Raw genomic sequence first — 144,179 nt, 5'->3', positions numbered from 1 at the left:
TCAGATTAAGACTAAGGCATTTTTTCACTATCCCTGGAAGTATTTTTCAACCTTTCTACTTGCAATATTACATTCCCCAATTTGAAGCATGATTTATTCAAGAATGTCAATTATATTGTAGAGGAGTTGAGAGCCACAAGAGTCTCAACATGGAGACGCTGTGATGGAAGCCATTGTTAAGGCAAGAAATTTTTCTGTTTTGGGAAAGGCTCCATTTTGTTACCATTAATTGATACTTTACTAATTAGTTTATTTTTCTTCCATTCATTTTATGTTGTGCTTTACACTTTTCATACACATAATGACCATATTATAATAATTGTAAATATATATTTTTATCATATATTTATAATTACTATTTCATTATAACTTATAGTATCAATATTTTTAATTTAAAATGTTTTTATGCAATTATGACATCATGGTTTGTATGTTGGAACTGCTGATAATATACAAGAAAATCACAAGTGGTCTATGTAGGTGGCGAGAACTGGCAAAGAATAGCAATGGTGAAACATCATTATTTGCTTAGAGTAGCTTGTTTTATCATTTTGGTGTTTGAAGGACTTTCAGAACTTTCTTTTCATTTTATTCTAATTCTTGTTTTTCTTCTTTGTAATTATTGAAAGCTTTATCTTATGTTTTTATCAATGTAATATGATTGACTGTGAGAATGTCATTATCTATTACTTCACTTGTTCAGGATGATGAATACCTTGTGTATTGCATAGCAACTCTAACCATCTCTGGTAATTGTTCATACCATTTATTTTAAGCTGGAACAATTTCGGTGAACATCTTTTTATGTTGTTTTGCCTTGCACAATTATGGTTCAAATTTGTCATAATAAGGTGCATATTTTATTTACTCTTGTTATATTTAAATGTTTAAACATGACCATAATGTCCATTGACTTCTGCACTTTGCGTAAGAATGTGAATGTTAACTACCATAATTTAAATTACTATGTTGCTCCTTGTAGCTAAATTAACTTTACCTTTTGATCCACATACTTAAAAACCATCACTTAAAATAAATTTTATCATAATCCCATTTTATTACAATCAAAAACTAAAAAAAAATATGTATATATTTTCGGCGCTTTTAAAACCCCGGTTAGGTAAACTCCTATTAGTATCGGCGTTTTTAACAAACCTAGGTTAGTTTCGGCAGTTTCAGCAAAACCCTTGCTAATTACGGCGGTTTCAGTATAAGCCCCGTAAATTCTGGCGATTTTTGCAAAGCCCCACTATTTCCGGCGGTTTTGACAAAACCCCCGCTATTTCCGGCGGTTTTGAAAAAACCCCCGCTATTTCCGGCGGTTTTGGAAAAACCCCCGCTATTTCCGACGGTTTTTCAAAAAACCGCCGGTAATTACTTAGCGACGCAGCTTTTCCCGGCGGTTTCTCTAACCGCGGGTAACGTACTTTCCGGGGGTTAAAACCGCCGGAAATGAAAAAAATAACCCCCAAAAAAAATCTAAAATTTTGTAGTGTAACATATATGATATTTATAAGAATTTTGCCTAACAAGGATTTTCACTAAAAAGTTAGTTCTTTTATTACGTGAAATTAATTTTAAACTTTACAAAAGTTTGTGGTTTAATTTTTTAATGTATATATATGATGGACAAATTTGTAAGCACCAAAATATGATGTCACAAACTTGTTTCACAATCGGCAAGTATGACCGAATCGTTCAAGTAATAAACTTGGTAAGACCAAGTATCGTTCTTCCCAAAGGACTCACGGCCTAGTTTAGCTGTGTGGTTTGTTGATTAGCTAAGACTTAAGGACGAAATAATTGGATTAATTTATGCAAGACGAAAAACTAAACATGTATGCATGGAGTTTGATCAATGGCAAAGACAAAAGATAAACACTTTCAATGAAATATATGAATGAATATGTTGTTGGGGGTCAATTTCATCTCATCCACTCTCATACATTTTAGGAATTCAACATTCAAATCATCATTGTTAATGCCACTCTCTAAAGTACCATTCTAGATGGCTTCTCCCTAATCAAATAGTTCATACAATTCCTAGCATTCCTAATGATTAGTTCACAAACGCAGGAGCTTAACGACAACCAATATAATATTGTCAGTATAATATTGGGAGAAATTCCCCGGATCTAGACTTCCCCGTACGTGTCCGTATCGACAAAACCAATAATCATGCATTAGAATGAGTTAAACAATGCAAGCATTTAACAAAGAGGAAAAACCCTAACTAATGATGAAAGAAAGCATAAGTCTTAATTTAAAGATGCAAGCATAAATTCCATATATGAGAGCTTCAAGAGATTACATTGATTCCCCAACAAACATACAAGGTTTAGTTCACCATATTCATGGTGAACCTAGATGAATTACAATGAAAGTATGAAAGAATAAACCCTGAAAAGGTGAAGAGGTAGCCTGAGCATCCAAGATCCTCCTTCAAAGGGGTGGAAGAGAGAGTGTTTGCCTTCGTTCTGCCAAAGATGTCTAACCCTAGGACGTGCAAGTCCTTATATACTATTCTAGAGTTACAAAAGATTACAAAAGCCCAAGCCCAAAAAGTGCCGCTCAGCGGTAAATACCGCTCAGCGGTGACCTCGCTTCACTTTTCTTCCCCTCAGCGGCCAGTTTGCCCCTCAGCGGACCTCCCGTGACCTCCTGAGTGCCGCTCAGCGGTAAAATGCCGCTGAGCGGTGCCTTCGACTTCTCTTTTTGCACTCTTTGCTTCCTTTTATGATTCCACTTCTCTCCTTCTTTACTTCTTTCACTAAATTCACCTCAAAACCTGCACAAAAACACTCAAATCAAGCATAAACCTGTCCAGCTCTCTTATTTCTGAAAATATAGATAAAAGCATTGATTTCAAGCTAGTTTCTAAGTCTAAAGGTTGCTTTTAATATCAATTTTAAGCATGAAAATAACAGTTTTTCAACTGTTATCAATATATCTATACAAAACATTCAACAAAAGAATTTTATGACAAACTATAAAAAATAATAATTTTACACCGATATTAAAAATTCATCCAATCAGTAGATTTGAATTTAAAATCTATCCACAATTAATATTTCAAATATTTATATAGATATCAGAATTCGATTATTGAAAAATCGAATTTTCAACTGTGTTACTTTTATAATTTCTTTTTTGAAATTTTTTTCATTTTCTTTTAAATAAAAATAATAATAAAAATTTTCTTTTTTAACTCTCCAAAATAATAAAATTATATATTTAAAATATACTTATAATTAAAAAATTATTTTAAATAAGTTTTTATAAAATCAATATTTATACATTTATATTTAATTAAAAAGATATTAAATATCATGTAAATTTTTAAAATTATTGAACTTGTAAAATAAATAAAAGAAATAACTAAAAAAATATTAAAAGTGAATTAATTTAATTTGGGGGCTAGCCCCATCCTAACCCTACCCCAGCCCACTTTATGTGGGGCTTTAGAGGTTGGGGCTTTTAAAAAGCCCCCTATTAAGTGGGCTAAAAAATTGGGGCTTGATTTTAGAAGGAGTCAGGGTCAACCCATGGGCCAGGGGCTCAAATGACACCTCTAGTGTTGAGCCTCTCTTGTTTGTATTTCTGTATATTAGAGTATGTGAGGATACAATATAGTGAAGTCTCTCTAAGTCAAGTTGTTGGAAAATGACTGGATTTAGACTTAGATTAAGAATCAATCTAGTATAAAATAGTGGTGTGTTTCTGTTTAAGTTTCTGCATTTTTTTTGTTGGTTAAAATCATTTGTAAACAGATTTCAAAAACTTAAGTTTTTTTAAAGAATTATGAAAAACTGGTTTAAATCCAATTCACCCTATAGGGTTCCAATTTAACATTAATAATTCATCCCTTGATAAACTCTTTTATCTTTCATCACATCACCCGTAATTCCTTACTTTATTCATTAAAGGCACAATGGTCATTTTTGTAATTTACTTTTATGTAATAAGATGAAATATATTTCTACTTCTATTTTATCAACTTCATTGAACTAATCGTGTTTTCAACATAATTTGAACATTTCTGAGTACTTATTAACGTGGGACTTTAAGATAAGTTAAATTTAAGTTTTGTTGAAGAAAAAGGTCTACCTTGATGATAAATGAACAATAACTCTCTACAAAAGCACTAAAATGGTGTAATTTTGTCTTTAAAATTACTGAAAAATGGTGCAATTTTAAAAATGAAGAAATCATGTTAGCTTTGTGTGATTTGATAGTTAAGAAGTTGTCAACTTGATATGATTTTGACTTATTAATGTGAAACAATTAATTTTCTTTTTTAAAAAAATTATTTACAAAGTTAACAAAAGTTCACTTTATATTAAAATACATTGAAGTCGTTTCAAGTGCACGACTTCAATTAAAACAAAAATTACCATACATTAAATGGTACCAATCTGATATGACTTCAATTTATATCATAATACATTAAAATTATACTAAATCAGCACAACTTACCTTTTTTTAATTTTTTAAAATTTTACATTATTTTTGTGAATTTGAAAATAATTGGACCAATTTGGTACTTTTTCCCTCAATAGATACCTATTTTAAAATGGGGTTATACTATTCAATTATAATAAAATAATGATTTAAATATTTAGTTCCTATTTTTATTGAGTTTTTTCAATTCGGTGATAATATTTTTTGTTTCAATCAGATCTTAATTTTCATTAATTTCATACAATTTAGTTTTTCTTCTTAACCTCGTTTACATAGTCAACAACATGGTGTATAGGGTGATAATTTGATTTTACATGGCCCGTTTTAATTAAGTGTTTTATTTCATTTGTTACTTTTAAATGAAAAAACTATAAAATAAGTTTTAGGGTTTAATTGGGGCTTTTTTTTATATTGGAGAATTTTTAAAACTGATGTCAAATACGACACGATGGTATTTTCATTAATATAAAAGAATATATTACATCCATTACGCAAAGAACAAATGTAATATTTATCTTTTCCAATACCTTATTGTTTGCCACTGTCACTAGTTCCTCTCCCTCGGTGACCCTTCCCTTAATCGTACTTCATGTTAATTTCTCTATTAAAACATTAGCAAATAAACATTCGTTACTAACAATTTCCTTCGCTTTCTTTATTATTATTATTATTATTATTATTATTATTATTATTATTATTATTATTATTATTATTATTGTGATATTGCAGATCAAGCGGTGGTGATAATGAACGTGCTTCTTTTTTCTTCCTTTATCTTATTATCTCACATATTGATTGTTTTGTTTATCATTTTATTTTTCCCGTTTCCTCCTCTATAATCTAAGTATTTTTGGTTTCCATTACCTTATGTTGTTTCAGTTTGCAGATAGATTGAATGTTGTGAACAATGGCTTCATTCAAGGCCTTATAGAGTGTGTCTCTGCTCCTATTGTTGTTTTGCCTTGTCTTCCAATGTTTTGCTACTAGAAGACATACGGACCTGAGAACAACTTTAGTAATAGATGCTTCCTATGCAACTGGAAGGCCAATTGGGCATATTCTTCGAGGTCAGTAAAACTAGTATTTAGCTGTTGTTATGAGAGTGTTCCTTTTAAATGAACTAGGTAAAACATGTGCTATTCATAAACTGTAAGAGATACACATGAAGGTAAATTATTTCATATCACAAAAACTATATATAACTTTAATCTTTTTTGGATTGAATATATATATATATATAGATATTTTATTTATAATAAAAAAAATAATATAAGTTAAACTAAAATTAAAAATAAAAAATAAAAACAAATTAATTAAAAATTAAAAACTTATATAAAATTTTTAATAATCTAATATATATATATATATATATATACCACGAGATCTTTAAATTAATAATTATTTGTATTTAATATGTAGTGTCGATGGAAACTATGAGTATGAAACACATGCACACTATTATATGTACAAACATTATTTATTCATGGAATAATGTATTAAAAAAAATATTTATCTAATTGTTTATTATAATATTGTTTTAACTCCATTATTTTATTTATAGATTTTTAATGATTCCAAACATGGAAGACATTAAAATTAAGTGAGTTACTTTTATTTTAAGTGTTACTAACTTGTAAAATCTTGACTACAATTTAGTATTATTGTATATGTAGATTAATATAATATTTGGATTGAATACATAATTTTATGTACAAATAAGGTTTTAAATATTATTGGACAATTTAATTTAATGTATGAAATGAATTCATAGATTAATTGTTTGGTTAAATTTGTTGATTTCTAAGTAAATTAATGGCTTAATACCTCTTTTGGTACCTCTTTAGGGGGACAATGTTCAAGTCCGTCCCGCGTTTTTTAAAAAGTTCAATGTGGTCTCAACTTGTGAAAAAAATGTGCAATTAAATCCTTTTTGATCTGACAACATGGACTGAACAGTACGACGTGTCTGTTTTATGTGAATGTTGGCTTTCTGAGGTTAAATGACGTGTAAAAAAAAATATTTTGAGGGGTAGGGGTTGTTTGCTCTGTATTGAAGAAGATGCAGATGTTGATGGAAGACTAACAATGAAGGATTTACTTGCAGGTTCGAAGAGTTCGTGATGGGTGACTTTCATCATACCCATTTAGGTTCAACTTCACGCTCCATCCTACCCATCCTACACAATGCATCAAGTTCATTCTCAACCACTTTCAATACCAATAGATACCCAACATCAAGATACCAACTCGTGATCTTCATCTAATCTGAAGATTTTCTTTCATCTGTACAAAAAAAACGGATCAAAGCACAAACAAATCCCTCAAATTCAGTACATTCAACCCAAGAATACATCCCCAATCTCCCAATTTCCACTTAGTTGGCAAACTCTAAACTAGCCATCCCAACCCCATCCACATCCTGTCTCCACCGCAACCGTGAAGCTCCCATAACCGTCGCTCACCACCAAGCTTACCGTTGCCAGCACACTGTTGTAAGTCGCGTGACCGTAACCCCAAATCCTTGCGCCATGATCGTGACCGCGACCCCAAACCCCAAACCACCACCAAGCTTATCGTCGCCGGAGACATGGTGTCTCCGGCCTGCTTCTCGTTCTTCTCGGGAGGCCAAACAGCCAAAACCTTAACTCGCGGCAAGTCACCTTGCCACCTCCTAAAGGCCTCTCTTCTCTTGCTCATTCTCACGGAGGAAACCCTAAGAGGGGTTTGGGCTTAGCCCATCTTCAACGCAAGCAAGCAGCTCTATTCTTTGTCAAAATATTTTTTTTTAAATTTAAATTTTACATGTCACTTCCACATAATGACATAAACTAGACACGTAATTATGTTTTGTCCACGTTGTCAGTTGTACCGTTAAAAAATTAACACCGTGACAAAAAAGATTTAATTACACACTTTTTTCACAAGTTGGGACCACATTGAACTTTTTAAAAAATATAAGACGGACTTGAACATTACCCCTCTAAAGAAGGACCAAAAGAGGTATTAAGCCTAAATTAATTGAATAATAAAACAGAGAATAACTTAAAAGAAACAAAAGACAAACTTTTCTATTAAATACCTGACATTACCTGTTATAATATGTTAAATGAAAAAAAAAGTATAAAACTTATAAGAAAACAAGTTTTTATGAAGTACATTGATAATTGTGTTTGCTTGATAATTGTATCGTACAAATTATTACTTGATAATTGTGTCTGCTTTGTTTGTTTTTCACGTCTATTATTTTCTTTTTATAACAAATAAAGAGATTTTAAATATAGATACTTGACATCTCCATTTGTTAGACAATTTTATGTAGTGAGGAACACAACATTTTCAATATTGCAATAATAAAATAAGATAGTGACATTTAGAGGACAAGGATCATCTTTGCTAGCTTCATCAAATGGAACCACAAACTTCTTCTATCATAGTATAATTTTTACAGTTCCAACAACTACTATGCATGTTAAATAATCATATGGATCAATTTCATAAAGATGGTATAATCAAGATGTTGAAATTTCGTAAGATACACATATGTATATATCTATGTGTCTTATGAAAAAATGAGAATATTTCTACAAATTAAGGCTCTTAAGATGAATAAATTGTGATTAAAAATTCTTCAGGAGGTAAACTTGAGGAATATATATTAAAGTAATAATTTGAAAAAGAAAGTTTTTAGTGACCAATTCTCTGATAGACAAGATATGATCCTCTATAAAACCATTAAGCTTATAAATATTTTATGAACTCATAAAAAAAACATACTGCGTCTCACAAATAAATTTTTTTGAATAATTCATCATGTCTGCCATATCCTCATTTCATTTCACAAATATTATATTTTCAATATGTTTTGTATTTTTGGCGCTCGGTGGGCACACGGCAAGGTTTAGAGTGTTATTCTCTCTACCACTCCATCTTCTCCTTACATTTCTCCAATTTTTTTAAAATTTCAATCTTACCCTTTTTGCTTTTATCACTAGTAAAAAAACCACTTTTTAACGTGCCCTATAGACATCGGTTTTACGAAAACCGAAACAGATGAAAACGCGGTGGCATTTTTGCAATTTCAGTGATTTTATAGACCTCGGTTCGAGAGGAGCCGAGGCATAAAGTGTATATTGGCATCGGTTGCCTTTAGACCCGAGGTAGTAGAGCCTTTGTAAATTTGAACGAAGCTTTTATGCTTCGGTTTTGTGTGCACCCGAGACGTATAATTCATGTTTAGGCATCGGGTCAGTGAATAACGGAGCAGTATTGTTTCATTACTTCGGTTAAAATGAGAACCGAAACAATTGCTTTTATATTTTTCCCAATTAACCCTAAGCGCTCTTCGTTCTTCTTTTATCTCCGCAGCATCCAAACGTCCAACTTTCTTCTTCCTCTTCATCCACTACAAGAAAAATCGCGATTATATACGGTCAAAATCTGTATATAACGTCCAAAATCCGTATAAAAAATCGTATTATATACGGATTACATACGACCAAAAATCCGTATATAAAAAGGTTGTAGATAACATTATATACGGATAATCCGTATATAAGTTACATACGAATAATCCGTATATAAGTTACATATGGATAATCCGTATATAAATTACATACGGATAATCCGTATATAAGTTACATACGGATAATCCGTATATAAGTTACATACGGATAATCTGTATATAAGTTACATACGGATAATCCGTATATATGTTACATACGGATAATCCATATATATGTTACATACGGATAATCTGTATATAATTTACATACGGATAATCCGTATATAAGTTACATACGGATAATCCGTATGTAACCTATATACGGATGATCCGTATATAACCTATATACGGTTAAACAGATTAATTCACTTGAATAGCATACTACTCATTCAAACAGACAATTTACAAGACCTGCCCATACCACACAGACAATTCACAAGAGTTGCACATTATATCCATTCACAAATTTGACAAATAAAATAAGTCTTAAAACCTACAAACAAGCATTTGACATTAATCATAATAAGAAAGTTTACATAATTGTTAATTATAATAAGTTCAAATAAGATGAAATAAGTTATTGAGGAAATAAGTTTGAGTCATAGATGCCCTACTTCTAAAAACATAACTAGTAATCTCCATAAACATTATCATCTTGTGGTTGATCTGTTGGTTGTTGTGGTTGTTGTGGTTGTTGTGGTTGAACATTAGTTTGTGGCTGATTTTGGGATTGAAAAAATTGTTGTGCAATTGCGACTGCAGGAGGCGGAAGGTACTGCATTATGATGCCAATAAAGCCTTGTAATTGAGAGTTCATCTGTCGAAGTTGGTCATCATGGGTTGATACTCGTGTGTGGAGGTTAGAAATGTCGTCTGCCATTGGTTGCTGAGAAGAAGATGCATGTGTCTGTTGTATGTAACTATCAACACAGTCATCTTGAGCACTGACATTTCCAATGCCGTATACGCGTCCCTTGTACCTTCCACCAGCAACGTCCAACCAACATTGGTTCCTCAATCTTTCCTCATCTGCAGGGTCTAGGGGAGAACATGCTGAAGCACCAACAGATGCTGTCTCAGATCTTATTTGAGAAAATTTTGCTTCAAACTCTTCCAGTTAAATGAATACATGATTATCGCTAAATAGATAGACCTAAGAATTACAACCTAATAAAGAATATAATGGAGTTAGTAGAAACTAACATGTGTCCGCTGATGAGTCAATATTTTCTTCACTTCACTTATCTTATTGTGCTAAAATTAATTGGGGAATTGTGCTTCATTGTCTAGTATTTTCTATTTTTCTTAATTGTGCTTAAATCGATCAGAAATTCTTATTTTAATTAATTTGAATTATCTGAGCTAATTATTTACATTAATAATTGCATGGAAATTTATTGGATAATATTTGAAGATTCAAAGAGAAATGACATTTCCATTATATTTAAGCTACACTGTGCAGATTTCGGTTTTGGGGATTGTATACGGAGTTAAGCTTGATTGGAAAAGATTCTTTTAAAATGAAGAAGTGGAATATGGGAATAAAAGGATTCAAACACGCCGCACTAAATTGCTTAGAAAGTGAATGCTTTATTTTGGAAAGAAATTCATTGCCGCGGCCCACAATTAAGAAAATAACTAAATGCTCCATGGACTTCACGGTCACGACATTTTGTTGGCTTTAAAATGGTTGGAAGGAGATGTTTGGAAGGGCCCATGTCCACCTTTGAACGTCGAAGAGCAAGAAGGAATGAAAGAAAGCTTGTTATAATATTCAATTTTGGACAATGGGTCGCCACATCTTTCTTTGGCTTGCAACGTGATTTAACAACCATTAAATTGGAAAAAAGCTGCATATGAAAAAGCAACATGGTGGACATCCAACTCACGGCTTGCACAAGCTTTCATCCAACAATCAACAAAAGAGGGGACCCATCACTTGTTTTAAAATCCGTTCACATGAGAATGAGAAGAGGGACAGTAAATTTACGTTTCTTATTCATTTGGAGGATACAAGTCCAGAGAAAAGATGTTGGAGAAATTTTATACACAAAGTGACCAAGAATTAATTTTATCCGAGTTTGGAGTGTGCACACGTGAAGGGGCAGCAACTCACATTCCACGGCTTGCTTGGTTTCATCCAAAAATCAACAAGAGAAGAAATGAAGAAGGGAGGCCATGGCAACATAAGGTGCTAGATCCATAGACTTCCACGTCCAGCAGCTTGGATGGAGCATCCACGTTCCAGCACCGTCTTCCCATCCAAAAGCAACACACGGCTGGAATAAAGTGGTGAGGGCTGGAATCGTGACAGGGGAGAGTAGCTTCCAAAAAGGTTCCGTGATGGAGGAATAAGTAGTGATTTATACTGCTGGAAATGCACAAGCTTGGATCCACTTTTGCTCTTAGGAACCGTGACTGATTTTGCTGGAAAGAAAGTGCAAATGGTCAAGCAAAATAGGGGTCTCTCTTTATATCACAACAGCAGCAACACGCAAAGAATGGGCTGGACTTCACGCTGCAGCAATTGATTTTGAGCTTGGATTAAGAATGGAGGTGCAGCAGCCACCTTGACAGAAGAAAAGGGAGAGGTACACGGTGAAGCAAAGAGGAAGCTGCACATAAACGTCCAGCTTGGAGCCACTAAAGAAGAGGAGAAGGTCACGACTGCTGATTTAATTTTGGAAGTTGAAAGAAGATGAAAACGGAGGGAGCAATCCAGCACCTTGAAGCGTGAAGAGGTACTGGAAGAGGAAGAGAAACACGGCCAGTAGAGGAAGACACAGCAATGGGAGTACACGGGAAGAATTTCGTGAAAGAGGAAGCCTAAGCAAATGGACACCACATGAGGGCCCCCCTTTTGGCACATACAGTAAAGAAAGTCAAAGAAAGGGGGAGCAGAAACTTAAAATCTGGATTGAAATTGGGAAGGAAAACCAAGAACCATAGAAGCGGGCCGGAATACTGGCTGGAATGCAGGAGGGATGCCAAGTGTGTCCTGAGTTGTGGAAATAAAATGGAGAAGAAGGCAGAAGAAAACTCAGTAGATTTCAGGAGTAGAGTTAGGAGTTATGTTCTGAGTTTCTCCTCCCCTCTTGGGGAGGTTTTGTGCTTGTTTTAGTTTCCAGTTTCAAAATTGAATTTTAATTGAATTTTCAATTCTGCATTTCTCAATTCGTTGAAATTTATTTTCATTTACCGTTTTCTGAAATTATCGTTTTATGAATTTACCATTTTCTAAACTCTCTTTATTTTACCGTCTACTGTTACGTTTTATGCATGTTTACAGAAACACTGCGTAATTTTCTGTTTTTCATTTTTACCGTCTTTTACCGCTTGTTTTTTTACCGTCGTTAAATTTATTTCAGTGTTTTTAAATTCAGTTGTGTTTAATTAAATTTCCAGTCCACTTTAATTTTATTTTACTTCTGTCTTATTTAAATTCCAATTTTAATTTATTTTTCAGTGTCAAACCAAAAATCACAAACCCCCCCCCCCCCCCCCCCCCCTCGTGTAAAAGTCTAAGACTGAACCAAGAAAAAATTGGTCCTTGAGAGACGACCTAGGAGTCACTTCCTAGTTATACTGCATATTTTCGTGCAATCAAATTTGACGGGTCGCGACGCCCGCATCATCCGCCTAGACCTTTCATCGACAAATTGTCCTATTGATGCTCGAATATGTGTTTGCTGAAATATTTCATCAACATGCACTGACCGACCAAGCTCCTGTGACTGAAAGCAAAGAAGATGTAAGTTTTTAACATCAAATATTTGTAAAGTTTATGAGTAGAAATGTAAAAATAAATTTATATGTACTAGACAAATTGCATGCTCATGCACGCTAATGGATCCCCAGTGTGCAAACAACCACCCTTGTCAGATGTCCTGTTCTTTTTGGCCGTTTCACATTTTTGTCTATAAAGTGGCATGTTCCACTTCTCCAAAAGACCATTCCAAACAATATCCCCCATCCAATTAGGTTTTTTTCCTTCTGTTCGAGCCTTTTTAAACATCTCAGATAATCTATGAGATGCTTTGGTGTGGAAATTTTTTTTCACCTTTTCTTCATGGTTAGACCTCCATGAAACCTTCCTCTATTGACAACAAAGATTAATATTGGATAAGATAATTGAGGACCTTAACATTTAAAATTAATTATAGTACATAATGTAAATAAACACAAGTGTACCCTAAAACGCTCAAAGAAAACATCTCTTTGTGTCTGAGGTATATTTCCCCATGTCACCCATGGCTCATCAAACTGTTGCTTGATGGTGGCTGTGATTGCTTTGGATGCTGTTTTTGTTGGATAAAACCTATACCAAAATAAAAGTCAAATATTAGAATAATACAGTATATGCTTGGAACATTAAATTGATGTTTTCTTACCCTCCTCCAATAGGTGTAATGATTGGACGATTGTTGGAAACATCTTCAAAGTCATTGGCTGCTGAACTTGAATGTGGAGGGTTATCCCCTATAGGAGGTGGTGATGGCATATTTGTGGGAGTTGTTGGTTATAACCAACATGGGGGGAGGGTGATCTCCATTGATCAGCAGCAAATTTTTGTGGACTAGGTGTGAAGGCAGGAACTTCCAACGAAGGTGGAATTGATGGTGCAGTAGGTGTCAAACCAGGAACTTGTAATGGTGGTGGAACAAATCTAGCAGTGGAGGTAGAGGTAGGTGTAGATGGCTGACTACTTGAAGCATTTACATTATTGAAACGATTTAACAACTTCACCATATAAGATTTCTTCTTGCCCTTCTCCTTATCTGATTTTGCTAAAGGTGGAATAGGAGGGTCACAACCATCTGATGCCATATTCTTGAACAAAAAACAAAATTGTTGGGTCAATATATTTTAACAATTGAAGTGCAGGGAAAATTCTGTAAATATTCTAGGACATTTTGAAGAAATTTTGTTTGCACACTGTGTTATTTACTTGGAAGGAGTTGCACTGTGTTGATTTAATTTGTGTGTTGAAATGGAAAATTTGATTTGGAACTCTTACACACTTCACGGCCAAGAGAAGTCCAAGGAAGTGCTGACTTTTATTTGCAGTGTTAGTAAGGGAAGTGAGCCACACTTATTGAAAATACACGTTGGGAAGTTATTCCCCTTGCCATGTCACGCATTCTGCAAAGAATAATGGAAGCATTGTTTTGGTTTTTAACATGTCACGGTAGGAGTATCTTGGAGGGACCTTATGGCTTTGACACTTTAGCAATTGAAGAAAGAAGGATGCCATCAACAAATGGTGGTCACGGTTTTCTGTGCAATCAACAATTCAATTTGGCAAATTTAAGGGAAGTGGAAGAAAGGGACCACCATGTTGTTCACGTAAGAGAAGCTCCAAATGAAAGAGCTGAATTTGTTGAACAATCACCACACTTTTGAAAGGCTTATCACACTTTTTGGTTTCAATTAGTCTGAGAAAGCATGGGCTCGGAAGTGGTATTTTAAATTTGGAAAAGTGTTTTACATGGTGAAATAAAAAACAAAATGTGGAGCTATAACTTCTAAGAATTTGTCACCGCATGGGGACCATCCACTATAAAAAGTAATCTTTTTCATTCTATCAAAACCTCACGGCCTAGTGACCATGGAAAACTTCATTTTGGAAATATCTAAGTTGGCACAACCTTGGCTGGAACGTGGTTTCCAGTTTGGAGAAAATCAATTCAGTTTTGGCTTTTTAGAGGGGGACGTACAGTAGCTGCCACTCACGTTTTACACATATATATTATTCATTTTGAAGAGCACACAGACAGAGGGAGAACTTGGAAGCACCTTTCATTCAGATTTTCGTTTTAAAAATGGGCATCCATTACGCTGCTGTCATTTTATTCTTTACCAAGAAAGGAGGTGCTAATTCAATGGGGATGGCTTAGGAGAGGCCGTGCAGCTGGATGGAATAAGGGAGCCACCATGTTGAGAGAATGAAGCTCACGGTCTGGATGGTGTTAATGCCTGGAAAGTCTCACGTCCCAGAGGTGTTCACGGTCCAGTAGTTTGGAGCTGGCACAACTGCAGTCACCACTTGTTTGAGACTTGGTTCTTGAACGTAGCTAAGGAAGAAACGTTGGAATGAAAGAAGCAAAGCACGACTGAAAGAAGAATGAGAACGGTGTTGTGTTCCAGCCACTACTTATTGGAAGCTCAAGTTTATTTTTTGAAGAATGACAATAGCTAATATCCAAGGAAATGGAATGATGGTTGTAGCAAGAAGAAGGTGAAGCATCCATTAAGAGAGTGTCCAACCATTGGAAGAAAAGAGAAGCCATGGCTGAATGGAAAGGAGAAGGCACGTTGATGACAGCACACATAGCCACCTTCACGATCAGTAAGGAGAAGAAGTGATTCAAAAGTTGGAATGGTGCTACCATGAGTTGAAATAGAAGGTGTCACGGCCTTGTTGGAAGAAGACTCACGGCCTGCACCACAAAGCAAGCAAGCAAAGAAGTAAAGCTCCACGGTCTTGGTCCAGTTGAAGCTACAACGTGCAAAGTGGAGATGAGGAGAAGAAGTTGCTGTAACGTCTAGCAAAAGAAGCAGCATGAAGGGTGTGCTACGGCTGATTGGAGAAGAGGATGGTGTCATGATTGAAGAGGAGGCCACGGTTGAAGCAAAATTCAGAAGAGGAAGAAGAGTGCAAACAAATTGAAGAAGAAGACAAGTGAGGGCCCCCACCTATTTTCCTACGTCCAAGGAATGGAAGAAAGTCTTCAAAGCTAGCTATTGAGACAAAAACGCAAAGTCTGCAACCTAGCAACCTAGGGGGTAGAGGACAAAACCTAACCGAAAACATGGAGGCATGAAGCAGGAGCAGAGAGCAGAGAGGAGAATTCAACAGATTTTAGAAGTAGATTTTAGTTAGTTAGTTTAGGATAGTAGACGGTCTCTTCCTCTTTGTTTCCCATTTTAAACAGTAAAATAATGTAGTGTTTTATTTCTGAAAGCATGTAATCTGTCATAGCAAATTGGCGCAGTTTGATCGGTTTGATTTTTATTCAGTCATTTTATTTTAATGTTGAATCTCTGATAAATTTCATTTTTAGTTAAGTTTTTTTATTTTCATCTGTTATACTTTGTCGTTTATTGTTTTATGCGTCATAAAATTTTACCGTTCTGCATATTTACTGTTCCATTCCGTTTGGTTTTACAGTCTTTAAAATTTATTTCAGTGTTTTTAAATTCAGTTGTGTTTAATTTCCAGTTTTAATTTATTTTTCTGCATCAAAAACATCCACAAACCCCCCCACTTCGTGTAAAATATCTGAGACTGAACCAAAATTTGTCCTGGAGAGATGACATAGGAGTCACTTCCTAGTCTATATTGCATTCTTTTATGCACAACTTTTGTGGGAGGTGCGACCCTTTCATCAGTAGTCAAACACAAAGGGTATCGAAATAACATGCAAATTGAAATTACATAAATGATTTCATCACTTCTTCTTTCTCCCCTCTAAAAGAAAGAAGAAGTGATGAAATGAATCTTCACCCATGGGTACACCAACACATCGTAACTCTATTCACTGCTAGAACTGTGAAATGAATCTTCATCCTCATCTTGACTTTGTCCCTTTTTGCTGCATTCTTCTTCCGATTCACTTGTTTCTTCATCCATATAGCCTTCAATTGATGGTACATTGTTGGGGTCCACTTCTTCAAGACCGGCTTCTATATCTTGCAATCGGATAACTTCTTCAACTTGAATGATGTCATTAACATGTGACATTTCCTCCACTTGGTATGGCTCAATGGCATCTACGTCATTGGAATCTATACGACCTCTAGGTTTGGTCTTTATTGCAACACACCAACCCCGTTTATGGGTGCGCGATGCAGGATATGGTACATAATACACTTGTTCTACATTATGTGCAATTATAAAAGGATCAAACAAGACATATCTTTTATCCATTCGAATATCCACAATGCCATACTTTGAATCCACTCTTGTCCCTATTCTTGATGGATCAAACCAATCACAATAAAATAATACAACCTTCTTTTCAATGGTTGAGGTATTGTACTCGAGCACATATATATGCTTAATGACACCATAGAAATCATCTTCACCCCCTTCTGTAAGGCCTTTAACATGAACCCCACTATTTATAGTCGTCTTGCCCTGGCTCCATGCATGGGTATGAAATTTATATCCATTGACAAAGTAGGTATGCCATTCCTTTACACATCTTAAAGGACCAAGTGATAAATCTCTAAGATGTTGGTTTCTGACACTTAAATGATCGTTATGAACCTACAACCACAAAATATATGAACCTATTCAATATAATTAAAAATGAATAAATATGTGAATAACAAATTTATGTGGAAGAATTTGATCAATTGTACTTGATCCCTGAACCACAATGTGAAATTTGCATGTATATTTGTTGAACTGTTTGACTCTAAAAGTTGATAGGTATGTAAGAATGAGCTGTCCATAGGTATGACAATATTCGGTCAATATCAATTTAATACATAAAAACAAAATCCATCCAAAAAAGCAATTTATTTGGAGCCTTACTCAAGATAAGGTTGAACTTCATTGCAATTGATCAAGAGATGAACATGAGCTGATCTCAATTCTTCGTCACTTAGCCAATGAGTTGATTTCCTCCCGGAATGACGACCACCTTCGTCAAATATTAGAGATAAACATAAGAAAAAAAAAGGAGATGGTGAACATGTTGCAGTGCTTGACGTTAAAAGAGGAAGGAAGATGGGTGCTTGCTTTTGACGTCAAATGGGAGAGGAGAATGAGAGAGCTTTTGAGATTGAGAAATGGTGATGTACAGCTGCACATAAATAGCTATGTGCATATTAATTTAGAGTGATGTGATAAATGGTGATGTGCATAAATAGCTATCTGCACATAAGGACAAAATAATTGTGCAGATTATTAATTTAGAGTCACTGTTTCAGTGGTTAAGTAAGTTTCATTTGTATTTGGATTGTTTGGAGCAGCACTGTATATAACAGAAGAAAGCATAAAGGACAAAAGAGAAGTAACCTTTGTGGGTGGCAGGAAGAACAGAATAGAACAAGTGACTAAGAAGGATGAAAAAATTAACCAAAAAAAAGAAGACAAAATGAGAATAAGATGCATATCTTGTTCATCACAAAGGGAACACACCCACAGTGTAACATCATACTACAAATTAACTAAAATAGAAACAACACATGTTAAAATTAACATACTTTACTACATCCATAACCAAATTTAAGAGACTAACGACAATGACACAATGCAATTGAACATCAAACAATCACAAGGCAAATTTATCTCCCCATACTAAATACAAATAAAAGGTTAGAACCACTTACTTGAGTGTTGATGTCACTGTTTTTGCTACAAAATTGGTGGAAATTTTTACGTAATAATTAACATACTTCAGAGTCAACAAAAAATAGGAGAGACTTACTAAAATAATAATCATCAAAACTATTTATTACTTCAAAGATGGTAGGACTATAACATTAAGCAAACCTTTCAGGAATTGTGGACAATCTTCTTTGCTTGTTGCCTTTTCCCTAATCACACCTTCGTACACTACCACCTTCAAATCACAATTGAAAAAGAATGTAAGACAAAAGCAAACAGAGGAGCCTTTGCAAGATGGATTGTGCCTAAGGAAAAGATTGAGAGAAACTAATATAAGGGCCATAGTGTGACCTGCACAACTATAATAGAACACTATGACTAATGATGACATGACCTAACCAGGATACAACTTCAAACAGAGGATGACAAACTGAAACCATGTTACCAATTTTTTGACAAAATAGGATGAACTAAAAAAAAAATTCTGAATTGTGGTTCACTTTGAAGAGAGAAATATCTAAATGCATGAAGGTCTCTCAAATTCATGAAGTTTGTAAAGGAACTTATCAAATGGGCTTTACTGAATCTAATACATAATTTTCATACAAGTGGTAAATGCCTAAGTGGAAGTAACACATCTTTTATAATCGTCATCCCTAAGGTTTGGAAAAGTAAAAACCTATACCAATGTTGGGTAGTATATACAAGATCGTAGAATATCCTACCAAAAGACTGAATATTGTACTATATAAAACAGTAGACCAAAATTGGTTTCCATTTATAAAGGGTAAATAAGTGATTGACAGTGTGATAGTAGTCAATGATGTTGTGGATGAAGTAAGAAGATAAAATAATAACAAATAAAGTGTTGTAAAGGTTGATTATGAGAAATATGATTGAGTGAGATGAGATTTCCTACATCACATGATTGAAAAAGTAAGCTTCTACTCTAAATTTATAAACTCGACAAGGAATGTTTGGGGTATTGTTTACTAAAGAGTCAAAGTAATAAGTAAGGATTCCAAACCAACCAGTGGGTGCTGCTTGCAACACTCATTCTAATGTGCAAGAATTTTTGAAACATGTCATATATTGAGCACAAAACAAAATTCAACCAAGGTTATAAATTGTTGATGACGGCCTATGGTGATGAGCCAAAAAACAATACAATAACAATATGGCAGAAGGCATTATAGCCAAGAGCAGACAAAAAGAATAATAAATATATCTATAAAAGCTAAATATAGAAAATAGAATAAAAGAAACATAAATTAATTAAAGAAGACAAAATCATTTACTAAAGTCCAAGAAAACATCACAACTCCAACATTACTTTGGGAACTTGACCTTGTAGCTTTGATAAAATAAAAAACACTCACACACACACAACATGATTCTGAACTTCTAAAATCAGAAACATAAATTTAAAGAAAAACAAGACCATAAAAGCATGAAACAAATCAAGAATCAGAATAGCCACCATGGGAATGAGAGAAACTGAAATGAGAATAAACCACAAAATTATTCATCTCTTCATTGCAGATTAACAAAAGAAACAGTATATAGCACTCTATCTCCTGAGATATCAGTACTACATTATCCTCTGCTCATACTAAGCTCAAAGTTTAAAGGATTTCATGGCTATTTTTGTATTCATTTGGTGAATATATATATATATATATATACACACACCCACACACATATAAGTAATATTAATTTTATTTTAGATATTGGTCATGCAGAATATATTGTTTTGGTTTATCTTGAGGGATGCATTATCTTGAGGAATCATTACTCAGGCTCTTTTCTTTGCTTTGAGATATCATATAACAACATAGTATTAATTTGCCTGCTGTAATGGACAAACAATGATTAATTAGCATAATGAATAAATGAGCAGTACATTGTGACTTAAGGAAATTTACCCTTCCTCTTTTGACAAAATTCTTTTGTTTTGGACAAAAATACATGCCCTGTGGCAGCAAATTTCCAGACTCAAAGTTTTGAATTTATACTACTCCACCCAATTCTACCCACATGATCAGGAAATGAATTATATCTTAGTTAGGAAATGAATTATATCTTATTTTAACTTATGCTTCGGCAAGGTTGAGGAAATTGTTAGTATATATTTTGCGTGTTAGTGGTCTATTGTTAAGAATATTTGTTCATGTCATCTTTGGTATTCTATATGATCTACGAAGCATAAATTTTGCTAATATTTTTGTGTGGTTATTGTGTCAGTGTTGTCTCTGTTTGTGTTCCAACCTCGTCACATTCAACAACTTGAACTTCATCTCTGGCTTAATATTATTTTGCTTAAATTTTGTATTAGTTTCTCCATCATCCTCTATATATTCTTAATCACTGAAATCTTTTACCTTTGTCATTGTTGGACTGTTTTATTATTAGTAAATTTGCTGATTATTGGGAAGTTATTTGAGACATTGGATTCGGCATATTGATAGTACGTTATTTTTCTTCTTATATGTGGTTATTTGACATCAAATTGTTATGACAGGTTTCTTACTACTAACATGTAACCCTATTTGATGTAATGAAATCATACAATACTTCCCTATATACCCAACACAAATTCAACAGGATTTGGAAACCTAATTAATCAAACATACAATGATTAATAACAGCCATACATGTGAATTGAAGATAACTAATATGTCAAAACTAATAACAGCCATACATGTGAATTGAAGACAACTAATCAGAACACAAGACAATAAAGGATAACGATGAACAACATGTGAATTGAAGACAACTAATAACAGTCATACAGATCAACACAACACTGAATCAAACAAAGACAGAATTGTAATAGTCCAAAGGAACTCACTCACCTTTGCTTCCTTCACTAAGGGCCTTCACAACTCTAAATAGTATATGTCTTCCTCCTTAATACGAGTAACAATCTTCTTAAACCGCCACACAGTACCCTCAATGGATGCTTCCTAACACTCCAACCACGGCTTGGGAGCCGAACCACAAATATGTCAAAAAAAAAACCAGATTAGGGTTCGACATTTTCACTATTTAAGATCAATTGCTCAAAATTAGGATTTAATTACCAGATGCAGGTACTCTTTCAACACCGAACCGAACCGAACAATGACGCCCAATAACAGTGTTTGATGAAGGAGACAGCTCGAGAGAGAGGATGAAGAACCAGAGCGCGATGGACAACGAAAGTGGAAAGGGCTCGAGACAGGGACAACCAAAGCTCCAACAGAGAAAGATCAAAATGCTACTGCCACACTGCAACTCAACTGCGACAGCTCAACGAATAAAAGCAATCTCGTGATTGGGAGAATCGAAGGACAAGCAAGAGGGAGCATTTTAGGTTTTCTGAAGAAAGAGCTTTGTCGAGAAAGAAAGGGGAAACATTTCGAGAGAGAGAGCACATAGCATTTTTGGCACACTTTCAATTTTTTAATTTAGTTTTCCTTATATCCGTATGTATTATCAGCCGGTAAGATTTTAACCCCTTTCATACGGAAAATACATACGGTTTATCCTTGGGAAACTCCGCAGTCAAAGGTGCCAACCTTACATACGGATTTTATATACGGCAATTCCGTATGTAAATATTTTCTGTCATTATATACGGAATTTTCCGTATGTAACTCATCCGTATATCACATCCGTATATAATCAATATATTATATACGGATCTGAATCCGTATATAGTGATCCGCAGATAACTGACTAATTTCTTGTAGTGATCTCCACCATTGCTGCCACTGCTTGTCGCTCCTCCTCGCCGCTGCTCGTCGCGCCTCTCCCACCGCTGCTCGTCGCGCCTCCGTCGTCGCTGCTCGTCGTGCCTCCCCCGCCGCTGCTCGTCGCGCCTCCATGGCGGCGCTCCCCCTGCCTCCGTCGCGTTCTCCACCACTGCTCCCCTCCCTTGCTGCGCCTCCACCACCACTCATTCATTCATTTCTCTCTACGCCTTCACTACCCTTGCTATCGTGCCACCACCGCCCTTTGCCTACCCTTCCTTTCGGCCCCCTTCTTTTTGACCCCCTTCTCTTAAAGCTCTAGGGTTTTCTGAATTTGATTCAGAGTTTGTATTTGGGCAGGCTTGGCTTGAATTTGAGTTGGATCTGGTTGGGTTCTAGGATCTGGTTGGGTTCTCTCCCATTCCTTTCTCAAATTTCCCACTCGCTTTCCTTTCCGCAACATGGCCACTGCTTCCATCGGCACTTCCCCACCGCTCTTGCTGCTTCCTACCAATCTAGAGCCTCTTCTGGTGCGTTTTCTAGACACTCTATTTCTCGGTGCTCCTCTTGACAAGTTCATGCCACTGCAGACCATCGTCGCTGCACTGCCCTCTTGGAACGACGCAGACCATCGTCTCCAAACAACACTGTTTCGAGCGTGAGTGGAAAGCGAAGCGAGCGAGAACCCAACGGCTAAGAACATGACATGAACAGAGCCTGTTACCGCGGTAAGCTTACAGCTGTTCTGGAAGAAATTTTCAAAGAGCACAATACCCTCAACCCGGTAAGCTTAACAGAAGGGAAAGGTTCAAGTTCCTGACTTTTGATTGCTTTTGTTTCCAAAGACCAATCACCTGATTGGATTCTTTTTGTCATATTATCATTTTCTTGATCTTTCATCCATTTCTCCTTTACTTTCCACTGTAAATGAAAGTTCTTTATTTGTTTGAAATGAACAGAAATGTGAAAATACTGACATTGAGGGTGTTGATTCAACTAATGCATGCTACGGGGGAACTGCCGCCCTGTTTAACTGTGTCAATTAGGTGGAGAACAACTAATCCAGTGAGTGTTTTACTCCCTTTGACATTTGGAATCATATTCTTTGAAGAACAACTTGCAAATATTTTCCAAACGGCTAAAATTATCCTTGCAAGTTGCTCTTTATTTTTGTTTTGATATAACATGAAGGATAAATTTAAATAAACAAATTATTTTAAATTATAATTAAAATAAAAAAAATAAAACTAAAAATGAAAAAATTAATAGAAAAAATAATACTTTAAATATAAGTCAATCTTTAATATAATAAAATGTGAAATTACTTTCATTTCTACTTTTATTTCTATGCACTTTTTCTTTTCATTCTTCTTTATAAATGTAATTTGGAAATTACTTTGCACCATATATTTTTAATGTAATTGTTAACTTTTTTTCAACCGAGGTAAAAGTTGTGACATAAACTGTTTGTTTTACAATAACGAGTATTTTATCCGGTTTTTTATTGTTTTTTTTTTCTTTTAATTTGAAGGAAACAATTGTTTGAAAACGCATTAGCAAAACCTTTCTTCTCGTTACTCTCTTGATCATTCCTTCTCTTCCACTGCTCCTTTTGTCGGCCCCTGATGCTGCTGCCAACGTTGATTCCATATGAATTAACTTATGACCTATCTGGATTTTTATTATTTAAAACATTTTTTTCGTAGAACTTAAAAAATTTATAAAGCAAAATAAAAAAAAAATCACAACTTTATAAAAAATCACAAAAAATATAAAATTTTATAATCGTATTTATTTTATAATGTTTTATTTTTACATGAAAATAAATAACTTTATTTTGCTACTCATTTGTAAACTGTTGGACTGTATTAATTTCAACTATTTTTATGTCAAATTAACCACCCTGCTATTTATAAAAGAAGCTATTGCAAAATGTTTCAATTGAATTGGTCCGAGGATCGGTCGCCCTTCTTTGCTCTCCTCTCTTTTGATCTTCAATCCTCTTCGAAAACGCGATTCACTCCAATGAGTTGTTGATCTTCAAAAGCCACTCCGACGCTCAAGTCAGATATGTTTCATAAAAAGGTCTATATTTTATTAAGATAGAAAAGGATGATTGTACCTGGACATCATTTGTCTACTTATAAGGGTTGTGACAGTCACATCCATTGATTAACCATTAGTGCTATATATTTTAGGTAATCAAACACAATAATTAATCATTAATGTCGTATATTTGTATAGCGTAAGACAATCTGACCTATTAGTACCTACTTAATGACAATCAATCTCGATCAGTATACTTCATATAGTACATGAGCCCCCCAAGTCCGAGCAAGCTCTTTATTAAAAGATGTGTGTAGGGATTATTATGAGCTTTAAAAGATGTCGCTCACGTTGTATTTAGGGAGTCTACCTTCGATGCTTTAAGTCTTCATTGCTTTATGTACCGAGCAGCGAACTCTAGAAGTTCTCTTTGGATTTGTTCCTTAGACTGAACAGAAAATGCTAAGAGTTCTTTTTGAAACTTTTTCCTCTGCACACGAGATTTTCACCCTAAAAAATATGCTTTTAAATAAAGTAAACACATCAATATTTATTTTTATAATGAAAAGACATTGGAACCTGACACAACTGAACCTGTTGAGTAGTTGACTGATAAGAGTTCTGTTTTGAACTTCCTACGTTCAGCGGAGATTTCTGAAGCCATTTTTCTGACTCCCCCGAGCGGCTTGAGGCAGGAGTCATTTTTCTAACTTCCCGCGTTGAGCGGGGATTTCTGATGCCATTTTTTTGACTTCGTTCCAAGCGGCTTGAGGCAAGAGTCATTTTTCTGACTTCCTGCGTTGAGCGGGGATTTCTGAAGCCATTTTTTTGACTTCCCCCAAGCGGCTTGAGGCAGGAGTCATTTTTCTGACTTCCTGCGTTGAGCGGGGATTTCTGAAGCCATTTTTCTAACTTCCACCCGAGCGGCTTGAGGCATGAGTCATTTTTCTGACTGCCTACGTTGAGCGGGGATTTTTGAAGCCATTTTTCTGACTTCTCCCCGAGCGATCTTGAAGCATGAGTCATTTTTCTGACTTACTGCGTTGAGCGGAGATTTTTGAAGCCATTTTTCTGACTTCCCCCCGAGTGGCTTGCGGCAGGACTCATTTTTCTGACTTCCTGCGTTGAGCAGGGATTTCTGAAGCCATTTTTCTGAATTTCCCTCGAGCGGTCCTGAGGCATGTCTTATTTTTCTGACTTCCTACGTTGAATGGGGATTTCTGAAGTCATTTTTCTGACTTCTCCTTGAGCGATCTTGAGACAAGAGTCATTTTTCTGACTTCCTGTGTTGAGCGGTGATTTCTAAAGTCATTTTTCTCACTTTCCCCAAGCAGCCATTATAACCTAACCAAGTTGAGGTCTAAACTTTCCTGCACATAATATTTTATAATTTAAAATTAAGAGTCATTAGAACCTGACAAGGTTGAATACAGCTCTGAACCATCCTGTGCATAATATTTTATAATTTAAAATTAAGAGTCGGTAGAACCTAAAAAGGTTGAACGTAGTTCTGAACCATCATGTGCATAATATTTTATAATTTAAATTAAGAGTTGTTAGAACTTGAAAAGGTTGAACGAAGCTTTGAACCATCCTCTGCATAATATGTTATAATTTAAAATTAAGAGTTGGTAAAATCTGACAAGTTGAACGTAACTTTAAACCATCTGTGTATAATATTTTATAATTTAAAATTAGACAAGGTTGAACGCAGCTCTGAACCATCCTATGCATAATATTTTATAATTTTTATAATTTAAAATTAAGAGTGGTTAGAACCTGACAAGGTTGAACACATCTCTCAATCATCCTGTGCATAATATTTAATAATTTTATAATTTAAAATTAATAGTGGTTAGAACCTGACAAGGTTGAACGCAGCTCTGAACCATCTGTGCATAATATTTTTACTCATAAAAATATGAGTTAAACAAATATATTATAATTTGGAAATTATAATGAAAACTAGAACCTGTCAAAGTTGGATGTTGGATGTAGGGCTGAACGTTCCTGAAAGTTCTCAAAACAAAAGACATGCCTTTAGGAATTATTACGGAAGTTTTTAATCTTGTTGCAAAACCTGGTGTTGATCTGAAGTAGCGATGTTGAGACCGAGCGCGCAACTGGTTCTTCGTGGCTTCATGGGGATGCCGCTCGGCCCCACGGTGAGCGCCAAAATGTTTCAGTTGAATTGGTCCGAGGGTCGGTCGTCCTTCTTTGCTCTGTTCTCTTTTGATCTTCAATCCTCCCCGAGAATGCGATCCACTCCAATGGGTTGTTGACTGATAACTTTTTGGCAAGTATACCAAATCGTTACAAGTAATACAGTGATAAGTAAAGTATCGTTCTCTTCAGGGAATTTGTGTTACGTTATTCAATTAAAATTTATTTATCAAAATCAATTTGAACAACAAAATATAAGTGAATTAATAGTCTCAAACTAGATGACAATTTAAAATTGAAATTGAAATTTAAAGAAAGCTTCATTGGAATTGACTTCATGACCACATTACAGTAACTATTCTGAGCAATATAACTTGCGTTCAAACATCAACATCACAGTATCTTGGTTTAATTCCTTAAAACAAGTTCTAAAGACTTATGTTCCATTATTAATTCCTTAAGTAATTAAACATAAGCTTTGCATTAAGAACGATGTTATTGATGACCAGGAGAATTGAAACTATTCCTAGCATCTTTCCTTCTGGTTGCTTTTCTTGCGTTAATACTCAAATTTACTTCCCAGTACAATTTAAATATAAAAACAAGTTTATTTTACTTCCGTAAAATAAAATAAAAAGTAAACAAGAAAAGCATACGAACACAATTTATATTGAACAGGAAAGATTACATCAAATGTCAGCCATTACATTCAATTCCAACGAATAAAAGTTTAGCCTATCCTAGACATCACAAACATACTCATTTCTGCAATTCCTTGCATGATGTGCAGTCTTGATGTCTTCAGAGAGGTCTCCTCCTGGTATCCAGAGCAGTTCTCCAACTCTTATTCCTTCTCCCCGTCTCAGTCTACTTCCCTCTATCCTCCAAAGCACGTCTTTTAAGAGACAGTTTATTTCTCATAAAACTGCTCCATTCGCTCAGCGCACAGAAGCAGATTCGCTGTGCGAATTAAAATTAATTCAGCAATCAACTGCACCAACTCGCTAAGCGCACAGCCTCTGGTGCGCTGTGCGAATTCAAGACTTGAAATCTCCAAACTGGCATGATTCGCTCAGCGAACCAATGGTGGTGCGCTGTGCGAATGTATTCTCCTGGCTCTACGAATTTTGCTCCTGCTATGCGAGAATTGGCTGACAAATTCACTTTTGTACAATTTTTCCTGAACAATATTTTACAACACAATCTACTTCCTATTACGACTTTTCACTGAGTAATAACATGAATAATTACAAAATTGAGATCCTTTATAAGTGTCAAAACATCTGTTTTTCACACTTATCAACTCCCCCAAACTTGAACTATTTCATGCCCTCAGGAAATAACAGAAACATATGAACAACACATAACACACCTGTGACATTTTGATAGAATGACTTTACACATCAGACAAATCACATGCATTCCTAAAGATTCAAACAGGTATGGCACAGTACAATACTCAAAAATTCACCTGTGTATAGAATATGTAAACTAGATCAGCATTTATCATTCTCACCACTCACAGTGTTTGTCCTCACAGCAGAATTGTCCTAGAACTTCATCAGCTTTTGCATTTCATTTGATTCACACACTTCACACACTATTGGTTAAGTCAAAAGGTCTTTTCAGGTTAAGATTTGGCTTGGCTAGAAAAAAAATCATGGTTTTTCTTGGATTCAAAGACACCTATTAAGAAGAGAACAACTTCAATTCCCAATACAGTACTCAAATCCCAAAATATATCATTTATCACATACCATTTTCTTTCACAGCTCAACCTTTTCTTTCATTTTGAGCTTCTTCCATTTTTTTTTCATATATTTTTTTCTCTTTCCCCCAAACTTGAATTCAACCTTAACCTCTTTTAAAACATAATACATGTTCTCTTCTAAGGTGTAAGGTACGATATCATCTAATAAGCTCAAGGTGGAAGGAAAAAAATTTTCAAGGCTCAAAAGGGTTCACAAATGTATCACAGTGTCTAAAGGTTGGCTATCTGGCCAAGTAGCTATATAATCAATACAAACAGGGCCTTTTTCATCCTTAACCAAAAGGTGTGTGTACATAGAATCATACTCATGCAAAATCCAAGTCCATATCCAGACAATTCAATATCTCTCAATCAGTATATGCGCTCAACACTCACAAATCTGGTCATATTCATACACACAGATAAAAATTTTGAAGCACAGTAACCACAAACATACATGTCATCATCATCAGGAATCACATAACTTAATCAGACAATGCATAGTCATTAAATCAAAACCTCAAAGTTTTTACAACCACAACCAACATCACAAATAAACTGATTTCCACAATAACATCTAAACTGAAACATCTAAAAACAACATAACAAAAACATAAATAACACATCAATAACAGCGGTCCATCAGCACTCTACAAAGACACATCTGGCCTGGATCTCCACTGGCTCTCCTGCGAATGATAACTTTGTTGTACCCATCTGGGATCTGGCTCCTCTTCCTCCTCATCACCATCACCTGCCATCATGTCCTCCTGCTCATCTAACTCTGGCTCAGGTGCTCCTGGAAAGGCACTCCCCCACCTAGACTCTGGCCTGCCCTCAGGCCATGGAATCTGCGCTGCAAACTGGTCTCCAGTCATCAGTGAATCTGGAGGAAAATCAGGGATGCCCAATGACAAATGATACATGCTCTCCTGTAAGGACACCTGACCCTGCCGCATAGTAGTGCACCAATCGTGGATGTCGTCCTGTCTAGCCAGACTCTGCTGCATGTAGCGAGTGAAAATATCAGGTGAAGGAACAGATGGCGCTACAGGTGGTCTAGCCGCTCTGACATTCCGACGTGGAGGAGGGACTGGAGGAGGAGCATTCATAGCAGAGAACTCTTCCCTGTTGCTGCAATTCCTATCAAAGAATTTCTTATTGAGAGGGGGTTGAAGTTTCAAAGTGATATCAGAAACTCCAGGGACTCCACTGGCCTTGCACAATGCTGTCACCAAGGCAGGAAATCCAAGCTTACAGGTATCATTATCAGCAATCAGTGCCATTTCCTAAGAGATATAAGCTCCCACATCCATGTCAATCCCTGTCATAATTCCATATACCATATAAGACCTTTCCATATTGATGTCGGAAGTATGAGAATTGGGACAAATGTTGGTGAATGTGAAGAGACTCCAGATAGTGGCCAGTGAATTCAAATGTTTCCTTAATATTCTCACTGGTGTCCCACTAGTGCCAAGCTGATAGCCATATCCGGGAAGGCATAAAGTGGAGGCAATAAGGTCATGATCAGGATAGCTAGACATAAAAGCACCTAGAGGGCACGGCTGAAACATCAGTGTATTCAGAATCCTGTTCAATGATCTGCGATCATAGCGTACTAGCTTGCCTCTCACTTTTGAAACTCTAGAGTGAGGCTGAGAGTGGCCAGGTTCCCAAGCATTTGCATAAAATTCTTTAACCAAGACTTCATCAATCTCATCTGGAAGGCTGGCTAAAACAAAATTCCATCTTCTCTTCTCCAATTCTTCCTGGATATGGTCATACTCTCCAGGTTTCAATTCAACCCTCCTCTCAGGTAATAAAGCCCTGCTCATGATGACCTGATGAAACCTATCAGAATGTGCCTCTGAAATAAATCGGTCCTGATCATAGTTCAGGACAAGGTTCTCCTCTTGGGTTTCTGAAGGTTGGGATCTAGAAGAAGACCCTCGAGTAGTCTTCCTCTTCTTTTCTTGTGTGCTTTTGGGAGGTGCCATCTGCAAGAATTAATGCACAGTGCAAACAATTGTGGAAAATGGGTCAGAGTAAGTGAATAACTCAAAACACAGTTGTAGAATGAATTCGCTATGCGCTAGCGTGCGCTATGCGAATTTGCACTTTCGGTGTCTGCTGTCAAGACTAATTCGCTATGCGAATGTGTCGCTATGCGAAAAAAAAGCAAAATAGGTGTCTTCGCTCAGGAACAATTCGCTATGCAACCGGGGTCGCTGTGCGAATTTCGTATCAGAATTTAATCCTATAATTCGCTTTGCAACTTTCTCGCCAGGCGAAGTTCATGTTCAGAAAACCAGACCTCTCATTAGCTATGCGATGGTGTCGCTTAGCGAGAGACAGTGCAGAGGACATCCATCAGAGATCAAATGACAGTCATGGATATGTATAAACAGATGGTACGTGAAAGTGTATAAGCACACAGTGGTTCAAGAGAACACTCCAATCAGACCAAAACTCCTATTATACTCCTATAAACATTAAAAACAGAGAAGCAAATGGAGAGTAGAAAATGAAACCTGTGGAGAGTGACCAAGATTAATGAACAGGATCAGAGAGTGAAGATGCACTTGAAGCAAGGCAGAAAGTGAAATGGTGGCAATGGAGATAAAGCGGAGAAATTTTGCAGAGAGGAAGGATACGTTCGCTGTGCGAAAATGGAAGAGACTGGTGGCTGGGGTAAAATGAAGAGTGGTAAAATGAAATGGAGAAGAAGTAGGTTTTTTAAAAAAAATTAACTGAACGAGTCAATTCGCATAGCGCACCACAACTGTGCGCTGTGCAAATTTCTCTCGTTTTCTGCACCTTTGATTATTTTATTATTTTTTTGAATTTTGTTGTTCAGTCGCAGAGCGCACCTCAGCTGTGCGCTGTGCGACTGATTTTTAATTATTTTTTTTTTTTACATAAAATTCGCAGAGCGCATTTCAGCTATGCGCTATGCGAATTAAAACACTAAAACCACTCTCATTTAATTGGCTCTGCGCAAAATTTCGCTGTGCGAATTTTGACAGAGCTCACCCCCAACTTTAATTAGTATAGCGTAAAGTGTGCGCTATGCGAATAGAGCGTCAGAACTCATTCATCAAGCATCTCTGCATTTCCTCTTCACACTCAAACTTAACCATTACAGAAACACAATCAACAAACACACATATATACAAACATGTGCTAGGGTGCCTCCTAGCAAGCGCTTCTTTAACGTCACTAGCTTGACCCAGCATCTCATGTTTCAGTTGGATTCTTGATGTTGGTGTGCTTCTTCCTCTCATGACACCAACATTTTCTGAGTAACTTTCTTGTCACCAACTTAATTCTTCTTGAATATGGAGCCTCAATTTCGATTACTCCATTTGCCTTTATGTCCTTGATGACCCATAACCTATTCTTAAGATTCACAGGTTTTCCAGGTTTGAGTTCATCACTTTTCACTTCAAATTGTTGGTGAACTCTTTGCTTCTCCTTATCTTCATCTCTTTCCTTCATTTTTGGATTGAAACAATTAAGATTATTCTTGGCCCACTTGGCAACTTGCCTTGGAAGACTAGTAATTGCTAAAACTTCATCTTTTACTTTGGAACTAGTCTTTTCCTCTTGATTTTGCTTTACCTCTTCAAAGACATTAAATATCACCTCTTCATCTTGGTCTTTTAATTTTATAGTTCCATCATCAACATGAATGACAACCTTAGCTGTCTTCATGAAAGGTCTACCAAGAATGAGAGGCATATCTACACCTTCCTCCATTTCCATTACTACAAAATCAACAGGGAATTTTAGTTTATCAACTTTAATCACCACATCTTCCACTACACCATAAGGATGCTTAATGGACCTATCTGCCATTTGCAAGATCATTCTTGTTGACTTGACTTCAAGGCCACCAATCTTTTTGAGCATAGATAGGGGCATCAAATTAATGCTAGCGCCTAAATCAACAAGAGCCTTCCCTATATCATGATTTCCAATGGTGCAAGGGATAGTGAAACTCCCTGGATCTTTGACTTTTGGAGGTAGAGATTTCTGCATAATTGCACTGCAATTTCCCTGCACTTCTATTGTTTCCTCATCTAAATACTTCTTCTTTTTATTGAGGAATTTCTTCACATATTTTGCATAAGCAGGAATTTGTTGCAATGCTTCAGTCAAGGGTAAAGTAATCTCAAGTTGATTAAATATCTTCTTGAACCGATCCATTTGTCTTTCCTTATCCTTCTGTGAAGTATTTTTAGGATAAGGAAGTTGTTCCACCAACTCTTTCTCTTTTTGTCTTCCATCTTCATTCCTGTTTCTACTTTCTTCTTCTTCAATCACCTCCTTTTGATCATCCTCTATGTGTGCTTCAACCTCTTTATTTTTCTGCTTCTCCTTGGAATCAAACCCCACTTCTTTTCCACTTCTGGTTATTATGACATTACATTCCTCCCTGGAGTGAACTTCATTCTTAGCCACAAATTTCTTTTCAGATGTCTCATCCAGCTTCTTTGCAAGTTGACTCACTTGTGTCTCCAAGTTTCTAATAGAAGCTTCAGTGCTTTTATGGTTGGAGATGGATACTTGAATAAATTGTTGCAAAGTTTCTTCAAGCTTGGATGTCCTATCAGAAAGAGTAGGTTGTTGTTGAAACTGTTGTTGTGGTGGTCTACTAGAACTAGCCTGACCCATGCTAGGATGAGGTCTCCATCCTTGATTATAATTTCCATAATTACCAGAACGGCCTTGATTTCCCATGTAATTGACCTCTTCCTTAGCATTGGTAAGAATAGCACACTGTTCATTTTGGTGCTCTCCACCACACAGTTCAAACGCTTGCACAGTATGTTGTGCCTGTGATACATTTTGAATGTGTAATTGTGATACCTTTTTCATCAGAGACTCAAGCTGTTGAGTCATAATTTTATTTTGGGCTAATAAGGCATCTTGGGATTGCAACTCAAACATTCCCTTCTTTTGATTTTGTCCTCTCTCACCCTGAACATCATTGTCGCTTGATGCCATATTTTCAATAATTTCATGAGCTTCATCAGGTGTCTTCCACCTAATGTTACCTCCTGCTGAGGCATCTAGCATCAATTTTGTGTGAGATTTTAAACCTCCTAAAAACAGGTTCAATTGAGTGGGGACATCAAATCCATGTATGGGAGTCTTTCTTAACAATCCCTTAAACCTATCCCACGTCTGACTCAAAGTTTCTTCAGGTTCCTGTTGGAAAGAGGATATCTCTTGCTTGCCTTTGTTTATTTTTGATTGAGGGAAATACTTCTGCAAAAACTTTGACACAACGTCATCCCAACCTATCAGACTTCTCTCAGGAAAAGAATTCAACCATTTCTTGGCATTGCCTACCAAGGAAAATGGAAAAAGACTAAGTCTGATTGCCTCCTCTGACACATTCAACATTTTCACAGTGTTGCAATATTCATTAAAAGTTGCCAGATGATCGTAGGGATTTTCGTGTGACAATCCTGAAAACTGATTACTTTGAACAAGATGTATCAATGCTGGCTTCATTTCCATGTTAGCCGCAATTATCACAGGTTTGGCTATACTGTTGAAAGATGTAGGTACCGTCACTGAAGCATAATCTTCCAACGTACGCCTTCTTTGTTCATTTTCCCCGTTTTCCTCCATCTTTTTACCCTCTTTGTCAGATGAAGAACAAGCGTTTGAGGATAAGCTTGATTCTCTAGCTTCTTTTTTTCTATTTTCTTTTCTATGCCTACTATTATTTCTACGGGCTGTCCTTTCAATCTCAGAATCAAACAATAAATTCTCAGATTTTGTTCTGCGTGGCATGCAGAACGAAAATCTTCAATGACCAACCCAAGAAATAACAACAGGAACAAAACACAATATATACAGATACACAGAAAACTAAAACAATGAATTTACGGAGATGGAAACAAAATTGAAACTGATAAACAACTAATTGAAATAACAAAACAATCAAATTCCCCGGCAGCGGCGCCAAAAACTTGATAACTTTTTGGCAAGTATACCAAATCGTTACAAGTAATACAGTGATAAGTAAAGTATCGTTCTCTTCAGGGAATTTGTGTTACGTTATTCAATTAAAATTTATTTATCAAAATCAATTTGAACAACAAAATATAAGTGAATTAATAGTCTCAAACTAGATGATAATTTAAAATTGAAATTGAAATTTAAAGAAAGCTTCATTGGAATTGACTTCATGACCACATTACAGTAACTATTCTGAGCAATATAACTTGCGTTCAAACATCAACATCACAGTATCTTGGTTTAATTCCTTAAAACAAGTTCTAAAGACTTATGTTCCATTATTAATTCCTTAAGTAATTAAACATAAACTTTGCATTAAGAACGATGTTATTGATGACCTGGAGAATTGAAACTATTCCTAGCATCTTTCCTTCTGGTTGCTTTTCTTGCGTTAATACTCAAATTTACTTCCCAGTACAATTTAAATATAAAAACAAGTTTATTTTACTTCTGTAAAATAAAATAAAAAGTAAACAAGAAAAGCATACGAACACAATTTATATTGAACAGGAAAGATTACATCAAATGTCAGCCATTACAGTCAATTCCAACGAATAAAAGTTTAGCCTATCCTAGACATCACAAACATACTCATTTATGCAATTCCTTGCATGATGTGCAGTCTTGATGTCTTCAGAGAGGTCTCCTCCTGGTATCCAGAGCAGTTCTCCAACTCTTATTCCTTCTCCCCGTCTTAGTCTGCTTCCCTCTATCCTCCAAAGCACGTCTTTTAAGAGACAGTTTATTTCTCATAAAACTGCTCCATTCGCTCAGCGCACAGAAGCAGATTCGCTGTGCGAATTAAAATTAATTCAGCAATCAACTGCACCAACTCGCTAAGCGCACAGCCTCTGGTGCGCTGTGCGAATTCAAGACTTGAAATCTCCAAACTGGCATGATTCGCTCAGCGAACCAATGGTGGTGCGCTATGCAAATGTATTCTCCTGGCTCTGCGAATTTTGCTCCTGCTATGCGAGAATTGGCTGACAAATTCACTTTTGTACAACTTTTCCTGAACAATATTTTACAACACAATCTACTTCCTATTACGACTTTTCACTGAGTAATAACATGAATAATTACAAAATTGAGATCCTTTATAAGTGTCAAAACATCTGTTTTTCACACTTATCATTGACCTATCGAAGACACTCCGACGCTCAGGTTAGATATGTTTCATAAAGAGGTCTATATTTTATTAAGATAGAAAAGGATGATTGTACCTCGACATCAGTTGTCTATTTTATAAGGCTTGTGACAGCCACATCCATTGATTAACCATTAGTGCAAATCAAACCCAACCATTAATCATTAATGTCATATATTTGTAAAGCGTAAGACAATCTGACCTATTAGTACCTACTTAATGATAATCAATTTCGATCGATATACTTCATATAGTACATAAACCAATACCGAGGAACTTGTTTCAAGTTGAACAATGACTTTTTCAACCTTGAAATTAAATTTGGGTCAATTGTTTCAAAATCTGGGGAACTTTCATGTACACCTCCTTAACCAAATGATCATGAAAAAACATCATGTACATTCGTTTCGTTTAATGAATGTGTCACTTTTTAACTACCTGAATGTGTCATCTTTTTAATTAACGTCACTTCTAAAAAGATATGTATGGCCATCATTTATGTCACTTAGACAAATGTTTTATCATAGTCTATTCTCTCTCTCTAACTATGTCTGAATATAACAAGTTTTTGCTTTATGTTTTTCATCTAAGTTATGTTTTATTATGTATACATATTTATTTTTTAGAGCTTTCTTTCCAAGTGGCAGTTTATTTTAATTAGCACATGTTATTGATTCCTCCAACATTCACACATGTTACTGTCACATTCAATAGTTCTTGTTTCTGCTGAATGGGACCGGGGAAAACTCCTACTGTCTCCGTTCGGAAACTCTCCTCCTCTACCGATCGGTCCTTCGCCTGTCGCCTTCCCTACGCTCGTTCTCAGTATAAGTGGGGTGACCTACAAGAAACACTCCGACGCTCAAGTCAGAATTGGTCTTTGAAAGTCTATGTAATTATCAAAAAATAGAGATTTTACCTTCTCCTTCGATTACTATTTATATGATTTCAGATTACCCATTAATTTACCTTTTAATGGCTTTCAATGTATATCTTAAATACTCGACAACGACCGTTACCTTATTAACTATACATTCATGAGCATTCAACTGCTGTCTCCAGCACAGCTTCAGAGGCCCGTCCGATCGGACATATTGGGCTTGTTTCTACCTGCTCGGCATTGTCTGATCATTCCCGGTCGGTTACTCCGCCCTCGGTAGTAACACAAGTCCCCCAAGCCCTAGCAAAAATACCTTTTTGCGTAGGGTTTTGAAGTGATTTCGACTTGGCCCTCCTCTTTCTCTGTCTAAACCTTTAACCTGCTGACTCTTGCTCTAGCGGGAATCGTAAAGTCCTGACTGTAATTTTTAGGCGGGAAATGTAAAACACGAAACGTCAGATCGCCTGAGCCGTCAGATCTCTCTGTAACTGATATGTCAAGTCACTTGGACCGTCTAATCTGTTGGCGTTTGACGCTTCAAATGTGCCCATTGAGTCGGTTCTTATCTTTGTATAAATACCCATATGTTTGCCCTAATTTTTTTTTACTTCAGTTTCCTCGCCGTCGCCAGCATCTTCTTCCTCTCTGCTTCCTCTGTCCTTCTCGTCTTCCACTCCTCAGGTAACCATGTCTTCTAACTTCTCCGGCGACGAGGGTAGGGGGTATGTTGACGATGACATCGCCAGTCCATCTTCGTCCTTGGTTGCCATTACCGGTCCCGGCGCTAGGGCCTCGCCTTTAGGGAATTCCTCCGATCTCTTGGTCGATAGTGACGCTCCTGAAAAAGTTGTCATCCACATGTACTCCACCGGCGCTTGGGATGGGAAGCCCCAAGCTTGGCCAACTGTCCCTGGCTACGACTGGGTGCCTCACGAAGTTAGGCAAATTTCCTCTTCCTTTCACCATCGCCAACCCTTCCGGGATTTAATCGGCCACATTTCTCTAGTTAAGGCGGCTGCCGACGCTAGGCATTTTAAACTAGCCATCTGCCAGATGGCCGAGCGCGTTTGCCACGATCGGGGTAACTACCCCACCGACTTCCAAATGGGTGTATTGAGAACGCTCAACGTGGCTCCCACACAGCTTCACCCGAACAGTTGGGCCTTCATGCAAGCGTTCTCCACCATCTCCTCTAGTTTAGCTCTTAAACCGACTCCTGCAGCCTTCCTTTATTTCTTTCATGTACAGCCTCACGTGTCCAAGCCTTGGGTTTCCCTTCGGACGGTCGGGAACAAGCACCTGCTAACCCTTTACAACAGCTCCTACAAAGACTTTAAAGGGCACTTCTTTAAAGTCGTGCCCACGAAAACTGGATACCAGAGCTTTTGCTCCCCGACCAAAGAGGCCAAGTTTCCTTTCTACTGGACCAGAGATCCCCGGAAGGTCCTTTCCTGGCCTAAGCCCCAGATGACTCCCGAGGATCTGGACTTGATAAATCAGCTTTGTCAGCTACCCCCTAAATCCTCTTGTCGTGTTCTGATCGGTTTCCTGGGCGACAAGAACCTTTCCCTAATGTGTTCGGTAAGCTATTTTTGACCGCCTTTTGTTGAGTAGCCATTTGGAACTTATCTGAATTTTCTTCCGCCTTGCAGATTATCTGTCCAAGATGGGTCCATCCAAGAACAACACCTTCGCCCTCCTGTTCGCTCAGAGGAGGGGCGAAGTAAGGAAACCGGGCGGGAGCTCGTCCCATGCCCCATCCAATGTCGTTGCGCCTGCAACTTCCCGTCCAGTCCAACAGGCTTCCATTCCTCTACCTCCGGTCAAGGTTGTTCCCGATCAGGCTCCCCCGCTCGAGTCCAACCCAAAGAAAAAGGGGAAACGAAAGGTCGCTTGGGAGACATCGGCTGAGTCCAAGCATGCTAAGAGAAGTCTGCCCAACGGGCCTCCTCTCTCCGGTATGCTGAGTCCAAACTCATGGGTGGCGAAGCACATCCATTTTGACCTTTTTGCTGAGGAACAAGCCCTGGTCAGTGGGATGACTAAGGAAGAGGCCTCCAACATGGTTCTAGAGTTGACCGCGCGGTCGGCCATGTGCTTGGCCTATGCCGCTCAGAAGAGAGCTTCCGCTTCCACACAGAGCTTCAAGCTCTTCAAGCGAAGTTCGATTCCGCCTTCAAGGCCAACCAGGATCTGACCCTTCGCTTGGCCGACACTGAGCGAATAGCGGCAGAGAACAAGAAGAAAGCTAGCACTCTGTTGGCCGAGGCTCGTGCTACTCAGCGCCGTGTGCAATGGTCTTTGGACGATGCTAAACTCGACCTCCAAAAAGCCACCTCTTCCAACGCAACTGTGACGGCCGAGCGGGATTCTCTCCAGGATCAGGTAACAAAGTTGAAGGCAGAAAACAAGCTTCTGGGCGATGAGGTGGTAAACGAGCATCTGCTCGGATTTGATAAGGCCCTCGCCCAGTGTAATCTCCTCTTTCAAGTGCCTACCGACGATCCCCGCCTTGACGTGAGCATGATGGTGGTGGATAACAAACTAGTTCCAATCCACATTCCCCCATCCTCTCCTCCGGCCGCCCAAAATGTCGGCGCTGCTGTCGAAGTGGTTGGAGAGACCGGTGAAGCTGAAGGCCAATCCTAAGTGTTAGACTTAGGATTTTACCGCTTTTGAACTTCATCCTGTAACAAATTTTTGAACTTAATGAATATACGCTATGTCTTTTGCCACTTTGCTTTCTCCATATCTCTTGCACTTTCCTGTTTTACTTATCTTTTCGCACACAGCCTTTTCGTTTTGTGCTTGGTTTGCCTCGTAAGAGTTCCGCTCGGTTTAGGTCTTAAGAGCTCTCTAGAAGCGTGTCCTAAGACCAAGGTGAGAGTTCACAAAAGAAATCTGCCTCACCCGCTCGGTTTAGGTCTTAGGAGCTCTCTAGAAGCATGCCCTAAGACCAAGGTGAGAGTTCACAAAAGAAATCTGCCTCACCCGCTCGGTTTAGGTCTTAGGAGCTCTCTAGAAGCGTGCCCTAAGACCAAGGTGAGAGTTCACAAAAGAAATCTGCCTCACCCGCTCGGTTTAGGTCTTAGGAGCTCTCTAGAAGCGTGCCCTAAGACAAAGGTGAGAGTTCACAAAAGAAATTTGCCTCACCCGCTCGACTGTTAAGACATGACGAAAATTTCGTGTGATAAACATAATGTATTATTGATATGGAATAATGAGTACAAAGCTCTTAGCTGAAATAAAACTTTAAATGGGATGCGTTCCATGTATTGGGTATAGCCTTTCCCGTCGGATGCTCCAGGCGGTATGCTCCATTTTGTAAGTTTTCCACCACCCTGAAAGGCCCTTCCCAATTCGCGGCTAATTCCCGCCGATCGGTTTCGTCGGGCTTCAGCCGTTTTTCTCCATACGAGATCTCCTTCAACAAATTGGCGCGGCCTGACCTTGGTGTTGTAATGCCTCGCCAGCAGTCTTTTTCTAGCCTCCGCTCGGATCATTGCTACCTCTCTTCGTTCATCCAGAGTATCCAGCTCCACATGAAGCTCATCATTGTTACTTTGCAGACTCTGAATTCCCCTTCATATGGTCGGTTCTCCCACCTCGACCGATAACATTGCGTCCATTCCATATGTTAGGTTGAACGGGGTTTCCCTCGTTGTACCGTGCGGCGTGCAGCGGTACCCCCACAGGACCTCCTGAAGCTCATCCACCTAGAGTCCTTTGGCATCTCCCAGCCTTTTCTTTAACTCGGCGACAATGACTTTGCTGGCCGCTTCCACTTGGTCGTTCGTCTGTGGGTGCTCTACCGAGCTCGTGACATGCTTAATTCCCAGCTTTTTGTAAAATTCTCCTAAGCCTTTATCAACGAATTGTCGCCCGTTTTCCGTGACTATGACTTTGGGAATTCCAAACCTGCATATGAGTGTCCATATAAACTTATGAACACTCGCGGCCGTGATCGTTGCGAGCGGCTCTGCTTCCACCCACTTAGTGAAATAGTCAATTGCTACCAGTAGGAATTTCTTTTGAGCTCGGCCCACTGGAAAGGGTCCAACAATATCCATTCCCCACTGCGCGAAAGGCCAAGGTGACATCAGACTATGCAGCTCTACCGGTGGAAGATTGAGATTCTTGCCATGTTCCTCACACTTCAAACATTTCTGCACAAATTCTTTGCAGTCCTTTTCCACCGTCGGCCAGAAATAGTCTGCTTTTATCACCTTGGCACGCAAAGCTCGCTGCCCTGTATGCATTCCACACGCCCCCTCGTGCAGCTCCCTCATCACATACTCGGCTTCCTCCGAAGATACGCACTTCAATAGGGGTGAGGAGAATCCTCTCTTATACAGATCCTCCCCTATTAACAAATACCGAGCGGCCTTCTTTGCCTCAACTACCCAGACGTGCAAGCCACTTTCCTACCTCTGAATAATTTCTCTTATGGCTTTCCTCCAATCAGGTTGATCGGAGACCTCGTGAACCGCCAGCACTCCACCAAAGGGTTCATCATAACCTGCCTTATGACCGCGGACAAGTGATCCTTCCCCTTACTGTTGGCGAGTTTAGATAGGACGTCCGCCCTCGCATTCTGCTTCCTCGGTACATGCTTAAATTCCACCGTCCCGAATTGCTTCACCAACTCCTTTACCTTGTGAAAATAACGAAGCAGCTGATCATCCTTGGTCTGGAAGCTCTCAGTCAACTGCCCTACGACCAATTGGGAATCTGTTCGGCATTTGACGGAAACCGCCCCCAAGTCCTTAGCTAGTTCGAGCTCGACTATTACTGCTTCGTACTCGGACTGATTGTTACTTATGTTGAACCGAAAGACGATTGTCTGTTCCGCGACAAAGTCGTCCAGTCCCTCCAACACAATTCCTGCCCCACCGCCGGACCGCTCAGAAGAGCCGTCCACATAAAGGGTCCACTCTTGGTGGCATTCTTCTTCCCACGGTAACTCGACAGCGAAGTCGGCCAAGTGTTGCCCTCAGATTGACCCTCTTAGTTTGAACTGGAGCCCAAACTCAGACAACTCCACGGACCATCCTACAATTCTCCCGGCCAGGTCTGGTTTGCGAAGGATTTTCGCGATCGGGTGATCTGTTCGGACTATCACCTGATGACTCTGGAAGTACGGCCTTAGGCGCCGTGCTGCCATCACCAGTGCCAAAGCAATCTTCTCGACTCGCTTGTATCTGGTTTCCGCCGATTGCAACGTTCGGCTGACAAAGTATACGAGCTTAAACTCAGGTTGCTCTTGCACCAATGCCGAGCTGACCGTGTCCTCCGAGACCGCCAGGAACAGCTGTAACGCATAGCCCGCATCAGGTCGTCCCATGACCGATGGGCTGACCAGTATGTGTTTAACTTCGTTAAAAGCTTGCTCACACTGGTCATCCCAATCAGTACCCGAACTTTTCTTCATACTTCTCACTATCGGCTTTATCCGCTCGGCTAGTTTTGGAATAAAGCGAGATAATGCAGTCAGCCTCCCTACCAGCCTCTGAACCTCCTTCAGCTTTTGAGGACTTCTCATTTCCAGTATTGTTCTGCACTTGTCGGGGTTCACTTCTATGCCTCTAGTTGTTAGCGGGAACCCTAGAAACTTTCCCGCCGGTACCCCGAAAGTGCACTTGGCCGGATTAAGGCGCATGTTGTACTTGCGAACCTAATGGAAAATCTCCGCAAGATCCTTCACATGGTCTTCTACCGAACGAATTCTTACCACTATGTCATCCACGAAACCTCCATGCATCTGCCTATCTGGTCAGAAAAAATCCTATCCATCAGTCGTTGATAAGTAGCCCCCGCGTTCTTCTATCCGAACGGCATAACCTCAGAACAATAGTTAGCCCGCTCGGTGATGAAGGTTGTCTTATCGTTGTCCGGGGGAAACATCGGAATCTGATTATATCCCGAATATGCATCCAGGAAGCTTAGCACATGGAACCCTGAAGCCCCATCCACTAACGCATCAATACTTGGTAGTGGATAAGAATCTTTAGGGCAAGCTTTGTTTGGATCCGTGAAGTCTGTGCACATTCTCCACTGCCCGCTCGGCTTCTTCACCATCACAATGTTCGCCAGCCATGTTGTGTACTTGAGTTCACGGATGAAATCTGCTTCTAATAACTTTTTCACCTCAACTGCCACTGCCACTCTCTTCTCTTCCCCCAGTCTTCTCTTCTTCTGGGCCACCGGTCGGGTCTCTTTGAACAATGCCAACTTGTGTGACATTATTTTTGGGTGAATTCCAGGCGTGTCGGCTGTAGGCCAAGCAAATAGATCTTGGTTCTTCTTCATCTCGGCACCTATCGACCTGGCTTGGTGCTCCTCCAGCTCACTCCCAATGGTGGTAACCTGCTCCTCCCTCCGTCCAAGACTGAAGGGCCTTGTCTCCCCCATTGGCTTCATCCGATCATCAGTATTAGTCTTTGGATCTAGATCTGCCATGGCTACCTCCGATCGTCTTCTCTTGTGCCGACTGGGTGGATCTGATGACGATGGCCGAACCTTCAGCCCGACCATATAACACTCTCTAGCGATCCTCTGATCGGACCGAACGGTGCAAATGGTTCCATTGCTTAACGGAAATTTGAGCGCGATGTGGGGCATGGAAACAATTGCCCCGAATGCGTTTAAACACGATCGTCCTAACAACACATTATAAGATGTGTTCGTGTCCACCAGCAAAAATCTAGTTTTAATCTCCTTACTCCGCTCGGTTCCCAAGCAAGCTCTCAGATCCACATATCCTCTCGTATCCACCCTTTCCTCTGAAAATCCCACTATCTGTTCGTTGTACGGGGCGATCAGGTCCTCAGAGATGTCCATCTGTTGGAACCTTTTCCAATACAGGATGTTGACAGAACTTCCCTGGTCCACCAACACCTTTCCCACGCTATATCAAGCAATAACAGCTGTTATTACCATCGGGTCATCCTCATCTGGATCGGGAGCATGGAAATCCTCACACTACAAAAAAGAAGGGCATTACCGAAGGCCAGAAGCCCTCGGAAACAGCCCAAAACCGTCGATAAAAGGTAATTACAGACGGCTTATCGACGGTCAAAGAGCCCTCGGTAAATCTCTTGTCGCTAACATTTACCGAGGGCCAAAAGCCTTCAGTAATTACCGAAGGGTGGAAGCCTTCAGTAATTACCGAAGGGCGAAAGCCTTCAGTAATTACCGAAGGGTGGAAGCCTTCGGTAATAACCTAACGTGGGTAGTTACCGAAGGCCAAAAGCCTTCGGTAAGTTGGAGGCAGATCTAATTCACAATTGTATTTCTTATGAAACCAAACTGTTCACAACACACAAACCTGCATAACAGTTTTCAAGAACATACAGACCTGCATAATGTGCATCTGAATAATGCAATCATTGATCAAAATCCATAGAACATCCATTAATCCATAGAACATCCATTAATATTTAAAACATATAACAATGTAACATAATGATGTTCTAACATCCAAATCATCCAATTGATCTAACATCGAAATGATGTAAACTCCAAATGTTGTAATATCCAAATGTTTCTATAACAACTAATAACAAAATGAAACTAATAATGTACATAGTTATCATCAGAATGATCCTCATCATCCTGCTCCTCTATAGATGGCGGGACTGGTGTGGGTTGGACTGATGAGGGTTGGACTGCGTGAGGCAGAGAACGACCTCGTCAGGAGTAGTGATGGAAGAAGAAGGTTGGTGCTTCAGAGTACCTCCTCTAGATGTTGTATAGTTTGCAGCAAGTTGTCCTAGATGGAAGAAGAAGGTTAGGCATCACTTTGCAAACCAAATCAATGCACTGGAACAAGTACTAGTTTAAATTAACAGACACAGCTGAAAGATTATAAGAATCTTGTTCATGTGAGTATTACTTTCAACTTACAAGAAAATGAATTGTTTCAAAGTGAGCAACATGTTTAATTTAGTATCTTGTTTTCCTAACCAGAATGAATTGTGTTATGTCAACATGGTTGATCCTTTTATTTTTGGATAATAATTTTGATAGTATGTAAACATAAAGAGAACTCTTTTTACTTGAATGACTTCTTTAATCTATATAGTGCATAACTATATCATGATTTTATATATAAATTAGGTATGTCTTATGATATGGATTATGAATATATATATATATATATATATTTCTCTTTTTGAATGAAAAAAATTGTGATTAAATCGTAATGGTTTTCTAGTACTTACTTGCTTAGTGATTACCATAATAATTTGGGAAGCAAAGAAGAACATGGTAGGGGAAAATTAATATAAATTTAACATATAAAATGAGGATAAGAATTTTAGAACAAGTTTAATGTTAAACCCTCATTTCCTGAAGTGATGTTTGATAGAATCAATTGATTAATTATTTAAAAATTAAAACTAATTTTACAAAAGTTACACAAATAAACAAATGTCTGCTTCTCAATATTTACATGTTGGTAATATAAAAATTCTGCACTCTTAATCAACCACAAATTAATTGTCACTGATAACGACTTCACAAAATTTAAGATTAGAAAACTATATAAACAAATTAATTTTCTTAATTTCTTCAATCAAACCTACCTGTACTTAGTTAGCTATAGCCTTTTCCTACTTTTATTTGGAAACTTTGCCTTATAAATTATAGTCTTCATCAGAAGGTTGAATCTGGTTTTTTGAATATTTGTGAAAGGTACAACATGCATATATATTTATATATTCTGGGTGATTGATTGGTGTAGCATCCAATACAAAAGCTACTTGGTTGGTGTACCTTTTTCACTTTTAATTCAGCTATACACACACATACATAAAAGGCTACACCTACAGAGTTAGAGACATTAAATTTGCAAGAAAGAGACAGGTTAATTAAGGAACATATATATATGTAGAGAATTTCATGCATATATATATATATATATATCATATTTTATATATGTTTTTGTTGATTTCTTTTTGTTTCGTACTTCTGTACAAAAAAAGGACATCTTAATCTCTGAGTACTGAGAATCTGTGAATAGTATAGAACTCAGTTTGAAAGAAGACTTTGCCACAAAAAGTTAATGAAAAAAGTTCAAAAAATGGTAAAGGTGGGGCCAAATTCGTTGTCATGAACTAGTAACCTACAAACATTAACAGTAAAACAGACCCAAAGTAATAATGAATGATCAAACTATATATGACTATGACAAGGCCTTTCCACTCAGAATAGACCCTGCCATCCACCCAAAATGTTCTTCATTTCTTTTATCCTCTGTTTGGTACATTCTAGTTTTAAATTAAAACAAATTAATGAAGATTAATAGTAGTGCTCAATTATATTCAACACAACACAGATATACCTGGCAGCTTTCCAGGTTTGCATAAAGGAATAAACTTGGCACCAATGCCTAATGCAATTGACGAACCAAAAATGAATCCCCTAACTTGAAGTTGAAGCAGAACAAAGTTACTCTCACTCAGTTCTTACCCAAAATAAAGCTTAAACAATCATTCCCCTTACAATGACTAAGAAAAATAGTTCAACATATATATAATGAGGACTAAGAACATATACACTATGAATATTTGATATATCAGTTGCGTTAAAAAACAAGACTAAAAGAAACCCTTTTGAAAACTAAAGCAGAAGAAGATACAGTGATGTGTACAGTTTGGGTGTTGTACTTCTTGAGATGTTAACGGGGATGGAACCAAATGATAACAGTATTCCAGAGGGTGCCCACATTGTCACATGGGTTAGCAACGAAATCAGAGAGAAAAGAAGGGAATTTACATCTATCCTTGATCAACAACTAGTATTGCAAAGTGGAAAAAGAACCTGAGATGCTTCAAATTCTAGGAGTGGCTCTCCTCTGCGTGAATCCATCACCACAAACATAGCCATGGTTGTGAATCCAAAAGCATCAGTTCACTGTTCAAGTTTTTCCATATCATGTGAACCTTTAATAATAGAATCAACATCTTCTTCTTCTTCTTAGCCATCAATTTCATTACTAGATTTGTTAATTTTTTTTTCAACCCACAAATTATTTGTATAGATTAGTATTATATGGATTTCGATCCTTATCTTTAGGAGATATGATCTTGTTAGAAAGAGAAAGGCACAAACATAATTGGTGGATTCTGCTTGTGTTTCACTAAAATCCATGAAGAAATGCTCCAGGACTAGTTCCATTGACACAATCTAACAACCTGCTTTATTTATGTTTTTTTTCATCCTTTATGTCTGTCTTTGACTCTCTGCTCTTCCTCTCTGTTCAGTTTTTTTCCTCTACAAATTAACACCCTTTGTTCCCTTTCTCCCTCACTTCCTCATCCCTATACTCACCCTTCCAATTAAAGGAACTGAACTATTGTACAAAGGCCTTACAATAACTAAAATTGATAACTTAGGTCCTAAAACAATTAAGGCACGTTGGAAATAACTCAATTAGGAAAAAGACATTGGTTCTTAGCAACTAAGCAATTGAAATTGGTTCTTACAGCAACTGGAACACTGGTCTGAACAATCTGACTAGGGCAACCAACGTTGTAAACATCAATTATTCACTTTCCAAACACAATGTTCAGACAAGAATCCTAAAGGTTCAAACTTCAGAGATAAATCATCCTTTCAGAAAAGAAGAGTTCCCTCCAATCACCCATCATTTTAATTTTGTTGTGGTCAAGTCAAGTACAGCATCTGAAAGTGACTATTGGGGTCAAAGTATTGGAAAACAGATTCTGGTACAAGGTGATTATTCCAGTGTTACTTTGTTTTAGAGGATTTTGATGTCCCTTTTTACTTAATCAATGTACTTTGTTAAGTGGTCCTATATTTTTTAAACTTGTTTTATTCCAGTCCAGATGTATTACGAGCTTAACTAAGGGACACCGCTTGCTAGAGAGTCAAACATTCAAATTTATTGTCAATCCGGTAATATTTGAGATATGACTCTAATGGGACTGTTGAACATCCATACACTTCAACGTATAATCTGTTTCTCCGCGAGTACTATCAAATGCAGGTTAATCAACGCCTAACTGAGATAACTATACTGTTAGAAATAGGTTTTAGAATTAATGTTGAAACCAAAAAGGTAAGGAATTAGAGTTGCTCAACAAAGCCAGTTATAACTCTCGCTTTTACGACTCAATATTAGGAAATTAAGCAAGAGACCAAATCTTGCGACTAAAATTATTGTTGAGTTCTTTAATTCACCCGTGGAACAGAAAAAGATGCCAATATCTGAAGACAAAAATCTTTTGCCAGACTTGCATTAGATACAAAACAGATTCGGATGGCCAGAGAAGTAAACGTCTACGTTTTCGGAAAGATGGGGTTCCATATCTGTGTAAGTACCTTGTCCTTACAGAAATATCAACAATGCAAACAAGTTCACGCATATTCGTAAGAATAGGGCAACAACCAATTACATGGACACATTGCACACAACTAGGGAAGAACAAGGCAATCAATTTATTCAAGTAGCATTCTAAAACAGAGAACTTACCTCGCACTCCAGAACACCCAATTCAGGCCTGACGCGCACGACCACGAACAACCACCCCACCCGCAAGACCCACAACGACACGACGAACCGTACGCACACAATGCCACCGGACAGAACAAACAGGGAGAGTGATAGGGAGAGAATGAACGAAAGCAAGCGAAAGGGAATGCAGACGGAGTGAATGGGAAGGTCGATGGGAAGGGAGGGCCGAAATCGCAGCTCTTACCGGTAGAGGGGAAGGAGGGCTTTGTTTGAAAAAATTGGGGACGAACCCCAATCACTGATTTTAATTGCTCGACGCTCTTACCGAAGGTTTCAAAACCCTCGCTAAGGTCTTTTTGACCGTCGGAAATGTGATTTCGTCTAGGCCGTCGGTGATTCACTTTTTGCCCCTCGGTAAAGCACTTTTACCGACGGTAGACAGGCCTTCGGAAAAATACCCTCGGTAATTCGCGGTTTTCTTGTAGTGTCATCCGTAAACGTGATTGGCGGCATAGAGCGCTTTCTCACATCTACCCTATGGACGCTTTTTAGCTCCCTCAAGTTTCTCTTCCTTGCGGACGTCGATGACCCTCCTGCGAAACCTCCCGAAATGGTGTTTATCGTTCCACGCAACGATCGGTCATGGCTACGACTTCTACTCCGCCTACGGTCGGGACACTTATCCTCTCTCCTATCACTTCGCTCCACCTTAGCCCTCCGTTCCTCCTTAACAAATTTCTTCAGATGACCCGCTCGGATCAGTTCTTCCACCTTATCGTTCAACACCGTGCAGTCCTCGGTGTTATGCCCTATGTTCAGATGATAGGTGCAATGTTTAGTTCCATCCGCCTTGGGTGATGACCGAGAGGGTCTTACCCGTATTAGATCTGCATTCAGGGCCTCTTCCAGCACTCTAGCCGTTGGCGTGTTCAACGGGGTGTACATTTCGTACCTAGCCCCCTTCTGGCCATCTCTATACTTCTGGCCCTTCGACCGCTCGCCCGGTACGAACGGTTTCTTACCCTCTTTCTTCTCATGCCCTGAACTCAAGTTTTACTCCTGCTGTCACCTTTGGACCGCCCTCATTTCTTCTATTCTAATGAACCGAGCGGCCCTCTCTTGCAATTCGTCCAGGGTTAACGGGGGTTCTGTAAACAAGTTATCGGCAAATGGGGAAGGCCTCAGCGCGGTAGCCAGAGTACTTATAGTAAACTTCTTGCCTACTCCCCTTACTTGCCGAGCGGTTCTATTGAACCTATCCATGAAGTCCCTGAGACTTTCTCCCTTCTCCTATTTTATGTTTGTTAACTCAAGATACGTCAGATTTCTTGCTCTACCAGCCGAAAACTGTCGCTCGAACATCTCCTTCAAAGTGGCAAAGTTATTGATGGTTCGAGGTCTCAACGAGTGGAACCATGCTAATGCTTCTCCCTTTATTGACAAGGAAAAAACTCTGCACCACATATTTTCCCTGGGGGAGTAAATGGTCATGGCGTCAACAAAGGATCTCAAATGCTCCTCCGGGTCCCCTGACCCATCATACTTCTCCAGGGCCGGAAATGCTCTCTCGGGAATCTGCTCTTCCATGACTGTAGCTGTGAACGGATGCAATGCTCTAGCTCGACCGGCCGGGGCCGGACGGTTTGCGGTCCGATGCGAGCCAGCTTCACTCTGCCCCTCTCCCTGATAATAACTATCAAGAATGGGATATGTGTCTTCTTTTGAGTCTGGCTTGGTTTCTGGCATCTCTACAATTGGCGGTGTTTGAGCGCGTGCGGAGGATGGACGATTAGCTTGCGCCCCTCTGGTCGCATCACGCTCGCCCCTAAGGGTTTCAATCTCTGCCTGCATTGCCTCCATTCTCCTTCTCATCTCCTATAAAAACGCTGTCGGGTCTTGCTCCATCCTTACGGTCGTAAAAGGCTGTCTTCAATGATCCTCGGCCCCACGGTGGGCGCCAAAATGTTTCTATTGAATGGGACCGGGGAAAACTCATACTGCCTCCGTTCGGAAACAGTCCTCCTCTACCGATCGGTCCTTTGCCTGTCACCTTCCCTACGCTCGTTCTCAGTATAAGTGGGGTGACCTGCAAGAAACACTCCGACGCTCAAGTCAAAATTGGTCTTTGCAAGTCTATGTAATTATCAAAAAACAGAGAGTTTACCTTCTCCTTCGATTACTATTTATATGATTTCAGAGAATATTACCCATTAATTTACCTTTTAATGGCTTTCAATGTATATCTTAAATACTCGACAACGACCGTTACCTCATTAACTATACATTCATGAGCATTCAACTGCTGTCTCCAGCACAGCTTCAGAGGCCTGTCCGATCGGACATATCGGGCTTGTTTCTACCTGCTCGGCATTGTCTGATCATTCCGAGTCGGTTACTCCGCCCTCGGTAGTAACAGTTCTATAGTTCTATATTGCTTAACAGTTTTGATATTAGACGATTTAAATATTTTTTTTCCTTTAACATTTTGAGTTGTCTTTTAATTTTATTAACTTTAAAATATTGACTTATATTTATCACTATTTTTTTAAGGAAATATTTTGTGGATTATGTTTTATATAAAATTGTCATTTAATCAAAAAATTAAGTTGGCTCGTGTAAGTTATCTTTCTTTTCACAAGTCTTTGGATATGTCCATTGGTTGGAATAGAATTATTGGTCTGAGCCTTTTCACGATTTGATTTATTCTGCAAATACCAAATTTGTGTTCATACTATAAAACCTATACCGTTTCATTTGATAGCAATTTCATTGTGGATGCCGTGTAATTTATAGTTTATTTTAGGTATCACACAGATTAAGTTATTACTTTATGTCAATTGAATAGATATTTTGATTTTAAAACAACATTAATCCACAATAAATTTTATCCGAAAATTTTCTGTTTACCAGTTTTAATTATAATAGATATACATATATTTAACCAATTAAATATTATTTAGGAGTTGGAGTGACGTTTATGGCGAGGACTTGGAAAATTTTAAAGTAAACCCATCACATAAGTATGATATGACAAACAATGAAAAGTATTAGTGTATAATGACCCTCATATTTATATGACTAAAAAAATAAAAACACTGTCATTTGAACGGGAAATACAACACTTATAAACTAAAATATTCAAATATAATGTAAAAATAGTTAAAATTAAAAATATACCATCCCGTGTTTAATTAGTAATTTTACATGTAAAACAAATGATGAAAATAAAATAGAAAATGTCTAGAAATATCACTTTTAAATCATTGTTACAGTAGAAATTAACAAGGTTTACAAATTTTCATATTTGAAAAAGTAACAAAGAATTGTTGTTGTTGTCTTAAATATTAATTAATTTATATTTTGTTGTCTTAGAAAAAAGGAGGTTTCCTTTTTTATTTGTCAATATTTCTTTATAATTTGTAACTAAGACAATTTACTATCTGATTTTTTATTTATTTAAATAATTTTTTTCGTAGAACTTAAAAAATTTATAAAAAAAGTTAAAAATAATTTCACAAATTTTAATAAAAATCACACAAAATATAAATTTCCTAATGGTATTTACATAACGTTTTATTTCTACATGGAAATAAATAAAGTTATTTTCTTAGTCATTTGTAAACTGTTGGACTGTGTTAATTTGAACTCTTTCTATGTCAAATTAACCATCTTGCTATTCATAAAAGAAGCTATTGCAAATATTAGAACTTGCTAAAAGTTAAAAGACGATTACCTAAGGAAACATTTGATCGATTATTTTTCACATAAAATTGTCGTTTAATTTAAAAATTCCAAGTTCATGTTAGTTACCTTTCTTTTTCACAAGTCTTCGGATAAGTCAATCGATTGGAATAGAATTATTGTTCCAAAAAATTTCCCACCATTGATAATGAGAAAAGTGACAAGGGTGGAAAAGTGGAGGCGTTTCCATGCATGTCATTTTATTTGAATAAAGACCAATGTCTAATTTTCCAATGGAAAATGGTATGTTGACAACCAATTTTTGACAATAATTTGACAACACCACATGTCGCGAAATGATTGGCTTAATTTTTAAATGGAACCGACTTGTCTAGGAGGGCGTTTTTGGAAAGAAACAATATTCAGAAACCCTTTTTGGTAGATTGAGTTTTATTCTTTCAAAGTTTAATACATTTGTGAACTCGGTCTTCGTTCTTTGTCACTCTTTCGATTCTCCAGTGTGAGTCTTCTTCTTTCAAAGTTTTGCACTTTTGCGAAGTCGGTCTCCGTTCTCTGCCACTCTTTCGAATCTCCTGTTTGAGTTTTCTTCTCTCAAAGTTGAGCACTTTTGCGAAGTCGCTCTTCGCTCTCCGCTCTCTTGAGAATCTTCGTCAGTCTCTTTCGACTTTCAAAGATTATTCAGAAACACCCGTATTGTGTTTTCGCATTGTCTGAGTTCTATCATTTTCCCCTATTTGAAGTTTCGTCGGTGGCGACGTTTTAAAATTTCGTACACACCGGCGAGGTGGAAGTTGGTTTTCCACACACACCGGCGAGACATGGATTACTATGTTGCTACTTTACTATTGTAATGTTTTTAATACTCAAGTGCTTTATGGAAATTTAAAGTTCTCATCATGAATGTATACATCAACCTTTTTGCGGATTATTGTTGATAAATACGTACTTGAATAAACCAAGTTCTGTAATAGACTTTTGAACAAAAAAAACCAATTATAAAACATTATTACTTTTGTGAATACTGGGGTGCCCAAACATGACTTTCCAGCCTCTACTCACACTTAAACACTAAAATCAAGTGAAAACTAGTGGATTTATGCCAAAAAATTAAAATTTTGACTATGGTCACCTAGGTTACCACAACTTACTCCTCGAGTACAAGTTTCTGTACAAATCTTGGATTTTGTTCGTGTAATCGTTTACCAAGCATCTGTAAACGATTACAAGTGTATTTTTTGGTGCAGAAGTTTCAAGACTTCATCTAAGTTGTTCATCTCATAAACATTGTTCCTTTTCAGCCTCTACTCACACTTAAACACTAAAATCAAGTGAAAACCAGTGGATTTATGCAAAAAAATTAAAAATTTTGACTATGGTCACCTAGGTTACCACAACTGACTCCTCCAGTACAAGTTTTTGTACAAATCCTGCATTTTGTTCGTATAATCGTTTACCAAGCATCTGTAAACGATTACAAGTGTATTTTTTGGTGCAGAAGTTTCAAGACTTCATCTAAGTTGTTCATCTCACAAACATTGTTCCTTTCCTCAATCATGGGGTGCCTAAACATGACTTTCCAGCCTCTACTCACACTTAAACACTAAAATCAAGTGAAAACCAGTGGATTTATGCCAAAAAATTAAAAAATTTGACTATGGTCACCTAGGTTACCACAACTGACTTCCTCCAGTAGAAGTTTCTGTACAAATCCTGGATTTTGTTTGTGTAATCGTTTACCAAGCATCTGTAAACGATTACAAGTGTATTTTTTGGTGCAGAAGTTTTAAGACTTCATCTAAGTTGTTCATCTCATAAACATTGTTCCTTTCCTCAATAATGGGGTTGCCCAAACATGACTTTCCAGCCTTTACTCACACTTAAACACCAAAATCAAGTGAAAACTAGTGGATTTATGCCAAAAAATTAAAAATTTTGACTATGGTCACCTAGGTTAGCACAACTGACTCCTACAGTACAAGTTTCTGTACAAATCTTGGTTTTTGTTCGTGTAATCGTTTACCAATGAGTTGTAATCGATTACAACTGTGTTTTTTGGTGCAGAAGTTCCAGGACTTCACCTAACTTCATCATGTCACAAGCATTGTTTCATTCCTCCATCAAATACATCAATACTAATCAAAGTGGCCACTTTATTCATTAACAATTCAAACAAAACCTCATTTCACAATGACAATAACAAAGGAAATTCAGTTAACATTAATAATATGTACAATTTTGTATTACTTTCTCTTAACATTGAACAAAATATATTCCAAATTACAAACATTTGTTCATCTATGTACAATTTTGTATTACTTCCTCTTAAGAAATCTATACAAATATCACTCATATTTTATTCTAAGAAATCGAGTGTAAGGAGTCCTAAGCACTCTGCTCTTGTAACGCCTTCGTGACCCCTCCTCACATAAGTCTTCATTGGAGGTGGATTGGTGGACATGCCTCCCGGGGAAACAAATCCAGTGTTCATGGACGGTTCTTTACATAAAACACTTTGTCCACCATCTCCGCAATCATTGACTGGTGCTCCTCTGTCAAATGCTCGTTCAAAGTAGAAATATACTTTGTTAAAAAGGAGTGACTAACCCTCAACTGCATCAACAACAAACAAAATAACCAAAACATAAAAGCCCTAAAACAAAAACAACAAAAAATTTAACAAGGAAAACCCAAAATCCAAACCGAAAACGCAATGTACAAAATGAAGGAAGAATGCATTTACCTTGCTCGTCGAAGGACTATGGTTACCGAAACTTGCCATTTTGCACAATACACTCAATAAAGAGGACGACATTGACCAAAGCGAAGAGATGTAATGAAAACGTACAAGGGTAACCACAAGGAAGAGCGACAACCACAAGGAAGAGAGAGACCGAAAACCAAAAGGGAGAGCTAGAACGAAGATGGTGAACGAGAAGGAAGAAAGAGAACGATGATTTCTAATGAATTAGGGCAAGGGGTATATTTGAAATCCCAAATTTTCTGAAGCTTTCATCAATTTCAATGTCACAATTTCATAAATAAAAGAAAAAAAATTGGACCAATGCACTACTGACACTTATCGTTGTTAAAAATGTGTTAAAAATGTGTTAAAATTGTGTTGTTAGAATATCGCGATCCTTTTCCAATAATGACAAGATGTATTGAAGTTTCCTTTTTAATTTGGCAATATTTTTTACATTTTGTCCCAATACCCCAAATTAAAAAGAGTAAGATTACGAACAAAAGTCGTAGGAAGAATCTCTAGAAAAAGAATAAAAATTAATCCAAAATATTTTTAAAAAAAGAAAAAAAAAATAAAACTAAAAGAAGAGAAAATGAGAGAAAAATGATTTCTGATTATGTTTTAAAAGTGAAAGACTTTATTTATAGAGTTAGGAGTGAGTCAACGTACTCACTAAACGAGGAAAATACGTCGTGGCTTAAGGAAGAGTTCAACAACTCAATCACAAGCCTTCGGGAACAGAAAAATAAAGGGTTAAATATGTTTTTAGTCCCTAAACTATTGGCCGTTTCTGGTTTTCGTCCCTCTTTCAAAGTAAGGTACAATTTGGTCCTCATTCTTTTCGAAACGTTCGTTTTAGTCCTCGAAAACTAAACACTGTTTAAAAATTTGGTCCTCATTTAGCAACAAATGAGGACTAAAACCAAAACTCCGAGGACTAAAACGAACGTTTGGAAAAGAATGAGACCTTACTTTGAAAGAGGGACGAAAACCAGAAACGACCAATAGTTTAGGGACTAAAAACATATTTAACCCAAAAATAAAAATGCAATCCTTGCGAAAGAAACTGAATGAAAATATTGCCGAACAACATCAACGTCCTCTGTACAAGATATTTTGTAATATTATATTCAAATTTTATAACAATGGTGACATAAGCTTTCACTGTTAAAATATTTTCTTAGTATTTAGAGGAACTTACAATTTTTTTAATTTTGAGAGCACTTTCTTAATTTTATTTTCAAATATTAACTTCCAATTCATTAATTATTTGTGAGGACGAGTTTGATGTTTTGATTTTCATATAATATTGTCGTTTAAAATGAAAATACACAAGTCTTCTTCGAAGTCAATTGATATTATTGAAATGCAGAAGAGTGAGAAGAATAGGTAATGAAGGAGTTGGTGAGTATAAATGTGGGTATTGGGAGTGCTTAATTCACAACACATATCAATCCAATTCTATACTCTCTCTATTTCATCATCATGAAGAATCTGAAAGTGAAGATGTTTATGTTTGTGATGAGTGTGGTGTTGCAGGTTGCTTATGGACAACACCATATCCGATGCCTTCCAAAGGAGAGGGATGCACTCCTTCAATTCAAGGCTGCCATCGTCGATGACTACGGCATGCTTTCTTCTTGGATCACTCCCGACTGTTGCCAATGGGAGGGGATTCGCTGCAGTAACCTCACCGCTCATATTATAAGCCTCCACCTTCCTGGACAATATAATGAACCTCTTTCTCTTGGTGGTTATTATGAAGTCGCTCAGCGTTACATCAGCGGAGAGATCCACAAGTCGTTAATGGAGTTCCGACACTTACAGTATTTGAACCTCAGTTTCAATGATTTTGGAGACACTAATATTCCAGAGTTTCTTGGCTCTCTTACCAACTTGAGATATCTTGATCTCTCTTCATCTTATCTTAGCGGACAAATTCCAACTCAGATAAGTTCTCTTTCTCATTTGAAATATTTGAATCTTGCTGATAATAATTATCTGAATGGTTCAATACCTCGTGAACTTGGAAATCTCTATCGGTTGGAGTATCTTGATCTAAGCTACAATTCTTTTGAGGGAAGTGTGCCATCTCAGATCGGAAATCACTCTCGGCTGCGGTATCTTGATCTCAGCTACAATTCTTTTGAAGGATACATTCCTTTCCAACTAGGAAACCTTTCAAATTTGAATAAACTCTATCTTGGAGGAGATGATAGTGCTCTCAAAATTGTCAGTAGTGATCAATGGTTATCTAATCTTAATTCTTTAACCCATCTTTCCTTCATTTCCATATCTAATTTTAACACTTCTCCTAGCTGGCTTCGAACCATTGCCAAGCTACCAATACTAAGAGAACTGAGTTTAATTGAATGTGGCCTTTCCGATCATTTTCTCCTTTCATTCAACCCTTCCAACTTCAATTTTTCTACTTCCCTTTCTGTCCTTAGACTTTCTGAAAACTCCTTCACCAAACCGATGATATTTCAGTGGCTGTCAAACACCACTTCCAATCTTGTTGAGCTTGACCTTAGCTCGAACCTCTTGGAGTGTACAAAGTCATATTACTTTGGCTTGACCATGAATTTGCTTGAGCGCCTTGACCTCTCCGATAATGGGTTCAAGGGTGAGGATTTGAAATCATTAATGAATATATGCACCCTACGTTCATTATACATATCTGAAAACAATATGATCGAAAACCTTTCGTCAATTCTTCATAATTTCTCCAGTGGTTGTGTTAGATACTCACTACAAGAGTTGAGTTTGGCATACAATCAAATCAGAGGCTCCGTACCTGACTTTTCAGCATTTTCAAATTTAAAAAAGTTGGATCTTTTTGACAATCAATTGAGTGGGAAGATACCTGAAGGCACTGGATTGCCATCTCATTTGGAGCAGTTGTCAATTGGATCTAACTCTTTAGAAGGTGGTGTTCCAAAATCATTTGGGAGCATATGTACTTTGGAGTTATTGGATTTGTCTAATAATAAGTTGAGTGAAGATCTCACAGTGATATTTAATCATTTGTCTGGATGTTCTAGATACTCATTGCGAGAACTAAATCTCGGTCAAAATAAAATCAATGGCACATTACCTGATTTCTCAATATTTGCAAAGTTGGAAACGTTGGATCTCAGTATCAATCAAATTAGCGGTACTTTGCCTAACACCCTCAAATTGTTGCCATCATTAAAAAAATTGTACCTTGATAATAACAAGCTAAATGGGACAATTTCTGAAGATCTTCGATTTCCAACACAACTTGAGGAATTATCCTTGAAGTCAAACTCTTTGAAAGGTGTGTTAACTGACTCTCATTTTTATAATATGACAAAGTTAAGGATATTGACGTTGTCAGATAACTCATTGACGTTAGAAGTTAGTCAAAATTGGGCTTCAACTTTTCAATTAAATACTATTGAATTGAGGTCTTGCAAGCTTGGTTCATTATTTCCCAAATGGCTCGAGAAACAAAATGTATTTGGATCCCTTGACATTTCAAATACTGGAATATCAGGTACGGTTCCAGAATGGTTTTGGACCAAATTTTGGATGAGTATTGATATTTCATCTAATAATTTACAAGGTACGATTCCAAATTTGCCAATAGAGAATCATTATTATTCTGTTATTAGTCTTGCCTCAAATCAATTTGAAGGTCATGTTCCGCCATTTTTACGAGGCTCAATATCTCTTGATCTATCAAACAATAAATTCACAAATTCTTTTTCATTTTTATGTTCTAATGGTGTAGCTGAATCTTTATACCAATTAGACCTTTCAAATAATAAGTTTTCTGGACAAATTCCGGACTGTTGGACCCATTTGAAGTCATTGGTTTACTTAAATATGAGTCAAAACAAGTTTTCAGGAGAGATTCCTTTTTCAATGGGATCACTCCTTGAACTCCAAGTTTTGTTATTGAGAAGCAATAACTTAACAGGTATGATCCCTTCTATCTTGAAGAATTGTACAAAGTTAGTGATGGTAGACATAGCAGAAAATAGATTATCAGGATCTATCCCAAATTGGATCGGGAACGAATTATCGCAGTTGCAATTTTTAAGCTTAAGAAGCAACTATTTCCGTGGGAGTTTACCGTTACAAATTTGTTATCTAAAAAGCATTCAACTCTTAGATCTCTCGCAAAACAATCTATCTGGAGAAATTCCTACATGCATAAAAAACTTTTCCTCAATGGCTCAAATGACTTCTTTGAGAGATTATCAAAGTCATTATTATTTGGTCAACACTAGTTTTTCCTCAATCGCAGGTGACTATTCATATGATTTGAATGCAATCTTGATGTGGAAAGGTTCAGAACAAATGTTCACAGACATGGGATTATCACTTTTAAAAAGCATTGATCTCTCAAGCAATCAATTATCAGGAGAAATTCCAAAAGAAATAGAGGGTTTATTTGGACTGGTGTCATTGAATTTATCAAGAAACCAATTGACAGGAAAAATTCCTTCAAATGTTGGAAAGTTAACATCACTTGAATTTCTTGATTTGTCACAAAACCAACTTGTTGGTTCTATTCCTTCAAGTCTTGCTCAAATTGATCGACTCACTCTGTTAGATTTGTCACATAATAATTTATCTGGAAAAATTCCAACTGGCACACAATTACAGAGTTTCGATGCATCGAAATATGAAGATAATGTTGATCTCTGTGGACCACCATTAAAGGAATTGTGCATTGATGGAGTAGCAAGACAAGGACCAATTATTAAATTTCAAGAGGATGACAATTTGATTTTCAATCGTGAATATTATATAAGTATGACAATTGGATTTGCTATAAGCTTTTGGGGAGTGTTTGGCTCAATCTTAATAGTACATTCTTGGCGTCATGCATATTTCAAGTTCTTAAATAATTTAGGAGACACTATTTATGTCATGACAACAGTGAAAGTTTTCAAAATCTGCTACAAAACATAGCTACAGGTAACATTATTTTAACCTTGTGTTAAAATTTTGATTTTTTTTATTATTATAATTATTAAGTTTTTTTTCATTAAATTAGTTTTTAATTTAAAATTAGAGACTAATTTAAAATTAATAATATTAAATATGTAAAACTTTGATAGCTAATGACAATGATCAATTTAAAATCTAATTAAAAAATTAATTATAATTTTTTATTTATAAAAAAAGACTATTTTACATACTAATAATTTCTAATTGATATCCACATAATTAATTATTTTGATTTCTAAATTTGATTAATGAGTTTCTTGTCATAAATGATTCACATTTCCAAATAATAACAATTACAAAAATATTATGATTAAATCGATTTTTTATTAGATAAAAAGAAATTTAATGAAAGATTAACAATGTAATTGAAAATAAGAATATTACTTAAAGATAATAACTAATGTCTATGGATAGAATAAAATAATAAAAAATCGTTAGCATAAGACATATTTTCAGTCTCTTTATTTTTATCTCTTTCAATCTTGTCTCAAAATTGTTGACATTCTCATAATAAGTTGGTTTTTCTTTTGTATGTTTAAACATTGCAATATTAGTTTCATGGATGATAGATATAATTATTTCTATAAATACATTTTTTATAATAAATGGTAAGTTGTAATTCAAGTAAAGATCTGCAATATGAATTTGAAGATTTCTAGTTTTAATTTGGCTTCTACAAACACTTTTTTATTTGCCTTGATAATCATACAAGATAATTCTTTTATGACAAATGATTTTTTTTACAAAGTATAAAATAAATTGAAAGAATTTTAATTAGTAGTAACTTAAATTATTGGAGTTTTTTATTCCTTTGCCTTTTAATATAAGTTTGCTTTTTAATTTGTTTTTTTACGTTATCTTTTTATTGTTTCTATTTCTGGCAAAATTAATATAATTTGCTTAATTTTTGGCAGAGGAAATGGAATTTGAAGATTAGAATGATTGTGAGGGTACCTGGATATCGATAACTGAGGAAGATTTCTAAACATTTATTTTCTTTAAATGTTTCTTTCTTCTGCATTTTTATTTTGTAATGCATCTTCAAAACGTTGGAAATGACAAAATTATTGATTTTTGAGTCATGTTCTGTATTAATACATTATGTGTTTTTTTCCTTTCTACTACCTTCCTCTCTTGCATGTGATTAATGAATCTTCCCCAAAAGCTTATATTATATTAATGACATAATATAAGCTTTTGGGGAGTGTTTGGCTCAATCTTAATAAGACATTTTTGGCGTGATGCATATTTCAACTTCTTAAATAATTTGGGAGACGCTCTTTATGACATGACAATAGTGAAAGTTTTCAAGATCTGGTACAAACTAAAGCAGGTAACATTATTTTAAACTTGTGTTTAAATTTTGATTTTTTTTTCTTATTATTATTATGATTATTATTATTATTATTTTAAATAAATAATTTTCATATTCCTTATAATAGGAATTACTTTCCTGTGATATTAAGATCAATATTGACCATTCTTATGGTAAATTTCAATATTCGTATACTTTTTTCAATATAGAAATAATTCTTGTAAATGGAATCTCAAAAAAAAAAAAAGTAACTAAAGATTTTAGATTAAAATATGTTTTTTCTCTCCGGTGTATTCATCCATATTCTTTTTCCTTATCCTTTATTTTTCTTATTATTCTGTATTTCGTGATGGCTTAGTGATTTTTCTAATTCAGCATATCACCATTTAATAGAAAATATATGACATAGAAAACAAAATTTTAGGAGCGTAAAGAAAAAAATTTAAATACTATTTTATAAACTAAAAAAATTATTATTATTCATAATAATTAGAGTGTAAATTGGTTTCTAATATTATTACATTTTTTTGTCACTAAATTAGTTTTTAATTTAAAATTTGAGACTAATTTAAAATCAATAATATTAAATATCTAAAACTTTTAAAACTGATGACAATAACCAATTTAAAGTCTAATTAACAAACTAATTATAATTTTTTATTTATAAAAAAGACTATTTTACACACCAAAAATTTTTAATTAATATTTACATAATTAATATAGTGACTAATTATTTGGATTTCTAAATTTGATTTAATAATTTTCTTGTCATAAATGGTTCACATTTCCATATAATAACAATTACAAAAATATCATGGTTAAATCGATTTTTTTTTGGACAAAAAGAAACTTATTGAAAGATTATTAATGTAATTATAAATAAGAATATTTAAACATAATAACTAGTGTCTATGGATACAATAATATAATAAAAAATCGTTAGTACAAGACATATTTTTAGTCTCTTTACTTTACTTTTGTAAGAACCTAGAAAATAGAGTATTAAAATTTATAGGTATCTTAAAATAATGAGACCGGACATTTTAATGTTAAAATAATTCAATAATATAAATAAGATTTCATAAACGCGTGTCATTATCTGAAATACCTGTTGTCTCTCTAACTCATTCTTTGAATTTATTTTCCCTTCTCTATAAGCTTTCTGAGACATTTATTTGATGATCATAAAATGTCTAGGAGATCACAACATTGAGTTCTCTATTATCTACTAATAAGTTTTTCTTATTGAGTAAGTTAGTTTCTACTCCTTTTTTCTTTAATTTTTATGTTTAACGCATATCAAATAGTTTGAACGCATGTGTCATCTTATCTCTATTTCTAGCTCCTTATCGATCAAACGTCCTAAGGACTTGCTCTAATCATGATTATATGGTTTGTAGGTATTTGTAGAGTTTCTTGAGCTAAGGTAGGGGTAGTACGTTGTATAGAGTTGTGACAGTTTTCCCAATCAGGTGAGGGAAGCTAGTGATTTTTATAAATTTAATTTACAGGTATGAGTGGTGGTTGATACGATGTTATGTTAATTTGGTTTTAATTACAATGATTGTTTTAGTGTCATTGGTTCTTTAATGATAGTACTTGGTTATTTGATGTTTGATGCCATGGATGATGTTGATTTATACTTGATTAATCTTGTGCGTCTATCGGTTTTGAAGAGCAATGTTAAAAATTTGATGTTGTATTGAGAAGTAAAGAGTAGGCTAAATTGTAGTTTGATTTTGAACCTTAAGAGGAGGTTTTGATAGGTGAGATTTTGAAGTAAGGGTCGAATAGGAAGAATTGAGTTTTTGGGTTTGTTCTAGGGTCATTTAAAGCTTGTTCTAGCTTTAAATTAGTAGAAATCTGACGTCGAATTGGTTGGTGGTTAATAGGGTGTGATTTTGTATGGTTTTTGGCTCATTTTAGGGGTTTTGACTAGTGAGATTTTAAAGTACAGGGTTTGTGATGAAAGTGAGGGTTTAGGATCTGGTTTGGGTCAATTGTGACTTTTCTAGAGTCTGAACTAACAAATTATGATGATAGATGAGTGGGATTGATTTATGGACTATAGAGTGGTGTTTTAGTTGGAGTGAGTTTGGAAATTCATGGTAAAATGAGTTTAATAAGGTTTAAGTTGGATAATGCACATTTGGATAGGTCAATTGAGGTTTAAAATATCATATGGAAGTTGTAGATGTTTGTAGAAGTGTATAAGTTAGGATATGTGAGGTTTAGGGAGTGCAGGTTCTGCATAATTCTGCAAACTCGCTAAGCGAGTCTAGGCTCGTTGAGCGAGCAACTCTCTCTATTTCTGCATTCATAGAGCGCGCCATATGATTGGGCGAGTTGGTTTGGGTGAAAAATATGAGTATACAATGAGAAGTTCGAGTGATGGCTCGTTGAGCAAGGGGGAATTGGTCTTAATGGGTGATGCATACAATGAGCAACTTGTTTAGAAGTGGATTCGAAGTTTTATTTCTTTTAATTTCTTGTAATTATGAACTATAGTATGGACTTAAGTTTGTTTAAAAGTAATTATGGAATTGTATGATGTTTTATACTTGATGTTGAGTATGCAATTGAGGAGTGATTGGACAAGAATTGTAGGGTGAAATGGTTGGTGGTGGTTTCAAGTAAAGTGATGTATTGATGTAGGGACTTAGCTTTGAAATTTATCCTAACACTCTAATATTAATCGCTCCATCTCAGATAGAGAAGGGGATTATGTGATGAGGAGTAGCAGAAGGTCCTAGTTTATGGTGTGGTATTCTTTGTCCATAGGTGGTAAACACATTAGCCTTGTGTGGTAGCTTGGGGGAGGGGGGCAGTTGTTCCACTACTACAAGTGCAAAAACTTATCATAGTTTAACATCAATACATATATCCGGATGGTTGGGTTTAGGTTCATGGTATGTTTAGGATATTTGTTTAACTATTGTATGAAATGTGATGTGTGATAAATCATGTATGTTTGTTTTTTTTCTATAAATACATTTTTATAGTAAATGGTAAGTTGTAATTCAAATAAAAATCTCCGATATGAATTTGATGATTTCTAGTCTTAATTTTGCTTGTAAAAATACTTTTTTATTTTCTTTTTTAATGATATAAGATAATTCTTATGAAAAAATTTTGTTGTTGCATTGGAGTTTTCTATTCTTTGCCTTTTAACATGAGTTTTCTTTGAATTTCTGTTTTTTTTACGTTATCTTTTTATGGTTTCTATTTTTGGTCAAATTAATTATTTGTTTGATTTTTGGCAGAGGAAATATGAATGATAGGTCTGAAGGAGTGTACGTGCAAAAATGGAATTGTTGTTGAAAATTAGAAGAATTGTGTGGGTACCATGATCAAAGGACGTGAAAAAAAAACAGAGGAAAGAGGTATTCTGAGATGAAAAGTGTGAGACCCTGAATAATTAGGCACCTAAATCCACTCTTTAATTACCATTAAACCCATTTTGACACGTCAAACCCAATCTGCATGCGCCTGCCATGTGTCACTGAGGGAACGTTCCAAAGAACGTTGGTGGAAAACAAGTGGCGTGCAGAGGTTGGACGTTCGTCCTGCGCGGGAAGGGAAATTCACCCTCTGCATGCGCTGACGCCTTCTGTCACGTCAGAAGCCTCTAAAAGCGGTAGTGGAAACCAGGTGGCAGGACGTGAGTTGCATGGCCGTTTGACGTGGGAGAGAAATGATTTCTCTGAAAAACACTTTCTCTCATTTCTGCACTCATCTTCTTCCTTACGAAACTCTAGCCATTTCTTTTCTCCAGTTTCTCTCTAAACTCTGCATCTTCTCTCTAAGATCACTCACCACCAGCACCTCTGCTTCCATTTCAGAAACCGTAGGATCGTTCACGGTGTCTGGAGCTTTCGATCGAACCGAACACGTTAGAGTTCCGTAACTGGTAAGTTCTCATCTCTGCACTTCGTCCATTCAGTTCATGCGAACCAAAATTCTGGTTGCATGCGTGGGTTAGGGGTCTGATCTGTCTACGATTTTGGTGTATTAGATTAAGTGGAAGTTGTGAAGTAAACTTCTGGATAGGAAGCTGTGAGAGCAAGAGTGAAACCCTAGCATTTGGAAGTTCACTACTAGACCAGGTAAGGGAAGCTTTAGTAATTTAATGTAATACTTGTGTGATGTTTATGAAATGCCTGAAGTATACTGGATGTATGAAATGTATGAAATGTATGAAATGTTTGATGGTTTAAGCATGCGTGAACGAACTCTGTTGTTGTATTAAATGTATATTTGTAAGATTGGTTGCACTGTATGTTGAGAATGAAACGTATGATCTTGAATGTGATTAAATTCTGTATGAGATGAAATGATAATATGAATTCTGTAATGTATGAAATTTATGGTGGAGAGAAATCATAAGTTAGGGATCGTATAAAAATCTGTAAAGTCATTGTAAACTGAAAAGTCTGGAAAAATATCATTTTCTCTGATTGATCAATTACGCTCGTCCTCGTACGGTCATATACCGTTCGTTTTCTCTAAATTTGAATTAGAGTGAAATTCTTTCATTTGGAAAGGATTCCGTCTTGAAAACGAGCGTCCCCATTTGAAACGCTAATTGAGTGTTCGTCCTAAGTGGCGTTCGGTCTTAGACCAAACGCTCGTTCAAAAAGGTAAATGATTGGTAGCGTTCGACCTTATGTCGAGCGTTCGTCTCCGATAGCGTTCGACCTTATGTCGAGCGTTCGTCTCCGATAGCGTTCGACCTTATGTCGAGCGTTCGTCTTTGATATCGTTCGACCTTATGTCGAGCGTTCGTCTTTGATATCGTTCGACCTTATGTCGAGCGTTCGTCTCCGATAGCGTTCGGCCTCATGTCGAGCGTTCGCCTTTGATATCGTTCGGCCTTGTATCGAACGTTCATTCTAAATCGCGCAAGGACTTCTACCAAGCGCTCGTACAATTGAATAATTACTTGATTAAAATAGCGGTCGTCTTGATTATTAAATAGCGTTCGTTCTGATTTCTAAATAGCGTACGTCCTGATATCAATTAACGTTCGTCCATACAGTTAATTGACGTTCGTCTTTTTATAAAAGTGGAACATAGAATAAAAATGTGAATTAATGAAAGAGTTAAGGTGTGCGAACGATTTAAGAAATGAAGTTATGATATTGATATTTGAACGAGCGTTCCAAGGAGGAACGACTCTGATCTATATTGGATATTAAATTTGGTAAAGTATGACTGTGGATAAGTTAAGACTCGCTGTCCATCCTGATGTTCCGTGATACGCCTCTTCAAGTAGAAGAGGGTATTCATGTGTGGGAACGGCAGGAGGTCCTTAGTCCATAAGTTAACATGGGCGACGTAAGAACGGACTTACCTCGAGTGGCAGCTGTTTGGTGTATCCCAGTTACTACATCACTCGGGCGCAAGGACGCTTGTAACTACACAGATTCATACAGTCCGGACGGTCGGTCTAGCAGTAGTATATTTATGTTTGATTGATGTTATGCATATATGAGTTGATTGTGTGATGGTTTGAACAAAAATGTTGAAGTATGAATTTAAATTACGTAAGCTTACCCTTTCGTTTTCCTTGTGTTGTCAATTGTCCATGTACGTTCGTCCTGTCTTGCAATGATCATCTGTTGTGGATGTGAGCAGATGGTGGTGCATCCCTTGAAGAAATGCTGGAAGAAGAAAATTTGGATGACGCCAATCTGGTGGAAGTTGAAGTTAAAGCTGAGCCTTAGAGTGCTCGTTGGTTTAGATTGTAAATGTTTAATTATTTTGAGACGTTCGGTTTAGTATTTTGTAAAACCGCTCGTCGTTTAGCGTTCGTTATTTTGATCTGTATATTGAAACGCTGCAACTTATGCCGTTCGGCTTTTTGAGCCCTGTTATTTTTGTAAAGACTGCATTGATTACTGTTAATGATGATTAATTCTAAATTATGGTGTTTACTATATTTTGGGATGTTACAAAAAGCCAGTTGGATTTGAAGATAGAAAGGTTTCTACACATTTATTTTCTGGGACTTTCTTTGTGTACTTCGAAGTTGTTTTTCATATACTTTCAAACTTTTTGAAATATTTAAATTGTCCTTTTTACAGAGGCAATTTATTTTTCTCTTCTATATTTACCTTCACCCATTCACTTTTATTTACTCATCTTTTCTCCTAAATTCTAGTGTCGCATCACCTACTTCCTCTTCATCACTTCTTTCACTTACATCACTGCATAGCACATCTTCATACACTCCCACAATCAACCTTCAAGCATTTCGAGCCACCAAACTATATAAGGTACCTTCGTTTCCTAAACTATTATCTAAATTTGTAAATTTTCATTGAGAACCAATGAACTCCTTAACCAAGTTTTAAAATCTGATATTATCTCTAAATTCGATAATAATTAGACTAAATTTCAAAGTCCGATATATATATATATATATATATATATATATATATATATATATATATATATATATATATATATATATATATATATATATATATATATATATATATATATATAAAATCTTTATTTTAATTTTTCTTTAATTTTTTTATTTATTTTTAATTGCTTATGGTTTTGTTAAATTTTTAATTTTATTTATTTTATAGGTCGTTGTTTAGAGTTTGGGATGGGTTAAGGATTTAAATAAATAAATATATATATATATATATATAATTTTTATTTTAATATTTTTTTAAAAAATTTGTTTTAATTTATTTTTAATGGCTTATGGTTTTATTAATTTATTTTAATTTTATGGATTTTGTATGTTCTTCGTTAGAGTTTATACTTTAGGGTTTAGGGTTTGTTTATTTGTTATGGTTTTAGGATTTATATGGGTTGTTGTTTTCTTATTTATTCTCTTTAAATTTAGTTATTTGTTATGCGTATTGATTTTAATTTTTTTTCTTAATTTGTTTGTTATCAAAATGACAATAACTCGAGGTGTCTCTACATACTCTGGTGAGAGTTCTATACAAGGTAAAAACAAAAGGAGATCTACATCATTTGCTCGTCAAAGGGGTAGGAGAAGCGACGCCATTTCTCATTCTTATCTTGATAAGCAGTAAGAGGATGTTAATGCAGATCAGTATAATGTTGTTGAGTAACACATAGATATTGTTTAAGAAAAACATGAAGTAGGTAGATTTCTTGGAGGTCCACATGATACATCATTGTTGACAAGTTATGTTGATCATGTTACATTTTCGGTTTGTGGTAGGGTCAAGTTAATAAAGTAGTTGAATTTTTTTCCTTTTGATGATTGTTTAGTTGTTTCAATTTTATACGCAATTGTTTTATCTATGACCGAGGAGAGATAAAAGTTGGTCTTCCACGAAAAAAAAAGTAAATAAATATGAAGCATGTCATTTGGCTGTTCAAATTTTTGTCATGATTTTTAGTTTGATGCCTCTATGCAATATTTATTATGATTATACCAATAAGAGGTTGAGATTGGAGTTCATTGAGAGATGGAATAGAGAGACAAACATTTTTCATGTCCTTGTTAGTGAGATGACTGTCACATTAGATAACATGTCCACATTGCTACATTTGTCTATAGTAAGACCATTTTGTCTGAATGAAGTCTTAGACTTTGAAGTGGCTTTGGAAACTCTCATGGACCTATTGGGCATGGACTACACAAGGGATACATATGAGCTGAGGTAATATCATGGTCCCCAAGTAAGACTGGGCTGATTGAGAGACCTATATAACGACTATTATGACAACTAGCAATGGCAATGTGACGCACTGGCCTACTTGTTTCATCTTGTGGATGCACTATTTTTATAGATAAGAACTCCACTTTCATCCGTATATCATACTTGATGTTCTTCAAAGACCTACTATCATGTGGTAGATATGTCTAGGGAGTTGTTAAATTGGCTCATTTGTACTATACAAGCAGTTTGGTGCCAACTTTGTAGAGACAAAGCATTTTAGAGGTGTGTGTGTGTGTGTGTATATATATATTAATCTTTGATTCCTTTATTGTTTCATTATTGAAAAACATTTTTACTTTTTTTTAGAGTTAGATATATGACCACTTTCCTAGTTATGATGAAGATACACCTTAGGCCGCACGTTAGGTGATGAGGAGGAATATTTTCAGTCTACGTGACACTATGGCACAATCGGATGCCTTGATATATGATGGGATGATCTAGGCCTCATATGAAGCACATCAAATTAATCATTTACATCTGTCAATTAGCATGTTCTCTAGTTGGATCAGAGTGGATCTGATTGTACACTAACATCTGCATGAACACATATTAAGGCAATTTGGATATGAGCAATTGAACTCGTGGTTACTAAACATTGTTCTAGAGGCTGACATAGGAACTCTTATAATCGTTGGTTGCACTTTCTCAAGCACGTGTTGATGAATGTCACAGTGGTGTCCTCTCTATCTTCATGCATTGAGGGATAGCTCAAGTGGTTAAGAAGGATATCACATCCCTATGTTATTCATGTTGTCGAGGATGATCGGTCGAGTCTCATACCTCGAATTTGTTGACATCTCCAAAATGACATTTTAGTTCATAAGAGATTGAAGTCATAATCTGGTTTTTGGTATGTAACCATACAATGTTATGTCTTTATGCTATCAAAGAATTTTAATTAATTTGTTCTTACCGTCATTACAAGGCTCTATAAAAGAATGTTATAAACGATGATTGATTGTCGCAATATCAATAAGGCACTGTAGATTGGGACTGGACCGATGAGGCATTACAAATAGATGCAATGTCTAAAGAACATGCACCCAACAATAGAGGAGGCCACAATGTATTTGGTTTTTTTGAACTTGGAAGTGATATTTGTAATTAAACAACTTCGTTTTTATATAATTAAACAACTTTGTATTTTCATTTGTATAATTTATTTACATGACACAAATATCAGTCCTGATGCAAGTCTACATAACTACTATTAACGTTCATCAACTCTATAAATATTTGCATCCTACTGACATAAAAAGATGATCAAGCATTGTAGGTGAACCTATAAAGATAAAACTAGTAGATTTAACTTATTTTATAATGGTAGAAAATAATAATCACTTTATCTACTCAAAATGGGATTCATGAACTTATGTCCTATACATATTAGTCGATGTTGTCTTACATCAGAAGGTGGTGTAGTACATAATAGGAAGATTATAATATTTTGACGATTATATCGATTAGTAATCACATAGCCAATGTCTACTACAGTCATTCACTTGTCCATATTAACTTGTAATTAATGAAAAAAGTTATTATGAAAGAAAAAGGTAAGACATAGTAGGTAAAGTGTAAAGTATGGCAACACATACCCCTGATTATGATTCAACTAGAAAAGACTTCCTTAGTTGTTCTAGTCGATCATAGCTTCCAACTAATCTTGTGTATTCATCATGTCACTAACTAAGTTTTTACACAAATCATGTTGTATAAGGGACCATGACTTCTCAGTTATCCCTAACAAAGAAAGATGCATATATACCCACAATGAGCATCAACAACGACATCAACAACATCGACAATCTACGAGTGACAAATCGGATAGAACTGATCTAACATGGGTATCCTTTGTTATAAATGATTTAGCCTTAGATTACATTTCTTTTTTTGGTGAAGAACTCTCATGAGTGCAAGGTGTCTACATGCTCAAAATAGAAGAGTTTACAATTTCTAAACCTTTGAGATCGATGAACTTTTGTCTTTTGTTCAACCTTCAATTTAAATTTATGCATTGAAAGTACCATTGATTCATAGCAGGACAAACAATTTCAAGTAACTTCTATTTGTTGTCATTTTTCCTTTAATGTCAACTTCTTTGAAACAATTGAGCACCAAATCAAATTCCTTTTGAATGCATGTGATTCATTTGATGAAATATTTGAAAAGTTCAATCTAGTCCACATGATATAAATTTTAGATAGAGGAATCCCCCCAAGGCCATATCATGTTAAACTCAATCGAACTCTTAGTAATAAGTCTCAAAGCATATTTTGATACACATCCAATTAATCTTTTACGTATGATTGGTTTAAAAGCATCACTTAGAAGAATTAGACTTTTATCAAAGGATGTCTTTATTTCATTATGTTGCAGAATGATAACGTCATGAATTGTATCCCAACACGAACAAAGATCTCCATATTGCTTTCCAATACCTTTTTTAGGCTCTAGTGAACAAACTCAACCCTAACATAAATCCCACAAACAAAATGATAAAATATCTAATGAAAACAACTAAATAAAATAAGATTAAAGCATACTTGTTTGATGTTGAATTTCCTAAATGCAGTACTCGACTTGTCCACTTTACAAAATATTTCTTATACAAAATTATCCAAGAGTCAATGAAATATTTAATGAATAAAGGCCATGAAATACAAGCATGATAAAGGCGATCAATACAATCAATCAACATTGACTCATGTTCACAATCCATGACATTTTCTCATGCTTCCATAACCACATTTTATGCCTCAACAGAATTGACTAACATTTTGCACTTGGCTTGTACATTTTTCTGAATGTAGAAATGACATAGGAGATGATAAAATTCAAGGAATACTTAAGTGAAATAAAACATAATTCTTTTAGCCTTTTTGGAGCTCAAGTGAAATTATTTTTCGGTTTACTTAATAAGATATCAATCTTGTTGATATGACCCAAACTATCTCAAGCAATGGCAACCAATATTTTTGTTGATTTTGTATGTGTAATTGATAAGTGTGATAATTTAATCTCTTTTTCATGTGTTTGTGTAATTTGTCTCACGAAAAGATGTAAAAATTGTGGTTTATTGTTCATAGATTAGTTTAATTGTTTTTGTGTGTTTATTTTGCAGATGAATAAAGATTGGAGAAGATAAAAAAAAACTCCATAAAAATTTCACTGTGCATTATTCATCCGTTGACCGAAACTATTCATCTGTTAACCAGGTACTGTTCACACCTTGACTTTACTGTTCACGTATTGACTTTTTTGCTTGAGCGAGAACTCGCTCCAACGAGTCCCAAAAGTCGCTCGAGCGAGTTGACTTATTGCAGAGCTCATTTAATAGCCTCAAACGCAAACAGAAGGTAGTTTTGGAAGGGGAAACGCTCCCAAAACACAAGGACGAAGGTGTGGAGGCACGATTTCATGAAGGCCACTTGAAGCTTGTGGGAACATCTCTTTTCTCCTCCTTGGGTATCCTTCTTCTTTCATCCACCATGTTTGTAAGCTTAACGTTCTCCATGAAAGTGGAGAACTAGATTCATATTGTTAGGGATTGTTGTAGCCTATGAATTCTTGTGTAATGGATGATTGATTTGAATATATATATATATATATATGTGTGTGTGTGTGTGTGTCTGTCTGTCTTTGCTATCAATTGCTAGTATTCTTGTTTCCAATCTTAAAGCTTGCATGTAATAGGAATATTTCATGGCTTGATCTGTTATTCATGGGTATGGAAACATATTTTGCATGATCTAGAACTAAAACAGGAGTCCTTGTTAGATTGTCCAAGAAATTAGGGTTTAATAGGAAAAAGCTCTTTTACCTAAGAAATTGGGGATTGAGTAAATTTGTGGGTTGACTTTAGATAATTGATGGAAAGGAGATGAAATTGTGTAAGCACAAGAGTGAAATAGGTGAAAAATAACCTTAACAATGTCATTTCATATAATTTCTAGTCTATGTCATATCTATATGCCTTAAATACCAAAGTTCAACCATGTAACTATGTGTAATTTTAGCTTTCTACACTTGTTTGTAAATTGATGTTATGTTCTTGATTCTAGATGATTTGTTAATTGCACAATTCTTTAGTATTACGAGTCTCTTGGGAAAACGATACTTGGCCTTACCATTTTATATTACTTGAAATGATTTGGTACACTTGTCGATTGTATTGTATCATCCCAACAGTAATCCATGAGGAAAATAATATTACATGCATTCAACAATTTTATTGCATTAAGATGTCATTAAAAGAGGTCACTACCACCTCAAACTCATCAACACATATACTCTAATAGATGTATTTATCACGTTCTAACATCATTATTTGTCACTGTAATTCAGTTCCTGAACCTCTTAATGATCATCTGTAATGTATCTTGCACTATATAGTTGCTTGAATGTTGTCACATTACACTCATTATTTTCTTTAAGGGTATGAAAATTGGATTACGGATCCGAGAGTCAGTTACGCTTAGGGAAGGTATTAGCACCCTACAACGTCTGTCAAATGGCAATACCTTTAATCAAATGTGCAAAGTTAATGTGGTTTTCGAAATGATTTTTTTTCCGAAAAAAAACACAATACAATATAATTGAGATTTTATGATTTTTTTAGTATTTTTGAATTACGTACAAAAAGTGTCATGACATAAACAATAAGCTAGATACGAAACAAGTGAAAGATAAAATTATTTTTGTGATTTTTGAAGAGTTTTGTATTTTTTATGATCTTTGACTTGATTATGAAAATTTAAGATGACAAAAGACAATCACACAAATATTTTGCACTTATTTGCAAGATAATTATCTTTTCATTTTTTTATTTAATTATCAAGTAAATTCGAGACTTGACATGATAATCAACATTTTTAATTATTATAAAAAAAATTTAATTATCAAGCAAATCCGAGACTTTACATGACACTCAAAATAATTATAAATTATGTAATTATCAAGCAAGTCCGAGATTTGACATGACAATCAAAATTATTATTGTGAAACAAATTCAATTATCAAACAAATTTGATATTTGATATGACAATTGAAATTATTGTGATTTTTTATTAAAAAGAATAAAATGGGCTATAAGTGAAAATGTAGAATAAAATACAGTAAAACAATTAAGAAAATGTAGAAGTATAAAAAAAATTTAACAAGATAATTCAATATTAAGAAAAATAATGGTGGGGGAATAAAAACGTGGATGGAGAAAACAAAAATAGTCCAAGTGAGATGTAGGTGAAAAATAGAAGCTTTAAGATATGAAGATGGTGATATGGAGGGGAAGAGATGTGTTGAAGTGTTTGATGATTGTGGAGTATGAAGAAGGAAAATAGGAATGAGGATAATATGGTAAGAGTGATGAAAGTAAGGTGAGAATAGAAGATAATAATGGTGTGAAGGAAAAGGGATATGTTGTTGAAGAATGATGGAGTGGGAGAAAATAAATGTATGTGAAGATATGATGTGTGTAAAAATCGAGTGAAGAGTATATGTGTATTTATATAGTTATGGATAGAGAAAGTAGATGAATAAAAATAATATAATAAGTGGGTGGAAAAATTAGATGAAATAAAATATAATAAAAAAAGTAAATAGTAAAGGTTAGTGTGGAAAGTAAGTGAAAGAAATAATATAAAAAGTGAATGGAGAAATTAGGTGAAATAAAATATAATAAATAAAGTTAATAGAAAAAGTTAGTGTGAAAAATAAGTGAAAGAATTAATATAAAAAAGTGAGTGAAGAAATTAGATGAAGAAAGTGAATGAAGGAAATAATAAAAAATGTTAATGGAGAAATTAGGTGGAGAAAGTTGGTGAAGAAAAATAATATAAAATGTGAGTGGAAAAAGTAGAGTAAGAACATAGATGAAGGAAAAAATACAAAAAATGTTGGTGGAGAAGATGGTGGATAAAATATGATTTAGAAAAGTGAATGAAATAAAAAAAGTTAGCGTGAGAAATTAATATAAAAGTGGGATGAAAAAGTAGATGGAAAAAGTGGATGAAGGAAATAATAAAAAAGATTGGTGGAGAATGTGATGGATAAAATATAATTTAAAAAGTTAAATGGAATAAATAAAAGTTAGTAAGAAAAATTAATATAAAATTGGAGTAAAAAGAGTAGATGACATGGAAGGTGATATGGAAAGTCGGGTGTGAGAAGAAAAATAGGATGGTGAGAAAGTAAAAAACTGTTAGATTATTTTGGATCATTGGACTAAGGGTTAAAAATGGAATTTGGTGGTAGTAAAACAAATAGTATTTTTTTTTTACTTTTATTTTTATCTATTTATTTTTGTGATGTATTTTATTTATCCATACAAAATTGGGTGTTGAGAAAGTTCGAAGAAATTATTTAAACAAAACTAGTAAAACAATTTAAAAAAAAATAAAAATTAAAAATATAAGAAAGAAAAAAAATAATAAAAAAAATCAATACTGGGCTTCGAAATCCAGAAGAAATAAACATTAAATTTTGAAATAAAAAGAATCTTAACTGAATTTTAAAATTAGATTTCGATATCCGATGAATTTCCTAAATCAAACTTCAAAATCCAATTAATATAAAATATAATAAAAATAAATATAAAGTTTTTAAATGAAATAAATATAAAATTTCAAACCAAACTTAAAAAACGCAGATAAAATAAAAGCAAAATGAAGTAAGACTCTTAAACGAAGAAAAAAACGGAAAAAGACGATAGACAAGAAAAAATGCGTTCAAAAATGACTTGGGGATGAATGGTGGTTTAGTAAACATAGACACCACAATAAATATATTTGATATGAAATAATTACTATTTATCTAATTTATTTTTTATTTTATATATGTATATTTACAAAAGTTAAATTTATCTTCACGGTAAAACTTGAAGGTAAAAGAAAGTCCTTATTTTTTCTTAAATTGATAAGCAATAATAGTTAGTTATTGATTTTTTAGTCATGTTCTTTGATTATGTAAAACTAATAAATTATGTGTTTTTCTTCCCTTCTACCTTCATTTCTTTCATGTGATTAAGAGAGTTCATGTGTTAATTAATTTTACTAAAATTTTACGTGAATTACTTTAGTAAAATTTTACCCTAAACTTAAGCAGCGTAAGATGGTATGAATTACATGAAATTGAAATTTGATTTTAAGTTGAAGAATTTATAGAAGCACTCATGAATTTCTTTTGTCATTTGCCAAATAATCTATTAATTATTAATTTTCTTGATAATTCATTTTAATATTAGAAAGTTAAATACAATTTTTAATTTCATAAAGTCATTTTATAATTTAAGTAGCATTTGATTTAGGTGTCAAATTTACTCTTTTTAAATAATATTTTATACATTATTTATCTATTTCGTTCCAACTTGTCTCAATTGATTCTACATAGCCGTGGCAGACTGAAAGTCCTAATTTATCTTACCAGATAACAGGTTGGTGGAATAGCATTTCAGATTTTGTCTCACAATACGATCCTATTACAAAAATAAATATATGTCTAAATTGAAAAATATAAAACAGAAAACATCACACATATATAAAGGAATATTCGAAAAATATTATGTAAATGATCATGTTTAACTTCTATATTTATCCTCATTGAAAAATATAACTTCTAAATTTATATTATTAAGGGATAAACTAATAATTTTAAAAATTTCAATGTAATATAATGAAAAATCATTTTCTATATTATCTCACAATTCATTAAAAGAATCTAAGGAAAAAAATTGACTCCATGTTGAAAAAATATAATATGAATTATACAAAAAGTAAATTAATTTAGTCACATTATATGAGCCACATACCATGAAATCAACAAGAATACATTTATCGTTCTTCAATCCACATTTTCAAAACGGACGGACCAGTCCGATCTACTGTCATTCCTGTTTCTCAGATGGTCTTATTAAACAAATATAGTAATTATTTATTCATATATATTTTTTCCCAAATCCTATCATAACTTTAGAATGATAGTGAGGTTATTATAATCTAAAAAATACAAATTGTGCAAAAAAAACTTAATTGTTAGATTTAACCAAGGTACAACTACACTTTACACTCATCTAGATTTAACCAAGCTACTAAAAGTTTTTTTAAAAAACACTTAAGAACTAATGACTATACCATTCCATATATTTCTTTAAAAGAGTTTCAAAGACGACCTTTAACCAAATGGCAAGTCAAATCATCACCTGTAACCCCATTTGTTCACGCTATAGAAGCAATTATAGCAAAAGAAACATGACAATTAACACCCGGGTAAGTAAAAGAAAATTTTGAGAAATTATAAAATTAAATGAGTTCAATAATAATATAATCAAGCACATATTTTGTAGTTAATTAAGTCACATTCATACATAGATAACTTTAGACTAAATTATTTTGGATCTTTAGACTAAATTATTTTGGATCCATGCATTGACTTAGACAAAAAAGCCTTGTTATAAGTGGATTGACGCAAAGGCCCTCGCTCTACTTGGCTTAACCAATCATAAATCAATTTCCTTTGGACATGGTAAGTTACTTATGACATTTCCAGATTAGTGGTCTCACCCCTAATCTTGCCATAAGAACCTTCTTTAACTCTCACCAACACTTATCTCTAGTTAATGCATAACACTACACTATAAATGTTTGTACCTCTTCCTTAGAACCACATCCCTCAAACAAACATACAATTCCATTAACTTTCATTTCTCCAAAACATTGAATCCCTTTGATACTCTTAAACATGTCACATTTCTATAAATCACAATTCTCATCATCAAACATTTCAATTCCATTCAAAGATTTCAAAAACCAAAAATTGCTCAGCTTATACTACCCAAAGCCAAGCAACACCGCACAACGAAATCATGGCAAAAGCCCCCTAGGAGAAAGTTCAAACTTGTGACTAGCGGTTTAAAGCATCTGCCCAGCAGTGAGCTTTTGTACTTAGCTTCCCAAGCCCTAGAGCTCTCTAAAATTTAAATTCTAAAATAGCGCCCAACAATGCCTAGTGACGCCCAACGCACTAGTCATTGGAGCTCTCTGACTTGACTCTATTAAAGGTGGCACCCAAGGGTATCTACTTGATGCTTACTGTCATACTAGTTCAAAAAAAATGTGATGATTGGTTTGCGCTATGACTCAATCTATTTTTTTTTTGTAATTTATTCTAATTAAATTTAACCACTTTAAGACTTGATTATCAGCCAATTGCTTAACCCAATTACCAAATTCTCAACAATCCACAAATAAATATCAACACAAACTAATCATCATGTTTATACACAATTTACGACAACCCTCAATTTCAAACAATTGAGTTCACCAATTCCAATCATCTCAATCCACAATCACAAATTATACAACAGAGAATTTTCAAATTCTCAGATAAGTTTGCATTCTAAAATCAATCAACACTTAGGAAATAGAATTATAGAAATTATAAGATAGTTAAATCAGCTTCTCTCACCTCAAAATGAGACCTTAAATTCTTCCACACTTTTCCACAACTTCCACTCATAAGAAAACCTAACTACACCCACAAAAGATCAAATTAATGATCTAAGGACTACACTGAAATGATCTACATGCAAGAACTGAATTGGGATGGAGTTGGACTACATGCAACTCAAAACACCCAAGGAAAAAAGTTACAATTTGACTCTAGAAGAAGAGGTAGAAGAGAAACTTACTTTGTTTTAAGTTTCGATTGGTGGATTTCGTAGAGTTCTTCGCAATGATTTCATTAACAGCCCTTGCAAATTACTAAAGAAATTTATCTTATTGATCTAAAGGAGTGCAAAAATCATTTGTATAGGCGTATTTTCCTAACAAAAATAAATAAATCTCTAATGCATTTACATCTTTGTAAGAATCTTGTCATTGCTTGGAAACATTTGGATAAATGCAAAACAATTCCTCTTAACAAAATATTTTATGAATTTTTTTTCTCTTTCTTTGAAGATATAGAATGGTTTTAGTAGTTGAAGTTTGAAAATTTGTTTCTAAGAATCCTTATGATGGAAACTACTCCCAAATGGACTCACGCAAGCAGAAGCTCCAAACCAAAGTAGTACAACAATGAAGGTAGGTGCATCGGAATAGTGAAGATAATGAGGTGTTTGAAGTGCTTAAGGTGAAGAGAAGTGTGTGGGTGAGGCCTCATAGCTTAGAGGGCCTTCCTATGGAGGAAGGAAGCTAGAGGAAGGGTGAAGAAGTCGAAAATCAAGAGTGACTTAAGAGCAATAGAGCTGGAAAACAATTTCAGCAGCATATCACTAAGCTCAAAAGTGAAGTTTTACATAGGCATGGCTCTCTTATTTATAGGTGAAGATGAGCCATGTTTCTGACCCAAATTCCCTCCTAAATTCAAATTATCTCGTGTAGAAGGTGCTCTCTATTCGAACAAGCAAGATCCATGACGCATTCCAAGTCAGCCAAGTCACATGGAAGAAACCCACTCGTAGACGATGGGACACATAGGGTTTGGGTTGGGCGCGAGCTTCAATCCGGAAGCCAAAAAGCTTTGTGTTTCCATTTCGGAAGCTAAACTATCCAATCCGTAAGCAACTTCCTTTTCTCCCTTTTTTTAGCTCCTTTACTTTCCTTGGCTTATTTAGCATCTTGGATGGCTCAACCATGGTCTCCAAGCTGTATTTAGACCCTACAAAACAACATATGAACATATTAAAAGATAATCCTTCTAAGACTTATAGAAAGAAAATCAAGAAAGCCTTTAAAAGTTCTTTTTCAACTTCCCTTTCTTGGCCTTAGCTTGAGTTGCTACTTCTTTGAATGGCTTCCCTAGTTAGGTTTCCATCATACCCTCCCTCTTGAAAAATGATTTGTCCTCAAATCAGAAGGTATAAAGAAGAACAACTTAGGAGCTATTTCTTCCCTCCTGGATCAAAAGTATATCTACAACAAACAAAGATGAATATTATTAAAAGGATGTATGCAAGGAAAATAATAGAAAATGAAGGCTGTTTATCTTTGAAAAAGATTTTCTTATAAGCATCTTTGGCCTTAATTTTTTTTTTCACTTTGTTTTGAGCATTCCCCTTCATTATATGATGAAACAAAGTGATTTTTCTAAGAAGAAGATTCAAGGTATTTACCTTTGTTGGAAGAATTTAAAAGCATGCATACCTCCTTCTCCTTTCTCTTTTATCCTTTAGAAGGTTGCTTATCCAACCTTTCTTCTTCTTTTCTTTATTTTTCAATTTTCATTTTTATTTTTATTTCATCCTCTTTCACTTGTTGAGGTGTAAGAGGAATCAAAGTTATTTTATTTCCTTTGTGGAGAAAAGTTATCTTATTGGTGTAGCCATCATGAGTGGAGTTACGATCATATTTCCATGGCCTACCTAGTAGAACATGCCCAACATCCATTGGCACAACATCACATAAAATTGTTTCTTCATAGTTTCCAATGGAGATAGGTATGTTTACTTGTGTTTTGACTACTATTTTTCATCCTCTTTTATCCATTGAAGCTTGTAAGGCTTGGGATGAGGAGTAGTAGTTAAGGCCAACTTTTCCACCATTCTAGAACTACAACAATTACAAGAGGACCCACTATCCACAATCAATGAACAAGTATTTTCAAAAACTTTGCATCTTGTGCGGAATAGATTCTCCCTTTGTGATTGTTCTAGTTCTATATGTTGACTCCCAAGAAGTCTTCTTACCAATAACAACTCTCCTTCACAAGGTAAGGCTTCTTCCTCAGATATGGAAGTATTTGAATAATTAGAAGAATCTTCATCTTCATTTTGATGTTCTAGGATATAAGTAGACATCTAAAACACTTTGGTCTCTTTTACCCTATCATTTTTAGAAGATTCTTTAGAGGGATATTTTTTCTTTTCCTTTTCCCTAGGTCCCTCTTCTTTTGATTTGGAGGGTTCACCCTCCCTCTTGGAATCTTTCCTAGGGTAGGAAGAATCAGAGTAGTCTCTTTTAGAGGAAGTTTTCCTCTTCAATTGTTGCTCTACTCTGACACAAAGTTGGATAACTCATTTAGATCATTATAAGGTAAAAGTTCTACCTTATCTCTTATGTCATAGTTGAGTTCACTTTGGAACCTAGCAATTGTTATGATTGGCTCTTCTCTTATACCAACTCTCAAGATGAGTAATTCCATTTTTTGCCTATATTCCTCAACACTCATGTTTTTCTGTTAGAGTTTATGGAGTTTGTCCATTAACTCCCTATCATAATATGCTGGTACATGCCTTCTTCTTAAGGCAGACCTCAACTCATTCCAATACCTAATGGAAGGTAGGTGTCTCAATCTCAGGTCTTTTACCAAGGCAGTCCACCAATATAAGGCATAGCCTTGAAAGCTCAAAGAGGCCATTGTTACTCTCCTCTCATCATCTATTTGGTGACATTCAAACAACTGCTTAACTTCCATCTCCCATTCCAAATATTCTTCAATATCATCTTTACCATGGAAGGGAGGAAGATCTATTCTAGTTTCCCTTGGGTAATGTTCTCTCTCTCTATGATTTCTCCTAGGAGGTATTTGATAGTGGTCATCATTGTGATGACTACTATATTGCTCATGCTCACTAGGTGGAGAGGATGTATCTCCATGATATTCTATTCTTCTATGTGAAGTCCCTTCTTTCTTTTTACCTTTGTTTTGATTGACCAAAGTTGACCAATCATTTCTTTGAGCTCACTAATCTCTCTATCCCTTTGTTGGAACTTTTGCTCAAATTCCTCTCTTAGTTGTGAGCTCTCATTGTTGGGTTGCATACTCCCTTGGACACTAGATTGACTCATCCTTGTCAAGTATGGAGAAAAGGTTTTCACAAGGTTTTCAAAAATTTGACAAGTAATGAGTGAAAAGATTTTCACAAACTTTTTTTGTTTTTGGTGAAAGATTTCTAAAGATATTATAGAGGCAAAAACTGTTTCCAAGTAGCTCCCAAGAAGAAGAGGTGAGTCACAATTGGACAAGCTTAAAAACCAAGTTCTTCCTAGCCAGAGTTTCCTTAGATTTATCTTTTACCTTAGTTTCTAGGTAGAAATCTTTCAAAATATTTTCAAATGTTAATGAAATGCTCCTAAAAGCCAAAAGAAGGTTTAGCTAGATGCTATGTTATCCTATATACCACGGAGACTTAAAACAAAAAGATCAAACAAGCAATTTAAAGAAAGCAATAAAGATGCAAAATGTAAATGCTAGACGGTCCTAAGTGAAAGTGCAAGTGACACTTGAAGCCCCTTGACACACTTTTACACTAAGGAAACGAAATTACACTATTACAAGGTTCAAATGTGATCTTGGAATTGCTTCAAGAGCATTTTCCCAAGTCACTTAACCAAAAACCAAAAATCAACTTTAAACAGCAAAGATTTCGTGATATGTGACTTAAACAAGCTTAAAATAATGTCTAAAACTAATGAAACTTCAATCTTTGGCTGTTGTTGTTTGCCACTCCAAATCAGGTTGCAAAGTAAGCTTTTCTGGTGTATTTTAGCTGTTGGAACAGCATGATTGCAGCTGCTCAAAAGCAACCTTTCTGTTTCCACTTTAGCCCCCTTTCCACTTCCTAACATGCTACCTCAGTAGGTGAAGGTTTCTGTTTCTGGATGCCTCACAATAGCTAACACAGCACTTCAAGATTCAACTCAAAACACACCAAACAGAATTAGCAAACTACACCAGAATTTCAAACTAGTTTTCTGAATTTTTTTGACAACTTGGAAGCTAAGAATGAGGAAATCAAATGGAAACAAGGATGGAATAACAACAAGCACTCAAAAGGAACCTAATAATGGAACTAGAACAGATTAAGAAAGCAATAAAAAACGAAATCGCAGATCACAAACTCATTCAGACCAAACTCTTTGATATTTTACCAAAGTGTTTGATTAAATGCCCCAACGAATTTCAGATTTTGAGATTGAGATTTTGAGTTTTTGAGTTTTTGGGCTTCTAATCTGGATTGCAAGGTTCTATATGTTTTTTATCACTGGATTTTACTTCGTTTTCTCCCTTTTTTAGCTCCTTTACTTTCCTTGGCTTATTTAGCTTCTTGGATGGCTCAACCATGGTCTCCAAGCTTTATTTAGACCCTACAAAACAACATATGAACATATTAAAAGATAATCCTTCTAAGACTTATAGAAAGAAAATCAAGAAAGCCTTTAAAAATTCTTTTTCAACTTCCCTTTCTTGGTCTTAGCTTGAGTTGCTACTTCTTTAAATGGCTTCCCTAGTTAGGTTTCCATCACTTTAGTGTTTTTATTTTAAAATTATTTTAACGTAAACAAATTTATCAATCAAATTAAAATTGTAAAAAAAAATACAAAAACACAAGGAATAATTCAAAGATTTTAGATTTAAATTTGTTTATGTCTCAAAGTATATTCAAAGTTTTCTTTTAATCCTTATTTTATATTTCTAATTTTTATTTTCAGTTCATCTTGCTTGTTAGATTAACTTTGTTGACTTGAAATATCCATATAAGAGCAAACATGTTTTATGTGATAAAGAATTTCATGAACAAAAATAAAGTTTTTAAATATTTTAATCAAAAATCCATAAATATTTTAGAAATAACTTAGCAAAAAAACCTATAAAAAATAATTTAAATAAAATTTCAGAAAATAAAAGTGATTTTTGTAGTAGAGACCAAGTGAAAATCATAACGTATTGAAGATGAAAAAAAAAAAACATCTAAAGCCAAAATTCGTATAGACGTAACACGCAAATACTTTTTATATTAATATATTATAACGATCGTTGTTGATTTTCAAGATATTATTTAGCTAAAATAAATAAATGAATAAAAAATATCGAATTTTAACATGGCATTCACTGTTTATTATCATATTTCTTAAGAGAATAACAATTATACCTAGATTCATTGTTTTAATAGATAAAAAAATCCTATTAAAAGAGTAAGGATATAATTGTAAATTACAACATTTTGAATTGAGATGCTAATAAATAAGAATATTACTAAGATAATAATTAATGTCTAAGAATAGTAAAACAATTAAAAATCTTTAGTATATTTTTTTTTCAGTCTCTTCTTGTTTTTGTTCATCGCCTCCCATTTTGGCTCATCTCTCAAAATCTGGATTATGATTGTGAAGTAGCATGTGGAAAAATAGAAATGTGGTTGAAAGGGTAGCAATGTAGAAAGGAAATCAAAGAAAAGAGCAGACAGAACTGAGGAAGGTTTTTCTACACATTTATTTTCTTTTAAAACAAATTATTTTTTGTGCATTTTTATTTTGTAATGGGTTCTTGGATTTGTTCCTTTCTGTCTTGATCTCTTCTATGTAATTAAAAGGGTTCATATGTTAATTAATTTAATGTGAATTATTTTAGTAAAACTTTACCTCAAATAGAGTAAAGTGGTTTCAATTACATGAAAGTGACGATAGATTATAAGTGAAAAATTTATAAAAAAACCCCTTGAATTTATTTTGTCATTTGTTAAATAATCAATATCAACTATTAAATTTCTTAATTCATTTTACAATTAAATTTATATTCAAATTTTAATTTCATAAATTCATCTGCAATTTTAAATATCATTCCAATGAGGTGTCAAATTTTCTCCTCAATAAATAATATTTTATTGTCATCGCAATTTATTCGTCATACTCACAATGGATCGAAATTTATCCAATAAAAGAATGACTTAATGGACTATTATTTTGACTTTTTTTTATGTTTTAATATATATATATATATATATATAATACAAGCAAACTTAACCATATAAACATATTTTAAGTTTTTAACAAGTTAACTAAAGTTTCTAATTTGATAAACTGAGAAAATTACTAATTTTACATGTTAAATTGTTTAATTAAAACTTAATATCTATGTATTTCTAATCTAAATTATATTTTTATTATATATTGATATCTTTCAAATAATTCAATATAAAATTTCAACTTCTAATTAATTTTCATTTTAATTTAATTATAAAAATGTTATAACAAATAAAAAATAAACTAAATATTAATTCCAAACTAATTCATTTTAAATTTTTTTTTCATGGTGGTACGTCAAATATATAGAGAAGATTTTTAGTCAAATGTTTGAACCCCATCAAGTACACGTTTAACACGGATGTAGGTAAATTCTTCAGTTTCTTGCTCACCGTATAGGGCATTCAAGTCAACCTTAATAAATGCACGACTATCATGGAGATGAGTAGCCCCCATAACTTGAAGGATATGACGTTTGACTTCCTCAATCTGATTCATCCCTAAGTTGGTCAAAAGGATATGACCAATTTTGAAGGTAATGAAGTAGAACACTACCGTTAAATTGGACAAGCAGTTGGAAGCCGCATTTGCGGATGTGAAGGTTATCTTGCCCAGTCCACTTGTCATGGTCTGACCAGCCTAGGGCAAAGAGGTACAACTTTACCTGACCGTGTATGAAGGATCGATCAGCGTGGCTCTCGTCCAAGAGGCTTTGAAACTAAAATGGATTTATTTAATAAGTCGTGTTTTGTAGGACTTCCGGAGACGCGTTATTAACAGATCGAAAAGGTAGCCTTGGTGTTGCTCACAGTCACCCATTGACTAAGGGCATACTTCCAAAGTCATTAGGTGGTCGTTCGTATTGACCATCCGGTCGCCAAGATTATGAAGAAACCTGATCTAACAGGAAGGATGGTTAGTTGGTCAGTGGAGTTGTCAGAGTTCGGTCTTCAGTACGAGCCACGTGGTTTAGTGCGCGGGCAACATCTTGCGAACTTTGTTGCAGAGCTACTCCAGGTCCATTCATGGAAGCATTTTGTAGATGGGTCTTCGGATAAAAGAGGTGGAGGAGCTGGAATCGTATTGGAAGGACTGATTGAACACTCTCTGGTGTTCAAATTCAAAGTGTCCAATAATCAGGCTGAGTATGAGGCCTTGGTGGCAGGAATATCCCTTGCAAAGGATTTAGGTGCTCGATGGGTAAAATGTCAAACAGGTTGACATCTCGTGGTTAGGCAAATAAGTAAGGAATTCTAAATTAAAAACGATCATCTTCTCCAGTATTTTCATAAAGCGGCAACGCTGATAGATGGCTTTGAGAAGGTAGACATCAAGCATATCCCGCACGAGGAGAACACTCGGTTGGACATACTATCTAAGCTAGCGAGTGCAAAGGAGAAGGGCTCTATGTCTACCATAATTAGAAAAGTGCTTGACAAACCCTTTGTAGAGTGTCTATCCACCTCATCAACTAGAAGCAAAGACGAGAGCGAGGAAATCAAGCTACTTATGAAGAAGCAAGACAGTGGGAAAGAGTTTAGTTTTGCCGAAAGCAAGAAGATCGTTCGATATGTTTTTGTAGGAACAAGAGGGGCTTCTCCACCCCTCTTTTGAAGTGTGTATCTTTCGAAGAAGCTGAGTACATGTTGAATGAACTCCACAACGGTGTGTGCGATTTACATACCAGGCAACAAACGCTGAAGTCCTGAGCCCTACGAGTTAGGTATTACTAGCCAACAATGGATGAAGATTGAAAAAACTTTGTCCAAACGTGAAAAAGTTGCCAAGTGCACGGAAACAACATCAAGGTGCCCTCATCCGAGCTACATAACATCATCTCGTTGTGGCTGTTTGTTTAGTGGCGAATGGACATCGTGGGTCCCTTTCCGGTTGGTTGGGTGTAAAAGAAGTTTCTCCTTATGGCCATAGATTATTTCATCAAATGGGTGGAGGCGAGACCTTTAGCAACGATAACAGTGAAACAAGTGCAAAAGTTCATGTGGAAACTTATATGTTCTTTCGATCTCCCTGCACGGTTATTACTGATAATGGCCAACAATTCATCGACAATAAGTTAGTCAAGTTTTACAAAAACTTAGGCATCAAACATGTGACAAGTTTGATGGAGCACCCCTAAACAAACGATCAAGTTAAAGTTGTCAACAAAACCATCGTGGTCGAGCTCAAATGTAGTTTAAGGGATGCTAAGTGAGCTTGGGTAGATGAACTCCCAAAGGACATGTATGGATACCGCTAGTCACCGAACGGTACTACGAGCAAAACACCTTTCAACCTCATATATGGTACTGATGTCATGCTCCTGGTTGAAGTGAGCGAGACTTTTCTTAAGCGTTGATTAAAAGACATGGATGTCAACGAAGTTGAATTGAGAGCAGAGTTAGACACCATACACGAAAGAAGATAGGTAGTAGTCGTGCAGGCAGAGGCGTATAAACAAGTAATTGCAAGAAGGTACAACACTAAAGTAAAGTCGAGGAACTTTCATGAAGGGGACTTGGTACGGTGAAAGACATGTAAAGCTCATAAGAAACTCGCCTATGGAAAGTTGGCAACAAATTGGGAGGAATAATTTAGAGTTGTTGAAGATCTTAAGAATGGAGCTTACCGATTGACATATCTGGACGACACAATCATCCCTAACACGTGTAACGCTTCCACATCAAATTTTATTTTAGTTGAAATCCTACATGTGATCTCTTTTATGATAATCAATAAAATCAGGATTTCCAACTATTCTTTCATGTCCAAATGATCGAGTCAAGCCCATCCGACAAAGGTTGCTTGGGAAACGTTCTCAATGAACTCCCAACAACCTCTAAATCAATCGGCAAGGAACGTTCTTAATGAACTCTTGCTACATCGCAAAGATGAGTTTGGAAAACGTTCTTAGTGAACTCCTAATACTCAATCAATCGAAAAGGAACGTTCTTAGTGAACTTTTGTTGCATTGCAAAAGCAAATTTAGGGAACGTTCCTGGTGAACGCCAACCTCTAAATCGATCAACAAGGAACACTCTTTGTGAACTCTTGTTATATCGCAAAACGGGAACTTTCTCAGTATACTCTCAATAATCAACCAATCGGTAAGGAGTGTTCTTAGTGAACTCTTGTCGCATCGTAAAAATGAGTTTGGGGAACGTTGTTAGTATCACTCGATCGATCGACAAGGAACATTCTTAGTGAACTATTGTCACATCGAAAAGTGAGTTTGGGGAATGTTCTTGGTGAACTCCCGACACTCGACCGATTGACAAGAAACTTTCTAAGTGAACTTTATTATAGAGCGCGTCAGAGTCAATGAGACAAATGAGACTTCGGGAGGAGAGGCGACGGGGTAATTGGTCGATCAGGCTGATTGCCTCTGGCTCTTCGAGCGTCATCATGGACTTTGCCTACAAAATCAACCTCCTCGGGTTCTCGATCCAATAGAATGTAATTTTTTTTGGCCATTATCCATGTAATAATTTGATCGACCAACTTCCTTTATTACTATCTTTAAGTAATTAGCTTTAAATCCTTTAAAGAAAGCATGTAAAAATGTGAACAACCACTTCCCTTTTTAAGATATGAGGATACCCAAGCCCTATTAGTGCGTGGTCGAGTCCGAAAGAGGAAGAGAAAGCAATGGGGTAAGAGTAATGTCCGAGGCTTTGCATATCATCTCGAATACCTAAATGAAGGCTCACCTATTCGAGTGCTATTGGGTGGGAGTCACGTTTAACTCCCTCAGGTTGCCCATCTAAAATTTGCTAAAGGGCAACTGGACGAGCCGATCCTTAAATATAGGTAAAAGAAATCCTACACAACACCCTCCTTTCTGTGGAAGACCTGCACATTCCTCTTGCACATGACAAACTTGAAATGTTCAGCGTCTAATGTTGCCTTAATTAAGTCCACCGTACCAGCGAATTCCTCCAAGGAACGTCCCATGATGAAGAAGTACACTACTCCCCAACCTTATGAGGAGCCCAATCATGCCCTAGAACGGGCGGGACAGGCACACAAGACCTAGTCCATTCCCTGGCTGCATCCACTTCAATTGTAGTCACCTCACCCATGTTGACTTGATCAATGGCATTATTCATATTTATACTCGTTGTTGCGTCACCCACTACAAACCAATCAATTACGAAACGAGTCAAAACACACAAAACCCTTTCACTACAAACCCTTTCGTATCAAGATATGCTCAGGCTTGTGAGGCATGTGTACTATATGGTCGTCTATATGCTTAAGACCATACAACCCAACTAGTCAGTAATATCCCATAGAGTCGGTTAGATAGTATGCATCAAGTGGTCAACCTTAAACAAGAATTAAGATTGATGGTGATTAATTTAAGTTAAAGCACAATCATTTCCTATTGGACCGTAATTAGACCGACACTAATCTAAAGCTCATTCTGAAATCTATAAATACAGGTTTGAGATAGTATGATAGATTAGTTACATTTAATACACATTTATTACTAAGATTGTTGAATCTTTGTTGAGTTTGGTATCAGAGTACCTTCTACAGGTAACTGTTGTAGATAAAAGTAAAACTCTCTAAAATGATATTAACCTTTTATAATTTTGTTTTTGTTGTACATATATACTTTGTTTGTTAATGATAAAAGAATGCTTGTTTTCTCTCCTTCTCGTGTTACATACACTCTGCTACATTTCTCTGTTGCATTCCTTCAAACGCTAAGAAGTGTTAACAGTGGTATCAAGAGCTATAGGTTTTGAAACCTGGTGAAGTTGAAAGGCCAAAGAAGACGCCTCAAGAAGAAAACCTCGTGGAGTAGTGATGGCTGGGATGGTTCACAGTAATTTGTCGGTGTTTGGTGGTAAAGGCTACGACGATTGGTGTGTTAAGATGGATGCTATTCTACGTTTCCAAGAAGTGGACGAGATAGTCAAGAAAGGCTTCAAAGAACCGTTGAAGGGAGATTCAGAAGAAGAAAAGAGACAACACAAGGAGAATACAAGGTTGGACTGCAAGGCTCGAATGTTGTTGCACCAGTGTGTGTCAACTGCTATCTCCCAAAAAGTCTCGAAAGTTGTTACGGCGAAGGAGGTTTGGGATATCTTGCAAGAAGGCTATGCAAATTCTGAAAAAGTCAAGAAGATCAGATTGCAATCTCTTCAGAGACAGTATGAACCCTTAGGCATGGGAGAGCAAGAATCAGTTGTTGAGTACATCGGAAGGATCCAAGTAGTGGTGAACACCATGAGAGCCTGTGACAAAGTCGTGAAAGATAAGAAAATTGTGGAGAAAATATTCAAAATGTTAACCCCATAGTGTTGCCATATAGTCTTGGCCATAGAAGAATGTAAAGATCTTGAGAATATGAGAGTCGAGGAATTACAGAATTCTCAGGAGGCACATGAGCAAAGATTGGTTGAAAGGAGAAATGCGGAAAAGGTGGTGGTTCAAGGCACAAATCAAGCCTTTCAAGCCAGAAATAATCAAAGCTACAAGGGTCGTGGAGCTGGAAGAGGTAGAGGTCGATCACGATGGGGACGATCAAGAGGTAGAAAGATTGATTGATCGATCTAGCTATGAGTGTAAAAAGAGTGTAAGATTTGCAGATAATAGTGTGATCATGGCAGAAGGTGCGGGCAAGGTCCTGATCACACGCAGAGATGGCAGATCCGCGTACATAAACAATGTGATGTATGTACCGTCAATGAAGAGTAACTTGCTTAGCCTAGGACATGTACTTGAGAAAGGCTACACAATGTCGATGCAGCAAAGGCACATAGTAGTTTTTGATGAAAGACAACGTCTAGTGATCAAGGCTCCTCTTGCCAGAAACTGAACATTCAAGGTGAATCTAAATGCCATCAACGTTCAGTAGTGTTTTGTTGTTGTCAATGATGAGGATGAAGGATGGTTATGGCATTATAGATTCAGACATTGAATTTAAAGGCTTGGGTCAGTTGAAAAGAAAAGGATTGGCGAAGGGAGTTCCTTAGATCATTGTACCGAACAAGGTTTGTGAAGGTTGTGCAATTGGGAAACAAGTCAGGAAGAAGTGTAAAAGATTCGCTCCCAAGAGAGCAAGATAATTGTTGGATGTTGTGCATTCAGATGTGTGCGGTCCTTTTGACGTGTCATCCCTTGGAGGTAATAGATATTTTTTAATTTTTGCAGATGAATGGTCTAGAAAAATTTGGCTTTATCTGTTAAAAGAAAAGAAAGAAGTATATACTTACTTTGTGAAATTCTGCTCTATGGTGGAGAGGCAATATGGCTTGCAAATCAAAATCTTCAAGACTGATGGTGAAGGTGAATTTAACTCTGGTGAAATGGGTAGATTCTGTGATGACAAAGGAATTGTGCATGAAGTTATAGCTCCTTACACACCCCAGCACAACGGGTTAGTAGAGAGAAGAAACAAAATGCTCTTGGATATGACCAGGTGCATGATCAAGGGAAGGAAGCTACCTCATTATCTATGGGGAGAAACGGTTTCAATTGCAGCTTACTTGTTGAACAGGAGTCTGACTAAAGCATTGCAAGACTGCACCCCAAAAGAGGCTTGGTCGGGAAACAAACCTGAAGTGCATCATTTGAGGATCTTTGGATCGGTATGCTACAAGCACGTCCCAGATTAAAGAAGGAAGAAGCTGGATGACAAGAGTGAGACTCTCATCTTAGTAGGCTACCATCCGACAGGTGTGATGAATCATTATTTTCTTCACTTCACTTAGTTTATTGTACTAAAATTAATCAGGAAATTATGCTTAAATGTCCAGTATTTTCCCGTTTTTACTGATTGTGCTTAATTTGATCAGAAATTCTTATTTTACTTAATTTGAATTATCTGAGCTATTTATTTACATTATTGAGTGCAGGGAAAATGTTGAGAATATTTTAGGACATTTGGAAATTTTAAGAAGTAAAATTGGTTTGTAAAATATACACATCACACGGCTCCATAGAGAAGAGATGCATTCAGAGAGATGTGCAGATTGTTTTTCACGCTATTCCACTCCACACAATTGGTTTTGATTCTTCAATTGATAAAAAGCACACGGTCCCATGATGGCACAAGTTATATTTTAGTTCACAATTTTTGCAAGAACAATGCTTATAATAAGATAAACACATGCATTATGAAGAATAATGGAAGGCCACCACTTTTGAAAACTTACGTGATAGAGAAAATGGTGTGCATAGTTGAAAGCTACAAAGAATTTCATTACATGTGAATGGAGGGACCACATATTTCAGCTCACGGTTTTGTGCTTTTGTGGAATGGGAAAACTTATGTCCAAGGCAAATATGAAAGGGGTGTCACGGCCCACATGGAAAAATGAAATGTGTTTTCTCCATTTTATTCTTGGCTAGACAACACATGGGAGCCACCACCTTGGATAACTTTTCTTTGGCTTAGAAAGAATAAAACCGTGAAATAGGATGGAGAAAGGGCCACCACATTTTATTGTTGGCTTTTCAATTGGAAAGAAAGAAAATGGTGGAGAAGCTACGGTGAAGAAAGTGATGTGCCACGGCCTTGGATTTTTAATTTGATAATGGAGTGTTCTAGTGAAATACGTAGAAAGCATCCAGCAGCAAAGCATATGGGAGTGAGTTCTTTCATTCCAAAAGAGACAAGCATAGCTTACTAAGGAGCTCACGGCCTTGGCTTTGGAAAAGAGGAAGCTAGGCATAGATGTGGTGATTGAAGAGGGGAGCTGCACATGGGTTTTTAGTTTTAAAGGGAAGCCACCTCCTTGATGAAGAAGCTCACGGTCTTCACATCCAACAAGGTCTTGGAGCAGCCACCAAACGTTGAAAGAAGGGAGGAAGAAGCTTCACACCAGCAGCGTTCCAGCATTGGCCATCTAGGAGAGGAGAAACGCAGCAGCCAATTCCATGAGAAACATCCAGACTTCACGGGACAGCAGCTTGGAAGGTGCAGCCAACCACGTTTGTTTTCTCTCGGGTTTTCTACTTTAGCTCCACACGTCCAGCACCTTGAAGAAGGCCTTCACGGTCCAGCTGGGAAAAGCTTCACGTAAATAAGGAGAAGAGATAGAGAGCTCTCGGTTATTCACATCCAGCAGCTGCACACGGCTCATTAAATTTGGCTGTAGAGAGCATCCAGTCCAGTACAGTCCAGCAGCTCAAGGTCCATCAAAGAAGAAGTCTCCATGTGTTGATGCCATACGGTTGAAGCTTGGAGAGAAGAATCCAGCAGCTGCAATGTGTGAAGGGAGAAGAAGTGAAACGTTGGAATGGTCTTGGAGAAGGGTGAGCATGTCTCGGCACAAGTGAAGAAGAGGACAAGCTTAGGTGAAGAATGGAGGGTCCTACCTTATATTTTCTGCTGGCACAACTAGGAGCAAATTGGTGAAGAAAGTCTTCAAGCTATGGGAGACAAAAACAAAACCTGCTACAAACCAAAACGGGCAGTAGACTAGGCAGCAGACTAATTCCTACGGGAATGTGTCACAGAGAATTGGCTATAAAATGCAAGCAGCAGCAGAGATTTGAGGAGGAGATTTTAGTCTAGTTTAGGTGTAGTGTAAGAAACTCACGGTCTGGGAGAGGCTTCTGCCTCTTCCTTTTCTTTTCCAGTAGCAAGCTCTTTCATTTCCATTTTAAACAGTGCGCGTTTTAATTTCTGAAGCATGTAGTGTGTTACTATAATTTTTATTTTCACTGTCCAGGAATTTAATTTCAAGTATTGAATCTTTGATAAATTTCATTTTCAGTCAAGTGCTTTTATTTTTACTGTCTCTTTTATTTTACCGTTTATTGTTTTATGCATCGATAAATTTTACCGTTTCTGCATATTTACTGTTCCATTTTTACCGTCTTTTACCGTTCAGTTTTTACCACCATTAAAATTTATTTCAGTATTTTTAATTCTGTTTTATTTAAATTCCAGTTGTAAATTTTATTTTCCGCACAAAACCAAAAATCACAAACAACCCCCCCCTTCGTGTAAAAAAATCTGAGACTGAACCACACAATTTGGTCCTTGAGAGAGGACCTAGGAGTCACTTCCTAGTCTATACTGCATTCTTTTCTGCTCAAATTTTGTGTGAGGTGCGACCCTCTCATCAAAAAATGGCGCCGCTGCCGGGGACCAATGGAGGTTTAGTTTTAGATTTTTGTTCTGTTAATATTTGTTCTGTTAATATGTGTGTTTTGTGTGTTTCGTGTTTCATATTTTTGTAGGCGACAACGACACCTTCAGCAAATTTTGGCGGAGTTGTCACTTCAGTTCCAGGTTCTTGTCAGAGTTGTCACTCCAAATTTCAGTCTTCTCTTTCCTAAGAAGACTAACAACACAGGTGGAATTTTGAAAGCATGGCGTGACTCAAATTGGAGTGGTGATCAGGTGGATAGGAAGAGCACTTATGGTTACTTGTTTAAGTATATGGGGGCATCGATTTCTTGGTGCTCAAAGAAGCAAAACGTTGTTGCACTCTCATCCTATGAAGCGGAATACATAGCCTCTGCAGAGACTGCCTGCCAATGCGCATGGCTTGAAGTGATTCTAGATGAATTGAAAATCGAATACAGTAAGCCATTACGGTTATTGGTGGACAACAGATCAACAATCAGCTTATCAAAAAACTGTCTCTCACGGTAGAAGCAAGCATATAGAGACCAAGTTTCACTATTTAAGAGATCAAGTTAGCAAAGGGAAGTTGGAATTGGTGTATTGTCCCATAGAAGAACAGGTTGCAGACATTTTTACCAAGGCTTTAAGGCAAAACAAGTTTGAGAAGTTGAGGATTCTCTTGGAATTAAATCTTTAGAGAGTTTAGTTTTAGAGGGGTGTGTTGTAGATAAAAGCAAAACTCTCTAAAACGGTATTAACTGTTTTGTAACTGTGTTTCTATTGTACATATATACTTTGTTTGTTAATGAGAAAAGAATGCTCGTTTCTCTCCTTCTCTTGTTACATATACTTTGCTACATTTCTCTGTTGCATTCCTTCAAATACTAAGAAGTGTTAACAGTAACATCCCAATACAATCAAATAGAGTGAATGACTAATAGTATCAAGACAAACAGTTAGACGAACATAAATTAGAAGATTTATAACCTCAATTCCATCAACTGAAACATCTTTATATATTTAAATCTTTAAGGAGAAAGTTACAACAAATAACTTTAATGGATTTTATCTTTATACATTCAAATCTTTAGGAAGAAAGGACAATCATTTCTAATGTAGTATACTAAGAGTATAGTAATAGGTTCTATGATTTTTGTGACATCATCCCAGAATTCCCATAGACAATTCACGTAAATATGAAACATTCACTAAGACACAATTCACATAAATAATTGAACCAAACTATATGAGCAATACAGTTTCACAACCAATTTACAAAATTCTAATGTCTTAAAATTCTTATCATATATGATACAACATACCTAAAAGGTTTGGTGTAAAATATTCCTATTCCTCATGGCCTCATGCTCTCCCACTCTAGTCCTCTGTCCAAGCATGCTGTCGACCTCGTCAACAAAGATGATTGTTGGGGCAACCTTAGCTGCTAGTGTGAATAGAGCTCGGACATTTTTTTCATCTTCTCCAACCTTTTTGATGTAATAGTGGACATTGAGACATTACTGAAACTTGCACCAGCTTCATTTGCAATGGCTTTTGCTAGCATTGTTTTCCCAGTACCAGGAGGCCCAAAAAGCAATATTATACCTCTACACGGCTTTAGAAGTCCACCTTTGAAGAGGTCAGGCCTTCTAAGGGGAAGCATTACCAGCTCTTGAAGTGATTCTTTGATCTCATCCAATGCACCAATATCTGCAAATGTAACCCCTATTTCATTTGCTCGGATAATCTCTGGTCTTATGCGCTTCTCGAACTCGTTGTCAGGAGCTTCCTGCAAACAAGCAATTAGTATATAAGAACACAAAATCATATAGGGAGTAAAAGAAAATAGACTTGAAGAAGATACTATTTTTAGAAGTTAGATAACCAGCCTCCATCTAGATGACTAGTAAATTGTTGATTATAGTGTATCAATTGTCCATGTTGAAACCATCAAATGACTATAGTCATGTATAAGGATCCTATTCATTTCTTGTTCTTTTTTTCTATTACATGAGTAGGATTTGATAGGGTGAGAAGTTTTTTTCAGCTTAAGGTGCTCAGAAAATTGATCTTACCGCCTTTGAAGGTGTAGGATTTTCATCTTCTTTCTTTGTTACCGGGATGGATTTCTCTGTCTCTCTCTTGTTTTCAGGTGCTTGATTGTCACTCTTAACTTCATTCTTTGCACCAACAACATCTTCCCCAACATTTTCCTAATGTTACAGAGAAATACGACAATAAAATAAAATAAAATAAAATTTTAAAAAAACTGAATATATACAATGGTACTCACTAACTATCATTATTTTTTCCTTAGATTTTCCTGCTATTCTTGCTGCCATAAATAACTATAAAAAAGCATACCTTGTTAGATTCATTAGTCTTCAGATTCCCACTACTCTTGCCTTCCTGTAACAGACTCAATCCATGGGACAAACTGCCACATCCAAGATCAGTTACTACAAAAAATTTCATGTAATCAATTGCTTACAGTCATTTGACAAGATATTTGATAGAATCCTGCCTCATGTACCTTCTTCAGTGTTTTCTTTTTGTATTTTTACATTTTATTGTATATGTATTTTAGCTTTTTTGGAGCATGAGTTACTATAAATACCCATCTCTACTAATATATTTGGGACTTTTGAGCTTAATAAGAATTTTTATTTCCTGACCTTCAGAAATAATTCTCTAAAGTCAGGTTAGAGACTCCAAGAGACCTCCTCTAGCCCCCTTCCAAGCATACTCTCTCAGTTTCGTTTTCCATTCCACTGTGCTTCTCTCTCATCACACACCATCACCACTACTCCAATCCTCTTCAGCATAGGGGCGTCAACACTTCTTTGCCACGCTCCTCCTTTGTCTCGTGCACCGCTATGCTACATCTTCATTTGATTTCTCCATCTCGCACATCAGAAACCACATCTCATTCCTACTTCGCGCAATCGAGAGCATATCTCTCTAAACGCCTCGTCGCTAGCCAATGTCCATCACAGATCTAATTTGTTTCATCCTTTCTAGCCACTCGATCTCGCGTTTCTCCTCACATCTTCCATCCTTTGCCTTTTCCTTTGAATTTCACTAATTAAAACCATATTTTCATCACTAGAAATCTTTTCCACTGAATTCAACTTTGATTTACACCGATCAATCGGTCAAGAATAGGATTCCTTCTTCTTCTAGGGTTTCTATCGAGTTTATTGTCTGTTTCGAGCTTTTCTCTCGGTTTCCTTCAAATCAGTCTTCAATCTCGTGTTCTCGTTGTCATTTTCATCATTCCACTGTGTCTTTCTTCGTCGAGGAAGCTTCAAGGAGTACGCATCGCGGCTGTGGTCACTTCTCAGAGCCGCTCTTCCATCAGTTGGTATTCAAAGCAAGGTCGAGCACACTTCAAAGATAAGTATCTTTCTGTTTCGATTTTTGTTTTCATTTGATTGGCGTTTCTGTTTTATGTCATCTTCTATTCATTTTGTTTTGATTTTGACTCTGAGTATCTTGTGATGTTTCTTTTCATTTCCGCATTGTTTCGATTAATATCACGTTATCTATTTTCCTTGTTTTTGTTAGTTTCGTCTTCTCTGTTCGAGTTATTGATTCTGTCTTCTCACTTTGAGATTCAAATCTCAGTGTTTAGGATTCTATAATTGTGTGTGCTTGTTCAGTGACTTTGAGTCATTATATTGAGTCTTATTTCATTTTTATTCGGTGATTTCTGTTGTTTGAGTCTTTTAATTTTTAAATCTATTTTTGTTGTGTTGAGTCATTTTTTTAATTTGCTTATTTTGTCCTTTAATTCAATTGTAATATGTTCTTAAGGTTTTTGTTGCATTTTGGCTATTTGATCAAAATTAGCACACCATATGAGCAATGAAAAATTCATTAAGAGCTCGGGTGCTTGGTATTTGACATCAGATGTAGCTTTGCATTGGTTTACAACACTAATTTGGTGCCTAATTTGTTTCTGGTTATTTCTGCACTTGACTGAGAATTTGGTATTGAGATGCATCTTATTCATTGAGCCAATACCATGTGCAAACCATATAAGCAATGAATTGCTTTGGCAAAGCTTGATTGTACTAAGAAAACTCCAATAGAGTCTCATTTGCAATTGGTTGATCTGCATTACTTTGCTTGAGTCTATTTTCTTTGTGTTTTGAATCTGGTCTAGCATATAGATCCTTGCTGGATGATGAATCAATATTTTTTACATTTCACTTAGTTTATTGTGCTAAAATTAATCAGGGAATTGTGCTTAATTGTCAAGTATTTTCCCGTTTTTACTAATTGTGCTTAAATTAACCAGTAATTCTTATTTTAACTAATTTGAATTATCTGAGCTAATTATTTGTATAAGTAATTGCAGGGAAAATATTGAATAATATTTTGGAACACTTGAAAGAGCACCGAATTGGCTAAATGAGTAGAAGAGAGCAACTTAATTCTTTGATGGTTTCCTAATGCATCTCACGGCCATGATTGAGTGTGTACGTTGGAAGTGGCAACCAATGTTTCCTTTATTTTAATATTGTGGAGACAACATTATAGTGGAGGCTGTTCTGGAAAAATATTCACGGCCTAAGACAAAATGGAGAAATTTCTTAGAAAGTGGGAGCCACCACCTATTGAAAGTCACGGTTTAGTTGGGAGGAACTCCAAAATGAAGTGCTAAATTTTTATTGAATTAATAAAAGTGGTGTTACAGTCCATTCACTTTGGCTAATGTGCAGATTTTCCATTACACATAGGACAACTTATTTTGGCAGCTGGAACGTGACTAAGCAATTGGAGAAAATCACAAGGAACATGTTTCAACCTATGGGGTCCATCCATCACTTGGAAAATGATTTTTTTTTCATTTGAGAAGAGAAACATCTACACGGAAAGAGAACAACAACCACCACTTAAATGAAATCAATCTACATTCAAAAAAGGGGTACTGTTACGTCTTCCAAAAATGAAAAGTATTGGTGTGCACGTTCTTACTCCAGCTGGGAAGAAGTGAATGGATTGTCCACCAAAAATAGAAGCAGTTTTCGGTCCTTCAATGCATCCAGCAGCTGGCAACAGAGAAAGAAATCCACGGACCAGTAGCACCTGAAGTCCAGCACGTCCAAAGGAGCCAATCCAGTATCTACCAGCAGCCACCAGGAAGCTCACGACCAAGATCCGTTCATCACTTAGAAAATAATATTCTCATGAAGAAGAAGGGCCACGTTGAAGGAATCCGGCAGCAACGACCTCTCATCCAGAAGCAGCCACGGTCATGGCAAGAAGCAGAAGCAGCAGCGCTTGGGTGTAGTCCAGCAAGCTTCAAGCTCCAGCCGCCTCTCCCAGTTTCCCAGTCCAGCAGTTTTTGAAGCCCATGGCTGCACTATGAGCATGGAGAATCAATTAAGACGTAGCTTTGGTGAGCACATGAGAGTAGAGCTGGAAGAAGGGAAGCAACCGCTGCATGCACACATGAAGGGCTAGCACTTTGACGTCCACTATGTGGAGGAGAAGAGGTGTCATGGTCCAGCAAAGCCATGACAGCAATTTCAAGCATCCAGCAGCAAGGTGCTTCACGGTCTTGGCAGCAAGGGCGGCAACGTTTGAAGGAGGAGCACAATGGGAGAAGCAGTAGCTGGTCCAGCTCCAGCACCATCACGCACACGGAAGAGAAGCTCTCGGACAGCTGCAACAACACCACCTCCACGTCCAGCTATCTTCGCGTTCCCCAGCAAAGAAAGACATCCAGCTTTGAGCAGCCACAAACACGATCTGATGGAAGTAGAATGAATGGAGAAAGGAGCCCACAACTTGGAATGGGAGCCATGAAAACCATTTTCGTAAAAGAAGAATGTTCACGGCAAAGTGGTGAACAAGATGACAAGAGTAGGTGCAAAAAAAATGAAGGGGCCCTCACCTTTTTTTCTCACGGGCAAGAAGCTATTGCTCAGAAATTTGTGCAAGGAACCAAGTTGAATGAGAGAGCATCCTATGGGAGTTGTTCTGAGCTTTGGCTATAAAATGAAGCAGCAGGCAGAGAAGGAACAAGGAACAACCCCGAGTAGAATTTAGTATTAGATTTCAGGAGTAGTTAGTAAAACTCACGGTTTGGAAGAGGCTTTTTTTTTCCTTTTCCATTTCTAGTAGCAAACTCTCTTAATTTTTATTTTCCAACAGTGCAATGTAGTTTTTTTTATTTCTGAAGGTGTATTGTGTTATTGAAACAGTTTTATCATTTGATTTTTATCTTCACTTTCCAGTCATTTTAATTTAATGTTGAATGTTTGATAAATTTTATTTTGAAAATGCTGTTATTTTTACTGTTAAATTTTACCGTTTCTGCATATTTACCGTTTGGTTTTATAGTCTTTGAAATTTATTTCAGTGTTTTTAAATTCAGTTGTGTTTAATTTTCACTTTTAATTTTAATTACCGCACAAAACATCCACAACCCCCCCTGCGTGTTAGATCTGAGACTGAACCACCAAATTTGGTCCTCGAGAGACGACCTAGGAGTCACTTCCTAGCACTGTACTGCATTAATTTTGTTGTATAAAATTTGTATGACCGCGACAGTCGTATCAAATTTTGGCGCCATTGCCGGGGACCAATGGAGGTTTGGTTTTAGATTTTTGTTGTATAAAGTTTTGTTCTGTTAATATGTTTGTTTTGTGTGTTTTGTCTTGTATATTTTTGTAGGCGACAACGACACCTTCAGCAAATTTTGGCGGCGTTGTCACTTCAGTTCTAGGTTTTTTTTTTTTTTTTTTTTTTTAGATTTTTATTGTGTTAATATATATTGTGTATATATGTGTTTAATTGTGCTATGTGCTGTATTTAGTTGTAATTAAAAAAAAATTATTAAAAAAAAAATTAAAAAAAACAAAAAGAAAAATTTTAATTAAAATTTTTTACTATTGATGTTCTGTCTTGTGTGTGCTTGTAGCATGTATAAATGTGTTTTGTTCTATCTGTTTCGTAATTTTTAGTTTTTAGTTTTTATTTTTATTTTTCATGTCTACCTATTTTAATTATGTGAATAGTGCTTATTCTGCGAGTGCCTGTAATTATGATTCTCTTTCTGCATATTACTCTGATTTTTGTGCTGATTTTAATACTGAGAAAAATATGGATCATCCTCAATTTCTTGAGCTCACTCCTCGTGAGCCGGTCCCACCTACAAAGGATGATTTTTATTGTGTTCTTAGCACTGGACTGATATATCTGCTCCCTAAGTTTCATGGTTTTGCTGGAGAATGCCCACATAGACATTTGGAGGAGTTCCACAACATTTGCTCTTCAATGAAGCCTCCACATGTCCCTCTTGATCACATTTTCTTGAGGGCATTTCCGCACTCATTACAAGGAGCAGCTAAGGATTGGCAAGACTCTCTTCCTCTAGGATCCGTTACCGATTGGGGATATCTTGAGCTTCAGTTTGTGAGCAAATTCTCCCCTGAGCAGTATGGATACATCAACGATCCTGAGTGGAACAATCTTAACAACGAATGGTACGATGCCCCACAAGATCATTATCAAGAACCACCATTCCAGAGTCCTTTCATGCCTCCACCAGTCCAGCAATATCAGAGTCAGCAGTATAATGCTTCTGCCCAAACAACTCCTCAGCCTTCAACTTCTGAACCTACATTGAAGGAGTTATTAGAGCAGATGACCATGCAGAGCATTCAGTTCAAGCAAGAAAGCATGAAGATTCAACAGGAAACTCAAGCTGCCATGCAGATTTTGAGTGATCAAATGGGGCAGATGGCCATCAACATAGGAGATGAGAACCAGAGTCACGTGTTCACTACACCACCTACTTTCACATCATCTTATGTTCCCACTCTTGCACCTGAAGAGGCTGACGAACATTTTGAGACCCAGGCAAGAATAAGCAGTAATGTTGAGACACGTAGACTACTTTCATCCTCCACTACTTTACCAATCTTCAAGGAAGTGGAGGTAAGCATACCTCAGTATGATTATGCTATTCATGATTATGTTAATAATTATGCTGTTGATATGTATGCGGATAATTATATTGTTGCTGAGCATGATTTTAATTTTCCCTCTATGCATGATGAGAATAATTTTGTGTTATCAGATCCAAATATTTGTTCTCCATGCACTGAACATGAATCTGAACCTGTTATAGATATTGTTTGTACATTTGAAACGGATTCATGTTATGAGGTTGTATCTAAGGCTCAGTATGATGAATTGGGATTGGGTGTTATACCCCTGCATGATATTTCTGTGGAACCATTTTGCACTAACCATATTGCAGGAGGTACATATAAATTTGATCAGCATGCACCCACGCTGGAAGACAAAGGTGCCAGTACATACAACAGTTCGAAGATCAAAAGGCACCTACTGAATCTGCTCAGAAACAATATTTGCTGCTTAGATCCGGCGGTGGAGGATATTTCCCTGCTTGATCAGATTTGGAGGATGAAGCAGTTCGTCCTCAACAATTTAATGCTGGATCCTGAAGAGAAGAACATCTCCCTACAAATCCAAAATTGGCAACTGCCACCCTGACCAGAGGAGTTTTCTTTTTCTTTCTTCCCCGTTTTCCTACTTTTATTGCATTTGTCCTTTATCTGTTTAGTGTTTTAATTGATGATCTTATGCTTAGAACACGTTTAGGACATTGTAGTTTAAGTGTGGTCTGGGGAAGAGTCTGCATTTTGTTTTTCTTTTAAGTTTGTTTTACCTTTTCTTTTTAGTTTTCGAATTGTTATCTTAAAAAAAAAAAAATTTAAAAAAAAAAAAAAATCTTTGTGATAAAATATTTTGTTTTAAGCGTATCAAATCTTTATTCTAATATGTGTATTTATTTCTTAGTTTACGAATTATTATCTTTAAAAAAAAAAAAAAATTTGTGTTTTGTTTCAAGTCTGTTATTTTGTTAATGTATGTTTTGTAAATATGTTCTTTGTTTGCTGTTTTTGACATATGTGTTTTATCCGCTTTTATAGTTTAATTATGTATTAGGTCTTTTGTTTCGTTAATGTGTGTTCTGTTTTTTTTATTTATTTATTTAGTTTTTGTTAAAAAATAAAAAAAAATATAAAAAAAATAAAAATACAAGTTGTAGTAATGGGGCAGAGGTGAAGTTTGAGCAGAGAAACTATCTGAGTGCATTTATTGAAACTTACCAAATTTGCAGAAAACATTCTGTCTTACATTGATAATTAAAATAAAATACATAAAAACATAAATAAAGTTGTTCGATCATTTCTGATCGTTAATATTACACACCATAATAAATAAAAACATAAAAAACAAAAACAACAAAAATATAAGTGTTCATATTACAGCCCTTATTCTGGCCACACTCGGCCAGCAAAAACATATAAAAAAAAAAAAACATAAAACACTAAAACTGGAAGAATTCTCGAGCTGGTTGTGGTGGTCTAAGGGAGAGCTCCGTTGAGGGAGCTCTGGTTCGGAATGTGAGAAGCATGGGTGGAGGGATTTGTCTCTCATCTCTATCATCGTCAATGATGATCGGAACGGGAAACAGATTCAGCAGCCTCGGTGCCCTCATTATCACCCAGTCGTATTCTTTCAACAAAAAAAAAATTGTGTTAATAATAGTAGAGGAAAGGAAAAAATCAATAAAAATGGAGATTTGATCAGAGTCTTACCGTACATATATAGCGGCAGTTGTGAAAACTGAGTGCCAGTGGGGTCTATCTCTGCTTGCCAGCGCCTGACCCGATTGCCGTGGTTGTTGAACCACCAGTGCACGTTGTATTCGCTGGCATCTCCGAAGGTCCTTAGTCGAGACGTGATCTCGACGACTTGCGCTCGGCTTGGGTGTGTGACCCCAAAGTTGTAGATTCTGGTCATCATCTGGGTCTGATCTTCGGTAGGACGCCACCGCTGACTGGTGTATCTCTCTGATTCCATCTCGCTCGTCATCTTTCCTCTGCTAGTTTTCTTAAACATAAAAAAAAAATATAAAAAGAAAAAAAAAGCAAAAAAGCATAAATAAATTAGATTCTTAGTTGAGTGTTTTCTTTATTTGTTCTTGTTTCCTTATAGATTTATTTGTCCTGTCTGTCTTTGATTGTTTCTGTATTTGGTCTCAGATCTGTTTCACGGTCCTTGCAAAAGGGTCCTAAACGGATCTACGTCCAGTTGTCCAGTTGTCCTTGTCCATATTGTTCTTGTATATTAAGTTTCTGTGTTTTATTTTTTTTTAGTGGGGTACGTGGCGTTGTTCTACCCGATTGTCTCTGCAATACCTTCAATCGAAGGGAGATTAACGTCTGGTTTCCAGCCTATATACCCCTTACGTTTTTGACAGTTATGTTTTATGCGTTTAAGTGTTTTAAGTTTCAGAAAAATGAAAAAAAAAATTGAAAAGGAGAAGAAAGAAGATAGATCGGGCAGGGGGAGAGGACAAGTATTGCAGAAAAGAAAGAAAAAAAAATATACAAGAAAGCAGGAAAAGGGAGAGGGTGAGAAAAGCTGAGAAAGTGCAAGAAGAAAGAAAAATGTAAATGAAAGCAGAAAGAAAGGTAGATCTAGGTGCAGATGACTTACCTGGAGTAGTAGGCTGGCAGAGGAGCTCCTCGCTGATCTCAGACTCTTCAGAAGGCGCGGTGGCAGAGGCTCCGCGCAGGCTCCAGACGCTCAGAGGAGAAGAGAGAGGAGTAGAGAGAGGAGTAGAGAGGAGTAGAGAGAGAGTTAGGGAGAGAGTGGGGAAGTTAGAAATGGCGCTCGACGCGGAGGAGCGGCCTATTTATAGCCAGATTTCTTTCCACTGTAGCAACAGTTCCGGTCATTGCCACCGAAACTATTGTCACAGTGCCGGTCTTCTCCTTTTTCAAAAAAAAAAAAAAAAAAAAAAAAAAAAAAAAAAAAAAACTGAAATAAAATTTAGCATCTACTGATGGATGCTAGGTGATTTAGACATCTGCTGATGGATGTCATTGATAACATCTATTGATGGATGTTACTGAAAATTTCTTCCATTTTTCTTACTTTTATTGCACTTGTCCATGATATGTTTACTGTTTTGATTGCTGATGACATGTTTGTAACACACTGAGGACATTGTGTGATTTAAGTGTGGTCTATTTATTGGGAGAGATTCTGAATTTTCTTTGTTTTGTTTGTGTGTTACATTTTTTGTTTTTGAGTGTTAAATTTTTTCTATTTTAAGTTATTTTTATCCAGTTTTGTGTGCAATAAATTTTACATTTTTCTCTTGATTTCTGGATTATCTAAGTTGTAGATTTTTCCTTCACTTACTTACTACTTATAGATTGTAATCCTTGCTTTTCTCTACCTGGAAAGATGATTATACGTTTGAGAGGTTGATTTGATTGTGACGAATACCCTGTGTGAGATTTGAGCCACTTAATTTTCTTTCTTGTGTGTGATATGTATCTTGATTGCTTGCACATATGCCTTGGCTTGATTCTTTTTGATATACTTGATTGATATGCATGTTCAGACGTGATAAAGGCATTTTTGTTCTTGAGCCTCTTTAGCCAAATAAGCCTACCTTGTTATTATCCTTTGATAACCCCTTTGAGCCTATACTGTATATATTTCTTTGTGTTGAAGCTCGTACACTGATCCTAAGTGAAAAATAAATGATTACCTTAACCTTAGGAAAGTCTGGAGCTATAGAAGTATTTTGTGAATAAGTGTGGTCTCCTTGGGAATTCTGATGAATTGGCTAGTTGGTTCCTCATCATGTTTTGAAATGATAATTTATATCCTGTTGTGTGATAAAAAAAAAAAAAAAAGCAAGAAGACAGGATGAGAAAAAATGATGAGAAAAAGAAAAAAAAATTGAAAAATAATTTTTGTGAATAATGGAGTCGAGAAGAGGATTGAATTAGAGGTTTCGGTGAGATTTCACTGTGTTTACATTTTTTCCTAGTGCACCTCTATTTCTTCTGAGCTATAGCTACTTATCCAAATTTATCCTCCCCTGTCCTTGGCCCCATTACAACCCTGAAAGACCTTTAGATCTGAACATGCATATGTTTTAAGTATTGATATTAGAAGCTTGCCAAGTCTACTTGTGTTTGCTTTCTTGAGTGCATTGAGTGACATTGATTTACCTTAAACACTTGAGAGAAACACTGTGAGTGCATCTGTGAGGTTTTGTTATTTTTAAATCACCTCTTAAGCTGATTGATTATTTTTCCGTGTATTGAATTGCTTGGAAGATTTCTATAAGTATCTGCTTTAATTGATTTGTGTTGGATAATTTCTATTTCTTTTCGTTACCCAGAATTCTTGAGAACTATGTAAATTCTTTTTATTTTTCTTGCGAATTTTTATTTTTCTGTCTGCTGAGTTTTGTGTCACCGACCTGAAAGTCCTTTGAACCATTCCCTGATTTCAGTCTTAATTTTGCCCAGGAGTGCAAAAGACTAAGTGTGGTCTATTTTGATGAATCAATATTTTTTACATTTCACTTAGTTTATTGTGCTAAAATTAATCAGGGAATTGTGCTTAATTGTCAAGTATTTTCCCGTTTTTACTAATTGTGCTTAAATTAACCAGTAATTCTTATTTTAACTAATTTGAATTATCTGAGCTAATTATTTGTATAAGTAATTGCAGGGAAAATATTGAATAATATTTTGGAACACTTGAAAGAGCACCGAATTGGCTAAATGAGTAGAAGAGAGCAACTTAATTCTTTGATGGTTTCCTAATGCATCTCACGGCCATGATTGAGTGTGTACGTTGGAAGTGGCAACCAATGTTTCCTTTATTTTAATATTGTGGAGACAACATTATAGTGGAGGCTGTTCTGGAAAAATATTCACGGCCTAAGACAAAATGGAGAAATTTCTTAGAAAGTGGGAGCCACCACCTATTGAAAGTCACGGTTTAGTTGGGAGGAACTCCAAAATGAAGTGCTAAATTTTTATTGAATTAATAAAAGTGGTGTTACAGTCCATTCACTTTGGCTAATGTGCAGATTTTCCATTACACATAGGACAACTTATTTTGGCAGCTGGAACGTGACTAAGCAATTGGAGAAAATCACAAGGAACATGTTTCAACCTATGGGGTCCATCCATCACTTGGAAAATGATTTTTTTTTCATTTGAGAAGAGAAACATCTACACGGAAAGAGAACAACAACCACCACTTAAATGAAATCAATCTACATTCAAAAAAGGGGTACTGTTACGTCTTCCAAAAATGAAAAGTATTGGTGTGCACGTTCTTACTCCAGCTGGGAAGAAGTGAATGGATTGTCCACCAAAAATAGAAGCAGTTTTCGGTCCTTCAATGCATCCAGCAGCTGGCAACAGAGAAAGAAATCCACGGACCAGTAGCACCTGAAGTCCAGCACGTCCAAAGGAGCCAATCCAGTATCTACCAGCAGCCACCAGGAAGCTCACGGCCAAGATCCGTTCATCACTTAGAAAATAATATTCTCATGAAGAAGAAGGGCCACGTTGAAGGAATCCGGCAGCAACGACCTCTCATCCAGAAGCAGCCACGGTCATGGCAAGAAGCAGAAGCAGCAGCGCTTGGGTGTAGTCCAGCAAGCTTCAAGCTCCAGCCGCCTCTCCCAGTTTCCCAGTCCAGCAGTTTTTGAAGCCCATGGCTGCACTATGAGCATGGAGAATCAATTAAGACGTAGCTTTGGTGAGCACATGAGAGTAGAGCTGGAAGAAGGGAAGCAACCGCTGCATGCACACATGAAGGGCTAGCACTTTGACGTCCACTATGTGGAGGAGAAGAGGTGTCATGGTCCAGCAAAGCCATGACAGCAATTTCAAGCATCCAGCAGCAAGGTGCTTCACGGTCTTGGCAGCAAGGGCGGCAACGTTTGAAGGAGGAGCACAATGGGAGAAGCAGTAGCTGGTCCAGCTCCAGCACCATCACGCACACGGAAGAGAAGCTCTCGGACAGCTGCAACAACACCACCTCCACGTCCAGCTATCTTCGCGTTCCCCAGCAAAGAAAGACATCCAGCTTTGAGCAGCCACAAACACGATCTGATGGAAGTAGAATGAATGGAGAAAGGAGCCCACAACTTGGAATGGGAGCCATGAAAACCATTTTCGTAAAAGAAGAATGTTCACGGCAAAGTGGTGAACAAGATGACAAGAGTAGGTGCAAAAAAAATGAAGGGGCCCTCACCTTTTTTTCTCACGGGCAAGAAGCTATTGCTCAGAAATTTGTGCAAGGAACCAAGTTGAATGAGAGAGCATCCTATGGGAGTTGTTCTGAGCTTTGGCTATAAAATGAAGCAGCAGGCAGAGAAGGAACAAGGAACAACCCCGAGTAGAATTTAGTATTAGATTTCAGGAGTAGTTAGTAAAACTCACGGTTTGGAAGAGGCTTTTTTTTCCTTTTCCATTTCTAGTAGCAAACTCTCTTAATTTTTATTTTCCAACAGTGCAATGTAGTTTTTTTTATTTCTGAAGGTGTATTGTGTTATTGAAACAGTTTTATCATTTGATTTTTATCTTCACTTTCCAGTCATTTTAATTTAATGTTGAATGTTTGATAAATTTTATTTTGAAAATGCTGTTATTTTTACTGTTAAATTTTACCGTTTCTGCATATTTACCGTTTGGTTTTACAGTCTTTGAAATTTATTTCAGTGTTTTTAAATTCAGTTGTGTTTAATTTTCACTTTTAATTTTAATTACCGCACAAAACATCCACAACCCCCCCCCCCCCCCCCCTTCGTGTTAGATCTGAGACTGAACCACCAAATTTGGTCCTCGAGAGACGACCTAGGAGTCACTTCCTAGCACTGTACTGCATTAATTTTGTTGTATAAAATTTGTATGACCGCGACAGTCGTATCACTGGACATCTTGCATTAACTTCATAGTGTGTTGTTCAAACTTTAATTGTTGTTTTTGAGTTTAGTTAGCTGATAAAGCTATTTGATTTCATTGAGTCAAAATTTGAGTGGTTGAGTTGCTTACATTGAGTGATTTGTGGGCTGACTAAGTCAAATTATGAGATAGTGCGTTTCTGCATCTATTTGCTTTACAAACAAGTTTGTTTTAGTTATTTGAAACTAGTGATGCAAAGAAACCACGAGTTATAGCTGCCCTAAGCATTTTCACTCTTTAAACCACCAAATTTTTTGCATTTTTATTCACAAGTTGCTAGTTGGTTGCCTTTTCTGAAATCTGTGACTGATGCATGTGAAATTGAGTTGTCATTGCAGCAAAAGCTTGGTCATTATGTTTTCATATAAAAAAAAACAATTGACAAAAGAAACATTTACATAGTTATAAAAAGTTGAAAGACTTGTGCAATTAACTTTTCTGAAATCTGATGCACCAGAAAATTGTTGTTCTTTATTAGACATTTCATTAAATAGTTTCATTCAATTGCTTTAAGCTTAAAATTTTGATGATATTACAACTTGTTTCTGTTTCTTGTTTTATGAATTTGTTCTAAATCCTTTGGTATGTTCAGTTTGTGTGCCTTCTTCTTAAATAACTTTGTTTCTTGTTTGTCAACTGTTGGCTGTCTTAGTTTTGTCTACTTCATATGTGAACTCTAATTTGTTGTTCTTTAATTGAGCTTTTGTTTGCTTTTGTAATATGGTCTAGAGCTGATCTCGAGTCAGTTGCTCTATTGTGCTATCATTACTTTGTGGTTGTCCTGTTCTGATCTCTGACTTTGCCTTAGCGTAGCCATTCTTGATTAAGAAGCTTTTATACTTTGGTTTCTGGAATTTGAAAGAAGGTTTATGTGCTTGGTAGCATCTTAGGTGGTGGTGGTCTGACAGATTCTCCAGCTTTGAACTGCCAAGGGAGAATCTCCCTTCCAAATCTTTCATTTATGTGTATAAATTTTTTAAAGAAAAGTCTGAGTGTTGTGAGCTTTGTAAGGCTGACTTGGCCGAACTCCTTGGCAATTTGAAATAGAGAATTTCATTGTGTACTTATCTGTGTGCTGACTGTTTACTTGTGCAGGAAAGTGAAATTGGTTAAGTTGGGATACAACCATTTGATCAAGAGATAAATCTGATTTTTCCATAATCACGAATAATGCGTTCTTGTGTTTGTAAATTCTGAATCAGATTGTTTTAAGTTGTTCTTGCAATCATTCTTTATCTTTCAATTGCTGGTTGAAGTCATTGTTAATATATGAATATGAAAGCTAAATTTGATTTGCTAAGATCTAGTTGAATTTGGTAAATAAGTTAGGAATTACAAATACTATTATGAATTGGAATTGTTTCTGCATTGCATTAGATTGATCAGATTTTAAATTAGAATTGGATGGTTGTTTAAATTAGTTTAGTTCAGCTTTGAATTACACCCATTGCATATGGGTTAATATCCATGTCCTTGTGTATTTTGCTGGAATTGGTGTAATTTCTTTGAGCACATCTGAACTGAATCAGTGTAGGGAGAAAATGTAGAATAGGTGTGTTGTTGTGTGCGGAGTTGATAAATATTTGGAGTCAAGAGTTTTAAGCAGCAGAATCTCAGTATAGAGCTTGGAACAAGCAAGACCAACCATTTAATTAGGGGAGTTGCTTAGCTTTCTTACCTCTTGATTATTTAGTTGTCTCCGTCTTAGCTTGAAATTGATAGCATTGATGGTTGCTCTGCTGAATTGAGTGTGAATATTTGATTGCAGTTTGTCCTTGGAGAGCAAAACTAATTCTATTAGCTACTAGGATCAACAAGTGCACATGTGAAGGTCAAAGAATAAAAGGGAAGTTCTTACTGTTATGTGTTTTCATTGTGCAATTTGTTCTAGCTAAAGGAATTTTAATTGCAGCTCTGCATTTGCCTTTGTAGGATTGAATTGATCATGAGAAATCAAGAGAATTGATCCCAGAAGCACCAAGTTGAGCACGAGATTTATGCACAAGGATGAACAAGACCGTAGCATAAGATTAAGTTCTTTTGTACTTGTTTTGATTCAATGTGTTGTGCAATAGGCTTGTGTTAGTCTACTGTTAGCTTTAACTTTGTTTTGTAAAAGTCCAAGTATTTGGAAGAGTCCTTGGTGCTCTTGGCAACTTTCTTGATTGCTTGAATTTTTGAATTGTGTTTACGTTTAGGGGTGATTAGGCTAAAAGGGATTAAACTCTAAGCCTTCTCACATTAGAGTCCGAGGAGTCTAGTCTTTTAATTGTGTTTGTTTGTGAGTCATGTACTTTGTTTCTAAAGGTGATTTTAGTTTAAGGGGAAAATAGTTAGTAACATAAGACATTTTTGGCAAGGAAAGACTTGGTATTTAAGCAGCTCTTTGGCTCACCTCTCTTACCTGGGACTTGTCTAAGTGGAAGCTTTTAACCTTTTAAATTAAGAAAACTATTAAAAATAAAGATGTCTTGTTATAGTTCATATAGGTCGTCTAGGTCTTCTAGGATAGAAAATTGTGATGAGATGTTTAATCAAGCTAGGAATCTTCCATTATTTGGTAAAGACATAGGTGCATTAACATACCTAGCTTGGAAAAAGAAATTGATAAAATAAATTCTTGGTTTTATAGAGAGAATGAATCTTATGTCCTTAGCATATATCTCTCTAAGTTAGAAGAGCATGCAAGTCAGTGGTCGGATGAAAGACAATATCATGTTAGTTAAGGTAGAAAGTCCCCCATTCGTGATTGGCATGATTTAAAAGCTTGCATGAGAAGAAAGTTTGTGCCCTCAAGCATTAAAAGAAACCTAGAACTAATTAAAGATTGCATTGATGATGGAAAATTATTTCTTGAGAGTTTAAATGATAATGGGTTTCTTCGTAGAGAACTAGAATTTGGGGCAAGACTTAAAGAACTCAAGGATAAGAAAAGAGAAAGAGAGATTGAGAGAAAAGAAGAGGAAGAAAGAAAATAAGAAGAGAAGAGAGAAGAAGAAAAAGAAAAAGAGAAGAAGAAGAGAGAAAAGAAAAAGAAAAAAAGATATAGAGAGGAAAGAACAAGAAAAGAAAGAGATAGAAGAAAATGAGAGAAGAGAAGAAGAGAGGAAGAGAGAAGAAGAAAAGAAGAGAGAATTCCTATGGAGAGGAGCAATTGCTACTCAAGGCAATTCCTATGGAACCTAAAAGGGAAGGTTTTTCAATCTTTATTTCTTTTCCAATGATTGTTTATTCTTCAAATGTTAATTTCTCTTCCAAACAAATTGCCATTCTATATTCTATGAATATTTTTTACAAATATAGCAATTCAAATTTTGAGTTATTGTTATCTTTAAAAAAGAAAGTAATTCAAGATAAAATTGAATTTGGACTTCTAAAATTTTCAAAGGTGATAAAACAAAATATTAGAAGTTCTTATTCACTTGTTTTTATAGAAAATTTTTTTCTTGATTTGATATTAATTGAAGAAAAGTGGACATAAAATAATAAGGCCACTCCAAGATGGTCATGCTCTCAAGACTGTATGGAGCTTCTTCATAAGACAATTGTCATATTTGAGAACAAATCTTCTTTTTAAGGAGGGTACGATGGAATCCTGTCTGATGTACCTTCTTCAATGTTCTCTTTTTATATTTTTATATTTTATTGTATATGCATTTTAGCTTTCTTGGAAGCACGAGTTACTATAAATATTCATCTCATTAATGTATTTGGGATTTTTGTGCCTAATGAGAATTTAATTTTCTGACCTTTAGAAATAATTCTCTCTTAAAAATGACGAGAGTCCAAAAAACCTCCTTTGGCCACCTTCGAAGGACACTCTCTCAGTTTCATTTTCCATTCCACTGCGCTTTTCTCTCATCATACACCATTACCATTACTCTAATCCACTTCAACATAGTGGCGTCAACACTTCTTTGCCACGCGTCCTCCTTTGTCTCGCGCACCATTCCACCACATCTTCATTTGGTTTCTCCATCTCGCGCATCAGAAACCACATCTCATTCCTCCTTCGCGCAACCGAGAGCATTTCTCTCTAGAGCGCCTCGTCGCCAGCCAATGTCCATCACAGATCTGTCATTCTCCTCGTCTCCAACCGTTCTTCCTCCTAGGTTTGCATCATTATCATTCGTTTCATCTTTGCTAGCCACTCGATCTCGCGTTTCTCCTCACATCTTCCATCCTTTGCCTTTTCCTTTGAATTTCACTGATTAAAACCTTATTTTCACCATTAGAAACCTTTTCCACCGAATTCAACTTTGATTTACACCGGTCAATCGGTCCAGAATAGGATTTCTTCTTCTTCTAGGGTTCTATCGAGTTGATTCTCTGTTTCGAGCTTTTCTCTCGGTTTCCTTCAAATCAGTCTTCGATCTCGTGTTCTCGTCGTTATTTTCATCATTCCGCTGCATCTTTCTTCGTCGAGGAAGCTTCGAGGAGTAGGCATCGCGGCTTCAATCACTTCTCGGAGCCGCTCTTCCATCATATTTACCAATTGGTTGATATAACTAGCTTTTCATTTTGGTATTCTGGATCCTTGGTATTCATCAAATGGTAAGATATTGCATATGCTAAAATTTCTTCAATATAATTGTCGAGTACGATAGTATCTGAATGGCAGATTGCGTTCAAGTCATCACATTCAATGTCATTTGCTGCTAGTACTTTAGCAATGTGGTTTCTGTTATCTTGGAACTGAATAGCTTTCATATCCTCTTCCAGTGATCCTTTCCAATTGCCAGAATGAGTTTCATCTTCAGGAGCTTTGATTTCAATGTTGTAGGGGAATAGCGCAGTGAGCCTTTCATCAACTTCTTTGCAATCGTCATCTGAATCTAATATCTGGGACCCAAGTATCAACACCGAGCCTGATAGTTTCTTTATCATTTTTTTGAAGTAAATTATATAACCTTGATTGAAGAACGAGCTTCTCAACATCCCTTATGTATAAATTGATGGAACTAGTTTCTGTGATAGAAACCAAAAGCTGAAAAAAGGAAAGCGATCTTGTTATTAGAGTGAAAACTCTGTAATGAAAATTCGTGATATATGACTATGGTCTTATGGAAATGTTGCCTATAAAGGTTGTCACTAGACAGTTTTAAAATGAACTTTCAGTAATTAAATCATCTTGTAAAGTACTTGCACAAAGAGCATTCATAACATGGATATTCATATATCATATTAGTTCTTGTTAGCACTCATTCAAAACTTCTATAAACATCCTTGGAAATAGTATCTGCACCCTTCTCTTCGCAGATGAACAAACAGATTGACAGGTTGATTTACTATATACAGCAGTGTGTTAAAAAGAAGCTTACGGATTACACAACTGAATTCAAAGTAGATATTCACATTAATCGTTTAGCTGGATTAGCATCTTCATTATTGTTTATTAAGGTAATCTATATTTCTAAAGTATAACCTGGAAGTGTTGGACCACCCTGGGAAGTAGTGCTACTTATATCAGATGTAGCAGAAGTATTCCTCCTAAGCTTTGGAGGATTGAAACTTTCAGCAGCACTGCTTTGTTGACGCACAATTCCTTCAAAAGAAAGTACCAATCAAAATCAATGATGCAATAGTTATATATATTAAGTTAGCAACATAAATATTACAGCCAATACAGGTATCTAAAAAAATGAGAAGAGATAATATGGAGTATTCATATCCGTTTGCAATGTCTGAACTATGATCACTGTTCGTTATAATAACGTTAAAAACAAAACCTATTACCATATGTCAAAGCAATACATGCATTGTAAAATCTTTCATATCTTGAATCTTTAACTACTAAACTCTATAAAAGGTAATTATAAAATAAAACAAATTATACTTTGAACATTGACTTTTATTTCCTTAGTACTTGTTTCGGGTATACGGTGGAGAATCTTCACAAATCACACTTTTACATTTTTCTCTTTTACACTTTTCTCCAAGTCATTTTAGGTAGTTATGAATGCTCTTAACCAAAATCCTTCTTTGTTCACGTTCCAAACTGTCCTGATGTAATTGTCAAACACACTCGAACACTCAAGTTAGTTAATCAGGTCGAAGGTGACAGTAAAATCTTAAACTTGTAATAAATGTAATCACCTACCTTCTTATTTTCGATCTCTTTTTATAGGTTTTGAGATGATTTTGTGATTAGTAGAATCTTAATTACAATCCAATCACAGTCCATTTCATGTTAAGTAATTCTTACGCGTAATCTTCGTTAGGAGCAACTTTTAGGGGTTCCTATTGATGGAGGTCGCCTGGCCTCTTTGACTCCCATTTTCATGGCAATGCGATCAATTAATATTGATAGGATAGTGTCTGATGGTATTGTCCGCAGCTCATTCTAGTCGGTCGTTCTATGAATCCATATCGCCATATACCTCTTGTTTCTCCTTGTGAAGAAAGCATAGGAAAGGAACTAAACAAACCTGACATTCGCTCCAAGTTACCTCCGATATTGACCTTTTTAAAGACTATAATAACATAAGCAAATAAGTCAAGAAAATATCACCATGTACTGAAAAGTACATAAATATAAAATGAACCTTGCAGAAGTTGCAATTTCATCATGTCAAGAATGACAGAGAATTGAGCATGGTGAACTCACCAGTATCTTTCGGGAACATCCAAATTTATTTTGCAACTGTTCAAGGAAAAAACATATAAAATAAGAATATATGTAAATGACCAGCTAAAGCAAATATGAGAAGCAATGAAAAATTACCTTCACAGAGAAGTCAGTAATATCTAATAACAGCAACTTTGATTCAGAGTAATGAGCTAAAGCTCTGGTAAGGGCTTGCTCGTAAGATTCTTCAAAAATTTATACATAAATAGCCTTAGTCAAACCAATCTGGAATTAAAAAACAAAATTCAGCAGAACAACGTTAATGTTAAATTCTATCATACTATACCTGCTGGACCAGATAGTAAAATAGACCTGCTTGCTGGTGAGAGGTTCCTGGTGTACTTGGAAAAGTGAAGATGCTTTAAATGAATATATGCAGCACTTGCAACAAAGCACGACTTCTTTCACTGCATTGTCACATTATATGCATGCGTAAGATATGGTGCTATAAGGAAAAAGGTATTACTATATCAAATTCCTCCATTGGTAGATCAAATCCACCTGGAACAAGAACAGGGCATGAACTTCACAATAAATACAGACAATACATAGGGAATCAATTCTTTTACAAAACCCATTTTGTTCTATAGATGGGAAACCCATCTAGAAACTAGAGGCGTGATACGATTGCCTCATTTAACGTAGCATGTAATTATTTGAATATAAAATCAGAAGGCAAAAAGTTAGAACATGAATGCAGTTAAGTCCAAGATGCGTAATCAACAAAGGAATTCAATTTCTATATGACATTCCCATGTCTAAGTTTTCATTGTTACTAGTTTTCGTTGTTATACTATTTTTCATTATTACTATTTTTCATTTTACAGGAATTTAAAAGAAGATAGTTAAAAGGACGAAGATAGTTAAAAGGACCAAGATAAAGTAATCATATTCTTATTTCCAAACTCAATTTTGCAAAATCGAAAACTATATTTCCCATGATCATGTTTGATCAATTAAGGTATTTTCCATAAATTTGAACAATACCCATTTTTATATATATGAGTTAATTTGTCCTCTCTAACTAAATAGAGTTATATAGTACCAAAAGACACATACCATAACTTTACCAAAATAAACGTTACCGTTTGTATCTTTTTTTTCTATAATCTGGAATATTCTTACGACAGGAGAAAATTCTAATGTCCAGTAGATTAGAAGTTTACAAACCTGATTTTTGGTTGAAGTAGTAAGTCCAGGAGGGACTTTCATATAAACATTTGCATGAAGATCACTATGTAAGAAAGCATTATTAACATCCAATTGTTTGAGTGACCAGCATTGAGATGCAGCTATGGCAAAAAGAAGTCAAACGGTAGTGAGTTTTGCGACGGGTGCGAAGGTATCTAAATAATCCAGTCCTTCAATCTGGTTATATCCTTTGGCGACCAAACGAGCTTTGTAGCGTTCCACAGATCCATCATAATTGTATTTGATTTTGTAAACCCAATGACAACCAAAAGTTGTTTTGTTAGGGGGTAGAGTCGTAAGCTCCCAAGTGTTGTTAGCCTGCAGGGCATCAAGCTCGGCACGCATGGCTGTAACCCATTGGGGTTGTTTGGAAGCAGCAGAATAACATGTTGGTTCAACATTGGACGAAATAGATAAAATAGTATGCTTGAAATGAGTAGAGAATCGAGCATATCTAAGGTAATCTGTAATGGGATACCGAACAACGCTGTTAGTTTGAAATCTTTTAAATAAGCAGGGATCTTACAAGATCTAGAGGATCGTCTTATACTAGCAGAGGTATCACTACCAGTGTCATCTACTTGAGTGATATATGTGGATGTGCTATGAAGAGTATCATTAGTGTAAGGAATGATCGACGAAGTATTAGTATTGGTAGAACCGAACGGTTAAAGATCATCATAATTATTTGTGTAATGAATTGGCAATGGTAAAGATAAAGAGTTGTCGGTTTTATGAGTATGATGATAGGGAAAAACATTTTCATGAAAAACAACATTACGGGATATGTCAACCTTGTGATTTTTGAGATTTAGAAATAGGTAACCTTTTGTGTGTTGTTTAAAACCTAAGAAAATACCAAGGACAACACGATCATCAAACTTCTTTCTGTGACCAGTAATGGTGTTGGCATAGCAAAGACAGCCAAAAACACGTAACATTGAGAGATCACAAGGAGATCCATGAAGTCGTTCATGAGGTGTATCATTCTGTAGGACAGGTGTAGGCATCTGATTTATCAAAAAAACAACATGTTGAGCTGCATAACACCAGAAAGCAATTTGCAGATGTGAGTGAAAAAGTAATGCACGAGTAATATTTAAGATGCGTTGATGTTTACGTTCAACCACTCCATTTTGTTCAGGGGTTTCCACACAAGTAGTTTGATGATTAATGCCTTTGCTTGAGAAAAGATCATGCATAATGAATTCAACACCATTGTCAGTGCGTATAGTTTTAACCTTTTTATTGAATTGATTTTCTATATAGCAAAGGAAATTGAGTATGTGGGTTTAGACAAAAGATTTATCTAACATAGGTACAATCCAAGTATAATGAGAGAAATCATCAATGATGGTTAGCATGTATTTAAAACCATTCATGGAAGCAGTAGTGGGTCCCCATATGTCAATGTGCAATAAATCAAAAGAACTTAGTGAATGAGATGTGCTAGTAGTATAAGGAAGTTTCTTTTGTTTGGCCCTATGGCAAGCATCACAAGGAATTTAAGCATCATTATTTTTTATGTAAGCATGTTTGGTTTGCAAAAATTGTAACCTAGCATATGATAGATGTCCAAGACGAGCATGCCATAAATTTGGATGCTGAACAGAGCAAATTACAGGACTACAATTAGTGTTATTTGTACAAGCAGATGAGTCAAAGAGATATAAGCCATTGTGATGTCTAATCAAACCAATCTTCTCTTGATTTTGTATGTCCTGCACAATGCAGCTAGAAGGGGAAAAATTAGTTGACAGTTTAGTTTTGCTATAAGTTGTGAAACAGAGATAAGGTTGAATGAAAAATTAGGAACATATAGCACATTAGAAAGATTGATTTTAGTGTTTAACCGAACGATACCCTTGTAATGAGCATGTGTAACTTTGCCATTAGGTAAAGTTATTAGAATGGGAGTAATCTTTTGATAAGAAGTAAAAGATTTTAAAGAAATACAAACGTGATCAGTGCACCAGAATCAAGTAGCCAGATATTACCATAGTGCACTTGAAAAATCGAAACAATATTACCTGGAGAAGTGTTTGTAGAAACTGTTCCAACTTGGTTAATGTGCACATTAGAAATGTTGGACTCAGATTGTTTGAACAACTGAGCAAGAACTTGATATTGTTGAGGCGTGAGTTGAACGGTCTTGGCAGAAGGGCGTTCTTGGTCCAAGTCGTTCGGCAGAAGAGGGTTCGGTTGACTATCAGCATAAGAAGATGAAATAACATTGTGAATTTGGTCGGGTTTGTTGTTGGAAAACTTGTGACCAGGAGGATAACCGTGTTTCTTGAAGCAAACATCTATTGTATGTCCAGTTTTGTGGCAATATGTGCAGACCTTATGAGTGTTGTTATTTGTGGTTTTGACATTCCGGTTATCATGACTAGGGAAACCATGTTTTTTTAAAACAAGTATTTTCTTGGTGGCCGACCTGATTGCAGTAGGTGCAAGTGACAGAAGTAGAAGCATTCGTTGAAGAAGAGAAATTAGACAAAGAAGTAGCTTTAACAGATGTAGTAATATGATCAGTCATTAATTGGCGTTCTTGTTGAATAACAAGAGAAAAATTTTTTGAAATGGGAGGAATAGGGTCAAGAAGAAGAACATGAGATTGTATATTAGTATAATGATCATTTAGACCTCGTAAAAGTTGCATGGCACGATCTTCATGTTTTGGCTGGGAAAGAATTGAAGAAACTGCACAAGAACATTTGGGCTTGCAAGTACAGACAGGATCTGGGCGGAAGCTATCTATCTCATCCCAGAGAACTCTAAGTTTCGTGAAAAATTCTGTAATAGAAAGCTCGCCTTGGGACAATGTAGCGGCTTCCAGTTGTATAATGGATATCCTGGCAAGATCACCTTGAGCAAAGCGGTTCTTCAGATCATTCCATATATCGAGAGCGTGATCCATCCAAATAATGCTTTCACGAATGTCAGTAGAGATAGAATGCAGGAGCTAGGAAACTACCATGTTGTTGCACCGAAACCAGGCCGGAAACGAAACATTAGTCTTGGTGGGTTGAGGGGCTGATCCAAGAAAAAATTCTACCTTGTTCTTTGCAGAAAGAGCTGTGACAAAAGATTTGCTCCATGAATGATAGTTTGCAGTATTAAGAACGGGAGAAACGAGGGATATGGTTGGGTTTTCATTTGGATGAAGATAAAGATATGAATGTGTAGGGTCAGAGATAGGTGGATGTGTGTCAATGGTAGCCATTACAGGGAAAAGAAACAAGAATAGTGGTGCAGAAATCAGAAAGCATCAGAAATTTTTTCTAATACCATCATAGATTTTCAATACAGTAATGAAAAGAAAAAGCTAAAGGGAAGAGAAAAGAGAATAGAGAAGCCAGAGAAAAGGTGGCAGAGAAAAAAGAGAAGTTTATTGATGATCATCAAAACGGTACAAGTGAAGAAATATATAGAGAATGAGACAATAACAGAATAATAGAGAAAACAGAATAATTGAAAAAGCAGGTCAAACAATAGACCGAACGGTCTAGTTAGGAGAGACCGAGCAGAGTATAGTGACTTGTATACCGAATCAATACAACCGATCGGTTCACGTTAGCTAGACCGAATGATGTAGAGAATCAGCACAAGATGGAATGATCGGTCAAGTGACTTGTGAACTGAATCAATACAACCGATTGGTTCACGTTAGCTAGACCGAATAGTGTAGAGAATCAGCACAAGATGGAACGATCGGTCAAGTGACTTGTGAACTGAATCAATACAACCGATCGGTTCATGTTAGCTAGACCAAACAGTGTAGAGAATCAGCACAAGATGGAACGATCGGTCAAATGACTTGTGAACTGAATTAATACAACCGATCGGTTCACGTTAGCTAGACCGAACAGTGTAGAGAATCAGCACAAGATGGAACGATTGGTCAAGTGACTTGTGAACTAAATCAATACAACCGAGCGGTACAGGTTAGTGAGATCGAACGGTATAACTGTTATCAAGTATAAAGAAAACAATTAAATCAAAGAAATCAATAAGCCAATTGTTAGGCAATTGTTAGGCAAAATGTGAAAAATATATGTTTTAGGATCGATAAGAGAAATCGACCAAATGACTTTCTTAAGACATGAAAAAAGTTTGATCAAGATAAAAAGACATTAAAAGAGGCTCTAAATCAAGGCAGAGAAACATGGAGAGAAGGACAATCCAAGAAAAGGTTAAGGCTGCTTCGAGAACGACGTTATATACATTAATTATTGCAGAACATGAAATCAACTAGGATATTTGACACTATATGGACATTTTAAAACAGTTACTTCAATTTATGTGATTTTTATTTTATTTTTTTTGTCGTTACACTTTCAAAGAGTGTGATAACATTGTGAACATAAAAAATAGCTAATTCAGTTTTGGTTGTAATAATTTAGATTATTACTTTCATTTATTTTCTTCATTAGTTTTTGTTAAGGAAATATTTGATGGGTTATTTTTTATATAAAATTGTTGTTTAATCTAAAAATTCCAAGTTCGTGTAAGTTACTTTTCTTTTTCACAAGTCTTGGGATAAGTCCATCGATTGGAATAGAATTATTGCCCTAAAACTTTTCTCACGAGATTTGATTTATTCTACAAATACCAAATTTGTGTTCATACTATAACACGGATAACATTTCATTTAATTTAAATTTCATTGTTGATGCCATGTAATTTGTACTTTATTTTATGCATTACATAAATTAAGTTATTACTTTATGTAAATTGAATAGATATTGTAATTTAAAAAAAAAAACATCAATCCACAATAAATTTTATCCGAGTTTTGCTGTTTACCAGTTTTAAATATTATATAGGAATTTTGGAGTGACATTTAGGGTGAGGACTTGGAAAATTGTAAAGTAAAGCCATCACATAAGTATGATATGACAAACAATGAAAAGTATTTGTGTATAATGACCCTCACATTTATATGACTACAAAAAAGAAAAAACACTGTCATTTGAACGGGAAATAGAACACTTATAAACTAAAATATTAAAATATAATGTAAAAATAGTTAAAATTAAAAATATACCATCCCGTGTTTAATTAGCAATTTTACATACATAAAACAAATGATGAAAATAAAATAGAGAATGTCTAGAAATATCACTTTTAAATCATTCTTACAAATTCACAAGATTTACAAATTTTCATATTTGAAAAAGTAACAAAGAATTGTTGTTGTTGTCTTAAATATTAATTAATTTATATTTTGTTGTCTTAGAAGTAAGGAAGTTTCCTTTTTTTTTATTGGTCAATATTTCTTTATAATTTGTAACTATGACAATTTAGCATATATGGATTTTTATTATTAAAATACTTTTTTTACGAAGAACTTAAAATATTTATAAAAAAATTAAAAAAATAATTTCACAAAATTTTATGAAAAATCACACAATATAAAATTTTCGAATGGTATTTGTTTTATTTCTACATAGAAATAAATAACGTTATTTTGTTACTCATATGTAAACTGTTGGACTGTGTTAATTTGAACTCTTTGTATGTCAAATTAACCATCTTGCTATTCATAAAAGAAGCTATTGCAAATATTACAACTTCTTAAAAAACAATTGCCTTGTGAAATGCATTTCTAGAGTACTATTTTTATTTTATTATCTTTCGAATATTGGCTTTTAATTCTATCACTATTTTTTAAGGAAACATTTGGTTGATTATTTTTTATATAAAATTGTCGTTTAATCTAAAAATTCCAAGTTCGTGTAAGTTACCTTTCTTTTCACAAGTCTTCCAATAAGTCAATTGATTGGAATGAAATTATTGTCCAAAAAATTTCCCACCATTGATATAATGAAGAAAGTGACAAACGGGGAAATGTGGAGGGACTTATTGTAACGATGCCTCCAATAATTCTGAAATAGAACATGGTTATTGACTTAGACTTTGACAAGCATGGTCTTTTATGATTTGCGATTATTTATATTATATTCAATTATTGATGATTTAAACTTTATTGTGATGAATTATGTTTATTGTGACTTAGTCAAAAATACTCAATTAGTGATACTTGATATTTTCATTGTATTTGGGATGCTTTATCAATATATGATTTACTTTTGGGTACTTTTAGAATAAAAAAGTATATATTTATATAGTAATTGAGTGTTATGATCACTGCTTGCAAAGATGAAACTTTGTTTACATTAACCTCTTTATTTGCTACTCGCTTAATTGAAGTATAATTGATATTGGCCTTATTTAATTTACAATTTGAACCTTGCTTAGTTGGAATAATAGAGTTTGATTCAATTTTATTAATTTCCCTTATCATTTTATTTGAAGTTTCCTTTTTCTTTGTAATATTTTTTACATTTTGTTCAATTACCCCCAAACTCATTCACTGTAACAAAGTAATTTGCTAATAATATGCATTGGAGAAGTTATATGATAGCCGTTATTTTCAATAATAAATACCGGTTTTACAATCAAAAAATATTAAGACAAGAAAAAAAAAGGAGAATTTTTTGTCTTAATTATGAACCAAAACAAAAATATCTACATTTTGCTTCGGTTAAAGAAACTGAAGCATTAAACCAAATATTAAAAAAAAATGAGTTTTTGGCAATGGTTGTGAAAATAACAAAGGCCATAGACCCTATCTTATTTAAAACAATTAATTAATTTAAAAGACTTTATGCCTCAATTGTGATGAAAACCAGTGTCATATACTCTTTTCTACTTCAGTTATGAAAATAACCAAGATCAAAAGTTGTTTTTTTTTAATATTTTTTTCCTGAAATAATATTTAGCTTCTTCATTTATGATATGAACCGAAGTCGGATATTTCTTTCTACTTCAGTTTTGACTATAACCGAAGCCTAAAGGTGATGTGTTTTTTTATATATATTTTTCTTCTTTCTATTTCATCCACAATAATTATCTTAAATTGTCCAACCAAACAATTCAAGATTCGATACCTATAAATTATTAGTATTGCCTCCTCTTATATTAATTTCTTTTAAAAATACATTTATTCAAAAATCTTGGAGACATTAAATAATTTTTATATTGAAACTCAAATGGAAAACTAAAGTTGACTTAATACAACAATATATTTAACCATATAATTAATCATGTATCCAACATACAAAAAAGTAAACAACATATCCAAAACTTATAGGCTCATATTAAAAATAAATTTTCAAGATAATAATATGAACCTCAGATCATGGAAGGGGAGCAACAATGGAAAATGATGGACACCATGTTTTTGGATAAATATTAATAATCCCACCACAATGCTACAATACATGAATACAAATATTAACAATATATTAATCTAAGAAACAAACTCAATATATTAACAATATATTTAACTCTAAGCATACATATGACAACAATTATTTGTAAAATTGATGCTTAAAGGATTTTAATAAAATAAAAGTAATTATAAATTTCAGTGACAATTTTAAAATTTTGATTAACATTAGATCTTGGTTGTTCAGGAACCGCAACAGAAAGTAGATATAACATTAGTTGTCCAAATAACCAAGACCATATGTCCTTTTGAGAAAAAAAATAAAAATAAAAACAATTGGATATTTTTAAATTTTGATCAAATTTTGTTGTCTTAGTTGTTCAGTCGTAGAAAGTGAATATGACCATGATTGTTCAAATAATCAAAGTTATGGTCTTGTTTAGAAAAAACAAATAAAAAATTGCATAAATTTTAAGAAATTTTGAAAAATTTGGTGCACAATTCTTTGTCAACCGATGACATATGTGCTTGTTAGATAAATAAATAAATAAAAAACGTGATCTTTTATAAAATTTTGATATATTTAGACCTTGATTGTCGATTAATCGATACTAAAAGTGATATATGTTTCAATTATTTTACAACCAACACCTATAAATTAACAAAATTTTAAAAAATGTCACCATATGATTATATATGTTTCGGTTTCTTTAAAACCATAACATGCAAGTTAATACGTTAAATCTGCACGGATGAGGTGACAATATTATAGAAACAAGATAAAAATGGTAACATAACCTTTCACTATTAAATATTTTCTTAATATTTAGTTGGACTTACAAATTGTTTAAAATATCATTAAAGAAAAATATTTATTCTATGAATTTTATAAAAAAAAACCACTAACGATATACGAATTGCTAATTGTGTTTATTTGCATACAATATTTTGTCTCTTACTAGTACAATAAGAAGAAAAGACACTGGTTATTTTTTATTATTGGCATCGGTTTTGCAACCGAGGCATATGTGGACTAGGTAAAAAGGATAGACTTTATGCCTCGATCATGGACTGAGATAAAACTAGACAGGAATATGCCTCGGTTCTTAGATAACCGAGGCAGTATCCTTTTTTTTTTCACATGCAACATGTTTTTCAGTACGCAACCAGAAACGGAGTGGTGCAAGTCATTGTTTTTCACGCAACCGGAAAATCCCAATCCCAATCCCAATCCGAGATCAAAACAGACCTAACATTTCCCAATTTCAGAAACCCAAAGTGCTTGTGATTGTGAGTCTTCACTGGCCTGGGCTCAAGAACAATGCCAAAATCTACAAAATTTCACAGATCTAACATTGTTAAACTTCATCTTTATTGCAGATGAACACCTTCTGCAATGAACCAGGAAGCTCCCTGAGGATTTCCAATCACACAGGGCTTCAACGGCTTGAGGAAGATTGTCGGTCTAGGGCGGTGGCGACATTTCATTAAGGGGTGAGAGGGTAGCGGTGACTCGCGGTGGATCTGGAGCGGTGGATGAAGATGAAGATACAGAGGGGAAGAATGGTGGAGGCAACAACGGAGGGCTCGCCGATCTGGAGCGCCTTGACCATCTGGAGCGGCTTGGCGATGGCGATCTGGAGCGGTGGATCTACAGCGGCGGAGGCAGTAGCGGCGGAGGCAGCAATGGCGGAGGCAACAATGACGGAGGCAGCAACGACGGAGGGCTCGCCGATCTGGAACGGATTGGCGATGGCGATGTGGAGCGGTAGATCTAGAGCGGCGGAGGCAACAGCGGCGGAGGCTACAACAGCGAGAGAGGGGAAGAATGGGAGAGAATAGAGAGGAAGAATGGGAGAGCACAGACAGAGAAGAAGTGAGAGCACGAGGGAAGAAGAAGATGTTGGGCTGTGGAAATGAAAAAGATCAAAGAAATGAAGAGTTAGTAGGACCACATCATGCCTCGATTTTCATCAGAACCGAGTTAGTAGCAATTGGCAGGTCTAGGTGGCAGGAGTTGTATGCCTCGGTTTCGCCTAGAACCGAGTTAGTAGTGCCCTTAAACCGAAGTGTATATTGCGCTTTCTAATCCCTTTTTTTTTACTAGTGTCTATATAAGAATAAATAATATAAAACTATTAAATTGTAATAATTTGGACTCTTTCTATGCGTTAAGAAAAATTAACCATCTTGCATGCATTAATTGATTTATTGAAAAATTATTCGAAGTCAATTGATATTATTGAAATCTTGCATGCTATTGGGACTAAATAATCAGTTTATTTAGTTAAGCTAGGTTTTACTATTTTTCTCCTTTCCCATGAACTCTATAAATAGAGTTTCCCTTTCTTTTCAGAATGTAATACAGAACAATAATTCATAACAGAATAATAAAAGCTTGAGTTTTCTTCTTACCTTTGCCGAAGACCTTATCCAACTTTGTTTCTTTTATCTCTTTCTGAAACCATGGATGTGTACCGCAAGTGAGCTTCGGGCTCCTTCTTTTCAACTTCTAGAAGACTCTTTTTACTTTCTCTCTCTTTGCTGTCAAATGTTGCCTCGAGGTCGTAGCTTTTACATGAGATATTTTTATCTCTCAGCCTTGCGTTTTGGACTTGGGTTATAAGGCTTTGGGCCTTATCTTAATATGGTATCAAGAGCACAACGTATTTCTTGAACCCCTTTGTTTTCGCTGCCCAGAATTCATTCCTGATTGTTTCTTGGTGTGTTTCTTGGACTCTTCTTGCTTCTTGCTACAATGGATCACATGGATCAATCCACCAATCCGGCTAGTCCTTTTTATCTACATCTTGGGGAGAATCCAGGTCTCACTCTCATATCTCAAATCCTAAGTGACACTAATTACTCTTCTTGGAGCAGAAGCATGAGAAGGGCTCTTCTCCAAGAACAAAATCAAGTTCATTGATGGGTCAATCAAGAATCGCAAAGAAGTGAAGTTTTATTAGATGCATGGGAAAGATGCAACATGATGGTTCTTTCCTAAATTATAAAAAAAATTTCTCCACAGATTGCAAAAAGTGTGATATATGTTGAAGAGGCTAAAGAATTATGGGATGAATTGAAGGAAAGATTCTCTGAAGGTGCCTACTTTAAAATTTCTGATTTACGTCAAGACATTCATTCAATCAAACAGGAAGAAAGGAGTGTTAGTCAATTTTTTACAAATTTAAAGATTCTCTGGGAAGAATTGGAATCCCTTAGACCCATACCTAGTTGTACATGTGACATCCCTTGCAATTGTGAGCTCTCAAAAGTTTCTCTGAAATACAGAGAAATAGAACACATTATATGTTTTTTAAAGGGGCTGAATGATACCTATACCACTGTAAGAACTCAAATCCTCTTAATGGATCCCCTTCCCAATATCAATCGTGTTTTCTTCCTCATCATACATCAAGAGAGACAAGAAAGACAAGATATTGGCACTGTAACCTAGCACCAATCTGCTGAAATCAAAATTCTAGCCAATGCTGCTGACAAAAACAGCAATTGGAGACCTGACCAGACCTGGAAAAACCAAGGACATGGTGCTGGATCACGTGGCCAAGGGAGAGGAAGAGGAAGGAATCCTAACTATGGAAAATAATGCTCCTACTCCAACAAAATGAATCACATTGTGGATGAGTGTTATTCCAAACACGGTTACCCACCTTGGTACAAGAAAAATGACAATAATCAAGACAAAAAGGGGGACTGGAATTCAGCCAGTGTCTGCCAGAGCAGTTCTGGCCCAGAGAGTGTTCATTCCACTCATCAAGGCAGCATCAATGCTGCCTTCAACTCCTTTACCCAGAACAGATGCAAAAGCTTCTCAGAATGATAGAAAAAGTTGATGAACCCACTCATAAGGTCAACCAGATGTAGAGAAATAGCATAGAAGACAAACAAGGTACCCTTTCTCGGATTATTGACACTAGGGCCATTGATCATGTGCCCATGAGAAAAGGAACTTTGTCACCTTTTATAAAATTAAGCCCATTTCTGTTAGACTTCCAAATAACTCTGTTATCACTGCTAAACATGCAGGCACTATTCAATTCTTTAAAGATTTTGTTATTTTTAATGTCCTATATATTCTTGATTTTTCTTTTAATCTAATTTCTGTCCAAAGTCGTATAAAAGACTTAAACTGCAATCTAACTTTTTCTTTTGAGGTTTGTCAGATAAGGGAGAATTCTACATTGAAGATGATTGGATGTGCTAATCCCTACAAAGGCCTATATTACCTACAAGCTTTTCCAAATCCGAACCAAGATTTTGTCTCAAATTCTATTTTTTCTTATAAACGTGTTGATGTAAATTTGTGGCACTATAGGTTAGGCCATCATGGACACAAGACTATAAAATAGATATGTGAAAATTTCCCTTATGTGCAAATGAGTCCTGATGTTGTTTGTGATACTTGTCACTATGCTAAACAACATAAATTGCCTTTTCCTAAAAGTGTTTCTTTATCCACTGAATGTTTTGAAATGCTTCACTGTGATATATGGGGTCCCCTCTCAATTTCTTCTATTCATGGCCATAAATATTTTCTTACTATAGTTGATGACTATAGCAGACATACCTGGGTATTTTTAATTTACAATAAAGGGAAAGCTAGAGACCTATTGCAGAATTTTATTGTGAAAGTTAAAAACCAATTTGATAAAATGATTAAAACTGTTAGGTCAGATAATGGACCTGAGTTCAATTGTGTGAACTTGTATGATTTATATGGCATCAACCACCAAACAAGTTGTGTTGAAACTCCTGAACAAAATTCTATTGTAAAGCGCAAACATCAACACATCCTTAATGTGACCCGCAGCTTCTGTTTCAATCTAATGTGCCCAATGCCTATTGGTCTTATGCTATCAGTCACGCTGTCTACCTAATAAACAGGTTACCTTCCCCCATTCTTAATAATAGAACTCCCCATGACCTTGTTTATAATATTCCTCCCACTTATTTGAATTTAAAAACCTTTGGGTTCCTATGCTTTGCTTCCACTCTTGAAAATAGTAGAAATAAGCTTGACCCAAGAGCTAGAAAAGGAATTTTCCTTGGTTACAAGAGTGGTATCAAGGGCTACATTGTTCTTGACATCAACACTAGAGAATTGTTCGTAAGTAGAAATGTTGTCTTTTATGAAGACATTTTCCCTTCTAAAGACCAACAAAACAACAAAGAAGTTAATGACCAAGAAGCAAACAAAACTACTTTTCTCAATGATCTCCTAGACGGCTATAACTTTGTTGATGATGAGAGACTTGTTAAAATGGAAGCCAATAATCAAGGGAAGACACAACAGGCTACCACTGACACGGATAACAATGATAGCGCTGCTGATAGTGAAGAAAGCCACAGTTGTAGGAGATCTAACAGAGTTAGAAGGGCTCCAAGGTATCTAAGTGACTATGTACATCAGGTGAATCAATCCCTATCTATAAAAAACAACCTCAAAACCCCCTATCCCATTTCTGATCTATTGTCTTATGATTCTTTGTCAGAAAACCACTTGAAGTACTCTATGGCCATCAATGCAAATATTAAACCTCACTCTTACAATGAAGCCAAAAACATGAGTGAGTGGGCAGAGGCTATGCAAAGAGAGATCAAAGCATTACAGGAAAATAATACCTGGTTTCTAACACAACTACCTCCAAGAAAAACCCCCATTGGTTGTAGATGGGTATACAAGACTAAATACAAGGTTCATGGCACTATAGAAAGATATAAGGCTCGCCTAGTAGCAAAAGGCTATACCCAACAAGAAGGGATAGACTATTTGGACACTTTTTCTCCTATTGCCAAGCTAACTACTGTTAGATTACTCATTGCTCTTGCAGCCTCAAATAACTAGTTTCTACATCAACTTGATTTGGATAATGCCTTCCTACATGGAGATCTAAATGAAGAAGTTTACATGGAGCCACCACCTGACCTTAATGTCCATAAAAAGGGTCATGTTTGCAGGCTTACTAAGTCACTATATGGTCTAAAACAAGCCAGCAGGTAATGGTTTGAAAAATTATTCACCTTTCTTACTTCTGTCAATTATATTCAATCAAAATCTGACCACTCACTTTTTATCAAAAGGACACCTACAAATTTCACAGTCGTACTGTCTATGTAGATGACATTATATTGGCAGGAAATTCCATGACAGAAATCAATCATATAAAGGATCTTTTGCATAACAGATTCCAAATAAAGAATCTAGGGGAACTTAAATACTTCCTAGGTTTGGAGGTGGCCAGATATAAGAAAGGAATTCATTTGTGTCAGAGGAAATATGCTCTGGACATCCTTGAGGAAACAGGAGCTAGGATGCAAGCCTTGTTCTACCCCATTTCTGAGTGATACAAGCTCACTGTATAAAATGGACAGCTACTTGGATGATCCTGGCTCTTATCGAAGGCTGATAGGGAAGTTGCTTTATCTTACCAAATCTAGACCTGATTTATGTTTTTATTAATTTATTAAGTCAATTTATGCAATCTCCCACTAACTATCATTATCGGGCTGCACAACATGTTCTTAGGTACATAAAATCTAAGCCTTCGGAGGGATTATTCTTTGCAGCCGATTCTCCAATGCACTTAAAAGCCTTCCGTGACTCTGATTGCGCAACATGCCCCAATACTAGAAGGTCTACTACAGGTTTTTGTATTTTCCTTTGTTCATCACTCATCTCGTGGAAATCTAAGAACCAGAGCACTGTCTCCAGATCTTCTACCAAAGCAGAATATCGTGCTCTTGCAGCCATTGTATGCGAAATACAATGGATTTATTATCTTCTTCAAGATCTTCAAGTTCAAGAAGTTGGAACTCCTGCTCTCTACTACGACAACAAATCAGCAAGACACATAGCTCATAACCAGAGCTTTCACGAAAGGACAAAACACATAGAACTCGACTGCCATGTTGTTCGAGAGAAGATACAGGCTAATCTTCTACGTGTCCTTCCAGTTTGTTCCGATGAACAGGTAGCTGACATCTTTACGAAGTTTCCTCATCGTGTTCGGTTCCGATCCATCATTTCCAAGTTGGACTAGTGAGCATACACAATCCAGCTTGAGGGGAGGCTATTAATTGGAACTAAATAATCCTTTTATTTAGTTAAGCTAGGTTTTACTATTTTTTCCCTTTCCCATGAACTCTATAAATAGAGTTCCCCTCTCTTTTCATAATGTAATACAAAACAATAATTCATAACAGAATAACAATAATTCATAACAGAATAATAAAAGCTTGAGTTTTCTCTCTTACCTTTGCCGAAGACCTTGTCCCACTTTGTTTCTTTTATCTCTTTCTGAAACCATGGATGTGCACCGTAAGTGAGCTTCGGACTCCTTCTTTCCAGCTTCCAGAAGACTCTTTTTACTTTCTCTCTCTTTGGTGTCAAATGTTGCCTCGAGGCTGTATGTCATTAATTTTTTTATTATTTAAGCAGAAAAACAAAATAAACTGAAAACAAAATAAACTGAATTGCCAAAGTAACTTAGTGAGTCATACTTATAAATAAAATAAGGGTTGTTTTACTACATTATTTATGGACCACAAAAATTAGTTGATATGATGAATAAAAGAAATGGAAACAGACAAAAACGACGACAACGACGTAGAATAAAGTAAGGGAAAGACAGAGTGAAAGGATAGGTAATTAAAGAGTTGGTGAGTATAAATGAGGGTATTGGGAGTGCTTAATTCAGAACACATATCAATCTAATTCTATACTATTCACTCTCTCTATTTCATCATCATGAATATTCTCAAAGTGATTATGTTTATGTTTGTGCTGAGTGTGGTGTTGCAGGCTGCTTATGGACAACACCACATCCGATGCATTCCAAAGGAGAGGGATGCACTCCTTCAATTCAAGGCTGCCATTGTTGATGACTTCGGCATGCTCTCATCTTGGACCACTCCCGACTGTTGCCAATGGGAGGGGATTCGCTGCACCAACCTTACCGCTCATATTATAAGCATCCACCTTCCTGGACAGTATCATTATCCATATCTTTCTCTTTCTGGTATTTATAAAGTCTCTCGGCGTTACATCAGTGGAGAGATCCACAAGTCGTTAATGGAGTTGCGACACTTACAGTATTTGAACCTCAGTTTAAATGATTTTACAGACACTAATATTCCAGAGTTTCTTGGCTCTCTTACCAACTTGAGATATCTTGATCTCTCTTCATGTAATTTTGGCGGACAAATTCCAAGTCAGATAAGTTCTCTTTCTCATTTGAAATATTTGAATGTTGCAAGAAATTATTATTTGGAGGGTTTAATCCCTCGTGAACTTGGAAATCTCTCTCGACTGCAGTATCTTGATCTCAGTCGCAATTTTTTTGAAGGATGCATTCCTTCCCAACTAGGAAACCTTTCAAATTTGCATAAACTCTATCTTGGAGGATACGATAGTGCTCTCAAAATTGTCAGTAGTGATCAATGGTTATCTAATCTTAATTCTTTAACCCATCTTTCCTTCAATTCCATATCTAATTTTTACAGTTCTCCTAGCTACCTTCGAACCATTGCCAAGCTACCAAAATTAAGAGAACTCAGTTTATCTGAATGTGGCCTTTCCGATCATTTTCTCCTTTCATTCAACCCTTGCAACTTCAATTTTTCTACTTCCCTTTCTGTCCTTGATCTTTCTGGAAACTCCTTCACACAACCGATGATATTCCAGTGGCTGTCAAACACCACTTCCAACCTTGTTGAGCTTGACCTTAATGGTAACCTCTTGAAGGGTTCGACATCAAATCATTTTGGCTTGGCCATGAATTCGCTTGAGCACCTTGACCTCTCCTATAATGTGTTCAAGGGTGAAGATTTGAAATCATTCATGAATATATGCACCCTACGTTCATTATACATGTTTGAAAACAATATGACCGAAGACCTTTCGTCAATTCTTCATAATTTGTCTAGTGGTTGTGTTAGATACTCATTACAACAATTGTGTTTGAGAAACAATCAAATCAGAGGCTCTGTACCTGACCTTTCAGCATTTTCAAATTTAAAAAAGTTGGATCTTTCTTATAATCTATTGAGTGGGAAGATACCTGAAGGCACTAGATTGCCATCTCATTTGGAGCAGTTGTTAATTGTGTCTAACTCTTTAGAAGGTGGTGTTCCAAAATCATTTGGGAGCACATGTACTTTGGAGTTATTGCATTTATCTTTCAACAAGTTGAGTGAAGATCTCACAGTGATATTTAATCATTTGTCTGGATGTTCTAGATACTCATTACGAGAAATATATCTTGGTCAAAATAAAGTCAATGGCACATTACCTGATTTCTCAATATTTGCAAAGTTGGAAACGTTGGATCTCAGTATCAATCAAATTAGCGGTACTTTGCCTAACACTCTCAAATTGTTGCCATCATTAAAAAGATTGCACCTTGATAATAACATGCTAAATGGGACAATTTCTGAAGATCTTCGATTTCCATCGGAACTTGAGGAATTATCGTTGATGTCAAACTCTTTGAAAGGTGTGTTAACTGACTCTCATTTTTATAATATGACAAAGTTAAAGATATTGATGTTGTCAAATAACTCATTGACGTTAGAATTTAGTCAAAATTGGACTCCGCCTTTTCAATTGCATCATATTAAATTGAGGTCTTGCAAGCTTGGTTCATTATTTCCCAAATGGTTAGAAAAACAAAACGAATTTAGAAACCTTGACATTTCAAATAATGGAATATCAGGTACTGTTCCAAAATGGTTTTGGACCAAATTTCGATTGTCAAATTGGAGGAGTTTTGATATTTCATCCAATAATTTACAAGGTACAATTCCAAATTTGCCAATAGAGAATCATTATTATTCTCTTTTGCTTAATCTTGCATCAAATCAATTTGAAGGTCCTGTTCCGTCATTTTTATGAGGCTCAGTGATTCTTGATCTATCAAACAATAAATTCTCAAATTCTTTTTCGTTTTTATGCTCTAGTGGTGTAGCTGAATCATTATACCAATTAGACCTATCAAATAATATGTTTTCTGGACAAATTCCAGACTGTTGGACCCATTTCAAATCATTGACTTACTTAAATATGAGTCAGAACAAATTTATAGGAGATATTCCCTCTTCAATGGGATCACTCCTTGAACTTCAAGTTTTGTTATTGAGAAGCAATAACTTAACCGGTAAAATCCCTTCCATCTTGAAAAATTGCACACAATTAGTGATGATAGACATAGCAGAAAATAGATTATCAGGATCTATCCCAAATTGGATAGGAAACAAATTATCGCAGTTGCAATTTTTAATCTTAAGAAGCAACTATTTCCGTGGGAGTTTACCGTTACAAGTTTGTTATCTAAAAAGCATTCAACTCTTAGATCTCTCACAAAACAACCTATCTGGTGAAATTCCTAAATGCATAAAAAACTTTTGGGGATTTTCAACCTATCTGATGATAATTTGATTTTCAATCGTAAATATTATATAAGTATGACAATTAGATTTGTTATAAGCTTTTGGGGAGTGTTTGGCTCAATCTTAATAATACGTTCTTGGCGTCATGCATATTTCCAATTCTTAAGTAATTTATCAGACAGCCTCTATGTCATGACAGTAGTGAAAGTTTTTTAGAGATTACACACAACATATCAGGTAATATATTTTAACCTTATGTTACAAACTTAATATTTTTTCTTTATTACTATTATTATTTTAATAAACAATTTTAACGATATGTGATATTAAGATCAATATTGAAGGCATTTTTATGGTAAATTGCCGTTTTTTTAACTATCAATATATAAATAATTATCGATCATATTATTATTGTAAATAGAATCTTAAAAAGCACAAAAAGTAACTAAAAGATTTTAAATTTAAAAATGTTTTTCTCTCCACGTGTATTCATCTATAATATTGCTTTTATCTTTGTTTTTCTTATTTTTTATTTCACGACAGTTATTAGTTAGTTTGCTAATTGACATATCACCATTTAGTAGAAAAGATTTGCCAAAAAATAAATATCTTGAACATAAAGAAAATCCATAAATATTTCACAAAATACTTACCGAACAAGAAAATATATAAAAAAGAGATAGGAAACAAAAAATAATTTTTTATTACATAACAAATAAAAATCAGAATGTATTTCAAATCTAAAAAAACACATTTAAAGCCAAAATTTGTATAAACATAAACGATTGTATATACAAATATGTTTTTATATTAATACATCATAATTATTGTTACTGATTATCCAGATATTATTTAGTTAAAAAAATCAATAACATCAAATTTTAATTTGTCATTCACTATTTATTATTATTTATGTTTTGTTGTTTTTACTTTTGGCGAAATTAATTATTTGTTTAATTTTTGGTAGAGGAAATCTGGATTATAGGTGTGAGACGAAATGGAATTATTGTTTAAGATCGAAAGGGTTGTGATTTGGAGAAAAGAGCTACTTTACTTGGATTTGGAGAAAGATAATCGAAGAAGTTTTATCACATTTATTTTCTTTAAAAGTTTCTTGGGGGTTACTCCCTACACCACCACACATTGCTTCCTACACCACCCCACTTTTTTTAAATTCCAAAACTATCCTTTATACTTTAAAATATTCTAGACCTCCTCCTTTTTTCTTGAACGGATGTCGACATCCGTTGAAGAAAAAATTCTTCAACGGATGTGCCACATCCGTTTAGTTTTTTTTTTTTTTTAAGTTTTTAAATTAATATATAAATTTTATTTAATTATTTATAAATTAATTTTATTTTATTTTATTAAAATTATTACTTAATTATTTATAAATTAATTTTATTTTATTTAATAAAATAATAATTATTAATTTAATTTATATATTATTATTTTAAATAATAATTAAAATACTTTTTAAAAATTTATTAAAAATCCGTGAAGTTTTTTTCTTTTTAAAGTTTTTAGTTTTTTATTTTATTATATTTTAAATTAATATATAAATATTATTTAATTTTGTTAAAATTATTATTTAATTAATTATAAATTAATTTTATTTTATTTAATAAAATAATTATTATTAATTTAATTTATGTATTATTATTTAAATAATAAAATAGTTTTTAAAAATTTATTAAAACGGATGTTGTAACATGAAGTTTTTTCTTTTTAAATTTTTAGTTTTTAATTTATTATATTTTAAATTAATATATAAATATTATTTAATTAATTTAAAAGTATTACTTAATTATTTATGAATTAATTTTATTTTATTTAATAAAATAATAATTATTAATTTATTTTATATATTAATATTTAAATAATAATCAAATAGTTTTAAAAACATTATTAGAACGGATGTGGCAATCCGTTAACGGATGTTGCCACATCCGTTGAAGATTTTTTTTCTTTTTAAATAAAATAAATAAATTAAAATATAAAATATATGAACGGACGGATGTCAATATCCGTTGAAGGTGAAACGGATGTTGACATCCATTTTAGAGAAGGGCAAAATTGGTATGGAGTGGTATAGGAAGCATTCGTTGGTGATGGAGGGAGCAACTGCCAAGTTTCTTTCTTGTCTATTTTTATTTTGTAACGATTGTTGAACTCCTTTGGGCTTGAGGAAGCCCATTGTGATTGAGACGTTATTTTCCGTTTTCTAAATACTTTGTTTATAGCTTAGTCCCTAAATCTAACTGTTTCTTATTATCATTTTATTACTCGTTTTTCCACATAACAGAATGATTCCTCTCAATTCAAAAGTGAGTGAGACTGGCTTGGTCTCCCAATCCCTTTTTAATATATATAGTAAGATAGATTTAATTCTGAAAATATTTGTTTTAAATTTTAGTTAATTAATATTTCTAATTTGATAATATGAGAATATTATAACATTTATACATTAAATTAATAAATCAAAATTAAAAATTAGAATTTAATCTGTAAAAAAATTTCAATTAAATTATATATTATATCTATATCATTCAATTAACACAATATAAAAATTGTAATCATTTACATCAGTTTTTTTTATTTAAATTATAAAAATTGTATTCAATTTTCTTTATAAACACGCCCTTGTTTTTCTTCTCACGGCAATAGGTATAAATGCGCACTTTCTTTCTATTAAAAAAACGCATCATAAGATCTCCATCGTATGAGATGGGTATATTTCCAATGGCAATTTTGTATAACAAATAAAGTGTGGAAACAGTTCATCTTTTTGAGTTTAACATATAAAGTAGAGCACCTTATTCTTCACTTTCCGACTCATGCTAGCTTAGTCATTATGGCTTCTTTTATATGCTAATTATAGCTTATTAACAAATAATAGGTAAAAACATGGAAAATAAATGTCAATTTTTCAGTCAAACCTAACCCAATAAAATATTCAGTAACATGACAGATTTTTTTTATCAATAATTACTAGCAAACAACTTACTTATAAATTTTGATAACAATAATTATTGACGAATTTTCACTAAAAAAATGTATGGAATTATTTATTAATTTATTCATAAATAATAACCTATAAATAAACCTATATGTAAATATATATATATATATATAACTTATGTGTTTTTTCTGTTGGTATATTTAAGCAATGTGTACTGAGTTTTAAAAGATAAAAATATCCTCATATAGTATGGATTCTAAGTTTTAAGATCGAGGGTACTTAAACTTTTTTAATGTACTTAAATAATTTTGATAACGGTTGAAAAATCGTTATTTTTATGCTTAAAATTGATACCAAAAACAAGAGAGTTGAAAGTGAATTTAATGGTTTTGTGCAAGATTTCCTTGATTTTATAGGCTAATTGAATTATTTGAAAGAAGAATTGAAGTACCGAATGATTGGAATGCTGAAAAGATAACCAATCAACCAGTCAACCAGAAAAGTCAACCAGAATGCAGAAAAGTCAACCAGTCAACCAGAATACGGAAAAAGTCAACCAAACGAGTTTTGGGCCAGTTTTCTGCGATTTGATGATCTGTTTGGGCCTGGACCCGTTTTCTATTATTTTTATGTCCTATTTAAAGACCTAGAGGTCTTAGGGTTTGTATCTTTGGCTGAGACGAAGCAAACACTCACTTTTCCACCCCTTGAAGGAAGATCTTGGATGCTCAGGCTACCTCTTCATCTTTCTAGGGTTCTATCTTTCATTCTTTCATTATTGTTCATCTAGTTTCACCATGAATATGGTGAACTAAACCTTGTATTGTTGTTGGGGAATCAATGTAGTCTTGTGAAACTCTCATATATGGAATTTGTTTTAACATCTTAGTTTAAGATACATGCTTTCTTTCATCTTTAGTTAGGGTTTTTCCTCTTTGCTTAAAGCTTGCTTTGTTTAACTCATTCAATGCCATGATTATTGATTTTGTCGATATGGGAACGTACGGGGAAATCTAGATCCGTGGAATTTCTCCCAATAGTATATTGGTTGCCTTTAAGCGTCTGTGCTTTAGAATTAATTATTAGGGATGCTAGGAATTGTATGAACTCATAATTAAGGATAGACCTTCTTGCAAGGTGATTTAGAGAGTGCTATTAACATTGATGAAAAGAATGATGAATTCCTGAAAGTATGTGAGAGTGGATAAGATGAAATTGATAACCCCAACAACATACTCATCCATCTAATTCATTAAAGTGTTTGTATTCCTCTTTTCCATTGATCAAATTCATGCATACATGTTTAATTATTGTCTTTTGCATTTAAACCTACAATCAATTGTTTACAAGTCTTAAATAATCAACAAATCATATAGCTAACTAGGTCGTGAGTCCTTTAGGAGAACGATACTTGGTCTTACCTAGTTTTATTACTTGATACGATTCGGTTACACTTGCCGATTGTTAAACAAGTTTTTGGCGCCGTTTTTTGGTATTTATAAATTCGCGTCTGCAGATTATGTAGACTCGCTATGCGAGCTATCTCGCATAGCGAGATCCTGCGGAGAGTGCTCACTGTTTTGAGTCACTCGTTGTGCGAGTTGGTGTGTTGTGCGAGTGACTAGATGGGGTGCTCTCTGTCGGTGAAATTCGCCTAGCGAATCCATCGTTATGCGACTGGTGATGGTCTGAAATCACTGTCTATTTAATTCGAAAAGCGAGTTGGGCGCATAGTGAGAAGATCTGAGGCCTGTGGCCTCAGTGAGTTAATTCGCATAGCGAATTTAAGGGGTGCGCTATGCGAGAAAACCTGAGGCCTGTGGCCTCAGCGAGTTAATTCGCATAATGAATTAAGGGGGTGCGCTGTGCGAATACTTTGGGTCCTATCTCTTCCTTGTTTATCATTTGATTTAGTATGTGGAATGTTTGGAATGAATAATATGATGTGATTTATGTGAGAAGTATGTGAATGCATGAGATATGTTAAATTTACTGTGATAATATGACTGCAAATTTAAATGATGAATTTGAGTATGAATTGGACATCCTAGGGTGAGATGATTGGAAGTGGTGTGGGAGTTTGTTGTTGTTCTGTATAACTGTATGGAGCTTTGAACTGGTATGTCTATCCCTACACTCAAAGCACTGTTCATACTCAAATGGAAAAGAACAATGTAAGTGGTGAGAGTAGAGGGAGGTCCTCGTCTATAGTCTTAGAGTTTAGACATAGATAGATTGGGGGATTTACCTTGCATAGTGTTGGGGAGGGCCAGCTGAACTATGCAAGTGCAAAGATGACCAATAGTTCGACAGTTATACAAATCCGGATGAGTCGTGTTGAGTATTTGAATTATGGTTTAAAGGGTATGCTTTACTTGTTCTTTTATATGTAACTAAGCATGATGACATCAATTGATTGTACTATATGTTTGAGTGATTTTTGCATGTCGTGTGAGGTTGAATAACATGTTTTTATATCTAGCTCACCCTTGCTTCTGTATTTGTGTTGCTTGGGTATGTTTCTTTAGATGATCATCCATTTGGATGAGAGCAGATGTTGTTGAGGAGGTTCCCTTGGAGCAAGAGTTGGAGGATGTTGATGCTGCAGTATAGTCTTTTTAGGATTTCTAATTTAAGTATTGGGGTTATTTTGAAATACTCTAAACTGTTAAAGTTTTAAGTTCCATTCTATATGTGGATGATTGTAATGTCAACTACGGAACTACTATTCTACTCTGACTGTTCTCTTTATTTGGATGTTGACACCTATATTATATGATTGTGGTTATTATATAATTGGGATGTCACATTAATGGTATCAGAGCAGTTTCTTCCTTAGAAACCTGTAGGTTGTGGGTGTGCACTGTTTGTGATTGTGTATTCTAGTCATGTGTAGGAAGTTATATTAGTTTCATTGAGTTGGGCTAATGGTCTTTTCTCTCTGTGTAAACAGAAGATGGCACCTAGACTTCCTCCTCCTCCCCCACGGGTCGATCCGTCTGACTCTAACCAGATGTTGCATTACAAAATCTTGAAGCCGCAAGGGTATCTGCTGAGAACACTCAAAGGCAGTTGATGGAAGTGTTGACTAGTGGCAGGACCACTCCAAGTGTTTCTTCCTTTGTTATTCTTGTGTGGGGTATTGTGGTTGTTCTGTATAACTGTATGGAGCTTTGAACTGATATGTCTATCCCTACACTCAAAGCATTGTTCATGCTCAAATAGAGAAGAACAATGTAAGTGGTGAGAGTAGAGGGAGGTCCTCATCTATAGTCTTAGAGTTTAGACATAGACAAATTGGGGGATTTACCTTGCTAGTGTTGGGGATTGCCAGTTGAACTATGCAAGTGCAAAGACGACCAATAGTTCGACAGTTATACAAATCCGGATAAGTCGTGTGAGTGTGTGAGTCGTGGTTTAATGGGTATGCTTTAATTGTTCTTTTATACGTAACTAAGCATGATGACATGAATTAATTGTACTATATGTTTATTGCTTGTTTACCTAGCTCACCCTTGCTTCTGTGTTTGTGTTGCTTGGGTATGTTTCTTTGGCGATGAACATCCACTTGGATGGGAGCAGATGTTGTCGAGGAGGTTCCCTTGGAGCAAGAACTAGAGGATACTGATGCTGCAGTGCAGTCTACTTAGGAATTTCCTATTTGAACGCTTGAAGTGTTCGATACTTTAAACTGTTTAAGTTTAAAATTCTCTCTTCATATTTGGATGACTATAATTTCACACTTAATTACACGTCATACTCTAACTGTTCTCTTTATTTGGATGTTGACGCCTATATTATATGATTGTGGTTATTATATAATTGGGATGTCACACTAACAAATCATTCTCATAAGAGTTGCTTTTTCCAATCTCCACATAGTCTTTTCTACTTTGTATGATCTCTCCATCTGCATAGTCTTCACCTCCATCTTCAAACACTTTATGTCTCTTATACTTGCTTCGAAAAAACCTATGCACACAAATGACGAGTTTTAACTGAATACATGTTCTGTTTTAACCCCAATTACTGTTTCTAAAGAATCAAAACTCGTTTATCATTTTAGCGGTTCAGTAAGTAATTTCTTTTTCTCTGTTGTTGTTTTAAAATTTTGATTTTGCAGAATTTTCATTTATCCATTACAAGTGACAATTAGTCAACAGGTAAAAGAAAAATATCCAAAAATTTCAACACATCCGTCGTATATCTATAATAGCTTTACAACAAAAATATATTAGATGATCACACCTCGACATATTTCCCGACAAACCACATGTATTTTTACTAGTGACCACAGTCAAACATCATTCAATAGTTGATCACCTATGCATAACCTGCAGTCAAACGAAACAAAATTCAAAACAATAAATCTAATAATTGTCTGCATTTCAAAACAACAATTTTTATGATAAACTCGCATAATTAAGATTAAGACTAATACACTTAATGGAAGGAGATAGAAGCCTAATAAGTACTAAATTTTGCTGGTAATGGCATGTATACAAGAGATAAATAAGTACTAAAAATTTTGTGTTCACCGTCTGTTCAATAATTTCACACCTGCACCTTGCCAACACAATCAATCATATTAAACGTTTCACGGTTGATTAGGAAGGAAGCATGATGAACATATAATTTAACCAATGATGGTAACAAGCCATCAATGCAATCAAATGATCATATAAACAACAAAGCTGTAGTTGACGAATGTAAATCAACTATTATACCTTTAAAGGCTTGGCAGCAACTTTTGGGTGCTGCTGAACAGAGACATCCTGTATATGCCCAGAATGTGAGCTATTATTTTGTACAGAAAAGTAAAATAGTACATCTTCAAGAGTTTAATTTTCCTTTGTTATGAGTAGTCTCAACCAATAAGAAATCATTCTTGACATAACTCTCAAGATAGTTATGATCAAAATTAACAAATTTATCATGCATAGCAGTTTGTAACTAATACACTATTTATTAATTTTTCACGCTAAGCTACACAAGTTATATATATATATATATATATATATATATATATTACCTGAGTTGAAATTAACAAGGTAAAAAGCAATATTATTTAGCTTGATATAAAAGAAGACAATAACAATGATTTAAAATATTAAGCTAGGGTGAATGAAGCATTCTTAGTGGTAGTTGAATGATCAGAAGTGTACAATCAGAAGTATTTTCACCGTCAAGATCAAAGAAATATTTTTCATTCTTAGCCATAACTTTCTTAATACTCTACTGTCATATAAATATCAAGTAAACAATTCTTCTCTTACAATGAGTAATACTAAGACTATTTAGTAAAGTAGACATATGAGAGAAAATATATTGCGAGCATCAGATCCTCTGTCCATGATACTCAACTACATTCCAAATAATAAGTGCCTAATATTGTCAGAACAAGGCAAAAGCTTAAGAAATTTCACAATGAGTCAGATAAAGTGCTACAAGAGTATACCGAACCATTGTTATTACACCGATTATTCTATTACCTATAATGGGAACAAGAACCTTTAAAAATCCAATTAAAGAGGTACGAAAAGATTGAACTTTCAAACACATGAAAGCAAAAACTCACCATCAGAATCAACAACTCCTGTCATCTGAAAAGCATCTGAAATAGCCAAATCTGAATTTGTCTGAGACACCTGTGTTCCCTCCTGCTTCCCTATCAGTTTCAGCTTACAGTAAGCGACTGAACATATATAAGTCAATAGAAGGTTCAAAGGGATTAAACTAGTACACAATAACTTATCAATACATCACTAGCAACGTATTACATTCTATATAGATGCAAATAATGTCTCAAATTTAACCACATTTCAAGCTTAAAGCATAGAAATCACTTTAAGTAGATAATGGTCATGGAGGTAATCAACGCTCCACTCTTCAAGAAGAATACTGTTGCTGGTGGGCTAAGGAAATAGACAACCAATGTGTATGTGAAATTTCAAAGCCTTGAAAAAGACATAACACAAACAATTAGGTGAAAAACAGAAAATTTAGTTAATATGACAACATTGATAGCATCGCTTTTCTTTCATGCTTTAACTCTAAATTTTCATCTTCAAACTTAACTCCATATATAGATTCTCTTCGAGTATCATCTCTAGCAAATTTGGGTTGGGCTACAACGAAAGATACCTTAATACCACTCCGATTCTTCCCAAACCGCAACACCTTTGTCTCAATCCAGCTCTGGTAACAATGCAACAATGTCTTGCAAACCGAACCAAACAGCGTAATGTGCTAATGAAAGAAAGAAAAGAGGGATTATGGTTTTTATGTTTTAGGAATTTAGGGTTTTAGGGATTACTAGCTATATGAATGAAGAGAGGAATTACTTACCATATCAACGAACTATGTGAGCATCACCATCAGAGCGAGAAGAAGAATTTGGTGATCGTCGTCACCAACGAACCTATGACTGAACACGACACAATTATGAGTGAGATGAGAATGAGTTGAGACAACGGTGAGTGAACGAACAAGATTAGGGTGTGAGGTAAGAGTGAGAGACAGTGAACGACGACACAAGTGAGTGGTTCGTGAGTTAATGTTCTTCAGGATGAAATCTCTGAACTCAAGTTCAAGAAGTGAGAAAATTTTGAGGAGAGGATTACCTAAAAGAGGAAAAAGAATTTTTAGATTTTACTTTTAATAATTAATTTTCTAGGTATGTAAAATCAGTAAGTAATGTTTTTTACTTGGTATATCAGTGGATTTTGTTCTTTGCAAATTTTCTTGTCCTATTTCATATACCAATTTTACATATGGAAAATCAGTAAAAAAAAAATTGTATGTAACTTAGTTTTAGAAATTGTATATAATACTTACATTACTTACAAATTAAAATTCATATATAAATATATGTAGATAACTCACATTTTTCGTATAATATTTTCTACTTGTATGTAAATTTTATCAACAAATATTTTATTAATGAATTTTTAAAAGTAGATAAACAGTTAATTTTTATGTACCAATAGATTAAAGCCGACTTTTATTCGTTAGTAAAAAAATGAATTTCTTTTAACGTATGAAAAAAAATTCTTTAAGAATTTAGAAAAAGTATTTCTTGATGACAAGAAGAAGAACATAAATATTTTTAAAATATTGTTTGAATTGGAAAATTACATAGCCTCATGTTTTCTAAAGCTTATTTTAGGATTGGATAGGAGTAAAGGATGTGTATCAAATACAGTTAATTCAGAATTCAACTCTCTTGAAAACAAGACTTAGATACTCATAATTAAGACCTCATATAAAGAAACAAATATAACTCTGCAAATCACTTTTGAGATTAATTGAAGTTGTATAAGAGTATGAAAATAGTTGAAAGTGATCATGCTGTTCTCAAAGAACATAAATGACTCTAATGAGAGAATGTTTCTTTGGCTCAGACGCTTTTTTCGTCTTTGATTCACCACATATCAGATACACCGTTGTGTTCTTGACCATCAATCCATTACCGAAAATCACAAAAATCTCCACATGGTCTCCAGATTCTAAATTTGACATTATGCCATGTCAATCTTCATCTTTAAAGGAAATTACTGTGCCATGGTTGTGTATCTGGAATGTACACTTTGTGTAATTAACAATTACGACAGTAGTAAATTCAACTTCAATGATCTTAGGAGTTGATAAATAAACAACACACAAAATCATTCCTTTCATATCACGATCTTGAGTCACAACGAAAGAAATTGACTGTCCCTCACCCATATGGGCCAAACAATAAGGATCATTGACAGATAAAGGTTTAACTCACTCACAATAAACATTTGACAACTTGTAAATTCTAGAAAATTGTAGAGCTCTAAAAACACATATATGATTATGTCTTTAGTAACATATATGATTTAATATGTACACTAGCTAGTAGTGACCACTGAATCTTCAACTTGCATAATAGGTATTAAACCGTATGGGTTTCAATAGTTCTAATATTCTTAATGCGTATTAATTAGAACTATTTTTTTTTCTTGAAAATGTGAAATCACCTATTTGTACTTCCAAAATTGGAAGTACGAATTTTGTGATGATAATTCATTTAATTTAAATCTAATT

The 144,179-nt window shown here is 35.4% G+C and overlaps 3 protein-coding genes, 1 long non-coding RNA gene and 1 pseudogene across 5 annotated transcripts; 2 read left to right on the top strand and 3 right to left on the bottom strand.

Moving 5' to 3' along the window:
- Positions 1-9,590: 9,590 nt before the first annotated feature.
- On the bottom strand, positions 9,591-13,498 carry LOC108321902 (uncharacterized). The gene is made up of 5 exons (XM_052867880.1): positions 13,354-13,498; positions 13,154-13,280; positions 12,786-13,058; positions 12,549-12,696; positions 9,591-10,072 (listed from the first exon to the last, which is right to left on the bottom strand). The coding sequence occupies exons 1-5, from the start codon at positions 13,461-13,463 to the stop codon at positions 9,591-9,593; spliced, it is 1,140 nt and encodes a 379-aa protein (XP_052723840.1). The 5' UTR covers positions 13,464-13,498.
- A 41,941-nt stretch (positions 13,499-55,439) lies between these two features.
- LOC128193667 (receptor-like protein EIX1) lies at positions 55,440-60,053 on the top strand. Its single transcript, XM_052867718.1, has 3 exons — positions 55,440-57,574; positions 58,262-58,938; positions 59,886-60,053. Exons 1-2 carry the CDS (start codon positions 55,471-55,473, stop codon positions 58,930-58,932), a joined length of 2,775 nt encoding a protein of 924 aa, XP_052723678.1. The 5' UTR covers positions 55,440-55,470; the 3' UTR covers positions 58,933-58,938; positions 59,886-60,053.
- Positions 60,054-94,157: 34,104 nt separating this feature from the next.
- Positions 94,158-118,420, bottom strand: LOC128193778 (uncharacterized; annotated as a pseudogene).
- A 10,246-nt stretch (positions 118,421-128,666) lies between these two features.
- On the top strand, positions 128,667-132,650 carry LOC128193777 (receptor-like protein EIX2). Its single transcript, XM_052867879.1, has 4 exons — positions 128,667-128,755; positions 129,285-129,729; positions 130,560-132,252; positions 132,472-132,650. Exons 1-4 carry the CDS (start codon positions 128,667-128,669, stop codon positions 132,648-132,650), a joined length of 2,406 nt encoding a protein of 801 aa, XP_052723839.1.
- A 7,149-nt stretch (positions 132,651-139,799) lies between these two features.
- Positions 139,800-142,722, bottom strand: LOC128193573 (uncharacterized). Of its 2 annotated transcripts, XR_008244895.1 has the most exons (6): positions 142,455-142,722; positions 142,251-142,355; positions 141,685-141,774; positions 140,834-140,881; positions 140,355-140,440; positions 139,800-140,078 (listed from the first exon to the last, which is right to left on the bottom strand). It is a non-coding gene; the product is annotated as an uncharacterized LOC128193573 (long non-coding RNA). The 2 variants fall into 2 exon arrangements; XR_008244894.1 differs by lacking the exon at positions 139,800-140,078 and having other exon boundaries at positions 140,271-140,440.
- Between the last annotated feature and the right edge of the window lie 1,457 nt (positions 142,723-144,179).

Source organism: Vigna angularis, chromosome 8, assembly GCF_016808095.1.
Source record: "Vigna angularis cultivar LongXiaoDou No.4 chromosome 8, ASM1680809v1, whole genome shotgun sequence".
NCBI classification, from domain to species: Eukaryota; Viridiplantae; Streptophyta; class Magnoliopsida; order Fabales; family Fabaceae; genus Vigna; species Vigna angularis.
This window is presented reverse-complemented; position numbering and strand designations above follow the sequence as displayed.

Excerpts from the sequence above, each read along its gene's own strand:
- LOC108321902 (XM_052867880.1), bottom strand. The coding sequence starts at position 13,463 with ATGCCATCACCACCTCCTATAGGGGATAACCCTCCACATTCAAGTTCA. Across the intron at positions 12,697-12,785 it reads CGTGCATGAGCATGCAATTT|TCACAGGAGCTTGGTCGGTC; the intron begins GTCTAGTACATA and ends CTTTGCTTTCAG. Across the intron at positions 10,073-12,548 it reads TGATTGCACGAAAATATGCA|AGTTTGAAGCAAAATTTTCT; the intron begins GTATAACTAGGA and ends TTTAACTGGAAG.
- LOC128193667 (XM_052867718.1), top strand. The coding sequence starts at position 55,471 with ATGAAGAATCTGAAAGTGAAGATGTTTATGTTTGTGATGAGTGTGGTG. Across the intron at positions 57,575-58,261 it reads TTCATCTAATAATTTACAAG|GTGACTATTCATATGATTTG; the intron begins GTACGATTCCAA and ends CCTCAATCGCAG.
- LOC128193777 (XM_052867879.1), top strand. The coding sequence starts at position 128,667 with ATGGAGCCACCACCTGACCTTAATGTCCATAAAAAGGGTCATGTTTGC. Across the intron at positions 128,756-129,284 it reads GGTCTAAAACAAGCCAGCAG|GTACATAAAATCTAAGCCTT; the intron begins GTAATGGTTTGA and ends ACATGTTCTTAG. Across the intron at positions 129,730-130,559 it reads CAGTTTGTTCCGATGAACAG|GCTGCTTATGGACAACACCA; the intron begins GTAGCTGACATC and ends GTGGTGTTGCAG.